Genomic DNA, 130,518 nt, shown 5'->3' with positions numbered 1-130,518 from the left:
TCCCAGCAGCAGCACCTGGTGGAGGGCAATGCTGGCAGTGCCCCAGTTCAGTACCACAATTTCCCAGGACATGCTCCTCGTCCAGGCAAGCAGAGCAGCCAGGGCTGCATTCCCCACCCTGAGCCATGTTGGGCTCAGCCCCACACTACCCTCACCAGGAAGGAACACCCAGAGATGTCCCCTTGGTGGCACCTTCGCCCTTCCCAGTCCCACCACAGGCCAGGAGAAGGGAGCAGAGGAGCCTGAGCCTCCCCATCCAAAGACTCCCCCTCCAGCCAGCTCACCAGACCACTCACGGGGCTCTCCCCTGCCTATCCCACAGGAACTAGGCCTGCACAGAAAATACTTTCTAACCCCAGATTCTGGAATTTATGTCACTAGTTCAAGACTGCAGTGTCCCTTATCCCAAACCATCCCTTCTCCTCCAGCTCTCCTGCCAGCTTTATACTCTCTCACACGTGCCAGACACTTTGATCACCACCAGACTGCTATTTTTAGAAATTCATTGTTTACAGCAGCCTAATCCAACCCAGCAGGTTGCTCCATACAGCTTGATTTTCTCAAAGCTGCTCTAGATTGCTGTGCATTAATTATCTCTGCCTCTGGGATTCCCCGGCCTCTGCCACACAGGGAGATGTTTGCCTTATTTAGCAACTTCTACCCACTACATCTCCTCCACCAGGCGTGTTACATGCCTTCTGCAGCTGGAACACCCTTCCTACCTGGAAACAGAACTAATCTCCAATCAGCTTTCAATTGGTCTGAATCTGCCTATAAATCAGTGTTATCTCAGCCATTGTCTACCTCTTACATTAAATGCTGCGGCATTAAAGGCTCTCCCCACACACACACACTGTTAACAGGATTAACTTCGCTCCTTTAGGAAAAGTAAATATAATAAATTCTTAGCTGCTGAAGTAGTCAGCCCTTCAGAAACTGCTTAGAGGAGCATACAGGAGGCTGGAAATGTTCCTCCCAACCTGCTGACACAGCCTGACAATTAACAGAGGGCCCTGAGCCAGACACTGGCAGAGGAGCGTCTGTGCACCCGCTGTGGCCTTCCGCAAGCACAGCTCACCCAGAGCTCCAGGGACTGCCAGCACTCACTCATCCAGCTCTGGACTGGCAGAGCAGGCTGGCACTCAGAAACTAAGATGAAGAACAGAAATTTCTTTTCCTTTCTGATTTCTGCTTGTGACTGGGGCTCATCCAACGCTGTGCACACACACTGGCAGCTCACACAGCAGAGAGCCCATGTTAGGCTGGGTGTAACCACAAAATGGGATGAGTTGGTCCTTAAATAAAGGGTGTGACAAAGGTTTCTGAGGAGTCTTAATCATCTGTTTTTCAGCTGTTGCTTCTTAGGTAGGTAAAAGGGAGCTAAAGCCACCAAACTCTGTAGCAAAGGAGTGAAGGTGACTGCAAGGACAGAACACCTGCTTGATGCACTTAGGGAAAAAGTCCCTGAATCCCAGAACCTGGGATTTTGCACATTTTTTCTACAAAGTTTTAGATCACTGCCTCCAGATGGAACAAAAATCACAACAGTTAAAATGGCTCAAAGTTTAGTTCTCTGTTTTTTAAGGCTCAAACAAACACCCGAAGCAGTATTTTGCTTTGCACGTGATCAAACAGAGCCGTGTTTGGAGAGCAGCTCTGCCCTGGCAGGAAGCCCAGAGCAGCTCCATGGGCTCCCCACATTTCTACAGGGCAGCCCAGGGATTTGTGGAATTCTGCAAAGTTTACCAGCATATTCAATACAGCCGTCACCATTTTCCCAAACTTGGCTTCTGTCCCAGCCCACCTGGAATGTGCTGGTGCTGCCCTGGGCAAACCCCACACTGTTCCCTGACAGAGCAACAAACACCAGCACCATCCCATCCCATGGACAGGACAGCAAACACCAGCACCATCCTATCTGGAATGTGCTAGACAGGACAGCAAACACCAGCCCCATTCCATCCCAGGGACAGGACAGCAAACACCAGCCCCATTCCATCTCACTTGTGCTGGACAGGTGGGCAAACACCAGCACCATTCCATCCCATGGACAGGACAGCAAACACCAGCACCATTCCTTCTGGAATGTGCTGGACAGGACAGCAAACACCAGCACCATTCCATCTCACCTGTGCTGGACAGGACAGCAAACACCAGCCCCATTCCATCCCATGGACAGGATAGCAAACAAACACCCGCACCATTCCCACCCCACCTGTGCTCACTCCAGCCCATCACACCACAGGCAGCAGCAGGGCTCTCCCTTCCCATGGACAAATGTTTCCTTGCATGACTTGTCCTCTCTCCAGACAACCTAGAAATTGAAAGCTGGCACGAGGCTTTGAGCCCTTTTGCAGAAATGACCCTGGGCCCAGGCTCCCATGGGCCAGCTCCACACAGAAAGTACTGACAGCTGTCCTAAACATCTCTGGAGGTCATTGGGTTCCTGGAAAGGGAACTACAGGGCACTCAGCAGGTGAGTTTAATAGGAAATCACTCATTTGTGTACATAGAGGCTTATACAAAATTTTTATTTTCCTCGTGTTTCAGAAAAAGGAAGTATTTTATACCCTCACCTAACATATGCACCCTCCTGCCTCTCCTCAGAGGGACAGCATGGTAATTCCTGGGTGCCCAGAGACAAACTGCTCTTCAGAGACACAGTTACACACATCCCTCCATCCAGGCTCCCCAGCTCTGAGTACTCCGAAAACTCTCACAACACACAGCCGTGCTTCGATTAATTAGAAATGCAAACCAATGATTTGCATCCTGAACCAGAGCTGGGCAGACAAGTCCAGCAGCCGAGGTCTGACCCACATGATGGCACATGCACAGAGCCAGCAGGGCACAGGGGAGCACTGAGGGCACCAGGACAGACCTGAGCCTACAGACAGCATCAGCCAGACAAGGCCTGGAGCTCCAGGCTCCCTGTCAGCCCACAGTGAGGAACTCGAGGGGAAAAGAACTGAGCTTTTAAAGTCAGCTCTTAGTTAGATACTTTCCTCCTTCCTTCCCTGTGAGTGACAGGCATCACACAGTGACTGGAGTAATCCACACCAGGAAAGGGGAAATGTCAGCCCTTCCAGGACTCTTGCCCTGACAAAAGCACCTCCACCTGCACATCTGCAGCTCTAACAGTGCAGAATCCTCCCCGTGTTGCAAGCTCTGATCTTGCTGACACTTTTCTGCTTAAAAAGCAGAAACAGCTAGTCCTGTGCATTACCCAGGTGATGAATCTGCTTTAGAACAACCTTGCAGCTCACATTGCTAAATATGGCACTGAAGACGTTTTAGAATGAAGCAACACAGTAATTGTTGTAATAACGTTGTTCGGGCTCTTATGAAATCTGAGAGTTGCTCTCTAATCATCAAAACACAAAAAGGGACATCCAGCCTGTAAATAATGTGAACAATAGTTAAGTTACAGGTTACCTTCAGCTGTTCTTTACATCAGACCTTCACACTTCTCCTGCGCTGTTTTCGGGCAAGCTCCCCAATTTCAGCGTTTCGTGTGTCAGCTCGTCCTGACCTGCTCAGCCTGGCAGCAGCCAGCAGCACGTCTGCATCCAGCCTGCCCAGGGATGCAAGGGCACCAGCTGCCAGCCCATCACATCCTTCTGGCACACCAAAATACAGAGATTTTTAAGAAAAGTTATTGTTCCTTCTCACCATATTCAAAAACTAAAACTAAATCCCATTCTGGTGCAGATTTTATTTCTTATTTGAGTGTTACTAACACACCAGTTTTGGTGTGTAAACTCTACTCCCAAAGTGCCAACCCCTGAACACTTGAGTCTCTGTAAGCAATTAGATCACATTTTTTAAGCATTTCAGTTTTCACTATAAATTTCTTCCCTCTTTCCCCACGGCATATCCTGCTGCACTGGTTCTTGGACCCCAGCCTGGGAGACCACCAGCACTGGCTGTGATGAAAAGCAGCAGCACAAATGTAGGCAACACACGTCGCTGTGCCATGCTGGACTGCAGGAGTGGCTGCATTCCCTGAGCCCAGCTGTGCCCCCTGAGCCCAGCTGTGCCCCCTGAGCCCAGCTGTGCCCCCGGGCAGGGATGCAGGAGTTGTGCTCCGCACAGCACTAGCTCTGGAGCTCAGTGCCTCGTACAGGGGGTGTTCCAGAGGGTACAAACCCCTCTAGACCCTCTGAGCTCTGTTCCCCTACTCCAGCAGGCAGCTGCCAAAGCCCAGGGCACAAGGGACAGCTGAAGGAAGGCAAAGGAAGCACACACTGTCCTGCACAGTCACGAGCAAGGCAAAGGCTTCACCAAGTCTCCTCTCCCTCGCTGCAGGGAAAGCCTCCTCCATCCTCAGGGGTGCTGTGTGCCTGAGCAGGACCATCCGTGCTGGCAGGGTATGCAGCTCCTGGGGTGAGCTTGGCAGCCTGCAATAATGGAGCTGAAAACACAGCAGAGTGAGCCCGTGTTCCTGCAGCCTCATCTGCATGGGTCTGCTTTGCCTTGCAAAAGCTGGGCTTCAAAGGCGAGCTGTGCCAGCAGTCTGTGTCATCAGGGACTGTGCCTGATCCGAGGGAGAGGTCCCGGGGCAAGAGGAACTTTTGGAGTCTGCCCACAAGCAGCAGTGTGGAATTCAGCACAGGGCTCCCCAGCAGAAGCTGCTCAGCTCTGCGGGGGCAGCAGGTGGGTCCTGCTCTGGCTCAGCCCCTCGCAGGCTCCGTGCAGAGGCAGTAGGGGCTCAGCCACTCAGGTATTTGAGAAAAAAATTAAACTTGTCTATGGAAAAGTCCAGGCACAACAGACAGAAAATGGCCTTGGCAGCCACTGCTCTCAGAGCATTGGGGATTATTTTTTCTTTTCTCACAAGTTTTTAACGAGAGAGATGGGAATTTGCTTTCTTTTAAAGAAGGCAGCAGATATGGAAAATTACCCACTTCATCCTCCACTGACATGAAGCAGAACTTTGTCCCAATAGAACAGTCCCAGTAGAATATGTCCCAATTTTACCCCATGATTATTTCAGTGCTCTAGAGGCACTAAACAGTCTGATTGTAAACATGAGTACAGCCAGGACCACCGAGGGCAGGGCTGTGAGAGGCAGTGGGCTCAGTCAGCCCTAAGGAGCACCATGGCAGGAAACACTCAGGGCATTTGAGCTGCAACACTGAGTGACAGACCTGGAGCTCCACTTTCACCCTGCACAGTATTTAGGAGGAAGGATCTGTTCAAAGCACAACGCTAAAGGCAGTCTAACTATAATCAAATTAATAATTGACAAGATAAGCTTGATTAGTAGATATTTCCATCTGTCCAGCACCAGATTTTTCAGGCTGACATTGAATCCAGAGGCACGGCATGCCCCGGGAGGCAGAGGCAGGGCAGCAGGAGCAGCCTGCAGGCTCTGCAGCCTTCCCCAGCACGCTCCCACCTCCCAGGTGAATCACCGTCTGCGTCCGGGCGCCCCAGCTGCGCTGGAGCCAGGAAGTGAGCGGGAGCTCACCTACCCTGGTATGTGAGTCATTCCCAGGAATGAGAGAGCCAGTTGCTCCAGTTGCTCCTGGCCAGGGGAATTTTGACTCTCTGATCAGGTATCACCAAAAAAAAAGCCATTGGAAGCCCAAAAATCCTCCTGGCAGCCATGGTCGGTTTGGCTGCCCTCTCCCAGGAATTACTCCCCTGCCCGCTGTAGCTCCAGGATGGGTTCTGCAGGAGTCTGAGGCACTTCGGGGATGCAGCTCCGAGAGCGGAAGGCGACGATGGTGACAGGTAAGCGAGCTCTGATCATCCGAAAAGCATTCGATAGGTTGTTCAGTGAATCTGCTAGCACTTTCTCACCCTTGGCTGGAAAAACAGGAATTCAGATATAGTTGCTGAAAGACAGACTTGGAACCATAAAATGAATGTTGGGTCAATCCAAAGCGTGAAAATTCTCATAATAGCATGCCTTTACCAACCTTATATTCACTCATACATAGTATTATGGTGGCAAAAAAAGTTCCGTTTCTACTGATCCTTCCTTCTCAGATACGACTCAAAGTGCAGGTGGGTCCATTGTTTCAGTAACTCGCTTCTTGACAGAGCTTAACTCATATAAAGTAAGATTCAGTAACTACAGTACCTGAATTTGCTTTAAAAGCGTTTGTACTGTATTCCCTTTCACCTCTTTCAGCACAGGAAAGCAAACTTGAGCTCTCTTCACTATATGAAGAGAATAAATGTTCTCTTCCTTCGTACTTCGTTCAAGTCATGTTAAAACTTGTCAGGTTCACTGGAAAAACCACATAGCTCTGAATGTGCAGACTAGATCTGATGAGTCTCACAGCTTGGGAAATATCTGAGGTGCTTGCAAAAACCTCTGTCTTTTAGGGAGATTTCGTATTGGAAAGGTTGTTCTTGGTTACGGAGCACTGGGAGAGCCGCGCGATTCAAGGGTTTGTTAAAAATCACTTCTTTGTGCACTATGGGGCCTGCAGCCCCTCCTGGGTGCTCCATCTGGAAACTGGCAGCACTTCACACTTCTTTCCATCTTTTTAAAGAGTTCTGCAACCCTCTTTAGAAAGGGAAACCAGGAAACCCAGGCAGCCTTTGGCTGATGTTGCTGATTCACTCGCAGGCTCTGGCCCTGAGCATGGAACCCACCAGCACTTTTCGGGTTGGGAGAAGCTTCCCTGCTCTCCTCTGGGGGCCAGCAGCCCCGAGGCACCGGCAGAGCCTCTCCTGCCTCCCCATCCCATGGGAAGGAGGGACGGCAGCACCAGGGACAGCCCCGACAGAGGGACCGAGCAGGGGGACAGAGGCAGGAGGGTGTGCGGGCATCTCCCGCACGGACACCATGGCTTTGCACTGGGCTGGGAGAGAAAAACAGCACATTTGGGCAGCATCAGCAGCGAGCCCTCCTCCTCCCCCTGGCCAGCTGCTCAGGGCTATCGCAGCCCAGCCCCGTGTCCCAGCCCCGTGTCCCAGCCCCGTGTCCCAGCCCCGGGGCAGGGAGGCAGCGCGGAGCCCAGCCCGGCACTCACAGCCCGGCACACACAGCGCCGTGCCTGGCTCCAGAGCCCGACCCCGGGCACTCCCCTGGCCCCACACACCGTGGGGACATCCAGGGGCAGCACGGCCAAACGGGACAGGAGCAGCGGGACAGGGCCGCAAGGCTCCGGACTGCTCCACGCCACAGCAGCACTTAAGAGGCCACAGGCTCCTTCCCACTGCCCCCGGCACAGAGCCCTGGCGTGGTCAGGACAGGAACCAGGCACTGGGAATGCTCCTTCTCCTCACCTGGTGACCAGTCCCTTGCTCGCCCTTCCCGAAGCTAAGCTCAAGAAGAACCTCCTCTTTCATCCAGTGAGCACCAGCAGAGGCCAGGCTCAAAGCAAAGTCCAAGAACCTCCTCTTTGATCCCGTGAGCACCAGCAGAAGCCAGGCAAGCCCCCTGACTACAGCACTGAACCCGAACTGTGCAGTCTGATCAACAGTGTGGGGCTGGTGAGAACGCACCTGACACACAGCCTGAGCTCCAGACCCTCTGCACGGCTGTCAGCTCCACAGGAGTCCAGGCTGCAGCTGACACCAGCCCCTGGGCTGCCAGGAGAACTCCAGAGGAAGGAGGCAAGATCCATTCCTACATTTCAACATTAATCCCTTCCAACAGAAAAAATACCACAACATCTTAAATGAATTCAAACATTGCACTGTCAATGATCAGAGGTTGGGTTTCCACTTCTGACCAGCAATGAACCTCACACAAGGTGCTGCAGCAGCCACTGCTCCTGGCTCACAACAATGTCAGTGGCATCCAAAGGGACAGCTGATGCTGAGCAGCACAAACTGCACTGGGACCAGCCTGTGTCACCCTCCCTGCAGCTGCAGGTGCTGCACTGTGCGAGGAGCCCGGAGCTGGGTGCCAGGAGGAGCAGCAGCTCTCACAGCTGTGCCTGATGCCGTGCCCAGGGCCAGCAGAACTCTCCGGGCTGTGCAAGAAAAAACGGCCTTGCACCAGGCTGGACTTCTCCCTGAAATCCCCGTATCCTTTCCTTCCTCTTTCAGGCAGTGGTGCTGCGGTGAGTAGCAAACAGCACGGTGCGGCAGCAGGATGGACTGGAGCACAGAGAAACAGGCACACAAGGATTTCTTGGTGCTTCTGCGATGTGAATTAGGATTGCATACAAAAAAATCAATAGAAATTGCTTCAGCACAGAGAAAAATGCTTGAAAGTCAGACTGCAGTTACTGAAAGACTTAAATGGCACTGGCTATGTGCACATACCAATGATTATTTTTGTTTCCCAAGATATTTTCTCACAGTGGCCCCTGAGGGATGTGATAGAGGCACAACAGACACAGGTCCAACAGATGAAGGTGCAGTGCTACCAATTACACAGCTGCATTTCTGTGTTTGTGCCCCAGACATCCTGATTCTTTTTAAAGTGTCATTTTGCTACCCCCAGTGCAAGCGTACAACAACAAGTTGCAGGTGCAGACAGGCTGTGAGGTTTCAGCTGCAGCACAGGCAGAGACAGCACAGGCAGGGGCTGCCCTGGCACCAGGTACAGCCAGGCTGGGCACAGCCAGGCCCTGGTACAGCCAGGCCTGGGCACAGCCAGCCCTGGTACAGCCAGGCCGCCCTGGGCACAGCCAGCCCGGCACAGCCAGGCCCTGGTACAGCCAGGCCCTGGTACAGCCAGCCCTGGGCACAGCCAGGCCCTGGTACAGCCAGGCCCTGGTGCAGCCGCCGCCAGCCGGTACAGCCAGGACAGACGGCACCCAGGCCTGGGCACAGCCAGGCTGGGCACAGCCAGGCCCTGGTACAGCCAGGCCCTGGTGCAGCCAGGCCGGGCACAGCCAGGCCCTGGTACAGCCAGGCCCTGGTACAGCCAAGCCCTGGTACAGCCAGGCCCGGGCACAGCCAGGCCCGGGCACAGCCAGCCCTGGGCACAGCCAGGCCCTGGTACAGCCAGGCCTGGGCACAGCCAGGCGGCCGCCGGGCCAGCCAGGCCCTGGTACAGCCAGGCTGGGCACAGCCAGGCCCTGGTACAGCCAGGCCCTGGGCACAGCCAGGCTGGGCACAGCCAGGCCCTGGTACAGCCAGGCCTGGGCACAGCCAGGCTGGGCACAGCCAGGCTGGGCACAGCCAGGCCCTGGTACAGCCAGGCCTGGGCACAGCCAGGCCCTGGTACAGCCAGGCCCTGGTACAGCCAGGCTGGGCACAGCCAGGCCTGGTACAGCCAGGCACAGCCAGCTCCTGAGGCCATCCATGGCAGTCCCAGCTGTCCCAGAGGAGCACTGACCCTCACTGTGACTCAGTGCCTGTGTGGGGGCTCTGCAGGGCACAGGTGACACTGGGCATGGCAGGGATGGGACTCTGGTCCCTGGGGCACGGCAGGGATGGGGACTCTGGTCCCTGCCAGCAGCATGTCCCAGCACAGTGCCAGGGAGGGCTGCTCCCATGGGCAGCCCCACCTGGATGCCAGCTCAGGGCCCGGGCAGGGGTGCACCCCGACCACTGGACTTCCTGTCCCTCCTGAGGACAGACGGACAGGGCAGGGCCAGGATCCTGGAGACAGCAGCTGGAGGCAGAGGGAAGGCAGCTGCACAGCAGCTTCCCCAGGCAGGATGCTGCTCCGAGACATGTGGGAGGAGAGCTGGGCTGGACACGAGGGGAAGCCCAAGGAGGAACCTGAAACACAGAAGGGGTGCTGTGCCAGATGCTGCAGCAGCTTTCCGAGCAGATGCAGGTTCCTATTTCTGGCTAGGACTAACAAGAGGAGCACCATGAGCCACAGCTGGGACTGTCCTTCCTTTCAGGCTCTCTGCAGCATGGCTGGTTGGGCAGGGCAGGGCTGCTGGCACTTGGAGCCAGCCCACGGCAGCCTCAGTGCCAGGACGGGGGCATGGGGGGCACTGCTCTCACCCTCTGCCAGCCGAAGAAGGGACCAGGTCTGGGTCTGACACCCCCGTGCTCAGTACCAGGGGGACTCGGGGCTGCAGCACTGCTCAGAGCACGGGGGACCCCAGGAGCTCCCACCCCACCCCTGCAGGGCCAGCACCAGTGGGTTCTGGCTACAAAACACCAGAACCATCAGAGTGTGCACAGCCCGAGACAGCAAGGAGGGCAGCTCACCGAGGCAGGCAGCGATTCAAACAGGAATTTCAGGTTATTCCACTGTGCATTACCAGCACATTAGCATATTCCTCCACCAAAAGGGAGCTGGACCATTTTTGAGAGAAGCCTCCAAGGAAGGGAAAGGTGGCAGTGCCATGGCTACTGGGGCTGGGCTTGCAGTGAGCAGGAGACAACACTCAGACAAAGGAAGAGAGGCAGGCAGGGCAGAGCAGAGCATGGAGGCTGGCTCAGGGAGCGTGGGACAGGAGCAGGCTCAGGGGACACGGGGCAGGTGTGGGGTGACACAGAGGGCAGTGGCACAGGCTCAGGCCTGCCTGCAGCAGCTTCATGCACATGTGCTCCTACACTGCACCAGTGCTTTCCCTACATCTTGACAAACAACTCTGTGGTTTGGTTCTGATGGGCAAAGGAAAGGAAGCATTGCAGCCAGCCTAGAGCAGGTTTAATATCTGCCCCACGTGTCTATTGCTGCATCAGCCCTGTCATTTACCCACCCTTATGGTGATGAGTGCAGCAGGAGGCACGGAGGCAGACATCAACAAGTTGTGGGCTCCAATAAAAAACATTGCTTAAGACTCTGCAGCCCCATGACCTAGAATAGCTGGTCTAGGTCACAAAGAGAGTTTTCTAATTCTAAAAATTTTAAATAAGATGAAAAAAGATTAGATTTGAGGACATACAATTTCTTTAAACAGGAAGGTAACTTGAAGCCTTAGTCACCAGAAAAACTCTGCAGTCATTCCCTATCCACCTGACACTGAAGGCTGCCATGCAGCCTATTATTTCATTTCTTCTCTGAGGTTACATCAGTCATGCACATAAACCAGTCTGTCCACATCAGCAGCAAGAGATTATCTCATCAACCAACGGACAAAGGACAGAAGCTACAAGAAGTAAAATGTATTCTGCTTTACAAAGCTGCCTGGATAAGGCAGCAGCTTCTAGTGCATCTTCAAAGCCTTCCAAGCAGAATACATTTGTATAGCAGACTGAGACAGCTGCTTAGGATAAAATTGGTGAGGAAAGTGTCCAGAAAACTGGACAAGGAGAGGAAAGGCAGCCCTGCTGAGCAGGAAAATACTGTATTCAGACGAGTAAAAAATCCACAACTAGAGTACACAGCGAGCATCTGCAAAATACCCTAAAATACACTTCAAAGAGAACACAGTCTTCATCTCCTGTTGCAATAAGACACATGAAAAAGAGTGAATTCTCCATATAATAAATATGATCCTACTCCTGGAATCTGCAATATAGCGGGCTTTGTTGGAAAGAATGAAGCTACAGAGTACAGATACCCCAGCTCTACACTTGATCACCTACTCCAGTGTGTAAATAATGAAGCCACACTGCTCTCAGTGCTCTGCCCACCACAGCACCCCTCAGCCTGACAGACTTTGGTAGGAAGCTCTGGAAACACCTTTGGACTGCTGAGTCTGAGCAGGACCATGGCTGTGCATTTTTCCATCAGACAACAGCTCTGTGCTGCGGGACCATGGCTGTGCATCCCTTCCATCACACAGCTCTGTGCTGCAGGACCATGGCTGTGCATCCCTTCCATCACACAGCTCTGTGCTGCAGGACCATGGCTGTGCATCCCTTCCATCACACAGCTCTGTGCAGCAGGACCATGGCTGTGCATCTTTTCCATCACCCACCCAGCTCTGTGCTGCAGGACCATCCCACCAGCACTGCTGCACAGCTCTGCACAGCCCTGTTTGGGGAAGCCTTTAAAGCTCTGAGCTGCAGGAGAGCCTTTGGTGTGTGAGGAGGGCAGGCAGCTGCAGGTGCAGCCTCTCTGCGCCACCCTGCAGCCACCAGAGTAGTGCTGGGCTCAGGTGTGCTGGCAGGGCACAGGGCCCAAAGCTCAGCTGGCACAGGTTACACTGGGGAAGAATTTGCTGCTTTCTTTTTCCAACCACAGTTTGTTGAGATCATTTTGGAACAGATTCTAACATCAAAACCATCAGGAACAAGAAGACACAGAGAGGCTTGGCCTGTGCACCAGCACCCGGCTCCCAGGATGGGTTCCAGGGGCCTGGATGTCCCTGGGCAGCCCGACGGTGGTCACACCTTCCCTGAGCAGGGACACAGGGCAGGGTCCACCCTGGCCAGGGCTCAGCAGGGCCACGACAGGAATGGCTTTGGGGACACTGCAGAGTAACAGCAGAGTGACAGCAGCTGTGTGCAGCCCAGGGCACACAGAGCCAGCCCCAGCAATGCTGCAGCATCCCCAGGGTACTGCAGGGCACACAGAGCCAGCCCCACAATGCTCAGACCCCAGGGTTACAGCAACAACCCCAGCAATCTGCAGCATCCCAGGTACACAGGCACACACCCAGCAATGCTGCAGCATCCCAGGGTTACACAGGGCACACAGAGCCAGCCCCAGCAATGCTGCAGCATCCCCAGGGTCACAGCAAGGCATACAGATCCCCAGCAATGCTGCAGCATCCCCAGGGTTACACAGGGCACACAGAGCCAGCCCCAGCAATGCTGCAGCATCCCCAGGGTACTGCAGGGCACACAGCATCCCCCTCCTGCTCTGCTCCAATCCCAGGCAGCACATCCTGCACCTCCCTGACCTCTCTGCACTGAGGGTTTCATGGAGCACCTGCCTGCAGAGCCTGAGAACAGGGAGTTTTCCAGGGGCCGGGAATTATGCAGACTTAAAAGAAACTCAGAAAAGCAGGGAAATAAGCACCTTATTTACATAAGGAGTTAGATATGCATCTTTTCATAAAATCACGTACTCTTTTGATCTCTGCCTCCTGGGCAGAAAAGAGAGCTGCAAATCCTTAACAACAGCAAAACATGGTGGATTATGGCTGCTCAAACACGCAGAAAACAAAATACCTGCAACACCTTTGACAGCCTTGTCACTGTCAGAGCAAGCAGTGCCAGCCAAGAAGCCAGGCTGATAAAAAAGTTAAAATACCCAGATTAAAGTTTTTTACTGATGCTTTCACGCACCATTACTTGCTTTGGTGCCATCTAGTGCCACACAATACAGTTCCTACATGGGGATGGTGCCTAAAACAGGTTCTGATCTGCAAAAGCTGCAGGAATCCCATCCTCTCTTCTTTCCCATGAGAGCGGTCGGGTCTTGTGGAATTGGCGAGATCTGAACCAATTTGCCAGTTTTCCTATCAAAACTTGTAAGCAAAAAATGAATCCCAGAAAAGTTACTGCATTTGCATACTGATTGAGGAAAGAACAATTTGGAGCACAGCATTACAAACTGATATTGGCAAAATCCCTTTTAACAATATCAAACATTGTGGTGCCATATGGCATTATTGAGTTTCTGCAGGTTTCAGAGTTCCTTGTGTGCCAGTTTCTATGAAAAAGGAACAGGAACTTGTCATTTCCACCATTTCCACCCCAGTTTGGGGAATACACCATGAAGTTATACACACATATCTCATAATCACTGATAAAACTTTTTTACTTCAAGAAGTGAGTGATGATTTAAAAAAAACCAATCTACTCACGGTCATCAGCCACAGAAATGAGCAGGAAGAGGGCAATGGAGCCCTGACAGCAGAACCACTGTGCAGTCCCCAGCCACCTCAGCCAGCCCCTCACTGGGAATTCCAGAGGCAGCTCCTTTCACAGGGCTCCTCTCCATGCAGGGAACAAGAAGGTGGGATTTTCTGTTTTCCTTTCGTTTCAATTTGGATTTTTTTCCCCAGAACATCATCCTGGCACAGCCCCTGCTGCATCCCAGATCCACGGCTGCCAGTGGGACTCCTGAAGAGCATTTCAGCTGGAAACCTACAGCAACGCAAAGGATGGGGTACAATTTGTCCTATGGAAAACTGCCAGGTAAAGTAACAATGGAAATATAAGAGATTGATAAGTGTTTATTTTATTACTGTCAGTTCCTACCAGCCTTTGAAAGAAATCAGTCATTGCAGCACGGGCTGTGTGAGCACTGCCCAGCCTGCCCCACAGCCAGCCTGCTTTGCCTCACCAGACAAGGTCAGAGCATAAACAACATGAAACAAAGCATGCTGACATCTTATGGCACAGTTTATAAGTTTTTCACAAACATTTACGTATGAAATCTTAAAATCCCCCAGAGACTGTGACTTGTAAGTACATTTAAGTAAACTAAGTTTAAATTCACGTTTTGATAGGCCTGAGGAGTCTCTCCAGAGCCCTGTCCCATGACAAACATCTCAGCTCACAAGTCACACTCTGTCAAGAAAGCCAAGAGCTGACAACCCGCAGCTCTGATTTATGGTTCACCCGGCAGCCTCAGACTGCCCAGAGAGGGCAGCTCCAAAGTGGCTCCATCTGTTAAGTACCATAAAGCTTTACCTGTTGTTTCCTTGCTTGGCCCTGTCTGTAAAGCACCATGAAGCTTTACTATCATTTCCCTTGCCTGGCCCACCTGTAAAGCACCATGAAGTTTTATCATTGTTCCCTCCCTTGTCCCCACCCATAAAGCGCCATAAAGCTTTACCATGGTTTCCTTCCCTTGTCCCCACCCATAAAGCACCATGAAGCTTTACCTGTTGTCTCCCTCACTTGTCCCTACCTGTAAAGCACCATGAAGCTTTACCATGGTTTCCCTCACTTGGCCCACCTGCAAGGCACCATGAAGCTTTAGCGCTGTCTCCCTTTCCTGCAGACAGCCGCCCCAGCCCCGAGAACAGCAGCTGGCCCAACGGCAGCTCGGCGGCGCGGGACGAGTTCACCACCATCGTGCTGCCCGTGCTCTACCTCCTCATCTTCCTGGCCAGCCTCCTGCTCAATGGCCTGGCCGTATGGATCTTCTTCCACATCAGGAACAAGACCAGCTTCATCTTTTACCTCAAGAACATTGTGGTGGCAGACCTGCTCATGACGCTGACGTTCCCATTCAAGATCATCCAGGACTCGCGGCTGGGGCCGTGGCACTTCAACTCCTTCCTGTGCCGCTACAGCACCGTGCTGTTCTACGCCAACATGTACACCACCATTGTCTTCCTGGGCCTCATCAGCATTGACCGCTACCTGAAGGTGGTGAAGCCCTTTGGGGACTCCAGGATGTACAGCATCACCTTCACCAAGGTGCTGTCGGCCTGCGTCTGGGTGGTGATGGCGTTCCTGGCGCTGCCAAACCTGATCCTCACCAACGGCTACCCCACCAGGCGGAACGTGGACGACTGCCTGAAGCTGAAGTCTCCCCTGGGAGTCAAGTGGCACTCGGCCGTCATCTACATCAACACCTGCATGTTCGTGGTGGTGCTGGTAGTGCTGATAGGCTGCTACATTGCCATTTCCAGGTACATCTACAAATCCAGCAAACAGTTCATCAGCTCCTCCAGCCGAAAGAGGAAGCACAACCAGAGTATAAGGGTTGTGGTGGCTGTGTTTTTCACCTGCTTTCTGCCCTACCATTTGTGCCGAATACCCTTCACTTTTAGTCATCTGGACAAAATTTTAGATGACTCTGCACATAGAATCTTGTATTATTGTAAGGAAATGACCCTGTTCTTGTCCGCATGCAACGTCTGTCTGGATCCCATCATTTATTTTTTTATGTGTCGATCATTCTCGCGAAGGCTGTTCAGGAAATCCAACATGAGAACCAGGAGCGAGAGCATCAGGTCCCTGCAGAGCGTCAGGAGGTCAGAGGTGCGCATCTACCACGAGTACACCGACGTCTGAAGGCACCCCAGAGACTGTGCTGACCTGCGAGGGTGCTTGTATATCATGTAAATAAAATGTCTCTTTATGTGTCTGGCCATGGAAGCTCATCAAGGGATGCACAGACATGTTCAGCTTTTCTGTGCCAGCTCACCAACATCCACCTCAAATTCCATCCCTGCAGGGATCAGGCTCACCCCATGGGGCTGGGGGTGTTTTGGTGGCTGGGCAGGTGGGCTGGTTAGGGTTGGTTGGTTTGGAAGCCACCACTCTGTGGGGCTGGGGGTGTTTTGGTGGCTGGGCAGGTGGGCTGGTTAGGGTTGGTTGGTTGGTTGGTTTGGGAACCACCACGAGGCTGCCTCGGCTCAGAAAGCAGCCCTGGGCCAGGAGGCTGCAGCCAGGATGGACTCTCTGGCCTTGAGCAGACCCACTGGCAGGAACTCTCTTCCCCGGGCTCTGGCAGAAGGCAGCAGGGGAAGGGGAGGGCAGGAGGTGGCACGGGCCCCATGGGGACCCTGGGTGTGCCCGGGGCAGGGCCCTGGTGCCACTCAACTCTGTGCCACCAGCCCCAGGCTCCGTGTCCCTCAGCCGGTGCCTGCACTGAACCCTCTGCCCCCTGTGATGTCCACGTGGGCCAGCCTGTCCTGGACTCCCTGGGGACTAAATCAGGTTTGTTTAGAGCAAGAACTGCTGGGGCAAAAACTGACCGAGCTGGCAAAGGCCCTGGGCAGCCTGTGCTCACAGCCAGCCCGGGGTGCAGTGCAGCTGCACAGGCAGGAGATGGCAACAGCCCATCGGCCAGTGCCTGACACTCAGAACCACTTCCCTTCCAATACACACATACCAAAAAAAAAACCTCAAGAAAATCCTCAAAATGCAGCACTCAAATGACAATATTAAGTTCTGCATGAGAACATCTTTCATAAAGCTTTCCACTGAAAGAGGGGTTTCTTTCTTCTATTTTTTTTAACACTATTGGTTTAGGTTTAGATTTTGGTTTATGAATAATTAAGAAGTTGAAATGTAAGTATGATAACATTTTAATTAATGCAAGTATTATGAAACCACTTACATGATCAGGAGAGAACATTTCTGGAAAGGAAGTCAGAATACTTTGGCTATTTATCCTACTTTAAATAAAAATACTTTAAATAGCTAAAATACCACAGATAAACCCTGTTTCCCAATCAGCTTTGTAGAAAACTGTTCACACACAGCAGACAAGTTCAAGGACCAAATCTGCCATCTTGCACCCTGAGCAGTCCATGCACATACAAAACCATATTAAGAGAGCCAGTTTGGGGACTGGGTTGTGTAGCTTAAATTCTGCCAAGCACCAGATGAAATTGAGTGATAGTATTTAGGACTGGAAGATCTGCACACAGAACTGACATTCCTAACCAAAGACTGTCCTCTCAGGTCTTATATGGTTAAAGCAAATCAACGCTCAGTGCTTCTGGTCTCCCTTTCACAAGTGTAAATCACTGAGGGTTTACGGCTTGTTCAATTGTGCCTGATGATTGCTGTGTTAAATTCACAATGACCTTTTCCCAGGTGGATGGTGGGCTTCCCACACAAGGCCAGCAAAGCCCCAAGAGCCACTTCAGGGGCACCATCCCTGTTGGTCCCCAGCCAGAGGGCACTAAAGGCAGCTGAGGAGGCAGAGCAGGGGCTGGGGTCAGCCCTGCACAGGGTGGAGCTGCTGGCGCAGTGCAGGGGTGGCTGCAAACACAACCAGAGGGGAGCCTGCATCCCCCAGCGTGCTGTGTGCCCTCTTGACAGGATGCACATGCACCACCCTTCTCACTACCCACGAATTCTTAACTGAAGGATGGATTTTCAAGGTGTTTCCTCCTGGGACAGAAACTGCTGATCACTCGTAAGACCTTTCCACCAAAAAATCTGTTACCCAAAGCAGCCACCCTGAGGTGATGGGGTGGTGCCCTCCAAAGCTCAGCCTGAAGGTGCCCCCTGTGCAGGGACCACGGGGATGAAGCAATCAGCAGTGTCTGGGAAGGGTCCCAGAAGGGAAATCCTTGTGAAATGTGGGAAGGGAAGGCACAGCCATGCACTCCCAGCACACAGGCCAGGCAGGAGCAGCCCCTGCATGCAGCCTGAGCCCTGATTGCAGACAGCGCTGCAGCCTGAGTCCTGATTGCAGCCTGAGCCCCGCATGCAGACAGCGCTGCAGCCTGAGCCCCGCATGCAGCCTGAGCCCCGCATGCAGCCTGAGCCCTGCATGCAGGCAGCGCTGCAGCCTGAACCCCCATGCAGCCTGAGCCCTGCATGCAGCCTGAGCCCCGCATGCAGACAGCGCTGCAGCCTGAACCCCCATGCAGCCTGAGCCCCGCATGCAGGCAGCGCTGCAGCCTGAGCCCCGCACGCAGCCTGAGCCCCGCATGCAGCCTGAGCCCCGCATGCAGCCTGAGCCCCACATGCAGAGAGCGCTGCAGCCTGAGCCCTGCATGCAGCCTGAGCCCTGATTGCAGACAGCGCTGCAGCCTGAGCCCCGCATGCAGCCTGAGCCCTGCATGCAGGCAGCGCTGCAGCCTGAGCCCCGCATGCAGCCTGAGCCCCACATGCAGCCTGAGCCCCACATGCAGGCAGCACTGCAGCCTGAGCCCCTGCGTGCAGGCAGCACTGCAGCCTGAGCCCCGCGTGCAGGCAGCGCTGCACAACCACCCAGAGCAGCCTGCTCTACTCGACAGGGTGTATCTGTGACAATCCGCTCACTGCTTTGTGCACACTCACACGCATGACAGCTCTTTGAAGATGCTCTTTGTGAAGTATTTTCCCAGGGCTAAATATGAATTGTACAACAACAACCCGATCCCCAAATACCAGATAACTATATTTAATTTATCCAGATTTGACATGGAAATTTGGTCTCTAAGAGTTCGTCTTGAAAGAAAAAGTTACAAGGAAGTTGCATGGAAAGTCTCTGACCTGTGACTGCCCTTTCAGAGAGCCACATCAGGGCAGACATGGATACAAACTGTGGCTCTGCAGTCCTGGAGTCCCATTTTTAACAGGAAACACAGTTTTCTGGTGGAACTACAACAGCAGATCTGACCCAAGAATGCACGGAGCAATTCCTGAATAATTCATTAACATTTGGGATTTTTTTACATTCAGGAAGATTTGCATTACAGTGTTTGTAACTCAAATGCAATTATGTCTGATTGAATAGCCAAGGCAGAGCTCTCCATGCCAGGGCATTATTGTGGCAGAAATGTGATTTGAACCTGTACTCAGAGCCAGCTCCAGATCACTACTGCTGCAGGACTTTTGTCATCACATTTATTTTGCACTCTGCTTCTGTGGTTTTTCTACTAATGACCTTTCCTGTGACTTTCCACCAGTGCAGCTTCACAGGAATCCTAAAAATGGAAATTAAACCCACCCAAATTTCTAAAAATCTGTCCTTGCATTGGCACCCACCACTCTGGTGGATGAAGCAGTGGGAGAGCACTGACAAGCAGAGTGGCTGTGACAGGTTCACCCAGCCTGGTCAGGGCAGGAAGGATAAAACAGTGAAGAAAATGCAAAACTCAACATGCCAAGGAGGTCAGGGTTGGAAGGGTAAAACAGTGAAGAAAATGCAAAACTCAACATGCCGAGGAGGTCAGGGTTGGAAGGGTAAAACAGTGAAGAAAATACAAAACTCAACATGCCAAGGAGCCCGTGGGGCAGGCACCGAGCCGGATGGAGGCCCTGTGGCTAACCAGAAATGCTCTGTTAACCAGAAATGCTCTGTTAACCAGAAATGCTCTGCAAACCAAACCCACCCCACCTACACAGATGTCCTGTCAAGGGCACCCACAAACACCGGAAGGTTTGACTGCAGTCCCACCCACAGAACCTCACACATCAGGGGTTACTGAGGTATAAAAGGCACCCCAATTTTGCATCTAACTGGGGCACAAGAATCCAACACAACACTGCAGGGACAGAGGGATGGGTTTGTCCTCCTCACCCTCCCCAGAAGAGACACCATTTGACAAGATTTCTGTCCTTGTCTGTGCCCAGTGCTGACCCAGATACTGGGCTTGTGATCAAGACACTTGTGACCAGATATTAACCTTGTGACCAGAAATGGTGGAAGGATGAGAAAAAGGCAGTAGAGAAAAAGGTTAAATAAAAGGAAAGAAAAATGTGGAAAAGATAAAGGAGTTATTTGTGCAGTTTTTGAGGAGAGTTTATCTTTCACACAAAAAGAAATCAAAAGATCCCCATTTCCTGAAAAGGCTACAGATGTAGAATGCATGATTCTGAAGTCAGAAAATGAGGTACTTTAAACACAATTGTCTTTTGAGAAAGAGACACGGGAGAAATTGCAAAAAATTATGTCGATGGTCTTTGAAGTACGAATGTGCAACTAGAAAAACTGCTGCCTGTGGCTGAAGGACAAGAGAACCATCTGCATGAAAGCCTGCTTTGACTAAGTAAGGAAAGTTACTTGATCAAATCCCACATGAAGGATTTTCTAGTGCAGTCCAGCACAGTCCCCTCCCTCAGCCCCCCTCTCCTGCCAGCCCCTAAGGCCAAACATCAGCCTGGAGCAGCAGTGGTGCCACCTGAACGTGGGCACAGGCTTGATGAGGGAGCCCCAGACAAATCCTTGTAAGGGCTCAGAAGGCACCCACCCATCACCCAAACAAAACTGAGCAGAAAACATTCGCTGGCAGATTTGACAGGGCAAAAACACAACTAGAAGTCCTGCAATACTTTTGTAATTAGCTGGCTTCTAGGGGGATTATCCTAAAAAATATTTGTTCTGTTCATCCTGCTTTTAGCAATTCCCAGAGCTGGCCACTGATAGCCCAGGATCTGCATGAATTCGTGCTCAGTAGGGCTGGAAGCACTGGCAGCTCTGTCAGCAGGGCTGGGAAGGGCACAGGTGAGACCCTGGTCACAGACACCCCCTCCCCATGGCAAAGGCTTGGTGCTGTATTTAGAACTCCTGCATTTAGAGCTCAGCCCCATTCTGCCAGCAAGGACTGCAGAGCTGCCACCCCTCCCTGCACTGCTGCACCAGCCAGGAGAGGAACCGAACCAGCCCCAGTCCTTGTGCCACCAGACCTGCTGGGACACGCCAGCAGTGCCCTCCCCTCTCTGGGACACAAATCCATCACCAGGATCCTGCAAAAGGATTCCCTTCTTAGGCCCTCAGCCCAGACAAAGTGCTAACAGCTTCTCTCAATAACACAACCAGCAGCTGGGAATTTCAGATTTTGGGGGAAGAAGCAGACTTGTATGGCTAAAGGTAAAATACATTATCTGTTTGTTCTTCAGCCACCTAAAGTGCATGGCAGAGTGTAGGGCCTTCTAGTGACCATGCTCACTGCCTACTTTCTAAGCCTTTGGAAACAGCAGCCATATCTTGAGATCCTTAAACATTGGGTTTGGCTGGCATGTTGGAAAAATCCCCATGTTTGTACAACAGAGCAACCCCTGGGTTTGCCCGGCTGCCCAGAGCCATTCCAATGGGGTGAAGCTGTACACAGAGCTCAGGCACCCTGCCCTCTCTTTGAGCCCTTAATCCTCTGCCCTGGACAACTGCTTACTTCCCACTGCAAAAAATTATCTGTGCTGCAACATTTAATCCATCACAGACTGGCATCTTACACTGGAGAACACTGCACATCCACTTTGGGGCTTCCCATGCTTCTCTCTCTCTTAGAGAGCCCATAGTTTTTAAACCAAAGCCTTATCTGATTCACTCCTCCCATCCCTGCTTCAAGAAATGACCACAGGGTGCACGGAAAGAGAGGAAAACCTTGGCTGCCTGGTGTCTTCTGGGGAGCCCCTGAGAAGCTTTGTGCACCATTTGTTCTGCCTGATCCATGGGGAAAGTGCAAAATTGTCACTGAAGTCAACGTAGATAAACCCTCACAGAAGCAAAGTCCATGAGGAAATGTGTATTTTCTGTAGGGTTTAGGTGACACACTGTCAAGCAGAGCTCAAGTCCCGCACTAAATGTTTACTTGTTCTAAGGTACACAATGTACAAATTTCACAGTTTTAAAATAAACATTTAAACATCAATTTATCTCCCTGAACCTCAGCTCTCTTTCAGAATATACTCCTTTCCTACATCCACAGAAAAGGTATTAGCTCTTCTATCACCATACATTTCCACTAATTCTGTGCTTGATTTCAAAGCCTCACAGAAAGCTTTTGGGAGGAACAGGAAGGGAGGAAGCCAAGCAGGTGTTTGAAGTTAAAAGAAAATAACAGCACAAAAAAGAAGATAAAAGAAACAGCCAAACACCAAAGATCCATCACGTATCCCCAGAATCCATCTCCCAGCCCCAGCAGGCACCAAGCAAGCCCATGGCTCCGGTTCAAACCCTCCCAAGCGCAGAGCCGCGGCTCTCGGGGCAGGATGCGTCACAGCAAAGGTCGCAGCCAGCCCTGGGAACAGTTTAGGAAAAGCAAACTCCAGCCCGGCAGCTCAGCCCTCCGGCTGCTGTGCCAGCTGCACTTGCGTCTGTCCCGAAAGCCGCTCGGCGCTGCTCCGCAGCCGGGACTGCTGCGGGCTGGGAGCCGGGCCACAGCGGGCAGGGGCACGGCCCGGCTCGCCGGCCCTTCCCCTTTTGCTCCGGAATCCTCGCAGGGCTGCGCTGGGGGCAGCGGCGGGGCGCGGGCACGGCGGGCGGGCGGGAGCGGCTGCGGCTCCTCGGGAGCGGCTCCTTGCGAGCGGCTCCCCGACCGATCCATCCTGGGAGCAGTTCCCTGACCGATCCCTCTGACCGATCCATCCCGGGAGCAGCTCCCCGACCGATCCATCCCGGGAGCGGCTCCCTGACAGATCCATCCCCGGAGCGGCTCCCCGACCGATCCATCCCGGGAGCGGCTCCCGCCCCGGAGCGGCTCCCCGACCGATCCCCTGACCGATCCATCCTGGGAGCGGCTCCCCCCGGAGCGGCTCCCCGACCGATCCCCGCAACCGCTCCCGCCCCGGAGCGGCTCCCCGGCCGATCCCCTGACCGATCCATCCTGGGAGCGGCTCCCGCCCCGGAGCGGCTCCCGGACCGATCCCCGCAGCCGCTCCCGCCCCGGAGCGGCTCCCGGCCGATCCCTCTGACCGATCCATCCCCGGAGCGGCTCCCGGCCGATCCCCGCAGCCGCTCCCGCCCCGGAGCGGCTCCCGGCCGATCCCCGCAGCCGCTCCCGCCCCGGAGCGGCTCCCGGCCGATCCCCGCAGCCGCCCCGGCCCGAGCTGTCGGAGCGGCGCAGCACAGGAGGGACCGCGCAGCCACCCCGCGCTGCTGCCCAGGTGAGACGCCGCCTCCAGCACCCGCTCCCGTCCCCTGCAAACGCTCTCCAACACCCTCGGGTATTTTTACGTAACTGCCACCGCGATTTTACTTTTTAAATTGGCAAATAAGGCGAGCGTCCGTGCGTTCTGCAAACCACTAACAACTAATTACACAAACGAGCAGTTTTAACTAACTAACTAACTAACTAACTACAGAAACCGGTACAGAAACTACTGTTTCACCTATGGAGCAGACTCCAGCTGTGCCGGCAGACAGAGGACCCGCAGGCAAGGATTCTTCTTGTCTGCCTTAAAAAGATATTTTTCTTAAGCAACTAGTTTTTTTTACTTTATGACTGAGAACATGTAACTATATGAAACTCATAGTTTAAAACATCAGAAAATAGAATTTAAAATAAAATATTTGAATGACAAATACTACCATTAAAATATAATATTAAAGGGAAAAACTTTCTTGAGCCACATTTTACTATTTTTAAAAACCCAGTTTTGGGACAATGCAACTAATAATCATTAAAATGTTTTATTGACCCAGGGCTCTTGTTTTGTCTGGGATAGAGCTAATTTTCTCCCAGTAGCTAATACAGAAATGTGTTTTGGTTTGGGATGAGAGTGATGGTTCTCTAATGAACCCTGATGGTGTAGCTGTTGATGAGCAGGGCTTGCCCCAAGTCGGCTGCAGCTTCTCATGCCCTGCCAGTGCAGAAGGGCATGCCAGGAAAGCTGACCCACTTGTTTTTCTTGGAGTTTCTCTCTCTCCTTGTTGTTTTCCTTCATTACAATCTATTATTATTATGATTGCTATTGTTATTGTTATTATTATTAACTTCTTAAGCTACTCTTACCTGACCTAACATTTCCTTTCACATCCACCACTCCCTAATTCCAGTATAACTGATGTGAGATAAGAAGGATCTCAGTGGAGAAATTTTGAGACTTAATTTAAAAACTGAGTATTTGAATTATATCTAAAAATTATGCTGTGTGTGAAGAGCTCAAAGCATTGCCCAAGCTTCCATCTGAGTATCAGGGTTTGCACAAATACGTCAGTCTACAATCTTCTAAGGTTAAAAGCGTGCTCAGAATAATGCATACGTTTGTCTAAAAATCAGAAATAAAAAGAGAATGAAAAATTTAGCTGATGAGGAAGACAAAGCTGTTAAATTTCAGATACCAAAGAGCGCAGAGACTGCTGGACAGGAAGAAGAAATGAAACAGTCACTGGCGGTTTTTGCCAGACAGAAATACAGTTCTGCCCTTGAGGTGTCCTGACACTGCACCCAGAGGAGCCATGGCTGTAATGGAAATACAGAACCTTATCTCCTCCTCTCTGTGCACCTGCTGGCTCCCTCCCCGTGTCCTTCAGAGCGCCAGCAGCTCTGCAGGTGCCAGGAGAACATCACAGATCATCTCCCTGATGTAGCACTGCGGTCACCCACTGCCCCTCCTCACCACAGCATCCTGGCTTTGGCCTTCCGGGATCACAAGGGGGATGTCCTGTCAATGTGGACAGAGGCAGTCCCACCTGTCCTTCCTTCCTTCCCATTTCTGCCTGCAGAGCAGACAGAGCACACCCCATGTCACCAGGGCCCCACCACAGGACACACTCTGTCCCAGGGAGCAGCTGGGGAGAGGCACGGCTCTGTGTCCTCTGTCCCTGCACAGCTCACCCGAGGGGCCCAGACAGCAGGAGCTGGAGGCCAAGGGTGAGACACAGTGGTGGTTACTGCTGCACTGAGCGCTGCACTCAGCAGCTGCACTGAGCCCTGCGCTGCTGCCTGCAGCCCTGCACTGCTGCCTGCAGCCCTGCACTGAGCCCTGCACCGCTGCACTGAGCCCTGCACTGACTGCCTGCAGCCCTGCACTGAGCCCTGCACCGCTGCACTGAGCCCTGCACTGCTGCCTGCAGCCCTGCACTGAGCCCTGCACCGCTGCACTGAGCCCTGCACTGCTGCCTGCAGCCCTGCACAGCCCTGCTGCACGGAGCGGCACTGCCTGAGCCCTGCACGCAGCTCCAGCCCTGCTGGAGGAGGGGCACTGCCTGACCCACAGCAGATCCTCCCTAACTGCAATGGGAACGCTCCCCATTCCTTCTGCCATCCTAATTCACCCCACGTTCACCACGGCTGATCCTCCCTTACTGCCCCCTGCAACAGGAATGCCACCTATTCCTTCTGCCATCCCAATTCCAGCATCATCCCGTTTTCCTCCACTACATTCTACACCAAACAAGAACAGCTACCACCCAACATGCCATTTCCAGAGGTTAAAATATCCCATTATTTTGCATACTTTTATTCTCTTAAGTATTAAAGCCCAGACATTGCCCTATGACAAATGTCATAATAAGAACAGTAAATAACAAAATTCTAGTCTCTTGGCAAACTTGCAGCCAGTCCAGTGCCCCAGCATATCCCCACAGCCACTGTGAGCAGTGCCCTCCAGAGCAGAGCAGCCATCCCAGCCGCAGCCCTGCGTGTCTCCCCCGGCACACACCCCGGGCTGGGCCCCTCTCTGGGGACGCAGGGGGGCTCAGAGCAGCCCTGACCGCACCAGGCCGAGAAGGGCCCCGGTGTTTGGGGAGCAGGCTCCCCTCAGGCAGCCCCCAGCCCTGGCAGTGCCCAGCTCCTGAGCCTCACCCCCTCCTGCCCCACAGGGACACCCTCGGCAGCCTTCCCGCTGCATTGCACAGCACGGACAGCGCTGCAAGTTCCACAGCACCAACATTCCTACCACATTAGAGAGAAAACCTTAAAATAAGGTTCTTCTTTTAGCACACTCAGCACCACTTGCAATGGCTGTGGTGTGTGTTGTGCTTCTTCCTCCTCCAGCTTCCTCCTGACATCAGAGGTACCATCCAGCCTGATTGCCTCCCCTGATAAGTCCATTTTGCAGTTCAAAAAGACTTCTGGCAATAGTGACCACTGTCACCAGTTCCTGACCCAGTAACTGTATTACATATTTATTAAACAGCTGCATTTGTTTCCATAAATAGCTAAAATGTGTACTTGGAACAACACAACCTCTGGTAAAGCCAGGGTAAATAAATTTAAAAAACAACTTATAAATATTATTCTTATGTTCAGTAAAGCAGGGTGAACTTTGAAACTTGACAGCCATGTCACAGAAGTCAAGAATTGCCTTAATGCTACTGTGGAAGAGTCACAGGGGACAGCACAAGACTGACCTCAGAAGGGACAGAGCAATTCTAATGGTTTATGCAGCTTCCCTTTGGTGTGTTGTGCCAAGAAAACGTGACTTACACACTGAGAAAGTCCAGAACTTTTTTATATTTTACCCAATCCATCTTGGTCATCTGGTGAATCAAGATTGCTGGTTTTGCACAACTAGCTGACATTATTCACACAGAATCTATGTACTTTATGCTGGCCCAAGCATCCAAAGAAGAACAGCTGCTTGAGTACAAAAGGCTGTGTGCTACCTATCCCAAATGGCACTGACACACCCCCTGTGTGTGCCACCCCCAAATGGCACTGACACAGCCCCTGTGTGTGCCACCTATCCCAAATGGCACTGACACACCCCCTGTGTGTGCCCCCCTCCCAAATGGCACTGACACCCCCCCAAATGGCACCGACACACTCTGCGTGCCACCCCCCCAAATGCTGGCACTGACTCCTAAATGCTAGCATGTTCCCTTTGCCATCCCCAGCAGCCACTGCAGGAGCCACCCTGGGTCCCCAGGTGACAGAGGGGACAGGCAGGACGGTGGCAGCGTTTGCTGTCAGTGCTGAACTAATGACAGCAGTAGGACAAGACCCTCCAAAAGGAGCAGAGGGTGACAAGGTGACGCAAAGAACGGATAAAACCGGCCAAGAGCACCGAGCTGCAGTGCTCAGCGGGGGACACAGGAGCCTCCAGCCTTTCCCAGGCAGTGACAGGCTTCAGCTTGAGCATGGCTGCTCCATGTCTGTCCCCAGCCCTGCCCGAAGCTCTCCTGAGAGATCTGAAGCCGTGTCTGAGCACTGCTCAGGGCTGTGCCCCTCAGCAGCACAGGTGTGCTCTACCAGGACACGGGGCTGTGTCCCTGTCTCCCACAGGTGTCCCAGCAAGAGCAGAGCCCCCTGCCTGGGGATGGACAGCAAGGTCCCACAGCAGGCAGCTGAGGGGAGGCAAGGACCTGCCAATGACAGGGAAAGATGGACAGAGCCTGGCCTGTGGCCCCCCCTCAGTGACAGACAGTTGCTCAATCTGCTGGTGTCAGATGTAAAACTTGCCTCTGTATCCTCTGTGCTGCACAGACACAGTGAACATCACAAAGATTTGATGTCCACATCTGCAGTCACACAGTTCTGAAATAATCCTTTGTTGTATGATGCCTCAGCGCAAAATACACTTCATGAACGTCTAAACAATTTAATATCTACCCCCAAGTCCAAGCACAGAAAGACCCACCTGGGGGTTCTTGGCTGTAGAAAACCCTACAGAGAAGGAGCAAGTTCTTAACTCACCACGTGCAGAGAGAGGGTCCTGCTGAGACAGCCTGGAGGGAGAAAGGGAACAGGGACACAGCAGGAGAGAACAGTTTCTAAATACAGTGCGTTACTATTTAAATTAAAATGCCATTTGCTATTAGTGCCTTTCCAGAAGATGCTTCTGATTTCAGCAGTGTCACCCCAAGCTCTACCCTCATAACCTCCCAGCTCTAACACACCTGTACATGTGGTAGTTTAACACTTACTCTCCGAACCATCTTTATCATTTAGAACCCCAGCCAAACAAAACCAAATGCCTTGATGACAAGGGAGGAGAGCTGCTGCTCTGTCAGGATAGTGAGCAGGACGAGGTTCAGTGCAGGCTTTGGGTGTGCTCAGGGTAACACACCCACCCCGTGCTCCAGAGCACACCTAAGCTGATCAGCCTTCACACCATCTGCAAGAGGTACAGACAACAACACACCAAAGGAGACCATCTTACCTATTTGAGAAAAAATGTCAATTTCTAGCTATTGCAAGGCTGTATTCAGGCTCCAACCTACTCCACAGAGACATCAGTTATTGACTCAGAATGGGGATAAAAGGAAATTTGCTATTTTCTAAAAGACAAGGTGGGTTTTTTCCCAGCTCCAAGGCACATATTTTCCAGTTGCCCAGGGTTTCACTTGCCAAATACAGCAGCATTATATTTACATCTATATTTGTTCTGCCCTCCCCACAGAGGATAATCCACCCCCACAAACATTCTGGCAAAGAAAAGCAGACAGCAGATGTGATTTCTTCTTGGAGATTCTTTAAAATGTAAATCTGACTGACTTGAGAAGCCAGGTCAAACTCCCACATTTCAAACTAACACAGACACACTGCTGGGCTGCTGGAATTTTAAAGTGAGCTCTGCCAGCTGCACATGCAAGTTCCTTGCAAGGGAACACTGGGACATATTGCCATAGCTGGGTATCTCCAGCCTTGACTAACAGGAGTTTTTACAGAACATTTTGACCAGGAATATTCATATTCCTCATGTTTCATGCCAAATCAATGTTAAACATCCACATTTAATGTTTAAAAAACACATCTCATTAACCCTGAGTCACCAGATTGCCATGGGTCGGTCCCATCTCACAGCACGAGGGCTCATGCCTGCAGGAAAGGGGCAGCCCTGGGCTAGAAGGTAAGGGTTAAAGTCAAACAGAGAAGGAAATGCATCCTCTGTTCAAAGCAACAACATGGAACATCACCAGAAGGTGAGATGGCACTGCTCAGAGAACTCTCCACTCCCTGCTGGGGATGCCGAGCCGTGGAACGTGGTTGTTTCTGAGGGGCACACCGAGCTTGCTTGGAAGTGAGGGCAGGAAACTCAGAGTAATTAGCAGAAAGCCCAGCACACCCTGTCCTGCTCAGACACTCTTTTTCTGCTTCTAGGAATGAGGATACTGCAAGATGCTCAACTCCAGCACCAGCTCCTCGGGAAACAACTGCAGCCACAGCACGGTGATCACCACCACAGTCATCCCGCTGCTCTACTGCCTCATCTTTCTCGCAGGGCTCTCGCTCAACGCCCTGGCAGCCTGGGTCTTCCTCTACGTGTCCAGCACTAAGAGCTTCATTGTCTATCTCAAGAACATCGCTGTGGCTGACCTCCTGATGAGCCTGACGTTTCCCTTCAAAATCCTTGCTGACTCAGGAATTGCACCTGCCGAGCTCAGCCTGTTCGTGTGCAGGTACTCTGCAGTCGTGTTCTACATGAACATGTACATCGGGATCACCTTCTTTGGCTTCATAGGCTTTGATAGGTACTACAAAATCGTGAAGCCTTTGTTCACCTCCTTTGTTCACACAGTTAACTACAGCAAGGTGGTCTCTGTAATCATATGGCTGTTACTAATGATTATGTCATTTCCAAATATGATTTTAACTAATGAAATCACTAAGGACAATTACTCTACAAAATGTATAGGTCTTAAAAGCGAGCTTGGCAGACAGTGGCACAAAGCAACAACTTACATTTGCACAGGGATTTTCTGGATTGTTTTTTTCCTACTAATTGTATTTTACACCTCTATATCCAAAAAAATATACAGCTCTTACAAAAAATTCCGGAGGAGCTCAGACATGGCCAAGAGAAAAACCAGCCGGAACATATTCACCATCATGTTTGTGTTTGTCATTTGCTTTGTGCCCTACCACCTCTGCAGGACCCCATACACCTTGAGCCAGACCAGCTCCCAGTTCACCTGCCAGTCCCAAAAATCGCTGTTCTACGCCAAGGAGTTCACTCTGGTGCTGTCTGCAGCAAATGTCTGCCTTGACCCCATTATTTATTTTTTCCTCTGCCTCCCCTTTAGAGAAAAGCTGTATCAAAAACTGCACCTCAAGCTGAAAGCGTCAAGTGAGGTTGAAATTTCTAAATCCAGAAGATCAAATACGCTTCCGGAAAGCATAAACATAGTGTAGGTTTGTGTCTCCCCAGTAATGCACATTTCAGGAAGTTATTAATGAACACAAATGTCCCAAAGAAACAGAGCACATGGCAACCAGCACCAAGCAGGAGAGGGGCTCAGCAAAACACCAGGTGCTACTTCGCTGCCTACAGCCAGTATTGCCAATATATTCACCACTGCTGTTCCAGCTGATGTCCTGATTGCATCAGGGTGTGACACGACCCATCTGGATCTCAGAAACACAGAGAGCAGAGCCTGGAACTGCACATTCTGGAGCTCCAGGACCATCCAACAGACCCAAAGCCACTCCAATCTGCTTCTCTGGACTTGCATGAACAGAAACACGTCCACACCAAACTGCAGCAACTCCCTCAGTGCTCGTGCAGCAAGAGGCAAGAACATCACAGAGCCATCTGGGAACATTCAAGTACAGCTGTGTAAAAGCTCTGGTACATTTATCCAGAAAGAAAGGTTTGCTGGTTTTCCCGTGATTTTTACACAGCAGTAAAGCATTTCTGTCTGTACCAAGATAACAGCTGAAAGCCACCAACCTGCTCTATACAAATATAATCTCTGCTATAACTTTATTTTTCAGAGCAGCTTTCTTTTAATTGATTTTATTATTGTACAGGAAAAACATACCAGGGCCTAAAGTATCCACTAAAGCTTTCAGAGAGTGGCTCTGGAGCTGAATGTCTTCATTTTACTTAATAAAGAAGCTATAGGAACATAAATACCTTTCTGCCACTGCTTTTTGTTTTAGACCAAACAGATCTAAGGGTGGAAAATTTTTACAAATTCTGTGCTTTCCCAGCACATCAGGCTGGGGTCAGGCAGCCCAAGCCAGCTGCTCACACACTCAGGGAACTACTCACATTCCAAGATCTGCTCTCTTCCCGTACCACTTGTGCAGGAAGGGCAGACCATTACACAGTAAGGGTTCACTGAACCATCACTTTGTCTTTTTAGACCTGGAAAAGTTCCCTGATCTGTAAACTGACTCGGCAGAAAAGGGGAGACTGACAGAGACACACAGACAGAAACAACTGCCAGTGCTGCAGTTTGGGCTTAAAAAAACCCCTACAAGTATAGGAAATCAGCTTTGCATGAGCAGAACACTACAAAATGAGTCGATGTTTGCTCCCAGCTGGACACAGGATCATTCCAATTATTAAGCTTTGCAAACATTTTGACAAATATGGTCTGAACTTTCAGTTCATGACTAAACCTAGAACCAGACATTCTTCATCTGTTCCTCCACACAGCTCTGGTGCAGGGTTTGTAAATTCCTGTGGATTCTCAATTACAACCCGGGGCCACGAGCTGGAGTTTCAGTATTGCTGTCAGCACCTCACCCCCAGCACGGGTCAAAGCTTTTCTCATGGTTTCCCAAACCAACCAAACAAAAAATAAAGATTTCCCTGACTTCCCTAATTTGCCATGTTATTTTTAATAGTCCTTGGAAAATATCCAAGTATTTAGAATGTTCATTGCAATCAGCAGAACCCCTAGGTGGTTTCAGATCTGCCAGCTAAGGTGTAACTCTAAAACAAACACCGTGAGATCCCCAGAACCTTGAGGAACAACAACATTGCAAAGTCCTGATTTCAGGTGGATTTTAAATGTGAGATACACGTGGGGAAGGGGGGAAGCAGAGTTCCAGACTGACGAAAACAGAAGCAAAGGAACTGATGCCACACAGCTACAGCCCCCACAGGCCTCTCCCCCAGAACAGGAAAGAGAGGGCTCCGGGCTGTTCCGTGAGCATTTATTTCTTTCTGTCACTGCTCTTCTGGGTAATCCCCACGTGACTGAGCTGTTTGGACGCTGGGTTGAACTGCGTCAATCAGCCCCTCTGGAAGCCACAGCCCCGTGTGGGCCCGGCAGAGCAGCCTGGGCAGCAGGTCCCCCCGGGCGGGAGAGCAGCCCTCGGGCACATCAGAGCTCTGCACACCGTGCTCAGGACACCCCAGCCCACCAGCACAGGTAGGTGGCCTCAGCCTCTGTCCGTACAGCCTGTTTAGATCTCCATGGATGGACAGCCCAGCATCCAGCTGGGCTCCAGGGGTCAGGCTCAGCCTTGGGCCGGCCCTGGCTGTGGCACAGCCCTGGCACTGCTCACAGCCCCGGCCGCGGGCGCTGGGTGTCCCTGCCCATGGGGGACAGGACAAGCTGCGCTGCCCTGTGCCACGGAGCCTCAGCCCCGCCGCCAGCAGCACTGCTGCCCTCGCCCAGAGCCACTTCAGCCCCTTCTCAGCACAAGGGACGCCTGCACAGGGCCAGCTGCAAGGACCAGACTGCTTTCTCCAACATCTTAAACCACTGGAGTACCTGCAATCATCTTGCTTTACAAACTATGCAAATCTGGATACAGATCAAACATACAGATCAAATTAACAGATTAAATTACATGTGCAGTAGTTCTCTTATGCTGCATAAAATATTCTGTGCAATATATAGAAATAGAAGTGTTGCAGTCTGATGCTGCTCAAGGCATAAATGTGTTGGTTCCAAGAAATTCAAAGGAGCAGCCTTTCCCACAGCTGTTCTCTGTAGCAGGCTGACACAGTGCAGCAAACAAACAAAAACCCCTCAATCTTTGAGCGGTATTTAGTTAAATTAGGAACAAAATTTTCTACTTTCCTTTTCTACTGAAGCCTACAAAAAAAAGTGAGCAAAATTATCTATTATCTGCCTCTTTCAAAACATGCTTTTCCTAAAGGCTTCATAAAAACACAAGTTCTCTGTTCAAGCAGGAACGGAAAGCAGTTTGCAAACCTTAGGGCTGATGAGGACCATTTGCTCACCCATCTGATATATCTGTATATTGGTTGGACAGTGCATTCCCTCTGAACTCCCAATGCATTTTTACAGAAAGGGGATGCTACAAATACTGCTTTTTTTTCTAGGCATAGCTTCAATCGTTCAAAGGTTATGATGTTTTGTTATGATTGTTATTAACCAGATGCTTAAAGAGATTCAAACCTTTTTCTCTAGCATTCTGGCTGGAGGAGGGTGTTGAACCAAACACTGCCAGAAAAGCTGCTGGAGTGGAAATGCTGCTCAGAAGGCTCTGTGCTTTCAGAAACAAATCCTAATACACTGCTAATTCTTCCAGCATGAGAACAAAACTCTCCTGAATATTTGGGAAGCACCATGAAGAGAGAGAAATATTTCTTCCTAACTGTATTTTTTTTTAGAGTTAATCAAAATTCTAAGAGAATAGCTGCTGTTGCTGAGAAAAGGCTGATGGCATTGATGTCCTCTTGGTTCTTTTGTAGGTCTGTGATACCTCCCGTCGGCAAAACCAACTCACACAAGGAGTTTACAATGTCAACCAACATTTCTCAATGTCATCTCTACGAAGAAATGGAACCTTTTACCTATTTTTACTATTTGATTTTTCTTATGGGAATTATTGGAAGCTGTTTCGCACTGTGGGCATTCACACAGAAGGACCAGAAACAGAAGTGTATGAGCATCTACTTAATCAACCTCCTCACTGCAGATTTCCTGCTGACTTTGTCGCTGCCAGTGAAGATTATTGTTGACCTAGGAATTGCATCCTGGAATCTGAGAATATTCCACTGCCAAGTCACGGCCTGCTTCATCTACCTGAACATGTATCTATCAATCATATTTCTGGGATTCGTGAGCATGGATCGCTGCCTGCAGCTGATGCACAGCTCCAAGATGTACCGCATCCAGGAGCCAGGCTTTGCCAGGACCCTGTGCGCGGTGGTGTGGGCCATGGTTCTGCTCATCACCGTGCCCAACATGGCTATTCCCATCAAGCACATCGAGGAGCGACCGGGTGTGGGGTGCATCGACTTCAAAACCAAATTCGGGAGGGACTGGCACGTGTTCACCAACTTCATCTGCACAGCAATATTCCTAAATTCCTCGGCGGTGATTCTGATTTCCAACTGCCTGGTGGTGCGGCAGCTGCGCCGGCACGGGCGCGGGGAGCGCGGCGGGCGCGTGCAGCAGGCGCTGGCGCACGTCCTGCTGGTGACAGGTGCCTACCTGCTGTGCTTCGTGCCCTACCACGCCGTGCGCATCCCCTACACGCTGAGCCAGGGCAGCGCCAGCGCCGCCTGCCCCCTGCGACGGGCGCTCTTCAAGGCCAAGGAGGCCACCCTGCTCTTCGCCATCTCGAACCTCTGCCTCGACCCCGTGCTCTACTACCACCTGTCCAGAGCCTTCCGGCTGAAATTCACTGAGACCTTTGCAGCCCCCAAGGAGACAAAGGCGCTCACAGCCACGGAGACAGCGCAGCAGAGCCAAGGGCAGAGCTGCAGCCCTGCCTGTGAAACACCAGCCAAGCCAAGGGCAGAGCTGCCTGCGGAACAGCAGCAGAGCCAAGGGCAGCCCTGCAGCCCTGCCTGTGACGCACCAGCAGAGCCAAGGGCAGAGCTGCCTGTGGAACAGCAGCAGAGCAGAGCCCACCTGCAGCACTGGCAGCTGCTGGGGGACTGCAGCTATGGCAGCACTGCTGACAGCACTCCTGACAAGCCATGAGCCCAGGCAAGAGGAAAACACCACCAAGGAACACCTCTGGCTGTGTGACACAGCACCCTGAGCCCACACAGCCTCCAGGGATGCCTTCACCAACAGCTCAAAGAACAGTGCTGACCCACCAGGCATCAGCAACACATGAGAGTACACGTTCAGACTCAAATATACCTTGGAATTATTTATGGCAGACACCTGGACTCACCTTTACTAAGTTAAATACTATGCATTTACTATATTAAAGGACTTGGCGCTATCAAGTGAAAAAATTAGTAAACAGCAGTTCTTCAGCTGCAAAGCTGATTTGACAAGATTAACCAAAAGGCATTTTAGACAGCATTATTTACTCCAAAAAGGGATTTTAAACTGCACTGATTCAAAATTTTTGTATCAGCTTACACCAGACCTGCAGGCTTCATAAATAAATTTCTTCTTCTTGCCGTTCCACTGTCTCTCCCCGCTGCTGCCTGAATGAATACGAGAAAAGCTAACAGCATGTTATTGCAGATAATACAAGTGAATTGTAAAATGAAGATAAGAAGTGTAAGTATTTCTTTTCACCATAGTTTTTCATCCAGGACTTCAGATTCACCACATTTCTATACATAAATGCACACAATATCCCCAGCATCTACATCTGAGGCCACCACACGTGTGACTCTCCTACCTCTGCATAAAGTCCAGACTCACTCTAGAGTGACAGGCTTTTCCTATTAACTAGTTTGGTTAGTTCTAAGGTGTTCTATTTAATCATTTTGGCTTACTGATGGGAAAGCAACTTCCAGGACCACTGTGAATACAAAAGGAGAGTTCTCTGTCTGTGTAAATTACAGATGGAACACAGCCATGGCCCTGTGCTTCCCAGAGCTCCTGCAGCTCACAGCCCACTCACAGAGCAGCATCACCAGGGCCTCATGGTTTGGGGCTGCTGTGCAGGGCAGGACAGAGAAACCCCCTCACCCTCACAGCCCACAAGCCAACAGCCTGCAGCTCTGCAGGAGGAAAAGCCCAAGGAGCTGTGGTTTGGGCTTCCAGTGCACACATTTACTGTCACTTGCACACATTTGCTTTCTTTGCGGTGTTCTCCTACGAAATATAAGCTGGAAGCCAAAGAGAGAAAGTTTTCACATCCCCAGTTTTCATACTGCTGATACTCAAATCAAAATTTTACCTTATGATAAAGTTGCTTCACAAAACCAGTGAAGGATGATGTGCTTTGTGAGCAAGAGGAGCAGTGTACCCACAGAGCCTGAAGCCCACTCAGCACACAGGATTCACACTCATTCTTCCAGCCCTCCTCTCTCTGTTTCCAGGCTGTGACTTGCCTCACACTGACACATTACAGCAAACAAAACAAAACAAAACACCCCCAACCCCTAAAGATATTATCTGTCAGATAGACAAGGCTGAAAAACTCCCCAAAGGCTCCATTTTATTTCTGACATTTTAAAGAAACACCATGTGTGTCTAGAAGCCTGCATTTACAGAGCAGTAACGGGATGTAATGTGCTTATATGCAGTCCTTTTTCCCTGTGTGCTCTGCTGATCTCACTTGTCCCTCCCAAGGCGGCCGCCGTCTCTGAAGACTTCAAAACACCAACCTGCAAACTAAAGAGATGTGATTTTCCTGCTTTCCCCAGGATCAATGGAAGCTGCAGAGAGCAGTGACCACCACAAGGGCTGGAGCCAAGCACAGCACCCTCAGCAAGGGAACACTTCCCTCAGAGTGGTTGGGAATTGCAGATCCAAGGGCGTGGAAGCTCCTGCTTCACGGGTGTCCCAGCTTCCCTCCTCAGAGAAACAGAACACAAGTTTGTGCTGAGCAAGGCTGCTGTGCACACACACAGCCAGGGCAGGGGGTGCAGGGAGGAGAGGAAATGCCTTTCTCTTGCCCAAAAAAAGGCAACATGATGGCATCACCACTGCTGTGGTGAGATGCAGCCAGCTGCCAACAGAACCAGGGATGCTGCAGGTTTCTGAAGACAATGCAGAACACCCAGAGACTCTGCTCTCCACTGATGCAGACTTTGGTTGGCACAGCCAGAGCCATTCCCACTGGGTTCTTGGAACTCAGGGCCCTGGCAGCAGCTGGGACAAGAGAAGCTGCAGGGTCTGACCATCAAATACATTATTTTGCTTTTGACGGGAAATAACAAATGTGGAGCCACACAAAGGCTTCCTGTGTCACAAAGGCTGTACCTCAGGGCTTCCTCCCTTCCAGCACCACATTTACTCACACACACTCAGAATGCATCAGCCTCTCAGAATGACCAGGCTTTGGGTTTGTCTGATCTGGGGTCTTGCCCTGCAGCTGCTCTGGCCTGGACAAGCACAGACCCTGTGCCAGAGGGGTCAAACTACTGCCCCAGAGAGCAGCAGCAAGGTCACAAGGAAAAGCAGGCTTGAAGCTGTGCGCTCCTCTCAAGGTCACTGTCAGTTATTCGAGTCACAGAATAAATTTTTTCATTCCAGAGAGATTCTGCACTTTAACTCCTTTAGATGAGCAGGAACGCAGTGTTGGATTTGCTCGAACAGTTAAGGATGAAAACACCCAGACAGGTAACTAAGCAATTAGAGCAACCAAAGCAATGCTAGCTGCATTATTAAAACTATTACAAGACTGCTCAGAACATGCTCCACTTTCTCAGTGCTTGGGGAAACAGACTGATTCTGCAGATATTATTTTGCTCATCTTGTCTCTCCCATCAGGCAGCCCAACACACTCATATTTGGGTCTCTCACAAATGTCATTACAAATGTTAAATTGAAGCTCTGTGACTCCAAGACCCGACAGAGCTCCTTTCCCACAGTGGGGTGGGGAGTTTTGTTTGCCTGTGTCATTTCCAGAAAAGTGATCTCAGAAAGACAAATATCAACTCTCTGCATTTGTCACAAGCCCCATTCCTGAGAACCACATTCAAAACAGGACTTTTTCACTCTAAAGTGAAAAACATCTCTTGGCATCATAAGAATTCAGATGGACTTCAAAGACAGCATCAGAAACAAGACTAAATACAAGTACAGAGCTCTAAGACTTAAAAGCAGAGACCTAAGTGCATAAATATCCATGAAGTTCCAGGATTCTACATAGTGATTTCAAGAAATTCAACATCAATCCTTAAAAACATCAATCACTCCCTTCTGTCACATCACATTCACTCCTGCACACTGGCTAGAGAATCCTGCTACCAAGCTGCATTACCAGGTATCCCCCCACTGCTAAGGGTATTCTAAGCTGAACTTAACCAGGATGTATTCTGCTACACAGGAGACTGACAAGTTCAGGTTTCACCAACCATTCTAAACATCTTAAAATGGATTAAAGAGGTGCAAAAGCCATTGATTCTCAGTTCCCTTCCATGGTAGTACCCGTGACAGACTATGAAGGATAATAAAATACATGTAGTTCAAGTGTTAGGTGAAATTTGAGTGTGTTTAAGCCCTAGGAAAATGGCAGGTGAACTCACAGAGGAGTTGTTACGGACATGAGAAAGTCACTACTGCATTCTCCAGATCACCCTTCTGAGGACTTTTTCTGCCCAAATCAACTCCTGCCCTCACAGGGACTCCTTGCCCAGCTGGGGCTGCAGGTGAGTCACACGTGTTCCAAGTCTGGACTGGCGTAATAAAATTTATTCCAACTGAAAATTGTACAGTAGCAAAACAGACTGTTTACTGGATTTACACCTTGACAATAATCACCACTGTGAGCATCATTCTGGAACTGTGCACAAGAGATGATTTGAGTCTAGGAAATGTCACATGGAAAATACTTGTGGCCAGAAGTAAGGTCAGTAGTTTTCTCTGCAATATCATCTAAAAAGAAAGTGAATTTACTGCTTTATGACACAGAATAGGTTTCTAGATTTTGAGTCCTCCTACTCAGGCAAATCTGAGGAACACACACAATTCAAAGAGAACCAGGAATGAGAGGTTCCTTTCCTTGCTCAGTGCACATGGCCACGCTCACCAGGCAGCAACCCTGTCCCTGTATTCATTGTGAGGTTACATCTTTATGGGCCATCAGACCTTCCCACCAAAACAGTTCAACAGCTGCAATCATTATTTGAAACCTCATGAACAAGGAGCTGAGCCTCTGTCAGCTGCACCAAGTGCTGGGTTTGGGCTGCACACAGCCTGCATGGAAACCTGCCTCACCAGGGCCAGCTGGGACAGAAGCACGGAATCATACCGGGTGGAAAAGGCTCCTAAGAGCATCACACCAAACCATCAGGACAGCACTGCCAAGCCCACCGCTAAAACACGTGTGATCCATGGTAAGGGCTCAAACTGAGATACTAAAACTGGAAAAGCAGACAGGAAATAGGTTCCAAACATGCTTCACTTGGGCTTACATCAAAACACAGGCAGCGGACAGCTGTCCTTCAAAGAACATTTTTAACAACAATAACAATGGCAGTAGGCAGATGTTCTAGCTGTGGACATGCTATTTACAAAACAAAAATCCTTACAGGCTGACGTGAGCTGCTGGCTGAAACCAGCGTACACAACCTCGTGACTTAGGGCCTCCTCTGCCAGGGAAAAGCAGAAGTTTATGAAGGGGAAGGAAACAGGAGACAAAAAGAAGACAAACAGCACCGCGCGTGGTGACATCCCCGCAGCGCCGAGCGCGGGGAGCGCCCGACATCCAGCGGTCGTGGGGCGGCTGGGCAGCCCCGGCACCCTGCCCGGGGCTCCGGGACACCCTGCCCGGGGCTCCGGGACACCCTGCCCGGGGCTACGGGACCCTGCCCGGGCTACGGGACACCCTGCCCGGGGCTCCGGGACACCCTGCCCGGGGCTCCGGGACACCCTGCCCGGGGCTACGGGACCCTGCCCGGGCTACGGGACACCCTGCCCGGGCTACGGGACACCCTGCCCGGGGCTACGGGACACCCTGCCCGGGGCTCCGGCACCCTGCCCGGGCTACGGGACTCTGCCCGGGGCTACGGGACCCTGCCTGGGGCTACGGGACCCTGCCTGGGGCTACGGGACACCCTGCGCGGGCTACGGGACACTCTGCCCAGGGCTCGGCAATGCCCTCCCCTCGTCCCCTGAGCCAGGGCAGGGCTGCCAGGTGCTCACCACAGCCTGCCCAGCAGGTGACACCCGAACCTACACTGGCGAGGTGGATGTGGGGGTTCCCTGACCATGGCAGGAGGATGGAACTGGACGATACTTAAGGTCCCTTCGAACCCAAACCGTTCTCTGGGGCTTTGGAAGTTCAAATGTCAAAATGCACAGGCACCATCCGTCCAGCACTCTGCACCTCCATAGTTAACTAGACTCAGTCTTTAAGCCCAGATGATATAAAATTCTTGAACCACCTGCAGAGTGTGTGCATACCAGCCAGTTGATGCGATTCAGAGAAAACCCAGGCCCCGTGTGTGCTGTGACACAGCGGTGCCGGCGCTCGCCCTGGCCGCACTCCTGGCCTGAGGAGCAAGGCAGGAGCCCGGCAGCAGCAGCAGGACGTGAGACGCAGGAGCCGTGCGTTCCTGAGCTCACGGTGGGCTGGGCCTTCTGTCGAGCTGCAAGAGAAAACCTATTTGTGTATATTTGAAACCTGAAGAGTTTGCTGAGCATGCCGCATGCTGCAGTGTACATAACAGACACACGGCCCCTGCCAGAGAACATCCTGACACGGAAAGCAAGTGCAAGCAAGTGCCCAAATGCAACTGCATACTGAAGTGGGGCCTCCTGGCTCGGCAGGGTGCTGTGTGGTACCTGGGCATTACCTTAAAAAACAGCAAAAAAGAAATACACCCAGATGGAAAAAAAAGAAAAACCAAATCTCAAAACCAAGTAAACAAAACAACAACGAAAATATACAAGAGAGCAGTTCAGCATTACTGGCTTTGGAGAAAAACCTGCAAAAATAAACCCTCTGGAAGCTTCCTTTATGGAGAGCGGATAACCAGATAGAGAAGCCAAGCTCATCTGAACCCCCAACTCATCCACTGCCCGGGGGCTGGGACGAGCAGAGCACTCATCAAATTACAGAGATCTGTCATCCTAAACCCTCGCTATCAAGTGACAGGGGATGCACTAAAACATCTGCAAGCTGTGCAGAAGGGCACAGGGAAGAAGAGCCTTTACAGCATCCTCCAGCCAGGGCCGGGGCCCCGGGGCTCCCGCTCGGGGCTGGCCGAGGCTCTGAGCGTCGGGGCTCCCGCACGGGGCTCCCGCACGGGGCTCCCGCACGGGGCTCCCGCACGGGGCTCTGAGCGCCGGGGCTCCCGCACGGGGCTCTGAGCGCCGGGGCTGGCCGGGCGCCGGGCGCTCGGGCGCTGCAGCGCCGCACGGCAGCCCGTCCCGCAGCCGCAGTGAAGCATGCCGGCGCAGCAGAAGAAGCTGCTGTTCTGCACAGCCGGGCTGCTGAGCCTGGCCTGCGCGCTGGGCACGGCGGCGGCCGTGGGCAGCCAGCTCTGGGTCAGGGGCTCCATCCTCTGCAGCACCGGAGCGCTGCTCGTCAACGCCAGCGGCGCCGAGCTGCACAAGTTCATCGGCGACATCCAGTACGGGCTCTTCTCCGGGCAGCGGGTGCGGCAGTGCGGGCTCGGGGGCAGACCCACCCAGTTCTCATGTGAGTACCGGCGGCGATCGAGCTGCCCGCACCCCCTGCGGCGGCGGGACAGGGCTGCCCCTCGCTCGGACACCGAGCCCCGAGCCCTTAGCGGGCGCCGATCTTCAGGGTCAGTAACTCACCTTATGGTACTGATACAGCCTGCCTAATGTCTTCAAGAACCTATTACTGCAGGTACACAGGTAGCGACATCCCAAGAGATTTGTGCTATTTCTTTAAAAAGAATATTTTGGGGGTTCAATTAATCTCTGTCATCTTCCTCTGTGTGCCAGCATTACAACATTACCCCTGTGCTGTCAAAAAGAAAGAACTAAACCAGCAAGAACCTCAGGAAAGAGCTGTAGCACTGGCTGCTATTGAGAAACAAAGCAGCCCAAAAGTTTGCAATCTGCGGCACTAATTGGGAGAAGGACTGGGGGAGGCTGTCTGGGGAATGCTGGCTGACTTGGTACCTGACACACAGAGTGTCAAAGTATAAGAAATGGTTTCATTTTACATTCATAACCTATTAATCTTCAAGGATAAGATCAATGAGAAAATTATGAAGTGAGACACAATTGTATCCAGCAGCAGGCAGAACAGGCAGTAAAAGCCAGTTGCTGTGTGTACAGTACCTCCCCTGAAGTTACCACAGCACGCAGATCACAATCATTCTGCTACAACAGCACATGCAAACTGCTCACACCCGTGATTTAATGCAAGGGAAGGTTGCCAGACTAGGTACCAGAAATTATTTACTGTATAACATTTTCCAAAAATAGTAAACCAAGCTAATTTGACACAGTAAGTATCTGCTTTCTCTAAATTCCATCGCTAGTCTGTTTACACTGCTGAAGTTCCCTGTTGATTGCTTTGTGTGCCATCCCAGTGTGCAGTTATTGCACCATGGCTGTATTATTTCCAGAGGGGTCTGTGCAATCCCAAGGATTTGGTTTGCTGATGCAGGTGACAGTTGTGACCCAGGGCTGGTCCAGCTGCCAGCAGCTCTGGGACTGACGCTCAGGTTCAGTCAGTGCCAGCTGTGAGGGGTCAGGAGCATTCACCCCAGAGAGCCCTGAGGACAAGATGCTGATGCTGCAGCAGCCCCCTCCAATCACCTCGGTACCTTGGAAGCTCAGCAGGAGCATTCCAGAAAACAGGGCAAATTATAAAATACACCGCCATAGCTCAATGCACTCATTGCACTTCAGCACGTCTGAGGAGAACAGACACAGAAAATAGGCTACATTATTTAGTTCTGTGCTTGTTCCCATTAAGTGCTCCCCTCTGACCACTGTATCTCTTTTAATTGTAATATGAATTTGCTCTGCCAGCAAACCCAGTTCAGCTGGGGAAAACTTCTGCTCCATTTGTTCCCACTCATTCCCATCAGTTTCTAGGTCAGTGGTTCATTTTTTAAAGGTCTCTGCCATGCGCAGCACACATGGGTTCATTCAGGACCATGAAGGAATGTTTTACTTTCAAGACAATATTGCTTCTAGAATTAATTTTTCCAGATAAATCACATATAAAATGCTAATAACAGAACTAGCTGTAGATGCAGGTGCCCAGGGGAGGATTCAATACCATGCCATAACTTGTTTTCTTAAAACAAACCATACAAAATTGCATTATTAAACACACAGTTTTGCATGTTTTCCCAAGGCCTCAGGTAGTGTCACAGGAACTAATGCTATTCCCTGTAGGAATCCTGCAGAGGGAAGCACTGGAAGGGGCTCTGAGGTCTCAGGCTGAGCACCCCAGCTCTCCCAGCCTGGCTCCCCGGGGCTCACTCAGCAGCTCGGCGTTGTTTGGACACTGGGGGCAGCACTGGGAGCCCCCCGAGCAGGGCAGAGGGGCAGAATCCCCCTGCCCTGCTGCTCACGCTGTGGCTCAGCCCGGGGCGGGGACGTTCTGGGTGCCAGAGCCCAAGCATGAGGAGCTTCTCCATCCTTCTCCTGGGGCAGCTCCCAGCACGTGCCCCGCCAGCCTGGCTTTGTGCTGGGGTTACCCTGCCAATCCCACAGGCAGCACCTTGCACTGGGCCTGGCTGAGCTTCCTGAGACATTTATTTCATTAATTTCCCTTTCATTTAGTCAGGGGGATAAATGGATTTGATACCTCACTGCCTGCTGCCCGTGCTCCTGCACGGAGCTGCAGAGCAGTTTGCTGGTACAAACTTTACACGGAGGGGTAATTGATGTGAGGCTGCTTTACTCTGCACACATTACAGCAAAACAGCACCAGGCATTATTACCTCACTTTAGTCATGCCCCCAAAGATCGGGAACAGTGAAGTATATTTCACAGTTTGTTCCAAAACACCTCTTTTTTGCAAAACAAACAGGAATTTTTAAAAATCATTCTCTCTTGCTCTCTAAATGTCTATCTCTGTGTCCTAGATAAACAGGACCACAATTTGAAACAGTAGCTTAAAAGCTGCATAAAAATATTTAGAATAAATTATTCCTGAATTTGTGCATCCACAATCACAGCACAATTTCCTTTCCCACATCACAACCCTTTGTGGGACCTCATGAACATGAATGAAAAAAGTCTAAAGAAAGATTTATTGTCCCACTCCCAGAGAAGAGGGGATGGCCAAGCCTTCAGCCAAGGGAGATCGGCCCCTAACACTGGCACTGGAAGAGATCTCAATACAGCTTGTGCCAGACCTGCCTCCCCAGTCACAGCTTCCTGGCTCGTCCCCAGAAGATGCTGTTCACATTAAGGGCCAAAGAGCACCCTCAGGAAGGGGAGGAGAGGCTTTTCCTGGAGCTAGTCTCTCTCTCACCGGGCCAGTCTATGCTTCTGAGTTTCACAGAATTTTTCTGCCTCCAAACATCCGTGAAAAACCATTTCTAGTGAATCATTTCATCTGGTTGCATTTACAAGAGCAGGATCAAAACAATTATGACAAATGAGCAGGAACCCCTGGCCCAATGTCAGAGACAACTTTGCCTAATATGTATAATAATGTTTTGTTTGTTTTGTTTTCAGTTTTTCCAGATTTGCTCAGAACTATCCCTGCAAGTATCCATGTCAGTGTCATTCTCTTCTGCGCAGTACTGATTGTCTTCGCCCTGGTGGGAGCAGGGTTCTTCATGTTCAATGCTTTTGGCAGCCCCTACGAGACGCTGCACGGCCCTGTGGGGCTGTACCTGTGGAGCTTCATCTCCTGTGAGTACCGGCTGGGCTGAGGCTGGCACTGCCAGCAGCACACACTGCTCAGCACAGGAGGGCAGCTTAAACTGGGCCTGCTTTGGCTCTCAGGTGGCAAAAGCAAGCCAGGCAGGAAGGCGGGTGGCTCTGCTACATCAAAACACGTTTTCCAAATTGAAGTTGGGAGATAAACTGGGGAAATCCCCCACGAGGGTGGGTGGCAGGATGGGAATGGGCAAGCAGCTGCAGGAGCCGTGGCAGAAGGGCCCCAGGGACTCAGAGCTGGGGTGGCATCGCTGACACCCCACACACAGTCAGAACCAGGAGCCACCCCAGAGAAGGAAAGGGGGGAGAAAACAACCAAAATATGCCATTGATGCAGCTGGTTCCACAACAGGAGGGTTCCAGACAACGCGAGCAGGGTCAGCACGCAGAGCAGCGCTGCCTTGCCAAGGACAGGAGAGCTGGGCAGCCAGAGGCTGGCAGCAGCTCGTGGTCTCTGAGAAGAAGCACTGCCATGCAGGGAAAACAGCCACACACCTGCTCCCTGGGCTGCTGGCTTGGCTGGCAGGCAGATTTACCCCGACTGCACAAGGTGTTACACATTACAACCATAATTTCACAAAGGACTTTAGTACAAGTTTATGTTCAGGCATGCAGACAGCTCCGTTATGCTCAATGGACAATGAGCAACTCAAAGCTGAACATGAACACAGGCACCTCACTAGCTCAGGGCACTAAAGCAGCCATGCTAAATATTCCTGGTCCTGAGCCAAACTCAATTAGAAAAACTTACCCATTTCAATAGCCATTGGCTTGGATTCCAAAAATAATCCCTGTTAAAGCTGTGTGGCCATACAAACATTCCCCCTGTGGCATTGGGCTGCAGCATACATCAGGCAGCACAGCTGAGGGATTCTGAGGTAACGAGCATCTCCCCCTCCCTTTCAGGTTCCTGTGGTTGCCTCATCATGATTCTCTTCTCCTCCGAGGTGAAGATCCACCACCTTTCAGAGAAAATTGCTAATTTCAAAGAGGGAACTTTCACGTTCAAGACTCACAGTGAGCAGTTTGCAAATTCCTTCTGGACCATCCTGGTTTGCTCCCTGGTGCACTTCCTCAATGCCCTGCTAATCCGATTTGCTGGATTTGAATTTCCCTTTTCAAAACCAAAAGAGTCAGGGACAATCACAGGAGCAGTTGACTTGATGTATTAAAATAATGGGATTTAAGTACATTTCAAGCAAAGAAATTTGTCACTATTACATCAACAACCACCAGATGTATCAACTTGTGAATGATTGCTCTAGAGAAGGTAAAAAAAGGAAAAGTTTCAAGTAAGTGTTTATGTGATGTAAGCAGTGAACAAAAGAAGATGTGCTGTATGGTAATGCCTGAATGGAAAAGCCCTCTAAGACATTTTTTTTCCTGTAAACTGTATAAAAAGTGGCTGGTATGAAGAAAAATAGGAATCTTTGTAGCATTACACTGAATCTGGGAAGTCCAATCAATGGGTTGCAGTAGAAGCACACACCCACCAGCAGCAGCTCTGCCTTCAGCCCTGGTGAAGGCAAGGATGCAGCCGAGACCATGTCAGAGCACCACGGCCAGGGACACCCAGCAAGGGACAGGACAAGGCCCGGGCTCTGCCCAATGCCCCTCAGACTGCAGCTCAACTGCAGTGCTCAGAGGGCACAACCCAAACACCCACATGCATGGCAACAGCATCATTTCTCTCCATGAAACTCTCTGGGTTTTTCCTTTTAACAAACCAAACTGTGCTCCAAACCCAAAGTCCTGGGAGCCCTCGTTTCCCCATCAGCTGCTGCAGCTTGGTGACAAAGCTGACACAGCACAGCAGGTGCGGGGGAGATGCCACGCGCTGCTGCTTGCCTGAGGGAGGCAGCCAGGCTTGGCACAGCTGAACAAACCCTCCGCAGCTCATTGGGCAAAGGGCATTGCCCAGGGCAGAGCCACGGGACTGAGCCCAGGTGCCTGCACCTTCCACTGCCCCCTCCAGAGAACAGCCCTGCGAGTTCTCATCAAACAATACCAATAAACCCCGCCAGAACCCCTGGTGAAGGGCAGCAACAACACAGCAGACAGGCTCCCCTGCAGGCTGCAGCTCAGCAGGGACTGAGGAACAAACACTGGAGGGCCTGGCATGGGGAGCCAGAATGGATGGATGCATCAACCCTCGCCCCTGGGCAGCCCCAAGCCAGCTAAAGCACGAGATGCTTCCCCAGGCAGAGCATCACACCGCCAAACACTGCCTCTGCGGGGTTACCTGGGTGCCAGGAGATGAGCTGCTCCTCACAGGACACGGAAACACACAAAGGCAGAGAGCCCCTGCCCCATTTATCTGCAGGGGCTGAGCCCAGCTGTGAGTGAGGGGCAATCCCTGCCAGCTGTGGGTGAGGGACAGTCCCTGCCAGCATCCACCCAGTGCCCGGGTACAGATCAGACCCAGGTACCAGGTATCACAGCCCTCTGCACTTCATGATCTACCAGCCCACAAGGCCTTACTGACTTTGATGTCTTTTTTTGCATTTTTACTGTGAAAGGCAAAACACTGCCGGGTTGTTGCAAAAGTTTGTCAGCTGCATCTTTCCCAAGGTAGCTCTGCCTCCTCATCTCCCTGGATTTTATCAGTGTGGAAGGGCTTCTGCAAGGCAGCACAACTCCCAGCTTTTTTCAACATTTTCTTCATAAACTATATGCATATTCTTCCTAATGTTAATCTATGTTCTTAAAGCATAACTTGTGTTGTATCTCATGGTATTGTTTACTACACAGCAAACCCAAAACCACTCCTTTACTGTGCAGACATGAGCAGCCCCAACCTGGGGTCTGGGAGTCCTCACAGGGGTCCCTGTGCCCAAAGCCCGGCCTGACCACCCCCACATCCCACCCTGCACCCTGAGGGAACCCCAGGAAGGACGCTGGGGGAGGCCCAGCATGGACCCTGGACCTCCTTGCATCCATCAAAATGACCCTGCTCCTGCCCCATGCTGGGAAATGCCCCCGCTCCTGCCCCACTTTGGGAAACAGCCCCGTTCCTGCTCACGCTGGGAAATGCCCCGGCTCCTGCCCCACTTTGGGAAACAGCCCCGTTCCTGCTCACGCTGGACAATGCCCCGCTCCTGCCTCACTTTGGGAAACAGCCCCGTTCCTGCTCACGCTGGGAAATGCCCCGCTCCGGCCCGCAGTCCCCAGCAGCCGCTCCTGCGGCATTAAACATTGATGCTGCCGGGCTCTCTGACGCTCGGCGGGCGGGACGGGTCGGTGCCTGCAGCAGCGAGCGGCAGCGCGGCTCCGCTCCGGGGCCATGGGTGACCGGGGCGCCGGGAGCGCTGCGCCCACGGCGCTGCAGGAGATCGCCAGCAGGATCTCTGACCTCAGCAAGTGGAGAGAAATCTTCAGTTTCCGTGGGTAAGGTTTTTATTCCGCTTCTTTAACGCAGTTTTAATTCCAGGTGGTTATTTAACACAATTTTTCAAGTTATGTTTTATTACAAAGCTTATGTGACAATGACAAAAGGTCCTTGTGTACCCAGTAATATAAATGCTACAGGTCTTATTCTTCCTTTGTTCTGGGGTTCTCTTCTGGCTGGACTCCAGTTTCTCCACATGCTAGTAATACCTCTGTTGGGTATTTTCATTTGTACTTCATTTATGCTTTCAGCTTGAAAATCAACAGCACGACTCATCAGGTAACTCCTTTTCCAAAGGTAATATTTTCTGTTTGTCTGGTGAGTTTTGGGCTGTCCTTAGATGGCACACGTCCATACCTGCAGCCCAGGTATCTATGGAGATTCATTTCTCATGCTGCTTCTTTGAGAAACAGACTTCAGATATTTTGAAGTCAAAGGGGCAGACCAGTCCTACGCTTGATTAATCTTTCCATCAAAAACTAATGGTTTTCACGGTGAGTTTTAGAGAACAAACTAAGATCTCTAAAATGTAAGTATTTGGACAGCCTGCTGTGCCCTTAGGTTGGGAGACACTGAAGTTATTCCCTGTAATTCAGACAAACACAGCACTATTACCTGCTGCAGCCATCAGCTCGGAGGAATGTGTTGGGAATGTCTGAAAACAGCTGGAAGTCAAGGGCACCCCGGTTCCGGGGCAGCCCGTTCCCCCAGCCCGCTGCCAGCCCCAGCGCTGCGCCCGCCCTGGGAGCACGGGGGGCACGCCGGGTGGGGGAGCAGCCCCGGGTGATGCCCTGGGTCACGCTGGGTGGGGGAGCAGCCCCGGGTGATGCCCTGGGGTGCAGCAGCAGCCCCGGGTGATGGATGCCCTGCCTGCTCCTCTCCCCGCAGCACGGACGGAGCAGCCCTGGCCATGGACCGCCCGGAGCCGGGGAGTCCCCGGGGTCAGAGCCCCCCTGCACCGTCCCCCGGCCCCTCCTGCTCCCCCAGGGCATGGGCGGCCGCCCCATCTCCCTGGACACGGCCATGGTGAGCTGCCTGCTGAATTAAGTATGAGCTGTAATTGAATCTCCTGAAGGAAAAGAGACTGGGGAGCCTTTCCCTGTGCTCTGACTGCGGTGTTCAGCCTGCTGTCAGCTGAACAGGGTGTGGAATGGGGATGGATTATTTAGGAGTCTCTTAACAAACATGGCTGGGATACAACCTTAAAGCTGATACACAATACCTCTCAGGAGAGAACCAGTCAAATGACAACAGGCAACATTTCCCTGCACTTCGGGGCTTCCCTGACAAACAGCCTCAGGACAGAAGGCAGGATCATGGAATCTTAGAATTGTTTGGCTTGGAAAGGGCCTTTAACACCATCAGGGAGGGATTTCAGCTCCTGCTGAGTGCCTGGCCCCAAAAGCACTGCTGCCAGGTGCTGTTGTCCAGCAGCTTGGCAGATCAGCAGGCAACGGCAGGAAGGGCCCCGGTGCAATCTTCCCTAAAATGTGCACTGTACCCAAATGTAAGTTATTACACACTACAACCAAGCTTCACCAGCGTGGCTGAGTGCTGTGTGAAGTCCCTGCACTGAGCTCAAACATCACTTTGCTCTGAAGCGGTGAGGCCTGGCTCTGGGCAGGTGCTGTGCCGCTGCTCTGGCTGAGGGCATGCGCGGCACCTGCACCTGGAGAGCCCTGATGGGACAGACCCCCATGCCAGGATGAGAGCTCTGACCCTGGCCCCTCTGCCTCCTCTTCCACAGAGGCTGCAGCAGCTGCTCTTCAGGAGCACGGCCCCCCTGTTCAGCTGCGAGTGGGCAGCAGCGCACTTCAGCTTCCACCCGCCGCACTCCCACCTGGCCTACGCGCTGCAGGCAGGAAAGGTGAAACTGTCACACGGCACCTGGACCAGCTGCTGCTGCCACAGACACGCATGGGAGCTGGCATCGGGGCAGGGGCCTCAGCAGCACACACACCTGTACCCCGCACACCTGTACCTTACACACCTGTACCTTACACACCTGTACCCCACACACCTGTACCCTGCCCACCCGTACCCTGCACACCTGTACCTTACACACCTGTACTCCACACACCTGTACCCTGCCCACCCGTACCCTGCACATCTGTACCTTACACACCTGTACTCCACACACCTGTACCCTGCCCACCCGTACCCTGCACACCTGTACCCTGCACACCTGTACCCCACACACTTGTACCCTGCCCACCTGTACCCTGCACACCTGTACCCCGCACACCTGTACCCCACACACCTGTACTCCGCACACCTGTACCCCACACACCTGCATTCTGCACATCTGTACTCTGCACACCTGCACCCTGACACCTGTACCCCACACACCTGCTCAAGAAAGATGCAGCAGGTTGCAAAAATCTCATATCTTTTCTGAGAATTAGACTTACCTGATTATTCCTGCTCCACCTAGAAATCCAACAAGTGAAGTCACCTAGACTATAATTTATCATTTTCTGAGATGGATGTTTTCTTCTTCCTTATTTACCATCACAATGCTGCACCCAAGAAAGCAGAAGGCCAAGATACACACTCAAATTGTAAATCCCCCCACCTTGTCCGGGGGCTGGAACGCTGGCTACAGCCACGGGTGCCACTCCCTGCATTCCAGAGCTCGGTGCTCACGGAGGGAGCGCAGCCCTGGTGGGTGTCAGCACGGTGGGGAGCGGGCACAGGCACTCCTGTGTGCAGCCTCACATCAGCCCTGGGCTGCCCCAGCACTCTGTCCCTTTGCTGCAAGGCCAGAGGGGACAAAAAACAAACCTTGGAGCTTCCCAGCGCAGAGGGTCCCTGGAGCTGGGGGCTATTCCCTGGGGCAGGGGAGGAAGGGCACCCACCCACAGGATCCCTGCTGCCCCTGCACATGGCCAGGGCTAGCTATCCTGCAGCTTCTTCTCCATAAGGGCTTCTTGTCATCCCCCTGGCCAGGGACTGCTGGGTGTGACAAGTGCTCCTTGAGACTCCTCAGATGGCAGGGGCTGTTTTTCTGTTCCTAGGGAGGAACAAGAGCCATTCTGGCAGCTGTACAAGCACACATCATCTCATACCTGCTCTTCACAAGAGAGACAGAATGTACTCACCTGGAAAGGTAAGTTGCTGGGCCTCATGGGACACATGAAAATTATTTCCATGCATTGCTTGGTCAGTGCCAGCCTCTGGGTTCAGGCAAACCAGATCCAGGTTCAGGTGGGGATATGCACTGGGACAGAAGCCTTGGCTGACCCCTGGCAAGGCTTCTTCCCACCAAATCCTCTGATTTCGGGACGGTGGTATGTGCCCCCTCCTCTGTGGTGTCACAGTCACGGCCCCTGGTTTCCCCCTGGCACAGGCTGCGCCGGCTGGGGCGCAGGGAGCAGGGGCAGGCGCTGGCCACGGCCCTGGCAGAGACCCTGTGGGCAGCAGGAGGAGGCGGCAGAGCTGTCGTGTGCCTCGTCACTGCCCCTGTCACCACGATGCCATGTGAAGGCTACAGAGCCAACAGCTTCACAGAGAGAGTGAGTATGGAACCATCTTCTGCCAACGGGATTTTCCTTAGAGATACCTTTGGCCCAAAACACAGAACCTCCTGCACCTGCTCCCCCACTCATGTTGCCTTACAAACAGGGATCACCCCAGACCCAGGTCTTGCTGCAACCCGTGATACATCCACCTCCCCTTCACCAAAGCCCATCTTCCTTCTCCTGCAAAAAGGAGAGTCCTGTCAACACAAAGCTGCTGCCCTGACTCCCTGCACAGTGCCAGAGCCCACAGCTGGGCAAGGGGCAGAGCAAACCTTTGCATTGTTCTTTCACTTGATTAATGGAACAGTAAGATTCAAAAGCTCAGCTTTTTGGTACAATTCATGTCTCCTTTGCACCTCCCTCATGGTGCCCATGCCCAACAGATCCAGCTGTTCGAGTTCTCAGAGAAAGCTGCTGCTCAGGAGTTCATCTCTGATCACATAAACTGTGTAAGTGGGGATAACTGCTTTGTCCAAGTTATTTTCTTGCTAAATTACATCTTATTTCCCATTCAAATTGAACATTTTGGACCCAGAAGTGTTAACATCATCAGGACATTCACACAGTTAAGGTACAGTTTGTTCCTTTCCAGCCTTTCCTATGGGAAGGGATTCTGCTCCCATGTAAACCCCCTGTGACTTTACCCATTATTCCAGCTCTTTCAGCCCACAAAAACTGGGTAAACAGGGCAGTATTTTGTACATCATTCAAAGATGTGATTCCTTGCAGCCTCATCAAAAATATGGGAAAAAATGTACAAAACCTGTTTAGCCAGTAACTGGAAGTTTCTTCTTTCGTTTTTTACCTGAACCTATTAAACAAAATTTGTTACAAAATCTTCCTGGAATAACACTTTACTCATCTTTACTCAACACACTCACCTAGGGCTGTATTGAAGCAGAGGAAATGTTTTAATTCAATATGATTTACAGGCCATAATTCCTTCCCTGTGATGCTTTATTTCTTTTTTCAGTTCAAAGGTGAAGGAAGCCATGGAGTGATCCTATTTTTATACAGTTTACTTTTCTCTAGGACACTTGAAAGGTATATTTTGCTTTTTAAACATGTTCCTGTAGTTCAGTTACATCTCCTGAAAAGCCTTTTCCTTTCCTCCCATTTCTGCTGGCCAGGCAGGGAGGTGCAGTGTTGCCTCTGGCACAGGCCCAGGGCTGCCCTGATGATCTCTGCTTGGCCACACAGGGTCCAAGAGGATTTGGGTGACGCATCTCCTCTGTTGAACATCAGTTCTGGAAACATCACCTGTACGGAGGTAGGATCAGCCACATGTCTCAAGCATTCTGGTTTTATTATTCTCACATCTGATTTAGGAAAAAAATATCATTTGGTAATTAATCCAAAGAAAAAAGAAGCCTAAGTTCATTTAAAAATATTTTGCAATTTTAATCATGACTGTGGACTTAAAAAACAGGCGATGATGATGATGATAGTAATAATTTCTAAAATGCCACTGGCAGCCTGGAATTGCCCTGCTTGTGGCAGACGTGACAGGGCTGGGAGCGAGGGGCGTTTGCCCGTGCCCCGGTGTGAGCGGGCTGTTTCCCGCAGGCCGTGCTCAGCCTGCTCCTGACGGGACGGGCGAGCCCGCGGCAGCTCGGCGGCGGCGGCCGGGAGCCGGAGCCCGGCGCTGGGGACGGCGGAGGCGAGGAGCCGTGCCCGCGGGGCCCCGTGGGCTTCCTGCGCTGGGAGCGGGCGCGGCGGCAGCGGCAGGTGAGCGGAGGGCACAGAGCGGGACCCCGGCACAGCCCAGGTGAGCGGAGGGCAGCCCCGCGGCCAGCGGGACCCCGGCACAGCCCAGGTGAGCGCAGGGCACACAGCGGGACCCTGGCACAGCCCAGGTGAACACAGGGCACACAGCGGGACCCTGGCACAGCCCAGGTGAGCGGAGGGCACACAGCGGGACCCTGGCACAGCCCAGGTGAACACAGGGCACACAGCGGGACCCTGGCACAGCCCAGGTGAGCGGAGGGCACACAGCGGGACCCCGGCACAGCCCAGGTGAACACAGGGCACACAGCGGGACCCTGGCACAGCCCAGGTGAGCGGAGGGCACACAGCGGGACCCCGGCACAGCCCAGGTGAGCACAGGGCACGTAGCGGGACCCTGGCACAGCCCAGGTGAGCGCAGGGCACACAGCGGGACCCCGGCACAGCCCAGGTGAGCGGAGGGCACAGAGCGGGACCCCGGCACAGCCCAGGTGAGCACGGGGCACACAGCGGGACCCCGGCACAGCCCAGGCTCCCGACAAGCATCCCTCTGGCCAGGTGAGCCCCGGGCTGCGGACGCCCTGGCTGCCCGTGTGGCTGTGCAGCCTCTCGGGCAGGCACAGTGTGCTCTTCGGCACCGACAGCCGGCTGCTCTCCGACTGGAAAGCCGAGAGAATTTTTCACCTGTACTTCTACAGTGGGCAGCAGGAGCAGACCCAAAATGCCCACCTGACGATAGGTACGGACCCAGATTTACCAGGGACTGAGGTATGGGCATCACAGACAACTCGTTCCTGCGCTAAACACTCAATACCAAGTTTAAACACACCAGGAAGCTGGACTCTTTCATGACTAGTTCAAAATTTATAATAACATTCTCTCCAGCTGCCGGGGTGTTACCCCACCCAGCCCTCAAGCCCCATGTGGCTGCTCACTCACTCCCCCACCCACAGCATCAGGGAGGGAATTGGAAGGGCAGAAGCTAAAGAACTTGTGGGTCCAGATAGAGACAGGGTAATAAGAAAAGCAAAAGCCACACACGCACAAGCCAAGGAAAATAAAGAATGAATTCACTTCCTCCATAGGCAGGCAGGTGTTGCAGGGCCCCATCACACACAGCAGTGACTCGGGAAGACAAACACCATACTCAAAAGGCCTTTCTCTTCCTTGCCCCCAGTTCATATACTGAGCATGATGTCACAGGCTCTGGAATATCCCTTTGTCATTTTGGCTCCTCTGTCCTGGCTGTGTCTTCTCCCAGCCCGCCATGCACTCCCAACTTCCTCACCAGCGTGGCAGTAGGTGGGAGCAAAAAGGCCTTGGCTATGGGGGCACTGCCCAGGAGTAACAAAATCACCTCTGTATAATCACGCCTGTGTTCAGCACAAAGCCAAATCACAGCTCCATACCAGATGCAGGGAAGGCAATGAATTCTGTCCCAGACAAAACCTGCACACCAGCGCAGCGAGGCTGGCATGCAGCAGGGCACCTGCCTGGCTGACTGCGGCTGAAGTCTGTTTTGCTGCCCAGCACCAGCTGCCACCATGGCCCTCATGTTCCCCACCAAGTTTCCCCTCAGGAGGGATGAACTGCTCCTGCAGCAATGCTTGGGCTGTGAACCAGGCTTTGTGCTTGGGATGCCATGTTCTTGTTTCTTGTGCTACTGTGCATCACTTACCTTCCTCATTGGGTGCCTCCTTCCTTGCTCTCCTTTCACTGCAGCATTTAAAGCAAAGTCAGAACCTTGAAACTAAAGGGTAAATCTGCAAGGAAGAAGAGTGATTTGAGATAACTGTCATGATACCTGGTGTGGCCACAGATACTATCTGAGCATCTGCCCAGAAAAGCAATATGCAAACACACGGTGCAAGGAGCCCAGAGCTGCACTCAGAGCACCGGAATTTCCCGGGGGCCCCACGGTGCAGGGGCAGTCCCCAGCCCGGGAGGCCCTGCTCACCCTCCCTCTGCTCCCTGGGGCAGGACGGCAGCACATCTACACCAATACAGCTGCAGAGGCTGCTGCTTTTAGCTGTCACTGAAGCCTTTTTGAGTGGGGTTGGGTTTTTAAGATTTTTTTAGACATTTATTTTTCACTTCCTCTTCAGACACTCATTCGCATCACTGGGAAGAGGCTCAGAGAGAAGGTCCCTGCAGCCGAGGGAGGAGGCACCCAGCCCTGGAGATGGCAATCAGGACTAAGTGGGCAGGTGCAACCATCAGCTGGAACGGGACAGACCCCTTCTTCTGAGGAGGGAGCAGGATGGGCCCCTGCCCCTGCAGGGTACTGCCATCTCCCACACACTACCAGCTGCACTGGTCACTGCAGTCTGGAGGACAAAAAGCTCTCTCCCCAGTCAAACAGCCTTTGGTGCATTGAAGGGACACCCTGTCCATAAGGCATCACACCCACTGCAAAAGTGCGCACTGCAGGGACAGTGACTTGCAACCCTGTCCCACTGCATGCCTTTTCCAGGTGGTAGGATGCAAGTTCTGCTCCCCAAGACAGCTGGCAGGAAAAGGAAAGAATCAAGCCCTGGCAAAGCTGCCATGGCAGTGGTGGAGTCTCCAACCCTGGAGGGACTTAAAAGCTGTGCAGATGTCCGATCTGGGAACATGTTTAGTGGTGGCCTTGGCAGCGCTGGGTTAATAATTGAATTTACTGGGTCTTAGAGGGCTTTTTGAACCCAAACTGCTCTGGGGTTCTGTGATTCAGTGATTTTACTGCCTTCGCCAAATCCTGGCACCCTACATTCACCTGACAAGCATGGGCACGGCACATTGTTTCTAGCTGACAGAAGCCACCGTCCACTTCCTTTTTCATTGTCATTGCTCCAAAACGACCTGTAAGTCACACCCTAACTGTGTTGCTAACAACAACTGAGAACAATAAACCTTCTGCAAGTGATCCAGAAACTTGGTTCCGATTTATTGAATTTTACAAAAAACAAAAAGAAGCCGCGGCACCCAGCCAGAGATTCTGCTGGGCCGGGATGAGGAGACGCTTGTTACAGCAGATGCGGAGTCTGCGATCGCACTGCGGGGCCGCGGCTCAGCCCCGGCGCTGCGGGACAGGGGCCAGGGCCGCGGAGCATGCACGGGCCCGCTGAGGGGCACGGGCCCGCTGAGGGGCACGGGCCGGCCGGCACGGCACGGGCCCGCTGAGGGCGGGCAGTCCCGCTACGGGGCACGGTCCCGGTGAGGGGCTGGCAGGGCGCGGTGCCGGTAAAGGGACACGGTCCCGCTGAGGGGACACGGTCCCGGTGAGGGGCTGACAGGACACGGTCCCGCTGAGGGGACACGGTCCCGCTGAGGGGCTGACAGGACACGGTGCCGCGGAGAGGACACGGTGCCGCGGAGGGGCTGACAGGATACGGTCCCGCTGAGGGGACACGGTGCCGGTAAAAGGACACGTCCCGCTGAGGGGACACGGTGCCGGTAAAGGGACACGGTGCCGCTGAGGGGACACGGTGCCGGTAAAAGGACACGGTCCCGCTGAGGGGACACGGTGCCGCTGAGGGGCTGACAGGATACGGTCCCGCTGAGGGGACACGGCGCCGGTAAAGGGACACGGTGCCGCTGAGGGGACACGGTGCCGGTAAAAGGACACGGTCCCGCTGAGGGGATACGGTGCCGCTGAGGGGCTGACAGGATACGGTCCCGCTGAGGGGACACGGCGCCGGTAAAGGGACACGGTGCCGCTGAGGGGACATGGTGCCGCGGAGGGGCTGACAGGACACGGTGCCGCTGAGGGGACGCTCCCGCGCAGCGTAGCCGGTCCCGGGCGGGCCCGCGCGGGGCACGCCGGGAGCGGGGCGGGGGCCGCGCGCAGCCGCCGCTCGCCCAGAGCCGCCCCGTCCATCATCATCCTCCTCGTCCGCCGCCGCCGCCTCCGCCCCGTCCCCAGCGCGGCCCGATGGTGGCGGCGGTGGCGAGGCGCGATGAGCCGCCCGTCCTCCGCCGGCCCCGGCCCTAGCAAGCCTTGCGGAAAGCAGCAGCAGCACGCCCCGTCCCCCGCCGCCGTCCTGCCGGGGACCGAAGGGGCTTCTCCGCCGCCTCCCCCTCCTCCTCCTCTTCCTCCCCCCCAGCAGCAGCAACAGCAGCAGCAGCAGGAGCTGACCTCGCTCTTCGAGTGCCCCATCTGCTTCGACTATGTCCTGCCGCCTATCCTGCAGTGCCAGGCCGGGCACCTGGTGTGCAAGCAATGCCGGCAGCAGCTGAGCCTCTGTCCCACCTGCCGGGGCTCCCTCACCCCCAACATCAGGAACCTGGCCATGGAGAAGGTGGCCTCGGCTGTCCTCTTCCCATGCAAGGTAAGGATGAGGGGCTGGGCAGGGGGACGGGCGGGCCGCCCGGACCACCCCCGATTCCTTCACCCCTGCCGAAAATCCCCAGCCATCACCCCCATCCCTGTATCCCTGCTGAAAATCCCCGGCCATCACCCCCATCCCTGTATCCCTGCCGAAAATCCCCAGCCATCACCCCCATCCCTGCATCCCTGCCGAAAACCCCCAGCCATCACCCCCATCCCTGCATCCCTGCCGAAAACCCCCAGCCATCACCCCCATCCCTGCATCCCTGCCGAAAACCCCCAGCCATCACCCCCACATCCATATCCCCAGACCACCCCCCACATCCCCCTGCAGAGGACACCCACCCACCACCCCAGTTGTTGAAACTAGAATCCTCTGTTCTTTTTAAAGAAAAGGACTATCCAAGCCAGGACCTCTCCAGCTGATCTGGACGGATCAGATCTAACTGCAACAGCAGATCTAAGTACAACTCAGCCATACAGCCCATTTTATCTAAGTGCTTGCGTTAGGAAAAAACAACAACAAAAGACAAGAAGAATCCATTTTAAGTGGAAACAAAAACTAAGTAAAGCTCAGCTTGAATCCAGGGCTCCATACAAGTAATGTAAAATTTGCAATGAGCACGGGAGCTCTGTTGATCACGTGTGTTTGCAGCTGACGGGTGGGAGCAGTGCATACTAGTGCTGGTGCCTTTCCTGACGGCTTGTGTTTGGTCTCTTTGCAGTATGCCACAACAGGCTGCTCCCTGACCCTCCACCACACAGAAAAGCCAAAACATGAAGCCATCTGTGAGTACCGTCCCTACTCCTGCCCGTGCCCTGGTACCTCCTGTGACTGGGAGGGATCCTTGGAAGCCGTGATGTCCCACCTCATGCATGCCCACAAAAGCATTACCACTCTTCAGGGAGAAGACATCATTTTCCTTGCCACAGACATTAACCTGCCAGGGGCAGTGGACTGGGTGATGATGCAGTCGTGCTTTGGTCACCACTTCATGCTGGTGCTGAAGAAACAGGAGAAGTGTGAAGGTCACCAGCAGTTTTTTGCCACCGTGCTGCTCATTGGCACCCGTAAGCAGGCAGAGAACTTTCAGTACAGACTGGAGCTGCACGGCAGCTGCCACCGGCTGACCTGGGAGGCGTCTCCCTGCTCCATCCACGACGGCGTGCACGTGGCCATCCGCAACAGCAACTGCCTCGTTTTTGATACAGCCACTGCACACCTCTTTGCTGACAACGGAAACCTCGGCATCAACGTGACAATTTCTATGTGTTGCCCGTGATGCATTGCTAGCAGACTCGAGCTGGCTGGATGTAGTGCTTCACTGGGGTTTGGTTTTGGTTCCTGTTTTTTACGCTGTTCAACTGTGTCATCTTGTATGCTAAGGTTTCTGACTAGCCAACGGTTGCAACTTTGGGCAGAAGAGGAGCAAGAGTGTGCTGTAAGTAATGTGAGCAGGACAAGGTCTTCTAAAATTCTTGGGTGCCTTAGGAAGATTACACACCGTTACCTTTTATAATTTAATTATATTTTATGTAAAGAGTGCTTCCATTGGATATATGGCTTAAGAGGCTCCAGTTTGGAGCACACCTATAAGCCTTTTCATTAGCAGTACAGACTCCTTCTGATGCTGGTGAGCTTGAAGAAAAGGTTTTAGTATCACAAGAGGGTTTGGTTTGGAAGAGACTATCATCTGTTCCAATCCTCCTGTCATAGGCAGGGACACCTCCCACTGTCCCAGGTGCTCCAAGCCCTGTCCAACCTGGCCTTGGGCACTGCCAGGGATCCAGGGGCAGCCCCAGCTGCTCTGGGCACCCTGTGCCAGGGCCTGCCCACCCTCACAGGGAACAATTCCTTCCCAATATCCCATCTCACCCTATCTGCTGGCAGTGGGAAGCCAGTCCCCCTTGTCCTGTCACTCCAGGCCCTTGTCCAAAGTCCCTCTCCAGCTCTCTTGTAGCACCTTTAGGCACTGGAAGGAGCTCTAAGTTCTCATGATTTGCCCTTAGTGAAGCCACGTTGGCTATCACCAATCACCTCCTTATTTTCCATGTGCCTTAGCATAGCTTCCAGGAGGATCTGCTCCAGTCTCTTTCCAGGCACTGAGGTGAGACCTGACCACCTGTAGTTCTCTGGATCTTCCTTATTCCTCTTTCTAATAAAAGAGGGTTATGTTTCCCCTTTCGAAGTCAGTGGGAACTCCTCTGGACTGCCTCAACTTCTCAAACACGATGGATGATAGTGGCCAAGCCACTTCCTCCACCAGTCCCTCTGAACCTGTAGGTGCATCTCATTAGGTCCCATGGACTTGTGCACCTTCAGATCCCTTCGACCTCCTCTACCCCAATCCTCACCTGCTGCGGGCAGTTCTTTTTCTCCCACTCTCTGCCTTTGCCTCCTGCGACTTGGGCAGAGTGGCTGGAGCAGCTTGCCACGAAGGCTGAGTCAGAAACATGGCTGAGTACCTCAGCCCTCTCCACGTCCCAGGGAACTGGGGCTCCCATTTCCTTCCTTAGAGGGTCCACATTCTCCCGAGTCTTCCTTTTACCACTGGTGTACCTATAGAGGTTGCTTTGCTTGTTGCCCTTGATGTCCCTGGCCAGATTTAATTCTTTCAGGCTTTAGCATTCCTAACCTGATCCCTGGCTGCTCACAATCCTCTCTGGCTGCCTGTCCTTTCCTAGTAGGTGAGAAAGGAAGGAAATCCAAGGAACCTCTCACAGGAGAAGCTGTGGGGGGAACAGTAGGTACTTCAGCAATGTTTCTCCATTCTCTGCTACCTTATGGAAGGGAAGGGCACTGGGTCAGCTGTGGTGGTGGCTTCAGTAGGAAAAAGGAGAGAAGGGGCTGGGGTATGGCATGGTACATTTCACATGGAATTGCTGGCTCCTGTCTGCTTTAGGGGGATCAGGCCAGGTACAGGTGCAAGCAGGAGGCACAAGTCCCACAGACTGCGAATGGATGGAGCCAGAGACACAGGGTTGTCCACGTGCAGCTGCCCTGGGACATTGATTATTGTAAAAGATTCATAATATAGCAAGAGCTTTATGGCCAGTGTCTTGTCATTTGGTATTTAAGTTTTGTTGCCATATTTCTTTTATTTTGCAATAAATATTTTGCAAAACCTGCACTGAGGAGCTGTGCTAACACACGAGTGCACGGCAGCTGCTCCGCGGTTACGCCGCGTGCTGAGCCGTGCTGGATCAGCTGGGATCCCCTGGCATGGGCTGGCTCTCCTGGAGGGGTCCTTGCCCCTGCCACCTCCCCGCCACCGTGCTGACACCACAACCGACTCTGCCTGCAGCTCCTGCCTCTGCCACGGGATCGTTCTGCTTGAATCAGTGACAGCAAACAGCAGCTCCCCGCAGGGCGGGGCCTGGGGCGGGGCGGGGCGGGGCGGAGGGGGTTGGGCCAGGGCCGGGTACCGGGCGGAGCCGCCCCGCGCGCTCCCGGCGTGCCCCGCGCCCCCGGCGTCGCCCTGGAGACGGCGGCGCAGCGGGCCGGGCATGGACGGGCCGGGCCGGGCCGCGGAGCCCAGCGGAGGGGCGGACCATGCGGCGGGCGGGCCCCGCTGGCCCCCGGCCCCCGAGGAGGGCGCAGAACACCCGGCAGAGCCGCAGTGCGGGACACCCCCGGCCGGCCCGCAGCCCACCCCCACGGGCCTGCCCACCCTCCTGGCCTACCGACCCGAGTCCTCAGAGGCAAACGTACACCACGAGGTCAGTTGGGGTGGGCGCTCCCCGCTGCTTCATTCACACGGTTCCATGTGGAAAACAGAGAACCAACGCCCTTTGCCGAGCCCGCAAAGGAGCCCCTTCAAGACAAGGTTTTTCTTCTGCGAGGCTGTTGAAACAGCCTGGGCAGCAAGAGGCTATGCAGCTCCCCTACCCCCTATTCCCCTATTCCCCTATTCGGCAGAATATTTTGTCTAAATCAGACAAAAAATGTATGTAAATAGGTACAGCCACCTAATACAAGCAGGGCACAGAGTTCCCCGTAGCAGAGCAAAGTTACGAAAGACTTAACTCAAGGCATGAGGTGGGGAGCAAGGGATTTTTTTTTCAGGATATCCAGTACCCATCCTCAAAACACACCCTGCTGTCAGTCTGGTTTGCATCTGGTCAGATGTGACCAGCTCTGTATCACCAAGTCTGCTGGTGCTTCCTCAGAAACTCCCACAACTGGAGTTTTTCTCTCTGTAATGCGCTCAAATCCTCAGCTCCAGTGTTCTGTGCTCCCAGCTTCCCTGGGAAGGAGCAGAACTCACAAATACCAGTCATTCCCTTTGTTTGGGGGCATTTATTGATTTATTTATAACACATCTGCTATTCTCTTTGGTGGTTTCCTGAACCTAATGTTTTGAGTTAAATCATTCCAAGGTATCTCAGACATGGATCTGTCATGAGTTCCCTTAGGTGCTTTGTCACATCTGTCGCATTTTCACCGTGCTAACCGGGGATCTGGGGGCTGGTGCCCCTCCCTGTTCTCCCCACCATCGCTGCAGGCAGAGGAGGATGCTGAGCCAACCTGCGAGTACTGTGGCAACCTGCTGAGGCCGTTCCCTTTCTCCCAGGATGTGCCTCTCTCCGAGGACCAGGAGGACGTAAGCTGGCAGGGAGGACAAGCAGGGGTTTGCTGTGGAACGGCCACGCTCACGGCTCTGCTCTCTCACCCTCTAGAAATTCTGCTGCAAGCGCAGCCGGGAGCTCTATGAGTTCATCATGAAGGAGAGGAAGAGGCTCGAGGATGCCAGCAGCCTTGCCAGAGCTGTCAGCACCCAGGAATCCCTCAGCTCTGAGGCCAACCTGCTGCTGTCAAAGGAGCAAGACAGCCAGAGGTACTGGGAGAACTGGGGGTCAGGTCTGTGTAATGAACCACAGGGAGCTTTGAGGGGAAAAGGAACATTAAGAAACCGCAGGGAGAGGGATGAAAGAAGAAAAACCTTTGCTTTAGGCACCAGTCCTGATTCTCTCTGGTCCCTCCTGGCTTCTCTATTGCCAGGCTGCACAAGGAGGTGGCAAGGCATGTGCTGAGTGAAATGTTAATTCCAGTCCTGACAGATGAACTATCTAGAGACAGATAGAGCCAAAAAAACCCACAGCTGTGGGAAGGGACAGTATTTGGGTGTAGCTTCTACCTCTGGCACTGAAACAAAGCTGGTGTATTTCTGTTTTGATCTATAAACTGTTTGGATTACAGTTTCCAGAGTCACACACAAGAACTCTGCAAGTTCTCAGGCTGTTTAGCAGGAGACCCAAAGCTTGTGCAAGAGTTTAAGCCTCCAGGGAAAGTCTAAGCCACAGGTGTACTGGTTTAGTTTTCCTTTTCCCTAAAGGAAACCTCAGGTACACCTTCAGTACACCTGGAAGTAAACTGTTGGTCTCCTCAAAAATCCTTCACAGTCTGAGGGTGCAAGTGCCTCCTACTATGTACAGAGCACACACCAAACCACTGTCAGATTTATAGGAAGCTACACAAGAATAGTGAAAATATTCTTGGAGATGAGCTGTTTTCTTGATCTTGTGGGCATATGTCCTTCTCTTTCACATAAAATACTGATCCAAACCCCATTACAATATTCAGCTCTCCTTCCATCAGAGCTGATGCCACTGCAGTGGCAGTCTGTTCACTAGAATCTGTGTGGGCACAATTCCTTTCTGCTGAGGTATGAGTATTTTGGTGACACTCTGCTTCTTATTACTTGGAATTGTGAGCAGAGAGAAAAACAGATTCAGAAATTGTGTTCCTAAAGCAGGGGTATCCACTACTTGCATCTTTCTAAACATGATACATGAGGTGTCAACAACACTTCTATTTTCCAGGCAGCAGAAGAGACACCTGGCTAGAGAGTTGGTTGAGCAGTCTTTAAGGTTGAGTGCCACTAAAGGTGAGCTGGTATTTCCTTATGGATTTCTCTGTTTGTCTCAACAGTGCATTCAGTGGAATTGCTGGTTTCTAACTGGAGGATTTTATACAGCGACATGTTCATTCATTGTCAGATATGCATATGCAATCTCATTAAATTAGATACAAATCATCCCTCACACATGAGCACAAGAGGAGGCACATCCTCTTTGCACAGAGTTTGTCATGATTTTCAGTATGTACCTGTGATTTTCCAGCTGAGATGCACAGAACCTGACCTGAGAGGATAAGTTGGCAAAGCCAAGCCCTTAGGAAATAGGAACTGCCAAAATGAGTCTTGCCCATATTTTGCCTGATCAGGTGGATATTCCATCAATTCCTAGCCCAGGCTGTAGATGACTGAGCAGAGGATAGAGGAGTTTTGGATAGAGGAGTTTTGACAGGTGAACCAGATTTACAATATGGGCATGTTTTCAGAGAGGATGGCAGGGCAGTGAGACTTCTGCAGCACTGGGCTCTCAAATGGTCAGTTCCAGCACGTGGAGCCAAGTGTTATCCCAAAAAGTTGCTCTTTACACAAATGTGTGTATATATGTAACTGAAAAAAATGCTATCTTTTATCATAATCCTGTGCTCTGAAATAGCTGAGCAGTTTGGACTGCCCTTGTTAGAAAATAGCCCAAGACAGACTGTCAGGAGGGAGTGTTTCAGCCAGGAGCTCCCACTCCCCCAGTTACAGCAGAGGTGTCGGGCAGCCCCGCAGTGGGCACTGCCAACCCTCTCTGCTGCACAGAAGCCCTCCCTATGCTCTGCAGGGTTACAGCAAGCTGGATCTGCTTCCTACAAGCCTTCCCAGGAACTCACATCTCCTGAAGGCGGGACACCAGCATCTGTTGCAAGTGCAGCCAAGCCCGAGCCCTGGCCCAAGGAGAAGCCTGAACCAGAATCCCAGCCCAAGGAGAAGCCTGAACCGGAATCCCAGCCCAAGGAGAAGCCTGAACCGGAATCCCGGCCCAAGGAGAAGCCTGAACAGGAACCCCGGCCCGAGGAGGAGCTTGAGGAAGAGCCCGAGGAGGAGTCCGAGCTGGAGCTTTGGCCCGAGGAGGAGCCCGAGCTGGAGAACGAGCCCGAGTCCCAGCCCGAAGAGGAGCCTGAGTCCAAGAAAGAGCCCAAGCATGACAAGAAGCCCATGTCCCGCAGTGTCCTCTGCTACGAATTCAGTCTTCTGGGGAAGAAGGCAGGTACCTGCGGCCGACAGCGACGGGAGCACCTTGGACATGTCAGCACTGTCAGAGCCTGGCAGTGCCCACTTTCACAGGGCAGCTGTGCCAGACTGCTCTCATCCGTTTTATCCTTTCAATCTTAGGTGGGGAAGGGTAAATTGGTGCAGAAGTACTACAAAAATGGAAAGAAATTCCTTACCATGCTCCCAGACGGAACATCGCAGTTATTGTATCCTTTACAGGGTTCACTTGCCTGCCTTAGTCCAGGGCTGTTACTAATTTTAAGTGTGTCCCAGTCCGCTTTATTACAACCCAGATAATCGATCCCACTCACTCTGAGGAGCAGCAGCAGTGAAACTTGACACAGCTCCTGGGCTGAGGTTTCAAAGAACAGCCAGCTCCAATGAGCACTAGCTTCCAAGACCCAGCCCAAGGAAGCAGCGCACCTTTAACACAGTGCTCTGGGTAATATATCAGTTTTTACACCCCGAAGTAGCACCCAGAAGTATTTAGTGTGTAATAACAGATCAACCAAGCAAAGCAGGGGGTTACAAACACCTTACCTAGCGGCAGCTATCCATCTGGAAACCTGGCCGTCATCATTGCACAAGCCAGAGACCAGCTGATGTGCATAGTACAGGAAGACGAGCCAAGGACAGCCAAAATCCGAGCACTGTTTCAGTCTGATGGCAGGAGCACATGCTATTACCCTACCGGAGATGAGTGGTGCGTTCAGCAGCTTTGCTGTCTCTTCTGTGCATTGACATTCCAAAGGCCATAAAGGCTATTTTTAATAGTATCCAAAAATAGACAAATTCAGCAGCTCATAGGCCCTGCTTCAGGTGCCCCCAGAGCAGCAAGGCAACCCAGCTGTGCCTTGAGAGGTGGGGAACAGACCCTGCCCCTGCTCTGCCTCTGTCCCATCCCTCAGATTAATAACAGACCTTCTGCCACAGGAGCTTACAGGGTTCAGAGCTTCCATTTCCCTTTCTTTAGGATAAATATGAGTATGCAGGGTGGGCAGTATTTGGACCAAGCAGGCAACAGGGTAAGAAGGTGGATGTGGCCGAACTTGTTACCAGAACCCCAGGTCCCACTGAGCCCCATTTTCATCTCACTGAACCACTACGTGGGGGTCAGGATCCTGGCCCAGGACAAGATCTTCGTCTCCTTCCTTGCCATGGGGCGACAAGCAAAACTCAACATGGGAACCAAAGTGCAGGTAATTGTTCCTGTGCTGAGCCACTCCCCACAGCGGGAGCGGGGCAGCCAGGGAAGCTCCCCTCTGTGCTTATCCTGTGTATCCTGTGCTGGATGCTCCCTATGTTGTCCCATGCTCCATCCCCAAAAAGAAAGCTGTGGAAATGTACATATTCCTGCCACTCCTATGGAGACGGGACACTTGCCAGCCCCAGCTCTCTGCAAGGGGCCACAGTGTGGGACTCCACTCCCAGGCAGATGCCTGGCAACATCCCCAAGGTCACCCTGGCTCTGCCACAGGGAGAAGAGCTATGATCCATGTGGGCAAGGTGCACAGCAGCTCCTTTCCTCCGCAGGCTCCTGTCCCAGGGGCAGGTTTGTCTGCTGGAGATGGAAGCCCTGTGCCCAGCTCGGGTGGCTCTGCCAACTCGTGTCCTCTGTTCTGCAGGTCAGCACCGACAGCCAGCTGCCTCCTCCAGCCCGGCTGGGTGAGGATGAGCTGCTGCTGCTTGCTTTCCGCGTGAAGATCCTGCAGCTCTTCGACAGGATGCGGGGATGCCTCAACTTCCCCTCCAGTGAGCAGTGGAACAAAATGCAGCCTCCCATGTACCTCATCAGCCAGGCTGTGAAGATCCTGGAGCTCTGCATGACTGCTGACATAAGCGATGAGCTGGCCAACTCCATCAAGGCGATAGTAAATGCCCAGCAGCTCTGACCGGTGTGTGTGTGGTGTAAGGCAAAATGAGCCAGAGACAGCCCCTGACACTGTGGCACCTGCATGTGCTCAGCAAGATTTCTTCTCTGGCCCTGCCTGCCCTGGTGTAGAGCAAAGGGCAGTCCAGGGCTGATCCACACAGCCCCAGATGGGTCTTGCTGAGGGCAGGCGGTACCAGCCTGCAGTGACAGCACCTTGGTCATGGGGGCATGGGAGGGCTTTGCTCAGGCAATCCCATGCTCCACAGCAGTGCACTGCTCCTGAGCAGGCTCCCTTCTGCCTCCAGCCCCAGCTGAGTAGTCACCTCAGCCCTCGGGAAGGCACAAGGCACAAAGGGCACAGCCGGGCCAGGGCTTGGGACAGCTACAGGCAGGTGTTTGCTCAGGTCACCCACACAGGTACTGCTCTGCCACTCCTGACAAGAAGGTGGCATCAGCAGGAAACCCCAGATGTTCCTGGTGCCCATGCCCACAGCAGCTCAGCCAGCTGCAGGTACAAGGCAAGGTGGTTCCCTGCAGAGAGTGACAAATGCCCTCAGAATGCCCAAACCAATCACCTATGCTTTGCTCCAGGGAGCACCAGCGGCAGCCTGCGATGGGCTCTGGTTCAAGCACTGCAAACACAGAGCTGTCAGTGGGTGTTTAGAGGCTCATGGTGCTGCAGTCAGCCTCTCAGAGCTGCCTTTGAAACTAGGGGTTCACCTGGCCAGCCTCCCCCAGGGAGGCCACACCTGAACTGTGGTAGGTGCCTGAAGGATAAGACCAAGGCCCATGTCTCCTTCCCCACACTGGAGGTTCTTAGGGGCTTACACATGACAAATACAAGGTCAGTAACTCTGGAAAGTTGGCTTTTTATGCAGTTTTTCAATTGCAGTTCCAAGAATGTCCATCGGTGACAAACAAGGTACTTCACACAGGAAATGGGAACTCTTTATTTCAATTAATGTTCTTGGGTTCTGTTCAGGACAGCAGGAAGGCCCAGCTCATCTCTCAAATGGCCAAGGAAGAACTGCTGGAGCTGGTCCACATGATTAAAGAGCAGCTGATCTTAATTTTCACTGAAGTCACCAAGTGATGTAACAATTCCGCATATAATTTTGCTTATATAATTCAGTATATAATGCGCTGTTCGACTCTGCCATAGATTTTGAAAAATATACAAACCTGTTTTAACCACATTAAAGAGATTTGATAGACAGCTATCAATTACTCAACAGTTTAGGACAATATCAGACACTCCTATAACTTCATTTTAAACTACAAAAAGAACATAAATTCATATAAAATACAACAGATTAAACAAACTTCTCTTTTTCCAAGGAAAAATTAGGTATCAACTCAATCTGCCATAGTGTGAAACATGAATATAAAATAAGTTACCATTAGTAATGCCTGCATTGCTGATCTATGAACTGGTCGAATGAAGTCTTAAAAAAACTATACAGTATTATTGCACTCGTGGCTGTGCAGTGTGGACTGGCCAGCACTGAAACAGGGCTCATTGAGTGTTTGTCCAGGAGGCACAACGTGGCTGCAAGAGAGGCATCCAGCCTGCACCAACAGCAGCTGTCTTCAGTGCAGGCCTTCATGGTCTGCACCACGTGGCCCGGGAACCACCACCCAATGCCTGTGGAGAGACACCTGGGTTACAGTCAGCAACAGCCCTGCAGCACAGCAGCACTGAGCCAGCGCCAAGATGGGGAATCGTAAGCCACGCGTTCTGAAAGCCACAGGTGACACAGGGATGTGGAAGTGCTTGGTCATAAAGTACCTACAGGATGTGAACTCCATGCTACCAAAAGCCGTGGAGCTTTTGCAGAGGAACAGGGCAGTACACCAGAGCATGACAGTGTTCTGCTCTCCAGGGTTAAGCAAGGAATAGACAGCATCCTGTTCCCCAAGGCTCTGGAATTCAACTGGGTTAAAAGCCAGGGAGACCTTAAGCCCCAGGACAGAGGCTATTGTAATGCATTTACATTAGGCCTTCTGCGTGTAGTAACACACATTCTCCTGCCTCATGGAATGCCAGCTTCCTGCTCTGAGACAGGCAGAATGAGCCACATCCCAAAACCTCCCACCCTAACAGCCTCTCTGACACCACATGGCAGTTTAACATCATGAGAGCTGGTTCTCCAGAAAAACATTTAACTGAACACACAATCCTAAAATCCAGTCTCCAGTGTGCTCGTCTTACACAGGCAAACACAGTGGAGGAGACTTACGAGAAGTTTCAGTGCTGATCGATGGGGCTATGATCGATGATGGGGCATTGACTCCATGTGCACATTGAGCTTCATCTCGTTATCAAGGATCTGTACAAGCTGCTGCATGGAAGGGAGGTGGCCAGACTCCAGCTTAGACCACACTGGGACATCTAGTGCAGAACACACACAGGAGAGAAGCACCGTTACACTGGGAGCATCAGAAAACAGGCAGAGCTGGTGTAAACATGGAATTGAGAAGCTCCAGGAAACTGTCTGAGCTGGTACTGATCTATGCTGAGGAAAGCATCTGAATCAACAATGCTTCCATTAAGAAGTATATCATATTGATGGAGAGGTGCAAAATATCCATTGACATTCCCCTCTACCTGAAAAATCAGTACTGTTGTCCATCAGTACTGATAATCTGGTAATAGTAATGGATTCTTTAGGATTCCAAAGCTAAAGCATGCTGCAGAACAGACAGGGAAAGCATCTAATAGGAAAGTACATGCCTCTAGCTGATGGTTTCTTATTTAATGCCCATCACACACAAAGAAAGAATATAACACAGTTATTCCAAGGCACCAAATATCCCTCTGAGAAAGTTTTTACAGACCTGTTCTAAAATATCTGACATCTGTATAAATTGCTTTATAAGACTTCTATGATTTTCATGATTTATTCTGATAGGCAACATCTGAAGATCCAAATGGATGGCAATTTCCACATATCACATTTGGGACATAAATTTACTGACACCATCCCTCATTCTGCACACCCCACAGCCCTCACATGTGTATATGTGACAGCCCTCAAGCAAAGTCTCAGCTCACCATTCAAAGTGATTTCAAAAGCCCCAGTGGACATACACTGGTTCTCGATCATGTTGCTCAGGAAGAAGACCATCATGCAGGCGTACACCTGGAAGGGAACAAAGACCCACACAGACCTCAGCCATGTCAGGCACACCTGCTGCTGTTCACAGGTGCCTCTGAACTCCCTCTGTGATTGCTCAAGGAATGTTCCCATCTACAGACACCTCCCCTTCCTCCTTTTACAGACTGCACCTTGCCTTCCCCAGAAAAGCTCCAAACCAGCTCCGACCCCAGCCAACTCACAGCCCTCCGCACACCTCTGGACCCAGCACAGGCAGCTGCAGGGGGCTGGCAGTGTGACATGGGAACTCAACTGTCCCCAGACACAGCCTGTCACTGTCACAGCAGCCTCCAGATCACAGAGCCAAGGGCCCAGCCACAAACAGCAAAGCAAGGCAAGTCACGTGCATAGGAACCACCGACCCTCCTGCACACCTCCAAGCTCTTCATCTGGAATTTTCTCTGTGCATGGGTGACTAAGGAGGAAAGGACAGCAACTTCAGCAGTGCAGCTCCTCCCTCACCACCAGCATCTCTCTAATTTCCTCTTCCTGTTCACAGGCACACTCACACAAGTCACTGCAACACCACAGAACCTGGCACAGGGACAGCAGCCACACACTGCGGCCAGCCCAGTCAGGCACACAGTTGGCCCATTTAATTCAAATGGAAATATTACAGCTTCTGGACATGCAAATTGGCCAGTGAAAGACCCAGGGCACTGGGCAGCTCAGCATGAAGGTCTGTAAATCAGTTTAGTTAGTGGAATAAATCTGGAACAAGGTTACTCTAAATCAGAGTACAAAACCCTGAATCTACTGGCATCATCAGTACTGACTCATGGGAATATTCTCCCACAATGTCATGCCAGTCTGCTCTCCAAAAACACCCACAACATTTCAACTTCATTTTTCTAACGCCCTTCTAATTGCTGCCTAATCTATCAGGAGTCTGATGGAAGCATCAACTGCAAAACCATTATGAGACAACAGAGAAGGGAAATGGTAATTTTAACATCAGCAATATTGGCTTGAAATGCTCTTCTTGAGCCCTAAAAAATAAAGAACTCTTTTATCATCTTTGTCAGCACTTTAACTTCAGCTGCCCCTCTGCGGTAGAAGCAGCTTGGAAAGAGATCACAGAAGCACACCTGGCTTTGTCAAAAGCATAAAGCACAACTGGTAAGAATTATTCTACCATAAGGCTGCAGCATATGAAAGGTAAATCAGATCTGAGGGATTCACACTGCACCCTCATGAAGTAACGCTGAAGCTGCTTTTTCAGATTAAAAGAAGTATGTCCTTTACCTTGTTTTCCTGGCCCCACTGCCAGATGCTTGGAGCTTGCATGCCAAAGAAAGCAAACGGGTCCTTGCCAACGATGATTAAGCCAATTAATACTAGTTTGAAGACAGACAGAAAGGATGCTATGTGCCTGTTGGAGACAACACACACCAGTGACTGAAAGGTTCAGTTTCTACTTCACCATACACAACTGTAATTCACATCACTAGGAGACAGTACAATCAAATGTTTCAGGGGAAGTACAAAACTTTCCAAGGTTTATCTCGCTGTAAAAGAACCCCAAACCAAATCAAACCAACAAAACAAAAAAGCAACACACATAACAACACCTCAAATAAGGCCCTGCTTCTGCACAGCACCCCAGAATGCCACCTTCCTGTAAACCACAGATTCTTTTGCTCCTCAGCAGACTTCAAATGGGACTCTGCTTTTAACTTATATATGCCTGAACTGGATAAGAGATTCAGTTTCTAAAGCTGTTCCATATTACAGACATGTCTGACTGACGGGCACCACTTCCTGTGGAGCATTTCCCAGTGATGTGCAACTCCCCAGAGCCAGCCCACACGGAGGCAACTGCGCCCCACAGCCTCCCACCACCACAACCCTGCCAGAAATCGGGCCAACGAGCGTTCCAGGAGCCACCCAGTAACTATGGCATCACTCTCCAGCGTGGGCACACTGCTTTAAGTAGCAGGAATAACACTGTTTTGCCTTCTTCTGAATTTCTTTGGGCTTTCCCCCCACAGCTGCAGCAAAGGCCATTCCAGCAGCCCCTAACCTGAGGTGAGCTCTCCCTGATTCAGATGTTAACACTGAACTTTCCCTACCTCTGTGTCCTTAACCCATTACAGGCATTTGTCACTAAGTACATAAGCCTGAGCAACAAATTGAATTTATGTCCAGATACAGCATTAAGAAAAGCTAGGAAAATTCACTGTTTCAAAAACAAGTTATGTAATTTATTTTAGGTTAGCTATGACAGGCCTCATCATACAGATACACAGACAGTGATACTTGTATGGAAAACTAAGGCAGCTACCAGGAGGGCAGAAGATCACATACAAGAAAACCATACAAGCGTCCTTGTATGCAATCGCAGTAGAAAATCCCCTCAAGTTTACATTTTCGCTATTATTTCAGTGTAAGTGCATGTGTTTAGCAGTGGAAAGCAGACAGAGAGCACAGCATGAGGCACACGCTCACCTATAGATAGGTTGAGGAAGGTAGTTCTCCCCTTCGATTCGGATGTCTGGGTACCGCTGGCTGATGACCCGCATGTACTCCTCAAACACCCGCCTGTAGCCTCAGGAGACACTGAACACAGACAGCATGGTCACCACAGCTCCAGGGTTGTGCTGCTCAGTAGCACTCACCCTCCTCAGAACCCCATCAAGCTAAAATAGAACTCACATTTTTTATGGCACAGAGAAAACCTCATCTGCAGTGAAATTACACATCACAAATCCCAACAGGTAAGCCCTGGGTGTGACACTGATTTGCTCCACATCCCAGCACAGACACAGAGCTCTGGAAATACCCACTTAAGCATCAAATCACTCGCTTGCCCTGCAAAAATCTGTTAAGTTACGATTAATTTAGGAAGTCAATGTAAGCAATCCCTTGCTCTGTGCCGAAAAAAAAATCTTCACACAGAGCCGTCTGAATCCCTCTCTGGAACTGTCCAGACAGGCAATGTCGCTCCCAGCCATCTCTATGCGTCAGCACGACGTGGGAACTGCAGGAGTTAAATATTCCTAGCTGTCCTCTGCCTCGCCTTTCAGCAGCCGCCTCGATAAAACTGCAGTAAACCGCCTAAGACCCCGAACGCAGCACTTTCCGCAGGCGCTCAGCGGTGCCTCAAGGACCCGCAGGGCCCGCCCAGGCTCTGCTCCGGCCTCCACCTGGCCCTGCGCACCCCGACGGCCAGGCACCGTAGTGGCGAGCGCTCCGGGCTTCTGGAGTTTTCTCGCCGCCAAGAGGCCCCGTGCTGCTCCGGGGCTGCCCGAACCCTGCTCGGAGCTGCTGACACCATCGGCAACACCGCCACAATGGTGCAAAGGTGCCCGAACGCACCGACTGCAATACAGGCACTGCACCAAAACACATTACTACAGCCATTACTAAGACATCGGTTCCTCCCAAACGCTAGTCCCGCACCAGCACAACGCCATACACGGCATTAAAGGGCCCGAAAAGCGCGGTATTATGCCGAGCGGCCGTAGAGCGGGACCCACTGAAAGAGCCGCCGCCCGCGGCCCGGGGCCGCCTCCCACGCTCCAACAAGGCCGGGCGTCCCGACAGGTCGCCTGGGGCGAGGCGGCCCTTGGCCCTGCGGGAGGCCCCTCCACGGACACGAGCGAGCGAGGCCGCCGCAGCGCCGAGGGAAAAGAAGGGAAGAAAAACGAACGAGGGAGGGAGAAGCGACGGCCCAGCGGACGCCGCCATTTTGGCCGTCGCCATCTTGGCGGGCGCCCCTCACCAGATCTGAAACTTGAGCAGCGGCCCGGTGGCGTAGGCCATGCGCAGCTTCTTCGCCGGCAGCCCGCCCTGCTCCGCCGCCGCGGCGCCGCCGCCGCCCGGTGCCGCCGCCAGCCCCGCCAGCAGCAGCAGCAGCAGCAGCCGCCGCAGCCCCGCCGCTCGCATCTCGCCGCCGCCGCTGAGACACCGCGCGCGCGCCGCCTCGCCAGGGTCACGCGCGCGGCGGGGCGGGGCCATGGCAGAGCCCCGCCCCCGCGCGCCCCCTGGCGGCCACACAGCGCTCCGACAGCTCGCTGTTACAAATGCTCTTTATTTGTATCTACAGCCCATCGTCGCATAAAGATCGCATCTCTTCTTAAATATAATAAAGCTATCAAATGTCTTTATCGCCTTCCCTTTCCCCACCCAAATGAGGAAAAACAATCTGGTCTAGGCAGTATGTTCGCAGAAAAGGAGCGCATTTCTCATTGGAACAGCAGCAGAACTGGCTGATGGATACTCATTGCTTCCTTACGGCTTCATGCGCACAAATCTTTAGGAAAACTCTTTTTTAAAGGCAAATGAGCAGCAAATCTGTGGACTGTCGAACCCTTGGTCATTTGCTGAAATGTTTAACAAAACTACATTTTGCATGAACTTTGTGTTAGCACCACACTGGAGCTTGAGGAAGGATTTAAACACCCAGTTCTAGGTCTTCCAGTTCCTTAAGGAGAGCAGCTTCTTTCTGAATCTTCTCCACCTAGAGCAGAAAATGTCATAGATGTAGCTTATTATAAAATGAACCTGGAATAAACTGTACAGATCTCAATCGTACCTGATTCTTCTCCAGCTGTTTGCCAGCAGCTGCCTGTTCTTTCAGCTGCTCAATTGCCTTTAGTTTCTGAAAAAAACAACCAACCAAACAAAAATATTGGTGAAACAAGAACAGAAAATAAGTCTTAGAAGTTGCTGATGTGTCTGATGTGTCTGGAGGCAGATCTCCATGGAAAGCACAATCCCATGAGCATCTCCAGATGCTTCACCCAGAATTTCCCACCCATAACAGACATTTCTTTCAAGAACAGAACTTGGGAACAGCAGTACTTCGTCTCAGAAACAAACACCAGGCACTGTCTCACTGAAGGGCTAGATCCAAAACTGGAAATTACTCCATCACCATCCCTCTTCACCACACATTCTCCTCAAAAAGCCTGGAAAGTTAATCCAGAGACTATGAGCAGCAAGAGGCAGCAAGATAAATGGGAAAGATTCTCTAGCCAGAACTTAACAATTTCTGTTCTGCAATTGTTTAATGCAAGAATTCTCAAGACTGGCAGTAAACTTTGCTCTCATGCCACAAGGGCACTGTTCCCTTGGCAGATGCAGGTCCCAACACCCACGGAATGCACAGAGCTCCTGTCTGGGCACCAACACCTGCCAGGGCACCCCGACCCTCAGCTGGGACTGGCTGCACCTCCACAGCATTCCTGAGGGTCAGTTTCAGAAACTCCCTGTACTGCCACCTCTGATGGGACCTACAGGAACCCTGGCACATGATGGCTGCACAGGTAGGAGGGCAAAGGGAGGTGGGTACAAATCTGGGGCAATTCCGTGAAGGTTCCTGCATCCTGCTGGACTCAGCTCACCTTACACTTGCACTAGGTCTGACAGACCAGCCCTTGGAGGAATACTGTCTGTTAGAAATCTAAGAATCTCTTCACACCTTTTTCAAATTCTTTATCTTCTTATCCACTTCAGGATCTCCCGTGGTCATGGCTGGCACAGTGTTCTGCAGGATATTCTGTGGGGTTCTGACCTGGGCAGGGCCTTGGTGTGCATCAGCTTTGGCCTCCTGTAGACACATAAACACAATATAGAAAATACCTTTGATTACAAAGAGAATGAAAAATGTCTTTAATCACTTCAGAGGATCCATTTAATATTCCTTCTTTCCCCAGTTTGCTGGGTGTATTCCAAAATCCAGGATGACTTGCTCTGAGGTACTGCATTATCCATTGATCTGCCTTCCATGGACAAAGGCTTATGTGGAACAGCTCACATGCTGTTTCTTGTTTAATTTCTACTTCCTCAAGATCCCAACCCCACACAGCACAGGGAAACACCAGTTTAAGGGTGATATGACAAATACATACACAAATATTTTACAAAGCAGACTGGGTCATTGACTGTGAAGCAAAAAAAAAGGGCTCAAAAGCAGTGCTAGAAGTTTTTTAAAATAGCATTTAAAGAAATTATTGCTGCAGAGGTTTGTAGTAATTGGAAGGCTAATACCAAAAGCTGACTTTTATCTACCTAGTCAATGAGTAGTAAGTCCAGAAGTGACAGACAGGCTGTCTCTGGTCTGCTGTAAAAACACACCTCAGCCTTGACCTGCAGGAACACAAATCACCCACCTGTTCCTCCCTCCTACCTAAAACCAAACCACATTCTGCAGGATGTGAGAAACCAGAATCACCTTGTCTCCACACTGATTTTAGCTAACATTCGCAGCGACTCAGCAAAGCTGTTACTATTGAATCACCCTTCTGTAGCTGCTCTTCTCTGGTTAAACTCTGCTGCCCTTCCCACATTGCTGCACAAGCCACTGCTCTGAGACTGACCACTGCCCTTTGGGGAAGCTAATTAACTAATTAATGTGATCCTTGTAACGATGACTTTTGCAGTACCTGTTTAGCAGCTTTCTTTGCTTCATGCTTCCTCTGATTTTTGAGAGCTATTTTAGACACTGGCTTATCACTGCCTCCCAGCTGGGGTTTCATGTTCTGGGGTGGCTCATCTTCATGCTGCAGGATATGCAAAATGGTTAAAACCCCATATTCCATGTTGGCACAGAAACCCTAAAATCTACCTAAGACAACATCATATGCAAAGATGAACCAGAAAGAAATAAGAAAAAAGAAAGAAAGGGAGTGGGGGAAAATGTATGCACTCCTTGGAACAGCCAAAGAAGGGTGAAAAGGTTTTCAAACTCATCCACTCAAGTTTGCATGGGACTACCCTGTGTGCCCCAATGATTTCATAGATTTCCAGTAAGAAAACAAAATCAAGGTTTTCTATCTCAGGAAGGAAATAAAATCCAAGAATAATAAGCTAGCACAAAATGACTGAAGCCTGGCATTTTGCTGTTGCTGACAGCTTTGTAACTCAAACTCCTGATGACCAGAGAGGAGGGCTGAGTGCTGGGAGGGGAGATGGGGGGTTCTTGGGAGGCAGTGGGGGCTGAGAAAGGGGGCTGTTCGCTGTTTTTAAGACAACTCTCAACTGTGACTGTATTTTTTTAATGCACATGACAAAACTTTTTGCCCATATAAGTAAGCAGAGTTATTTTACTGACTGTATCTTTTCCCTACTCCCTCTGCTCAGGGATGGTTTGTGAGAGCAGCCCTCAGCATGGCTAACAGAGAGCTCTCAGGCTGAGTCTCCTGCAAAAGCACCAGGTTCAAAATCAAAGCTCTCCAGGACCCAAACACCAAGGGTGCAGCTGTTAAGTGGAATTAGCTGCTACTCAGCCTACTCTGGAAACTTGCAGAAAGAAAATAATTATACAAGCAGACCACTGTACTGAAATGTGTTTAAGTTGCAGCTGACTTGCTAACGATCCAATCTCTTTCTAGTAAGTACGTTTACCTTATTAAAAAAAAAAGAACAAAACAAAAAACCCAAGAAAGAATGGCTGTTGGGAGGCTGCTCATGGCAAGTCAAGTCACCCAGATGTGAGGCTTCTGTCCTAACCAGAGCACTCAATTTCACCACAAGCCACACTTGGAGTTTAGTGTTTCAGTGCATGTTGCAAAGAGTATTACAGGAGTTTGCAAATGCTTTGTGAAAGGACAGTATTTGGGCCAAAGAGATGAGAGCTTTCTAGCATATATTCTTGCAAACTGTGAGCAGAGTGTCAAAGAAGGTCACCAAAACCCCTCCAAACCCCCATAGTGCTGTCAACCTGGTTACTGTTCTCATGTTCCTCCTCAAAAGCACACAGCTCCGTGAGGCCAAGCTGCAAGGAGACGAGAGCCAGGCGGGCAGTGCCCCCGGCACAGTGGCACTCACCAGCTTGGAGCTCGTGGCGGGTCTGTTGCGCAGGGCGGGCGGGCGGTACGCCTGCGCGGGGCTGGGCTCGGCGCGGCCGGGGCAGCTCACTGGGGACCGCCTGGTACCTCACCGCTCTCTCCGGGAACACCCCGTCCAGGAAGGGCTGCCAGAACACCTGCCACATCTCCTGGTCGGCCGGCACCTCGTGGGAGTGCAGCACAGAGCCCGTGTAGTGCCAGATCTTGTAGCCGTTGCCGACGCGCAGCCGGGGAGCGCACGTGGCTGTCACAATGTGCTCCCCGTCGGGACACCACGCGAAGTACGTGGAATCCGAGGCCACCGGCTTGGAAATCAGCTTGTAGTTCTTAACGTCCCACACTTCCATCTGTCCCCTGAGGTTTCCAAACCCTGCCAGCACCAGGATGTGTCCGTGGGGGCTGTAGTAGGCAGCATTGCGAGGCCCGGTGCCAAAATCAAACACGGGGTCACATTTCAGGTTAAAAACCGTGGCTTTGGCAGGCATGAAGCCATACACAGCACAGAACTCGACAGAATTGGGGCTCCAGGCAACATCGTAAATAGGGCCATTTTTGGCTAAAGCAAAAGGAAAAACATGCAGCTGTTGGGAGAGTCTGTTTTTTCAGAGCAAGCCAAAACAAAATCCATAGTGACTCTTCATACTTCGCTAAAATGCTGTATTCTAATTATTGACAGTGAAAATTAATTCTGCTAACAACAGAGGGAAAAACAACCTTGTATCTTCTGATAACTTTAGTTACAGTTTGCAACAACCACTGCAGTCATTCCAAATTACCTCTGTATGGCCAGCACCAACACTTTAACAGTAAGCATAGCTGGACATGTAAAAAAATTCAATTTTTTTTTTTTCCTCAAGTATGACCTCAGGACCTTCTCAAATTGTCCCACTGGAAACCTGCAAAAACAGGAGTTTTATACCAGCTGGATAATAGCTTCTCTTCTTTTAATCTAAGAAATATTGTGTAGTTCAGCTTTGTAGAGGTAAGCAATAGTGACTTATCTTTGGACCGTGCCCATGCACAATATTTTATAAGTCAGACTTTAATGTGGGTGAGCACACAAAAATGGCCTTACATGTAACGATCAAAACTTGCTACTGTTAGAAGTTATTCTGGGGATTGGAACATTAGGATATACTGAAGAATAATGAATTAGTGATGAAAACTCAGGTAAAATACCCAGAGGTAAACACAAACCACAGGCCATTATAACTTTTCATCATCTGGGTATATTCACCCATAGTTCAGGTAAATGCCAAATGCGTTACTGAGTCCTTAAATCCAGAGTTGACCCAAGATGTTCAAACTGAGTTAAATGGTTCATGTCTCTTGTCACTCTGAAGTCTCATTATCTTTAGAAACAAGGATGTATAATCACATTGTGTGTTCCCCTTCGAAACCTTTTCAGTGACATTAACCCAATGCAGCTCAGCTACAGAGGTGACAGAAAATGACACTTGGTGACAGCAACAGCTGGAGAGATGAGGGCAGCTCCATGCAGGCTTCAGAGCCTCTGCCAGAGCCTGCAGCAGCACCACATCTTAGCTGAAAATGAAAAGCCCTCTGCAAATGCCAGAGTCGAAAAAAGCTTCAAAACTCCACTTCAAAAAAGATCCAACTCCGCAGGCACTCTCAGTCCAAGTGCCCACCACTTGCTTTTATCAGTTTGGACTTTTCCTTGAAAAGGAATAGCTAAATTAAATGAAAAGACTTCCTGTTAAATACATAGGCAGTAGAAATAAAGAACATTCTAGTAGGTGTGTAGTTAAACAAGTAGTGCTCTACTTGTAAGCTGGGTTAAACTACTCCCAAAGAGATTCTATATACTGAGTCATGACCCCAAATCTCCTTCCCCAGGGGAGTTACTATCAAGGGGAAACAGGGCACAGTACTCATCCACAAGTTTTGCAGCAGAAGGCAAACTGAAAATGTTCCCAGCCAGCATTGCTATGGAAGTTACATTCACAGTACCTCCAGCAAAGGTAGTCCACATCACCCCACCCCCAGTGTTCCCAAGCACTCCCTACAAACCAGCCTCTACAATCCCAAACAGGCCAGATGTTTGCACACAAGAGCAAGAGCTTGAGAGAAGGAAAAAAGACCCCCACAGCGGAAGTTAAGGCATGGACTTCCAGTTAAAGCTAGACACTGGAATTAAGCACATTCATCTTCTGCCCTCCAATATGTCATTTTTAGATTTTAAAACATTTTCAGTATTACAATACAAAATAAAGGAGTTTTATTTTCCAACAGACTTCAAAACATTGCTGTCACTCTGCCCTGGCTCATTGAGGGCAGTATCTTGCATGTGTTTAAGTGCAGGTAGGACTATTCTGTTTGGTGACACACATTCCTGCCCATTATGGATTCTCAGACATCAACCTGGCTCCACTGTCCAGGTGTTTTCTCAGAAAACAAGTATAGTTCCCGCCCTGTGCACCTGAACACCTTCCCAGTCAAACTATCAGTATGTATTAACTGGAACCTATATGTATGCATTAACTGAAAGCCACTGACATTAAGATGGTAAGTCTACCAAACGAAATAAAATCCAGCTACTGAAAAAAACCCCACACCAACCCAGAAAAAAGCAACATCCTCCTGCAGAGGTAAAAAACAAACAACAACAAAAGATAAAAAGGTGAAGGATTTTTTGTTTAGAGGATTTTGTTCTAAGGGTAAGTTCATGAGACTAAGGAGCCCGGCAGAGGCAGGAGCTGCAGGGCAGGGCAGGGCAGGGCAGGGCAGGGCAGGGCAGGGCAGGGCAGGGCAGGGCAGGGCAGCAGGTACTCACGCAGCTGCACCACGGCGCTCTCCCCGCTGGCTGCCAGGTAGTGCAGCGTCTGCTCGCCGTAGTACGAGGCACCACTCTTGTCCACCTCGGTGCTGGCAACCACCAGCACGGCCGTGGCTGTGAACACACACAGTTACTGCAGCACAGCTTCTGAAAACCACAGCAGCCACTGCACTAAACACCTGACAGCAAAACCAGCTCCGCTGTGAGTTCCTGCTGGTTACTTGTGTGGTAGGGCTGGTATCGTTCTCTTTTGAATTGAGTTTTTCCTAAATGCTAATACAAAAACACTGAATACATTCCTTTCTCAGGTGGAAAACATCAGCTCGGTCTATTCATTTACTGTTAGATCACAAGCAAGTGAACATCCTTTGCAGCTATTAAAAAAAAATTAAACTACGGCAGAAACCAAACATCCTGATCAATCCTTGACTGAAACAGTTCTTCAATGTCTTCTGTATGCACATCTGCTATCCAAAACTGCACAGGCACTGTCTCATCAGGGCAAGGCCCAGCCTGCCCCTTCCCATAGACACATGCACCCCAAAATGTCTTGAGCAACAGTCTTTGCTGTCTCTCACAGTCCCCAAGCATGGTTTCTACATGTGCGAAACACCTTCATTTGTATTCCAAACTATGTGGGTTCAAGTCAAATGATTTGTACAAAATCATTCTGAAACAGCTCACTGCTAACCAACAACAAAGCACAGAGGCCTCTCAGCTCACCCCAGTTATCATATGTATGCATACAGATAATTCTACACGTTAAGATCATATCATCACATGAACTGTTGCTATGTTTACAATCCAATTACATTATCGACACAGAATGCAGAATTATATAGGAATTTGTCATTCAACTGAAAAATTTACCAGCATGTATAGAATATTTTCAAGCACAACACAAAAAATGATGAAAGTCACAGGGTAAGTTCTGAGAACTCCAGGGCGTGCAGAAATGCACCTCAGCAGAGCATTAATGGCTGCCGTCAGGATTTATCAACATATGCAAATTAAACACAAACCCCACACAGCAAACAAAGTCAATCCAAAATGAGCCCAATATAAAAGTCTCAGTACATAGCTGCTATACCTTTTTTGTTCCATAGCATTGTCACCTTGTCAGCTTTAAAGAAGCTTTTGTTGGCTAGTGCTGACTGCGGGCCCCCGAAGTTGGGGTACTGGTAGAGCCTGACAAAGGACGGAGCACCTTTGCTGCCTGGGACATAAACAGCAACCTGAAACAGCCACAAGATTTCACTGCAGGTTAAAGCCTTGGTAGCACAGGGTATGGTTACAAAAATAGTTACACTGTACTAAAATCACAGTGGGTTTTTTTTTTAAGAAAACAAAAAAAAAAAGATTGGAAGCTGGATCAGAAGTACCTTGGTTGGCTGTGCTCCTGGGGACAACACGAAATCACTGACCTTCTGCAAATGCAGCTTGTTTGCAATGGTATCTGCCAAGAAAAAGGTCACAGATGTCTGATGTTAATGACAAACCATGTTGCCTGGATGTCCTAACCACATCCTTCGATGGGGCTGTATCCTGGATAACACAGACCAGTAAAGACAATCACAAAGGATCTCTTTTTCTAAGCAAACAACTATTATTTTCCCATTTCACCTACAAAACCAACTTTAATCAAGCCTATGCCTGAAACTCAGTACTTAGTATTTGGAAGTTCAAAAAGCAAAGGAAGCCTCTGAACCCAAGGTGAATGCAGCCTGTGTTTGACGTATGACGTATGACGTTGGCTATCCTGCATTTCATGGGCTGTCTGATGGGGCAGAGAGTGTGATGCATTGTTATACATATCCTGAAAGCAAGAAGAGAATGAGCTGGGGGGGGAAGGTGGGGGTGGAGTTAGGCGTTCTTATAGTTAAATTTTGTAACGACGGTTTTTCAGGCCGTAGATCTCAGAGAGAGGCCGAGTGGGAAGCATGATAGAATTTGTTTTGTTTCTAGGGTTGTGCTTTGTTTCAAGGGGGTTGGCGGTTGCCTCTAACCCCTCCCCTTATTACGGGGTATCGGGGCTAGTTGTAGCGGCGGTTGTGGGGTGTGGTTGGCTAGTGAGTTTAGGGGTTTCTTTTGTTTCCTTGGTGCTTGTTAGGGGATGCTGGTGGTGTTTGTTTATTCACTTTCATTGGCGGCGGAGCCTTATCCGGAGGCTTGGGGTAGTTCTGGGATTGTTGGTTATGGTCTTGGGATGGGATTGGTTGTGGTGGTAGGTCTTGTGAGGAGCGGTGTGTTAGGGAAGCAGATATTCTTCACCTTATCTGTGCTGGCTTCAGTCACATTCAGGTGCCATCGCACAGAAGCAGGGGCTCTCCCCTCACGCCTGCACGGGATAACTATTCCCAACAGGCCTGCTCAGGGCTCAGCACTGCCCCTTCCCACAAACAGCTGATGGCAACAGCATCACCCTACAGCTCCACTGCAGCCAGGAATGTGCACTGCCAGCAGACATCCTGCTGAGGCTGACATTCCATGCTTCCCACAGCTTGATTAACATCACCAGGGCTAATTCTCAGGAAACTGAACCTCTTGCAGCTCTAATTCTTCTATCAACTTTATATTTAAAACAAAACAAAGAATGCAAAACTAAATACAAAACTAAAACCACAGGCTGCTGTTCTCCCCTCAGTTTTCTTTTCACTCCTTTACATTTTTGTTCTAATTAGTTTTTATCTTTCTGCTTTTTTTCTTCCCCTTTCCCTTTTAAACACCTATCGACTCCAGATATTCTACCACCAACAGTAAATCTCTGTGGTAAAAATCTTCAGGTTTCACTATTTCATTTTTGCCACCAATTTTTTAATGAGCCATTTTTAGCAATCTATTGACAGAATATGCACAACCCAAGGAAGTAATGGCAGATCACATTTTCTACAAAACAATTTCCTGGATCTCATTAAATGAGTAGCAATATAGAATAAGGCCTTCTTTACTGAGAATCAGATGCCTTTCATATCATGTCAGTCAGTGAAAAGATAAATAAGAAAGTGAAATAATGATTCTGAATTCCAAACGGAAATAGAATGTAGGCAGTATTTGAAATAAAAGGCAAGCAAATGAAGAAACAAAGAAAAACCTGAAAACAAAAACCACCCCTCAAAAGAAGCAGCATTTATAGAAGGAATGAAATGTAGAGAAATACTCGCATACTGAAGTTGTTGTTTTCAAAGAAGTGCACTTCATTGTTCACATTTCTGGCACAAATGCTTTCATCCTCTGCCCAGCAAGGACACCTGCACATTAAGGGAAAAGTCAAAAACACAAAATGATGGTCATCATTAGCACTCCAGGATTGTTTTTTCCCTCTACTGTGAACCCAGTATGTTCAAACATGATACATTTAATGTGGCTAAATGACATCTGCATAGCAAAAATATACAAGTGGACTTAGTTATTGTCTGCTCAGCTTTCCTCTGTGGTGCAAAGTGAGAGTGAATTTACAGTAAACTACACACAGACACCCACAGGCATAGACTCTGGCTTTCAGTTAGCAGCAGGCACTGCTTTGAAAGCCAACACCACACTAACAGCTCCATTTACCTGGATCAGATTTTGAAAACCACATTTCTTTGTAAACAATTAGCATCTGGAAAGCTTATTTACCAGTTCTGCATCTTCTTCTGCACAAAAGACTTTAAGCATTTTCCAGTTCTCAGATCATGAAGCTGCAGGTTGGGCACCCCTGCTGTGCCATCCTTAGCAGCTGCAAAAAAACAGAGTGGTATCTGAGGCTTAAATCTGCTTCACCCCAACATCCCACCTCATGGTTCTGCGTGAACTTCTCGCAAGCATGCAACTTCTGCCCCTGAGGGACCAAACCCATGAATGCTGACTGCTGTACCTATTAATACCTCATCTGTTTGCAGAAAGAACTCACATTTGGAGTGCAGGGTTTCTACTCCCTACTGCAAGGCTGCAACCAACACCTGCACAGCTTTTTAATCCAAACCCAAAACCATCCTCAGGGCAAACAATGGAGGCATGTTCTCCAGTCCAGTGTTTTGCTCTCACAGGAATGAGATGATTTTGTCCCTTCCACTGCAGTCACGGCTGCTCTCTCTGCAAGCCATGCAAAACGGTTCTGCTGCTTTTAAGCTGTCTGTACTCTCCTCCTTACCCAGGCTAGCATAGCCTGCCTGCTGCTGTCAGTGATTTACAGCAGCCCCAGAGCAGCTCACAGCTTGTGTGGTTGCCTTATCCTACTGCCTGTCCCAGCTCCCAGTCTGCCCACAGCCTGGCCAGCTCCCAAGGCCCAGCCTTGCCCAGCTCTTCCCTCCCAAGGCAGCATTTACACTGTCTGTGCCTCAGGCAGGACCGCAGCTCTCAGACCCAGGATCTCAAACCCCCCAGGGAGGCAGAGCGGGGAATAAAGCTCTGGACATGGAGAACCCTCCAGCCATGGGCCCCCAGGCAGCACAAAACTCTCCAGGACAGCACACCATCTCCCTAGCCTCCCCAAGCACACGAGCTGCCTGCAGGGCACACTGCACCAGGACCATTTCCCAAAGCTTAGGAAACACGTGCCTGAGTGACAGAGTGACTGTGAGCACGAGCACTCTGACAGAGCGTGCGTGAGCATGGCCAACACCAGCTGCTCTGACAAGGCATCCCTCCCTCTCCACTGTGCTTCTGACTGCCCACACAACTTCCCGCACTGCTCATTTGGCCAGCACACACGCTAGAGGCCATAGACATGGGCTCAAAGTCTCCCAGCTGGCACAAAGCTTCCCCAGCTGGTACAATACTCACTTGCATAGGCCTGCCACGTTGCCAGAACATTATTCTTTGGCGAGAATTCAAGGCAAACTGTCTTTGGGAGATCAAAGGAATGCAGTAACTCAGCTCTGGTGACATTAACAACATTGACTCTGGAACCAAAAGACGCTATTTCAATAAAACATGCTTACAATAGTTAATTAATGCTGAGAGAATTGTTCAAGTATTTGACTCTTCTAGATCTGCTCCAAATTTGGCCAATGGAACAAAATCGGCAGAGCTTCCCCCACCCCCCTTGTTTTTACTGAATTTTTCCAAGAGCACATTCTAAAACCAGACACCCAAGCCTGACAGAAACCACTGGTCAAAACATAACATGTATTTTGGTATGCAGCACATAAGCTCTAAATATGAGAGTAAACTCTATAATGCACCTGATCTATAAAAAAAGGAACCTTGTATTGTAAGGTTCACAAGGTGAATAGACTCATCATTTTCTGTAGACTCTACTAATAGATTAATCCCAGAGACCAGGTACTGGGAGCCATGAATAAAAAAACAACCAAACAAAGAAAGTATACCCAGACTGCATGGGAATGGGTGCATCATGGGTGCACCAAGAACACAAAATATTTCATCTGATGAAGTCCATTTAAAGTGTACATGCAAACACTTGCATTAACAGCAATCACCTTTACACAGACAAGAGTAAATGAGGCATAACTGATTACATTTATTTAATGCAAGCTCAACATTAAGATAATAAAATACACCCACTTTTCTCCATTGCACCAGCCAAAGAGGGAGCCGTCCTTGCTAAAAGCAACAGCTTTGCAATTTTTTCCAGAATCCCTAAAGAAATGAGAAATGTACATAAGTACCCAACAGTGCCATAGTTAAGGTCTCCTTAACAAAAACCAACACAAGAGCTTTCCTGCGGTGCTCCTGAGGAGCCCTGTGTCACAGTGCAGCCCCTGCTACCCCTGCCCAGGGACTGTCACCTGGCAGCGAGAGCTCAGGCAAGGGCAAAGCCTTCCAAGCCATCAGTGTTCTGAACTCACTTATATTCACACATTTTTCAATCCCACAGTCTACCCTAGCTTCTCAGAAAGCAATTTCTTTAGTGCTAGTGCCAGCAGTACCTTTGGAATGCCACGCTCTCAGTGAAGCTGGGGGGCCCATTCACCATGTACAGCCCCTCGGAGCCTCTCACTGCAAGGGGAAACAAACAACTCATTTCAAGTGCAGGAAATTGACAAAGCAGGTGATTTTCTAACTTGTGAACCCTGAGATATGCACGGCGCTTCCCATAGCTGCTCTAAGGAAATTCCAAAGCACAGCCGAGACACGGCCCTGGAGCTGCCACCCCTGTGCAGGATGTGCCCCAGGGTGGGCAGCCACAGCCTCACAGGAGAGCAGCACTTCTCATGCCTCAGTACAACTGTACAGGGTTCATGCACACCACAGCCCCCAGAGACCCTAAGGGAGCCCCTAACACACCTGAGCTGTGACCCAGGATCAGCGCAGCCCTGCTGCACCGTGTTCTCCAGCCCCCCGGTCACGCTCCCCGTTAGCATCCAAACTCACAACAGACCGCAGCGAGCAGCCAAAAATCCACCCGAGCAACTGCCGCCCCCACGGGCCCGAGTGCGGGGAAACGGGCTCGCGTTTAAAGCTTACAAATACAGAAAAGAACAATACGCATCCCGTATGTTGGGGCAGTTTAAACAGTGAGACACGGAAAGGGAACACGACTTCCGAGAAGCAGCAGCCAAAGCCCGCGGACGCAGCGGACACGGCAGCGGGCTCCGGCGGCAGCGGCTGCCCGCGCGCCCCGGTACCCGCGAGTGAATCACCCGCGGCCGGAGAACGAATCCGCGACACGGGGCCGCGAGGGCCCCGCGAGGCGGGGGAGGCGGCGGCGGGGCGCCTGCTCGGGCGGAGGCCCGGGGCAGGAGCGGGCCCTCCTCTGGGGCGCCGCTGCTCGCCCCGGCCCCGGCCCCGGCCCAGCGAGCACAGGGCCCGGCGAGCCCTGAGCAGCGCCGGGGCCGGCACCGTCAAGAACTCCACGACCGGGGCCGGACTTGGCCACGCCGCGGCAGCGCACGCCAGGGAGGAGACGCGCGGCGGAAACCGACGGGCACCGGAGGGGCCGGAGGCCACCCCACCCCAACCTGGCCGCCATCTCCCGCGCACCGGCCCCGGGCCCGGGCCAGACGCACCTGCGAGCAGCGGCGTGGGCGGCGCCATCTTGGGGCGCGGGCGGAGCAGTGTTTCCGGTTCCGGGGCGGCGGCGACGCAGCGGCCGCAGCGCGCGCCACGTTACCGGGCGGGGCGGGGCCCGGGGCGCGTGCGCGGGTTGGCGCGCGCGGGCCCCGCCCCCGGCGCGCTCCCGGCGTGCGGCGCGCGCGGTGCTGACGCGGCAGCGGCGGCCGGGCCGGACCGGGCCGAGCGCGGACATGGTGGCCAAGCAGCGCATCCGCATGGCCAACGAGAAGCACAGCAAGAACATCACCCAGCGGGGGAACGTCGCCAAGACCTCGGTGCGCGGGGCCGGGCCGAGCAGGGCGGGCACGGGCGGGGGTGGCGGGGCCGGGCCGCGCTGCGCTGACGGCGGTGCTGTGCTCGCAGAGAACGGCCCCGGAGGAGAAGGCGTCGGTCGGGCCCTGGCTGTTGGCTCTCTTCATCTTCGTGGTCTGCGGATCAGGTGAGCGGCCGCGCGCGGCGGACGGGTCTGGCGGCGGCTCGGGCCGGGCGCTGCCCCTCGGAGCCCCCGAGCTCGCTGCTGGCGCTGCCCGGCGAGCGCTCCCCTCTCCGCTCTCTTGCAGCTATCTTCCAGATCATCCAGAGCATCCGGATGGGCATGTGAGGGGCCGGTGTCGGGCCATGGCCCGCCGGCCCCGGCCGCCGCGGCAGCTGCCGAGGAGCGGCGCGCGGCTCCGGCCGTGTCGCATTCCAGGTCCCTTCACGAGTCATTCCGAGTTTTCTAGCCCGTGCCACAGTGCCTTGAACAGCACCACATGTATAAAGCAATAAAAGTCTATTGTTGATCTACAATCGTGGACCTACTTATTCGCTGAAGATCCGGCCTGGTCTCTGTAATACGTGGAGCTATACGCGACGTAGGTCCGTAGGAACTGGCATCTGTTTAAACACCGGTCCCAGATCAGTGCCACCCTCGCTGTATAGCTGGAAATGGCTTTATTTGACGCTGGAAGCCAGGATTCCCGTAGAGGCTGGAGCCCGACTGTGCAGCATGTTCCGAGGAGCCTCTTTTGCTCCGACCCCGCCGTGCATCCTCCCGTGTGCGCCGGGCGGGCCCACTGCAGCATGGGCAGTGCTCGCCGTCCCCACGCCACGGCACCGCCTGTAGCTTTGTCCTAATCCACGCCAAACGCTTGTCTGTGTAGGGGTAGAGGGGTGCGAGGAGCTGGCACGGCCGGGCAGCAGCTGCTCTGGCAGGACCCAGTGCTGGAGCTCCGTGGACTGCGGGAGCACCCTGGCCAGACCTGCGGCTCCCCAAGCCTCTCCCGGCCCTGCCTGTGCTGTAAATACTTCTTGGACAACTTTCAACAAGTGGTGATAGTTTTAAATTTGACAATGTTGTGTGGGAGTATTGGGTGCGGGGGGGACACACGCTGCCTCCCTGCCCACAGTTCTGCTTCTGTATGTGCAGCCCCTGCAGAGTGTGGTGTGTCTTGCAATATATATTTAATCCTATTTAAGGTAAAACCTGCCTTCAACTCGATTTCTTTTAACAATGGATTCAGTACTTAACTGCTTCCCTACTGGTGATCACAGTTCCTTCTTCTGTAGACGACTGTAACTTGAGATCACGTGGAAAATGCTGCTATTGATCATATTTCCCTGCTGATGGCCCTGACTCCTGCTGGCTCTGCTGTCTGCGTGGTGACAAAGGTGGTGGGAATTGCTCTGCTGTTGCTAAACGAAGATTTCCCCAGATTTCTTAGAAGACAAATTTTAAGTCTGGTTACACTAGGAATCATAGAAAACAAAATGAGTTGAGGTTACTGAATTGCCTGTTAGCCGTGAAGGAGCAGATCTGTACGCGTTGTATTTCCATATGGAATCACTGGGACTGCTGTGAGCCAGGGCTGGCCAGGGCACGGGGACCTTGTGCTGGGACACCTTGTGCTGTGACAGCGGGGGCAGTCTGTATCATCGCTGATTTTAAATAAAGTTCTTTTCAAACGCAAGCTGTGTTCACTCTGATGTGGGCAAGGCAGGGCTCTCTGCTGGCTGTTGAAACCATTCACACCAAGCAGGGATTGATTGGCTTTTCCCTGAGAGGAGCCTCTGTGCCATGGGGCAGCTGGGGCTGGGCCAGGCTGGCCCACGGGGCCTGAGCTGGGGCTGCCGAGGCTCTGGCTACACCCAGCTGCCGCTCCCCTTCCCCCTGGGGCCCGGCCATCCCCCGCGGGGCTCAGCAGGCGCCCTCCTGTCCCCTCCTGCCTCTCTGCTCCCGGGAATGGCGCAGTGGCCCCAGGGGCCTGGCTGTGCCAGCACAGCAGCTGCTCCCGGGCCGTGGGAGCGTTCAGGGTGGCTTGTACGAGCTGGTTCTTTGAAGTTCAGTGAGCCTTGCTTTGGTGCGAGCTGGGCACAGAGGTGTGCGCCGCGCTGTGCTTGCATTGTGAGGGCCGTGGGCAGCGGCAGTGCCAGAGCTGGGGCTGGGGGCATCTCTGGAGGGCCCTTCTGGCCCCAGCAGTGCTCTGGCTCCACACATCCAAGAACAAATGCTGCAGAACACCACACTTGTTTCTTTCCGAAACCCATGAGAGCAATACCCGTTTATTTCCCCTCGTGAGGTGCAGTTTGTCGTTTCCAGGCCCGAGAGCTGAGGCGTTCTGAGGCGCTGGCTGTGACCCGTGCCACAGCCGCGGCTGCTCGGGCTCTTCCGCGGAGCTGAGCTTGCTCCGGTGACGTCACTAACCACCTGCAACACACTTGTCTCTCGATTTTTATTTTTTTTTCTTCTGTGAAGCCTTCTCAAGGCTGGCTGCAGGACTGCGCTTCAGCAGCGCATCAGGAGGGGCACACGGTTTGCTTCCCAAGGCGGGAGCTCCCTGCTGTCCTGCCAGGCCTCTCCCAGCTGCTGGCGCCGCACAAAGCGCTGCAGCCACGTCCCCGGCGCCGTGTCCCGCCCATCTGCGCACACGCAGCGCGGCGGGGACCCGGCAGCGACAGGAGCCACGTTCTCCAGGAACAGCCTCGTGGAGCGGGGACAACCCCTGCGCCGAGGCGGGACCCCGGGACAGGCGGCGGCAGCGTCGCTGGCAGTGACGGCGCGAGGGCCGAGCGACGGGGAACCGGGTCGAGGCAGCGGATCCTGGGCTGCGGAGACGGCCCGGGATCGGGACCGGGAAAGGGAACGAGAACGGGACCGGGACCGGGAATGGGACCGGGATTGGGAACAGGACCGGGCGCAGGCGGTGCGGGGACAGCCCCGCCCCGCCCCGCTCCACAGCGCCGCCTCGCGGCCGCCGCGGCCCCCGCAGGTCCCGCTGCGCCACGGGCGGACCCGCCCGCCGCAGCCGGGGAAGGCTCGGCGGAAGGCTCGGGTCTGTCCCGCAGCCGGGGAAGGCTCGGGTCCGTCCCGCAGCCCGGGAAGGGTCTGTGCCGCTCTGTGCTCACCTCACCCGGCATCTGCCCCAGAGCCGCCTCACTGCTGTGCCAGCCTCCTCCTGCACACGCTCCCGTCTGAGCCAGGGCCGCGGCCCTGAAGCTCTCCTCAGTAAGCATTTCCTCCGCATCCTCCGCTGTTTCCGTAGCTTTTCCCCACATCTTCTGTCACGTCCGGTCTGAGACGCCGGGCCTAACTCGGAGCCCCCTCTGCCCAGCTTCAGTGCATTCAGAGCGTTCTGTGACGCCGCGACTGCAGCCCGCTCCCCACCCGTGCCAGAGCACACGCTGCCGTGAACGCAGCAGCTGAATCCTTTAGAGCAAAGCTGTGGAACAATGTCGAAGACACGTGTTAGAGCACCCGCATCTGGTGCGGAGAGCCGGCTCCCGCAGCCAGCTCGCCCCCGGGCCGGCCCAAGCGTGCCGGGCCCCGGCGGGAGCCGGGCCAAGGACGGGTCGGTCACAGCAGCGCACGGGCGGCACCGAGCCGGGCTGGCAGCAGCCCTGCGCCACCGAGGCTCCCTGCCATCGGCAGCCTCGCATCTACTGACACCACGGCAGTGGCACTGCGAGAACTGCTGCTCCTTTTCCTCAGGCAGCCTCTCGAGAAGAGCCCGCAGCATTCCCAGACCCTTTCCTACAGTCCACAGGGCTCTCACAAGCCGAGCCGCTGTCCAGAGCTGAATACAGCTTATCTCTACGTGAAAACTAAACACAAACCCCCCAAAGTATGCTGACAGGAGCAGAGCAAAGCAAAGGCTTTCTAACAGCATCAGTTCAATCTTTGTCTCATCCCCTTTTTCAGATTTACTAAATGCTTCTTGCTTTTGGAGAAAGCGCCTCTGCAGCTCCCCGGTGCGAAGGATGTGCCCATCACTGCCCCACAGCTCTCACACAGAGGAACAGGCATTCCCAGGGGAGCAGAGCTGCTCCCTCTGCTCCCAGCAGGAAAACAATCGCCACCGGAGGCAGCTCCAGAAAGGTGTCTCTGTTCTGTTTCACTCAAAAGTGAACTGACAGCTACGGAGTATCCTCCAAGAAGTTTTAATCAACTACTCACCTGAGGGACTCGTTCCCAGAAATCCCCAATTTGTCCCTTTTTTCTTACTTTACCAGCATCATCCTCATTGTACAGCTGGAGTGAACCACTGATCACACTGCAGAGGAAACACACATAGCTACTGGAATGTTTTGCTTTCTAATCTGTGGCACTCAAGTCTCCCAGCAGTGCTCACCGCACAGGGGTGCAGCAGGCAGAAAACACCAATCCACAGCTAATGGAAAGATCATTTTGGTGTTACTTTAGCAAGGACTTTTCAATAAGCACACAAGACAGGGTTTGTGTGAACTGTGCTGAACTGATGCTTACCAGGAGGAGATGCTTCTCTGTTTCCAGGACATGGACACTTCTCTGAGAGCTGAAGACACCAAAACTTGCAGTTTTCAGTGTTTCCGCTGTTTTAACTTAGACATAAACCTGAGCAGAGTTAGAGCTGCTCAGGGCTCCGGTACTGAAGCAGACATTCACAGTAGTGACTGAGCAGGCACAAAGGTTTATTCAGAGCTATCAGTGCAAACCCAAACCCCTAAGGCAGCCACTGACAGCATCAGAAGATGCTTCTCCTAGAAGAGAAGAAACCAGACTGTTGCATGAAAAGTGGTAACCCTGGCATTGGTCTGTTACTGCCTCACTGACACTACATTTCTCCATTTTGTTCAGAAAAGAGCTACTGATTTTAATTACACTGCAACAACATCTACAGCCAAAAAATTCAACAAAACTGGTTTAATTTCAGAAAATGTGTTAAAATATATATATATATATATTTGTACATCAATTTGACACACTGCATTAGTTTACACAAATGATGGTCTTTTTTGAAACTGTATTTATGAAATGTACATTTTTAATTTAAATACTCAGTATACACTGCATTTAATCTGCATGTTGCATTTATTAAATACATTAAATCTGCAATGTAACAAAACGTTTTCTGCATACGAAATTCAAAACACCATTTTAAATGAACAAAAGATGGCTCACTTCATTTATTTGTTTTAACAACTAGTGCCTAGCACACTAGCTTAGCTCCACCAACACCAGCTGTTCTTTCTCTTTATTGACATTGTTCACAGACTAGTACATATTACACTAAGAGTGCTGGATAAAAACATGAGGTACGGAAGTGGTTCAAAGATTACAGGTCATGCAGATCATGCGAGACAGCAAAGAAAGTTGTGAATGAGAAAACACTAAATAAAAAATACATAAAGAATGTGCATTATAAAATAAAAAAAACCAAAACAACAAAACAAAAAAACCAACAACCAACTCAATTATACAGCTTTGCTTCTTTGGTTACAAAGTAGGTTGAACAATTTCACAGCTTTTTATTCCCACCCAAAAAACCAAACCAAAAACGAAATGTCAAAAAGCAGAGGAATCATGGCCCCCTTCTCTCTATTAAAAAGTAGAAACAGAAATGAGCAAAGTTTTCTTCATCAAAATAGCCCATCACTTATTTATTATATCACAAGGACTGGTGACTACCTGTACAGATGCACTATGGTCTTCATACTTACACTCTATACAAAATTTACATTCAAGCTGGATCTTTACTACCGTAAATAAATACCAAAGGTCAATTGCCATTAGTGTTAGAAATATGCCAGGATTCTTTGTTCAATTATTGCCTAGACATCGTATCTATTAACGCAACCCCATCTATCATTTTACCCATACAGACGTTTATTAAAAAAAATTCAAAAGTTCTGTGACATTGTTCATGTACATTATGAAAATAGCAGCCCTGTAATAAATAAAACAAATAAATGAAACTAACATAGGCAAATGTTACTTATATGAAAAGAACAGTGGCTCTGAAGAGGAATTGTTGCTCCTTACCAGACAGCAAGGCTCAAAGCAACGCAGGAGCAATGGGAACCTCGGAGAGCCACCCGCGCTCCGGCAGAGCTCCCTCCCGAAGCCAGGGGACGAGCCCGGCCGCAGGGGCCCTGCGTGGCCTCTGTGCGCAGCGGGGCGTGCGGGCACCTCCCGCGCCACAGCAGCGCGGCCGGGCGGCTCCGCAGGGTGATTGTCTAATACTGAAAAGGCCAAACACACAACAGAAGCAGGCTGCTCGCTCTGGGCTGAGCCAGCGGTGGCACGGGACGGGCCGGCTCACGCGGAGGACACGTTGGGCTGCGGCGGCTGCGCGGGCGGCGGCTGCGCCTGCGAGGTGCTGCTGGGGGCGGCCTGTTGGCTTGAGAGCTGGGATAACTGATCGTTGTTGGAAAGGGATTTTAACAGTGCATTTTCTCGTTCAAGTAAAGAGTTTCTTTCAACTAATTCTTTTATTTGTTCCTTCAGAACTTCCACTTCTTCTCTCACTGCATACATCAAATGGCTTTTCACTAGATCCTGCAAAGAACAAGTGGACAGTTACACCACGGGAAAGAACAAGTTTCCTTCACCCCAGCCCCAGAACTTACTGCTTTCACTGCAGTAAGCCTGGGGAAAAAAAGCACTCATCACCAAAAATTTAAGAATAAATCAGCCTTTGAGCACAAACAACCCAGCCCTTATGTGAAGTGGGCCTGATATGAAAAGCTTTGTCTCCAGCACTCCAGTCACTTCAGTTCTGTGGAAGCCAAGGAGAAGAGTGACGCCCCAGCTCCTCAGAAGGAAAGCACCTGCTCTGATGCTGTGACCTGGGGGCATGGGTCTGTGGTACACAGGCCCAGCCACTGAGGCGTGTGACAACCAAATCAACAAGAAGGCTTTTACACCATCACAAGCAAAAATCCAACAGCTCTAACTGAAGCTGAGCAGTGTGTTAAGGATGGCATACCTGCTCCTTCAGAAAAACTAGTAATGAACTTGGCTAGAGTAACCGACTGAAATATGCACTCTATTTTCAGCACTCCTTCAAGTTCAATCACCTTGTTCACAGCAATTTGTAAGAAAATTAACTGAAAAACATTTCTAGGCCAACAGTAAAAGCAATAATGGTTTGTGGTCATTCATAGATGATACAGAAAATCCTTTATTGATGCTCTCAGTCTGACCCACCTGGAGGGATATCACAGCCTCACAGAAACACAATAAAGCAGGAAACTTATGTTCAGTGATGAACCACATTAATCCTATTAGAAATAACAACTTATATTTTACTTACCATTGCCTGTTCTATTTTGTTGTCAATGGCAACAACACTTGCACCAGAGGCACTGTAAATACAATGAGAAAACTTTGTGAGTGTTATTGTATCACTCAGGTAAAACTGTGCACCCGCAGGACTCCTGGATCATGCTGTCACTGGAAGGCTGAAGCTTAGAGTCAAGAATCCAGTATACACTCACAGGGGGGCGTCCCATGTCCCTCCCACCTCCCACCCCACCCAGTTGCCCGGTACAGTTGTGACTCACAAGAAACACTGCTCCTTCTGTTTATATCTTGTCATACTGGGCTTATGACACCCATAACCATAAAAATGCATTAGAATAAACACTAAATCAACTGCTTTGATTCCTGGCCTCATTTACCAGCTTTCTTCACTGAGGGAAACAAAAATTTATGGGATATTCATCAGATTCTTACCACTTGCATTATTTCTTCCAAACTGTTTTGATAAAGCAACGAAGAAAACATCCTGTTTTAATACCTGTTCTCTGGACTCACTTGAGTCCACCTTCCAGGTAAGGAGCTCCTGGTGCAGCACTGCCCCTGCAGCCTGTGGCAGCAACTGCCAGGAGGGCGAGACAGGAGCAGAGCCTGCAGCCACTTCCTGGCTCCCAGTGAATTCTGCCTGGATCCTGTCTGACAGCTGACAAACACGGCCGTGGGTCACAGCTAGGGCCAGGTTTGTTCCACAGACACACTGGCACAGGACAGCTACCAGCACACCTCAGTACACTGTGAAGATGATAATTCCTGTGCCAACAGGATCCCAAACCGGGATCTCTGCATCCTGTGTGACAGAAATCCAGCCCTTAATAGCCCGGGTCTGTTTCCAAGTCACGCCAGAGGCACACAAGCCAGTCCCTCACTGGCAGCTCGGGAGCCAGGATTTCGGCAGGCCAGGGGTGCCCTGTTCCCCCCCAGACTCTGGCTTCTCCGTTCAGAGAGGAGCTGCGGCTCTCCCCAGGGCACACAGCAGCCACCTCCCCACCTTCCACATCAGCCTCCCACCCCGGGTCTCAGGGTGCCATTTCCCACCCAGCCCCAGCCTGACACAGACAGTAGCTCCTGGGCTGTGACAGCCCCAGCAGTGAGAGCTGCTGATAACACTCCCAGCCACGGACATGGCTATCAGCAGTGCGCAGCCACGCTCAGCAGAGTTAACACGGGGAAAATGCAAGGGCTGCAGTCATGCTGGAAAACTCGCCTCTCAGGAAGTGTGCAACTCACCAAAACCAAGTGTTAAGAAAAAAAATCACTCAAGCCTTTTTACAAAGACTATGGCAATGTGCTCAGCAGTACTAGTCACAGATGTGAAACACGGCTCAGCTCCTGAAAAGTGATCCTGGTCAGAGAAGTTAATTTTAAGGGCTCCCACAGAACCATCAGCACTAGAACTGGGCTTTTACAAGCGGAGGGCATCAGGTTTGCAGACTGGTGGAGTAACAGCCTCTATTTCTACTGAACCAATCTTGAAACCCAAACCAAAAGCACTGAATACCCACTTCAGAAGAAAATTGTTCCAATCTCTTATTGTCTTCTAAGCCTCTTCCAAACCCTATCTATGGTAAACCTCCTCAGAATAAAAGCTATTTATAACTCATGCCAAGGGAAGTATGCCTTTCCATGCTGAGTTAACATATATCAGACTCATCTGACACTGTCAGAAGTATCTGTGCTCATGAACCACAAAATCCCCAAGACTCCATGTCCTCTCACAGTCCCTCATTGACACCACTCTACAGATCAGATGAGGCAGCACTGAAGAGGTAACAACAAGAGGAGGACAATTAAAGCAAACTGCACACTTGGCAGTGGGATCTACTTCCCCATCTCTGCACCATAATTGTACAACTTTTGTCAAGACCCATCTTGTCAAATTTGAGATTGGAACTTTGTTCTTCTATCCGTTTCAGCTACTTTGTAGTGTGATTATTTCAAACAACAAACCCCACTACATGACTCTAAGTAAAGGCATTCAAGCAGTCCCATGAGAAAGACAGGCAGCCTTCCCTCAGCCTCCCAAAGAGCTGTACCTGCGTGGCATACTGCAGAGGCACCTTTCCTGTGTGTACTTGTGCTCTGAGCTCCCCTCTGCCTGTTGGGTGGGTGTAGGAGCTGTCTCTCACTGCAGTGTGACTGGAAAGAGCCAGGGGAACCACTGCTTTACCACACACACCCCACACTTGACATGACGCCAACAGTGCTGAAAGCTCTAAGCAGCTTTATACACTACTTCATAATGTTCTTGCTGCCCTCATCCCCAGAGCAGCTGTGCCAGGACTGAGATGCTGAGTCTGGCTTCCAGTCCTGCTCCCTGTACACAACCTAAGTCCCAACTTCAGCAGGCAGAGGCTGGCACCATGCAGACCCCTACTCACCCACCCAGGAGAAGCTCCACACTGACACAGGGTGCCCCAGTTTGTCATCAGAATAAAACCAGCTGACTATACTTCATGTATCTTTCTCAAAGCAGATGAGAATTAGATGTTATGGTAGTACAATCCCACATGATTTTGTTCTTTATTCATCTGACAGTGCTCCCAACACCAAGCAGCTCCTATGGGACATTCATGAGCAGAGCCCTCCAGTGACAACTGCTCTCATGGGAAACTCCTAACACGCTGCCAAATCTTAAAATTTTGTATATTTTTCTCAAATCCTAAACTCTTGACATCAAATTCCAGTTTGCATAAAAATATTTTTATCCCATGGCTGCAGAATGACATTTATAAATACAATCCGGTCCTTATGAAAAGGCCAGGAAGAAACCCAAAATATCCCTTAAACAAGTCTTTTTGGATGACTGAATGGAGATAGAGTCTGACACATTCTGTGAGTGCACCATCCACTGTAGAGCCAATGCCTCAACTTGCAAATCCTGGAATCAGAAGAGGAAAGACATCATTTAGCTCTTGTAAAAAAAGACCAATTGCTGATTGCTCCAAGAGCTACAGAAGTCTGACAACTATTGTCAAAACTGCAAAAAATCCACATCAAGTACCACAGGGCAGATGAAGGGGAGCATTAGGCATGCAATACTTGTTTTTAACAGCAAAACCCCCATCCCATACTAAGCTTCTGCAGCCCACGAAGTATCAAACAGATACACTGAACACGGCACACTTCATTTTGACTTGGGCCTCCCAGTTAAGGTCATGTCCATGGAGGCTCTACCCAAAAAGATGCTATATTGGTACATCAAGTTCACACTAAAGCCCACAAGGTACATGGCAAGATTTACAGTCAGCAATAACTGACAGATTTACAGTCAGCAATCAAAGGTGCCCCAAGCACAGTCTGCCATTCCCAGAGATGGACAGTAATCCCAGTGTTTTCCTACCTTAAACACCAGGTAGACAAAACCCCATTTTGTCAGAGAAATCCTCATTTTGATGGTTTAAAAAAATCTCAGCAGCTTTTGCTTTACCTATTAAATTGTCTTTATCTCAACTGACAAGTTCTCTCACTTTTCCCATTCAGGGAGCAGGGGGAGCTGAGCGAGTGGCTGCATGGGGCTTAGTGCCAGCAGGATTAAACCAAAACAGCCCTTTTTGGCACCCAGCACGGGCTTGGAAGGGTTTGAGGTAAGGACAGGTTTGACTGGGATGTTCTAGACTGAATGGATTGCTGTTCCTTCTGTGCAGCTATTGCCTGGGAGCTCCTGTGCTTGCCATGGGCTTGCTTGCCTGAGTCTCTTAGAGCCCATTGCTTGCTAGTGGCCACTCTTTGCTCTCACTGCTGCCACACTGCTCTTATCACCTCACTGCTGTGCCTGGAACACTTGATAACAGCCACTACCTACCATGTGCCTGGGCTGGCAAGTGCCCAGGGCAGTGCTGCGACACTGGGCAGGCTGGAGCTCCAGCCCTGTGGTCATTTATTCCTTCCCCTCATTGTTTACTCATTTATGAGCTACTGTCAGCACTGGTTGAGCTATTCAGTCTACCCAGAGAAATCTTTTCTATTCTTGAAAGAGTTAAGGTCTATTTAATTAGCCTCCATCCCATAAAGAGATTTTATAATGATAGCATCCCAAGCAATCCAATCACCTATCCAGCCTGGAAAGGATCTGTGTGAGTATTGCAGACTTCCATTATTGTTCTTTGTCAAAGCCATGTGAGAATGTGTGACAACCTGAGGCAGCGAACTCACCGCCTCAGGAGTTCCCACACACACTTTAATTTATATTGTGAAGGCTTAATGCTCCACACATAAATGAAATGGAAACACAAATCCTACTACTTTAAATTCAAGATTCCCAATAATGTCTGTGCTTTAGGCAGACTCACCTAAAGCTGTGCACCTTTACTGTGCAAAGACAACCCAGGTCCATAAGAGCAACCACCCAGACTCATGTGAACATGCCAAGAAGCCACTATTCCCCTTCTTAAATCACATCAGCTGAAAAAACCAACACATGAGACTTGTGCCTCCAGCAACACCTATGTGAGCACTGTGCATGAAAACATCCCTGCTAATGCGTCAGTAACAACAGCATCTCCCTAACACTTACTGAGCGCCACCAGCACTCTTCCTGCCACAGCGTGTTGGTGAAAAACAAAATAGCTTCTATTCACTGGAGCAATTCAGCAATCTCTTGCTCTCTATTGCAGTATCATGTGTCTACCTATGCTGATTTCAGCAGGTCCCCAGAGACAGCTACTCATAGGGGAATAATCCATATTTGTTAGAAAAAATACTAGAATTACACAGAAAGGATTTTCTGTTTACCCTGAAGTCTCCTAAGTCAAGCTCCTCAGGTTCACAAAGTACTTCTGAAAGAACCAGCAGCCTCATGGTCCTGGTGCTCCGCAGTGTGTCAACCCCCACATTTTGTGATGGGCAAACAAAGGGATTAAGTCACACAAGTTTCTTGTTTTTTCTTATCCAAACCAGAGATGCCAAAAAGAAGCCCCACACCATGTTCTCGTTAGAGCCCCTGCTGTGTCCTGCCCAGCTCTATCCTGCAAGGGTCCCACCACCAGCTGCACTGCTCACTGATGGCCCTGGCGTTCCCTCCACCAGCTTTTACTGCAAGTTTATAGCTGACAGCTTCTCAGTTTCAGTCATCCAGTGAAGGAAAGCTGCCTAATGTGACCTTAAAATCCAAAACCTGGGATATAAATGCAAAACCTGCAAAATCCTGTCAAAGACTTTGGAATTTGAACGGATTTTAACCTCAAAACATGTATCAATCCTGATGAATTGCATTCTATGTTCTCACAAACACTTGTTTCTACCACAAAGAGTTCACTGGCAAAGATGCAAGGTTATTTTAAAGGTAACCATTTACATTCTTCTATCTGAACTTAATGTTTTACATCCCACATTTCCAGCATTTGCTTCAGGCATTGTACATAAACATCAGACTTGTGAAGCCTCCATCTTAATAATTCATTATTTGATTTCAGGGTTTTTTGAATTAGCTTCTTCATCTTAAGACTTATTTTGAGGCATGAAAATAGAGAAACAGCTGAAGGCTAGACCACAAAAGTGACCTTTTGGTCTACAAACCAAATGTGTATTCTAAGCCCTGAAGTTCATTCCAGTGAAATAAAGTCCTTGAAACCTAAATACCAACTCTGTTCCATAAATACAGGGAAGTGGCATCATCCAGAGCTTGAAGCAAAAACATAAATTCGTCCAACTTACTGCTGAAAAAGGAAGATGTGCTTTGAAACTGAGCTTAATGCCAGCACCCCAGCAATACAAAATAATTTTTTAAAAAAAGCAGAACACTTAGCATTACTTATAACCTTCATCATTGTGCAGTATACAAACTGTTGCCAAGCAAACTTTAAAGGATTCAGTTGAGCTGTGCAAGTTGAGAAGCCTTTCAAGTCAAATACAGCCAGGACAGTGACGAAATGGTTATCAATACTTCAACAGCCAAACAAAATTTACATTCTACACAGCTTGTTAAGCAGAAGATTTGACAAGCCAGAGCAGCACAAGGCATTAAATCACATCATCACTAGGACTTCGACTTAATGCTGACAAAAAAAATCCCTCAAAATCATTAAAGCACAGGAGAGAAACAGTTTGCAGCTACTGATGAATTAGTAATGCACCACTCTCAAGTCCTATCCATGCCAGATAAGACTTTGTTGCACTTCACTGCAGTTTCTCACCATGAGTTCAATGCTAACCTTGGAGATTTACTTTGTCTTTGTCACAGTTCACCTATGTTCCCCATCCAGCTTTACTTGAGCAGAATGAAAGCCAGAAAGCTTTTTTTCCTGGTTTAAAGATATATATATATATCTTAACTTTGCCAAAACTGTGTTTAAACGTAATATTTTCACAATGTGTTTTCTGATACAGGAGTCAATGCCAAAAAGTTTCCTCTTTTGGAAAAGGAAACTGAATATTTAGGCAAAGGTCGCCTAGGAGCTGACTAGCATTAAACTCTGAGCTTACACATCATGTATGATACATGCATAATGGAAGGAAGAAGGAACAAAAATCATGTCATATCTTAGAGTTTGGTTCCATGTTTCAGAACAAACACTTCACTTCCATGACCACTTTCACCTCTTCAAACTGCAGAAGCCCAATATGGAGTTGTGAACACAGGCAGCAGTTGTGTGCAAACAACAACAATGAGAAACTTGCACAGAGCAAAGCAGTTCATGCATACCTCAGCATGTATGCATTCCATACTCAAGCATCCATACCTATCCCAGGTGGTCTTTGACTCGTGTAACTTGTTGAAATGGAACGCTTGGTAGAATGCAGTTGACGGATTCCTATGAGATCCAAGAATCAGACAGACATATTGAAAATGGGTACGTAATAAAAATACCAACTCTCTTAATTCAACCTGCATTACAAAGTGAATTAGCTGTCCAGACAGGTTAAACTAATATTTGAAAGGCCCTACTGTTTCTATGGGTTTGCATTAAGGACACAAGGATCCAAAGCAAAATAGTAATTCTCCAGCCCTATGGATTTTCAGGCTATAGCAAGCCGCTCCTTTACAAAGATGAGTCTGTAAGGCCAACAATAAGACATCTCCTGTCCTGCTGGCAACACTGTATATAGTTTAGCTGACCACCACCCTAATGCCAAACATACCTAAACCCAAGAGACACCTTTCCCATCTTTGGTACATCCCAGACTACCTCTGCACACAGTACCCAGTGTTTCATTCCTACTTAACCCCCTGCTTTGTACTCAAAACAGACGATTCCTTCAAGGGGACCTGGAAGTCAGAGCTCAATACACCACATTCAAACTACCACAGATCAAGTTACCACTGAGAAACAGATCCAGCTAGAAATGCGAAATGGAACATCAACTACCTTTGTAAGAACCTGTCAGCCACCTTGCCCTTCCCGAGGTGCAAGAGGGCAAGGGGTGATGGAGCCCCTGCCCTGCACTCCCCAGAGCACTCTCACAGCCACAAGCCCAGAGCAGAGTCCCCCCCTTGCTGAAAACCCCACGCTGTGGCCCCGTTCCAGTGCCAGAGCCCTGAGGCAGCCTGACCCTCCTGCCTCAGCCCCACCATGGCAACTACACTGACACTGGAATTAGAAAATTCTACTTCTCCGAAGTCTCATCTGAACATTTGCTGTGAACTGGATACTGGATGAAGCACACGCTTCTCTGCTGCCAGTGCCTGCAGCAGCGTTATACTGAAGCTTACAAACTCCCTCCTTCAACTGCTCATCCTCACATGGGCAGAGCTACGCCAGCCCTAGAGACAAATACAACAGCCTTGCCAAAAGATCTTCAGAAATGCAAGCATAAGTTCAAATTCCTTTTAGAATCTGTTTTAAAACAAGATGTTTATATCACATTGGAAGCACAGGTATCAATCCCTTTTCTAAGTTTATGGCAAGAATATTTCTAAAAACAACGGTCTTCAAGTTACTTAATTATTTCAACTGAAATACAATTACTGCATAATAAAAATCACATAAAATAAAACAAAAACATCACACAGGCAGCACCATAACAAAACCCTATCAGAAGTAATTAGATTCTCATGGCAGGTGTATACCAAAAATCTTTGAAGGATAGTGGTATTTGTGTATCAGCAATGAATGGAATGAATGGAAGTGTCTGAGTTTAAAGTGTCTGTCACTCCTTCTCCCACCTTCAGCACTGTACCCTTCAAAAAAAGAAAATTCACACAAGTCTGGAATTCAGCTTAAAACCTGCTACAGAAGTTGTTTGATTGAAACTGATAAACACCATCCTCCTATGTTGGTAATATCCACATTTTCCTAAGAAGCACTGCATACAACAAATAATTACAGGAAGAGCAACACAATAGCTAAAGGACATTTGTGTAATAGGACTTCACATGTGGAAAACAATTGGCATCTGCAGATCAGGAGAGCACTCCAGGCCCAGGCTCTTCTCTCTAACGCAGCTGTCGGGAGCATGTACAGTCCCTTCCTCGGAATGAGGCTGTAAATAGAAAGTCATTTAACTTCCAAGATATATTTACTTGTAGCATATAAAGCCATGTTGCTACTGTTAGGTATAAAAAGTGGTTTATAACCACACAGCATGTATTCCATATAGTCTATTTTTGTACTGATACACTCTATGCTCTGTATTTCTTTACTGTTTTTAAGCAAGCATCTGAAAAGATATGGAAAAAAATTTCCTTATTAGATTCTCATTTGTAACCCTTACTGTTGAAATTGCTTTTGCATTACTTCAGACAAGTAAGAGAATCTTTTCTACTCCACAGCTATATATTTTAAAAATAATTAATGGGGGTGTGTGTACCTAAACAGGAAAAGTAAATCCACAGAGGCATCATGAATGATGCCTCACATGCAGATCTGAACTAATATGACTGAGTTTCAGACTGCTGAGTCATCTAGTTTAACCAAAAGAAACAATGAAAGGTTAGAGGACGACTAAAATGCCTTTCTGTTTGCAGAAACAACTGAGAAAACAGCTTACAGGAGCACTAAAACCTAGTCTGCTGCTGCTGCTGCCGCCACAGTTGGAGCCCCACAAGTCCTCCTGACACTGCCCTAAGTGAATGCAGGGACAGCCTGGACCAGAAAAGCAGACTGCCTGTGTCTCTTCCATGGCAGAACACCAGGTCTGAGGTCAGGACTCGGTCCCAGTCCTTGCAGATTGATACAGAGGAACTGAGAGCCACACAGGAAAGAAATGTCCCAGATGCTGACCCAGAGAAATAGCAAGCACCTTCCACAGAAGGTACTCCAGAACTTCCCTTCTTCCATCTCTGGTGAGAGAGACCAGGTATCCCCAAGGGTACACGGGCTGAATTTCATTTCCAGCTTAGTACGCTTAAACATTTGAAGTGTATCTCAAGTGGCCAAAAATGCCTCTATGTCTTTCTAAACAAGTCCTACAACACATACTGCATTTATGTCCTTTAAAAGCTCATGAATGCCAATATTCACAACTCACTCCCACACTCTTGTTTCTAAGAACAGTTTTCACGCAACAGAAAATTTGATCCAAATTTAAAGAAGGAGAACTTACTCAGTTCTCTGAATGCCCAGGACATCAAGCTGTCCCTTTAAAAGGGAAGTCTAGACCTCATCCCAAGTCTCATGTCACTCTTGGAAGTGTATCCTCCCACTGCAATTCATCTGGACAATATGCCAAATACAAACTTCATCCTTGAAGGCTCTGTTAGCTAGAAACCATGCCTGCGAAAGCTGGCAAATCATCAAGTACACAGATAAATGCCTTTTGGTTCAAGTAATGATACTGGCTTTGGACTGGGTATCAGCCTGACCACAGATGCCTTTTTACCAGCTACTTCCTTTGAAAGAAATAGTAACATCATTGTTCATGAACAAGTCCCAGTCTTCAAACTATTGACCAACCTCAGAAACTGAGGGCAACAACAAGAAGAATACATGTAAAATAGCACTTTTTTCCCAATAAAAAATCAATATCAATTCAGACAGTTCTCTCACAACCTAAGTTATTTTCTTTAGGTCTGAGAATAGGAATGACACAAAACATTCAAAAGGTCCAACCACCTGTCTTTGAAGAACATGAGAACAACAGGTCAGACAATCCACGCTGAGTACCTCTAAGGTAAACCAAAGAAGAACAGAAGCACATATTCACAACCCAGACAGAAGCAAGCACACATGGGTGACCTTTACAGAAGCTCACTTCAGCCATAATTCCCTCTGAGAACAATTAACAGGTCTCATATAGAAAGCCACAGGAGATGTGACCATGTCATAAAATTAGCTGCACTTTTAATGCCACCTTACGCGACATTTTTGTTGGTAACAAAAGGCTATTTACTGGGGTACTGACGATGACCTGCAGTGGACACTGATTACAGCTGCTCTCAAAATTACAGACTTGGCAGGGTTCATCTGAGATCTGGATGAGGGATTTGATGATCACCTGATCACAGTTTATCAAGAAACTTGCAGCACAGTTTACGGCATTTTGAGATTATGTTTACACTAGTAACAGAATTCCTTCTCTATCCTTCTCCTTTTAAAATATGTTTCACTTTATTTTTAGCACCTTCTATTTAAAGCAGCTGTAACTCTGAATTAGCCTTCTTTCATAAGACTCAATCTACAGAACAGTAACTGGAGCACAAAGCTTTCCAGGAGAAAACTAACAGGGACTAAATATGGGGGAGTCAGTGCAAAATTAAAGAAAATAACATCTCAAGCTCTGAAGCAATGTGTTTAATTGCATATTCTGTTCATGCAGCTCCTTAAAGCCATTATACTTGCTATACACACCCTAGAAGACCAGCAAGAATTCAGAGGTTTAACACTCAGTTTTAGGTGCATTGTAGCTACAGATAAGAGGAAAGGCTGACTCAATGACCAACCCACATGACAGTTTTTGGGACAGTGGCTCTCAAACACCACAATGGATTTAAAGGGGTTTCACACGCTACTACAAAACAAACATATTGTAACAGCACAGCGAAAGCACACTGCAGGGAACTGATCTTCACCAGATAAACCAAAAGCAGTAGCCCACAGTTCTTCACCTTGCTCTCAAAAGAAGATTTTGGCAAATAATTTCCTGCAGTGACCAGAAGTCTCTAAGGAGAAGGAAATACAGACAACTGCCTCAAATACAGAGTATGAAGTCTGGCAGAGGCATCTCACTGATCACTTCCCTGCTCTGTTGAAACACTGGCATCAAGCTTCCCCTGCTCTGGGTGGACTTGAGTATTTAAAAACAATACCAGGAATATTTTCCAAATCCTACCAAGGTTATTACTTACTTTATGTAATTATGTGATTATAATAAATAGCAAAAAAAAAGTTTCATTATTACCTATACTGGGTCATAACCATACACTAATTTTGAAGGAGCTTTGCTGAAGAGTTCAAATAGTGAACTCCAGTATGACTATTTAATACTAATCAGAGAAAGAATACAACAATCTTCTACTAAGTATCTTGTTATTCCTGATTTCAACAGCTGCAGCTCAAAACCCTGGAGTCCAGTTCTCTTGGGTCCCACAGATTGGTCCCCAAGGCTCAGGAGTGCTGCACACAACTGTAATCATAACAGCTTTATGATTTCCAGATCCAGTGATGACCCTTTCCATCCTCAGCATGACGCCTTCCCACTTCCCAAAGCCAGGCTGGGTGCAGCCCTGTCCCAGCCAGGCACCCAACGCTCTCCTGCTCCTCCTGTCCCAGACAGCACTGCCACAGACAAGGTAATTAACACAGCACCTGCTAATGAAGCACGGCTCTTCTGTGAAGTCCGTCAGTCAGGCTGAACTTTAATTACTTCATCTTACAAACTGTGTGAGGACTGAGAGCTTCTGTTCTTAAATCAAAATATGTAACAAGTGTAAGATTTTTTTGTACTAATGATTTGTCTTCTCACTGGATATAATCAACCTTCAGTTCTTGGAGGGAGGATACAGAACAAAGTAGTTCACATGATGCACAGCTTGGCTTCCAGGCAAAAAAAATCTACAGCAGATCACATTTTCAGAGAGAAACTTATAGATTACAAGCTGATAACAGCAATGCAGAAAGTCTGCCTGATCTCGTCAGGGATTCTTGCCTCTGTCAAGTGGCTTTCAAGAAAAGCCATAGAAAAACTCACCAATATTACCCATGTTTGAATGAACTGAGAAAAGTTAAAAAAACCCCAAAAAACAAAAACCAAAGTCTTATTGATAATAACACCCATGGTTGCAACAAACACTTTGAACTCCACTTCACATGGAGTGGAGCCCTTCAGCATCTACTGATACCTGCCAAAGAATATCACTATGCCATCATACTCTCCTGCAAATTATCCCATCCATTCAAGAGAGCAAGCTCTGAGTGCTACTACCCAGCAGACCCTGATATGCTGGTATAAAGGAGGGAGCAAAATAATAAATTCAGCACTTCTGAAATAAAAAAAAAATCCACATTTGCTAGTATTGCATTTTAGAGCCAAAAATCTGCAAAACCCCTCAAAATTACTGACTTTTATACAACATGGCTGGTAAAGAAAAGGCATGTATTCGTATGTATGAAGCTGTTATTGAAGATGATCAGGCTCCTGCTGCCTGTGATGCCCACAAAACCTGATTTTCTCAAACAAAGTGATAAAGGGAAAGGTGCCTGTGATTTCTGATGAAAGTGTCCCTGCATAGTGGAACAGGGCTTGAATACTCATTCTCAAATAAAACTGCACTAAAATGAGATTTTTTTCCCCCCACTAAGTTGCAGTGACACTTTCAGCTCTTTCAGTCATCTATAAATACAAATGGCTCCTGTTTTTTGACAACAAAATATTTCAGTATCTGTGGGGGGGAAAAAATTAGTGGATAAAACAGCTTCAAGCAGACTCAGATGAATCCCACCTGTCCTACTCATGTGATAATGGTCAGGAATGCATGTATGAGCAAACGTTTCAAATTATATATTTGGCTTTAAAAAAAAGATGTTAGATTGTAGGCCATGTATGGCATTTTGTTTTTCCACAGTATATTATAAATCTGTCTGCAGTCCCACAACATCTACAAAGTCTCTACCACTCAAGTTTCAGGCCAGTCTGTGCTGTCAGTGAGTGTTCACCACTTGGTTTACAGAAAAAATATTTTTAAAAATGCATTTGTAGGGTTAGTCAAGGTATTTACAGGCCTTGCACCCACCAAAGAGTGCTCTACATAGGAGACATTCCCAGGAGCTCTCATCCACCCCTACAAAAATAGCCAAAGTAACTTGATGGAGAAGCAAGCAGGGATATTTAACCCTCATTTTTGACCACCTTATCCTCTATTGGATATTACATCTGCTTGAGATGGATGCAAAAGCTTCAGGTACTTCACTGAAAGCAGTATCTCATCTCCTATCCAATCTACACTCCTCCCCTGCAAGCTCACACACGTGCCACACTCATCCCCTCCCAGACAAACGGGCCAGGACTCTGCCCTCCCTGCAGAGGGGGCGAATGCCATCCTGGGCTGCACAGGGCAAAGTCCAGCAGGCGGAGGGAGGGGATCCCTCCCTCCCCTCAGCACTGCTGAGGCCGCACCTGCAGGGCTGTGCCCAGATCCCCACGCCAGCTTGCAACCTTTCATGTGTACCAGACAAACCCAGCAGCTGTCAGTGCGACTGACAGCTGACACCTCTCCAGGGCATTAATTCATGTTTCTACCTTCTCTCTACACTGACAAAAGCACTCAAGGAGGCTGCCACAATTCAAACACATCCTTTATAGCTTCAAAGGGAGACCAGATATACACACTCTTGGACTCATTTTGTCTTGATTGGCAAAGAAAATTAAGACAAGCGTATAGCTGTCCTTCATGTGGCCAAGTAATTCACCTGCCCTGCCTGAGTGAAAATAGACTATCCCATAAGGCAAAGACTTCCTGGCACTTAATACACATTCATATTTATGAAGTGTGAAGTTTAAAGATGGAGTAATTTTCAACAGGAATGAAAGTACAACCTTACTCTGCACTTCAAGTGACCTCTTATGTCTGGAGAATCTTCTCAGAAGACAGTGGCTTTAGCAGTTACTATAAATACTTCTATCTTTATACTTTGTCAAATATAGGAATAAAAGCAGACACGTGTGCCTGACAATCTAGATTTACTGAACAGAACCATCCAGATTTACTTTAGCAGGAGGAGTGTCACAAAAGTTTAAGGAATCGTTGCTGACACATGAAGAACAAACAAGGTTTGCACTTTTCCTGAGCAAGAGAAATTGCTAATTGTCAGCTTTTAACAGGAAAATTAATATACAGCCTCAACACGCAACAGGCTGATAACTCAAATATCCAGTAGAGTAACAGGGAGCAACTCCTTTTTACTATAGTGTCACCTGAAGTCATAAAAATTATCAGCAGCTCCCATAAAAATGCAGCCTTGGAGAACTTTCAGCCCTTCTGGTGTCTGAGAGCAGTTTGGTAGTCCTGCCTTTTCAAAACACCCAAATACTTCAATATTCAGCTTTTAACAAGAAGTTTAAATAGCTTCCATAAAATATATGCTGTTATTTCTGTCATACAGACAGTGCTCAGAAATCAGCTATGGAACATCTTTTGTAGGAGATGAGGAAAAAACTAACCCCCAGCAGCTGAGCAGAACACTTGTGAGTCTGAGGTACAGGGAACCTCTCCTGTCAGGGCTGGTCACTACAACCAGTCTTTGAAACACCCTGAAGAGTACCACTGTGAATTTATTTTAACTACTTTCCCCACTCCCTCCTTTTAATAACTCTCTCATCTGAAACACTTGAACCTCATTAATTTTAAGAATATATTGACTCCACCTTAACAAAGGCATTTGAATGTTTAAACTGGGAAACAGTACTGTCAAACAAGTAACCACAGTTTTGTTTAGCTATCTTGCACCACTCTAAAAGTGACTGCACAGCAGACAGGCTTTCTACTGTGCAGAAACCCATGCAGTGCTGCAGTTACCTTTGGTAATGTTTGTTATAGAAAGTATAGCAAGCAGTGAACACAACAAACTGGAGTTCCTTTGCATTAACCATCGTTTGCTGCCATGAGCTGCAGAGGCCATTCCAGAAGTCCCAGCTCAGTTTTTGAACTGTCCATCAAACCAAAGGCTCTCCAGGCTCTGGAACGTGTCTGTCCAGGCTTCATTCCCACCTGCTTCCACACACACTCACAAACACGGGCCTTCAGCAGGAGAGCTGAGAACAAGTCTGCAGCTGTAGGAGAGCTCGAACCTCTATAAAGTTTATAAGCAAGGTGAAGAAAGGGATAACACTGCAAACTAATGCAATTCAAGTATCATGTACTGGTAGGGACTTGCAGAAAACTTACTTTTTTTCTTTAGGAGCACAATAAAATATGCATGTAGGGTAATACTTAAGTGATCCCATGGCCAGTTTTGTCCTTATGTGATGAACATGGTCTCAACAGCACAGTTCTCGCAGCAGTTAGTGCTCCATACGAGTACGTGATTCAGCCGAGCTCGCAGCCACGCTGCGGAGAGCCCTGCACAATCAGGTTCTCAACAGCTCAGCTGCCATAGCTGACAGTTCACAATTGCAGCCATTCATTAGTGTTCCTGGAATACAGCCGGAACAGTTCAAGCCGGGCAGTTATCTCTGGAAAATGATCTATACTCTGCTCCTTTTCCAACAGCCCTAGTAATATTTTGCCCCAAAAGTCTGCCAAACATGTAGGAGGTTTGAACAAGCTTTCTCAGTAACATTCTTTTAACAGAAGCCACATATTTCTTTTCCCCCAAGAGCCAAAATAAAGTTATTAAGCCAGATGAAATATTCTGCTTGTCAATTACAAGTTTGTGTATACATGGGCATAAGGGCAAGCAGAGAACCTGACAGACACTGATACCGAAATCCTCTCAGGTGCTCTAACTGCCCTCCCTTCAAAATAATTAGTACTAGTGCTGAAGTCCAACAAAAGAAGAGTCAGAGCAATTTTGAGACCTAGTTCTAATAACGTTTTTACACAATTAGTATTTTCCCTGTTTGAGACAGCAATACCCACATCTGCCTCAGTACCAGTACCAGTTCCTCCATCCTTTAATACTGCTGCAGCTTATTCGCAGCCACATTTAAAGAGGAAAATGTGTTATGCAGTAAATATTTCGTAACTTTCACACAATTTTTTCTTTTTAAGAGCTTAGCGATTTGGACACATCAACTGAAATACTGATTTTGCTTTTCAAGGAAGGTGTGACACACTGAAGGCTTTTTTCTTTTTCATTCTTTTGGGCCACCTATCCACCCTTTCTTCCCCCATAGACAAGATTTTCCAATTAATTGATTCTTCACTATTCATCAGGTCAATGCAAGAAACCACAGGTTTTTATAGACTACTGACAAAGTGTACTGGGCTATGGGAACATGAAATTAAAAGTCTTTGGGCAATGGCTTGGAAGAAAGCAATCTATAAACATAGGTCTCTTTATATATCATACTAGATCACCTCCACCCCTAATAACCTTAGATGCTGTTCAATTTACAACAGCAGACTATAAGATAGGAGTAATAAAAAAAAATAAGTTTCAGAAATACATGAACTGATCAACTTTTTACATCATGTTTACTGTATTACCAACATGCTGCTTTCAAAGAATTTCCATCCTAACTATTTTACCTTTAAAACAGTTCCTCTTCATATTCAGAATGGTAACTTTCCAGGTAAATCCAGGGTATTCAGAGCTATACACTACTCCTTGATGAGTCACTGTTTTAGAAGATGACTATAGGAGAATGATCTACACAAGTCTGTGAAGCTTCAAATATGTGCAAATATTGAAGTATAACTGAAGGTGCCAGAAGAAACATGGATACCTGCCTCTGCACTGAGGCCCCTTTCTGGGAATGTTACAGATTAATAGTACGAAAGACAAAGAGAAAAATGCTTTCCACAGATTTATAGCGTCTATGACCACCAAGTAACCTCTCTGAACTGAGCTGTGCGCTAACTTCCTGGACCTGCCAGCACAAACCATGACTCATGATGTATCAGCTCCCTCTGTGCTTTAATAGCTTTATCAGTGTCAACCCCCAACCCATTAATGACACTTGAAGGTCTTCATTAACTATTTCACCACCGATTCCAGCAGATAAGGCAGCTGGGCAAAGCCCATGGGAGTGGCAGCACAATTTAAATGGCTGGGAAGAGGAAAAAAGCAGGAGCAAGAATAGAACAGCAGACAAGCAGGAGACAGTTTTACAATAAAGCCTTCTCAGAGAGTGAAGCAAATAAAAACCAAAGGTAAAACAGCCTTAACAAGCTGCTAGGTTTTCATTCTCACCTTTCTGTGTGAAGCCAGTGCAAATCAGGCTACTGTTTGAGGGGAGCAAAGAATAAACTTTCATCTACTGTCTGTATCTATCTCCTACGTTATGTATGAGGTCTAGGTCTGCTTAAGGTGAGCTTCCATGGCTTACCAGAATCACCTTCCCAGCTGGGAAAGACTCTCACACCATACATGTGCTCCTGGCTTTCTGACAACCCAGCACATGGCACAGTTTTATCACCCAGTGCAGAAGCTGACAAACGACACAGAGGCACTCCTTCACTGATAACCAGACTTTCGTTTCTCTACTGAACACCACAGCATGGCCTAGCAAAAAGGGCACACTGCATTCAGACCCCATTTCCATTTCTTACTCATAGTTCTCATGGCAAATCGTCTGAGTCTCTTTAGACATGAACACCATGTAAAGCACCACTGCAAGGTGGCAAGTGCAAGGACTAAACTAGAAAATTAACTTTAAGAATCACTGTTCTGGTAAGAGCACCAAGAACTGACCCACTGGAGTGCCACACAACGTTACAGGCCCCTAACTTGAGTAAGCAGGATAAGTTTTTCTCTGTCTTTACACAGAAGTTATTAAGTTGTCACAAATAATCATGTTCATTGTCACATTTTATATTAAGTATTAGAAGCTATGGAAAACAAATGCAAAATGCATTCCTTTCTTTCTGATTCCTGAATCAAGAGAATGATTCAACACCAGAAAAATAGTCTTCTCAAAAAACACTGAGCTATGAAAAGAACCCACCAGCTTGAAATCAAACCTTATTTGCACAAGGCAGTTTGTCAGCCAGATTAGCAGTCCTCTTAAGGTGGGCAAACTGCGAATAAATTTTAAACTTTTAGTCAGTCCTTTACCACTTTATTCAAAACCAGCACAGGTTTCCAAACCACAGCTTTTCCTTGCAGAAAAGCACAGCAGTTACTTTCTCAAACATAGCGTCAGTCAATGCTCCAGCGAGCACAGGCCTGCATTAAACCTGCAGCCTCAACTCTCCAAACATCCACTTTGAGGTGCTCTCTCCATCCACTGCACTCCAACTCCACAGACACAGCTGCTTCACTAAAACATCCTCAAAGCAACACTGACTATATTATCTTCATGTCTGGTGCTGTCTCAAGATGAGAGAAGACTTACAGAGAAATTCACCACAAGATTTGTTCATAATGGACTAATGCCTGTTTTTAAAAACAAGTAACACACATGTATTCACTTCCTCCAAACTGCAGCAATTCTGATAGTAAATGTTGGGACTTAAATTCAGTGCTCAAACACTGCTTGATTCTTCTTTCCCTCAAAGAAGTCAATCAAGTGGTTTGGCCTTCAGAGCAGTCAGACGTGTCCATGGGAACAGCAGCCACACATGCACTCCCTCTCTCAGGCCCTCTCAGGAGTCTGCTCACACCACACCCCGCTGTTACAAGTCATAGTCCCAAATTACTTTCCATCTTAAAAAACTCACTGTAAGGTTGTACTTCCCACCGTGTCCACATCTTTGCCCAAGTAGTGTCTGTTTTCTCAGCACAAAGGACCATTCTCTGCAGAGCTTTCCCTGCATACGGATTTGCACACAAATCCACATACAAGTGCACGTACTTTCCTTACTAACTGACACTATAAAGCATTAGCTCCACAGCAGGGTAAAAATCAAGAGTCTGTGTTAAAAGCCCTGAGATAGCACCACACAGATTTAACACTGCAATACAGTGTCATTTTAATCCAGCTGTCATTGAAGTGCTTTATAATGCATTCAGGAAAAATGAGAGAACAGCCCTTCTCACAGCCTCAGCCACTGGCTACAGAAATACAGCTTTCAGTCTTCTGATTTGGAAGAGGTATTATTCATGCTTTAAGCAGCTTCCAGGATATTTTGTACCCCATTTTGTGAGAAAAGTAATCACACACACACCCTGCAAAAAACAAGTACAATTCACTACTGGCCTAAATACTTTGCTATGGTTTACGGTCTTAAAATAAAAATATAGTCCAGGTGAACCTCAGCGTGACCTTCTGAAAATAAGAATTTACAAAAAACACTGGGCAATAACTTGAAAGTTGACTTTTTTTCCCCCTGAAAACACAGTTCTTTTTTATGGCATTATAAAATAATTCATACCTGTCTTCATCACCATCAACAGGAATGGATATGCCAAAAACAGAGCTGGCAAGACTGTTCATTGGAGTACTTGCAGGTAACTGAAGAGGATTTGCTAGAGTGTCTGGAATGGGAGGCTTCACAAGAGGTTTATTTTCAGCTATAAGAGAAAGTGGTGGCTGAGGTAGGGGTTCCGATTTTCTTCTAGTATCATCAATCTGGCCTACTAAGGACTGGGCCTGGGTCTGAAACTGTCCAAGGCTTGCCTGAGGCAGACTGGCGGGTGCATTGGGCGCACCTTGCATCATCGAGTGTCCGACGTGCTGGGACTGGACCGCGCCAGTGCTTCTGCTGGCAGAAGGGTGGCTCGTCAGCTGGGACTGGACCAGCGTAACAGGGACGTTTGGCATAGCAGCAGAGGCGGTGGTGGACGCACTAGGCACACTTGTACCGGGCACAACCGCAGGCACGCTCTGAACTCCAGGGACCACAGCATGGGGAGCACCAGGCATTCCCGACACTTGACTGCTTCCCCCCATTGGATGCTGAGTCACAGATTTCTGTTGCACAACCCCCGTATGTCCAAGGCCTGGCTGCACCACACCTCCTGGCTGCGGGAGGGCAGGCTGACTCGCTGGTGCCTGGCCACTCTGCAGCAGCCCTGATCCCTGTCCGACTGCTTCGCTGGGCTGCGCTGACACCCCCATCACTGGCGCTCCCACAGCTGAGGGGTTCTGGCCCGTCACCTGCCCCACAGGAAGGCTGGAGGCCACAGTACTTGGAGCAGAGCTTGTAGTAGCCTGCTGAATAGCTCCTTGAGACTGCATAATTGTCATGTGCTGCATGTATTCAGCCTGCCCAGGAGGCTGCGTCGGCAGTAGATGCACTGGTGGAATCTGGGACTGAGAATAAGCAAATTGTTGAGGCTGAGTCACTGGTATGTTTGCCTGCTGCACCTGCTGCTGGGCCACAGGAATGCCTGACTGCCCTACTGTCACATTTGGAGGTGGCATGCCTTTCCCGTTGGGTCCAGCCTGTGAAACACCCTGTGGATTTACCTGTGGCTGTGGTTGCTGCGGCACTATCATTTGCTGACTTGCTCCCGAAGCCCCAGAAAACACAGGCTGAGCAGTACTCTGAGGCACGGCCCCACCTACGGGCTGTTGCTGTTGCCCAATGACAAAATTAGGTTGCTGTAGAGAGGACTGGTTCATTTTCTCTGTCTGAAGCAGCTGTGACACAGCAGCCAGGGAGCTGTCAGCTATAGAATCGGGGCCATGGGCTGACGCCGGCACAGTCGAGATCACAACAGAGCCACCTGTGGCACCGAGGCCACTGTCCCTCTCTTGAGCAGCCTGCTCGAAGGTGCTGCTGTGCCTAATGCAATCTCCAGTCCTGCTCAGAACACCACCACCATCTGAGTCCCGGTCATAGTACTCCATACACGTCCATCGGCCTCGCCTGTAGGGCTCCCCAGTACCGTGGTCCAGCTTGATCACCCTGAAGCGCGAGCTGCATGCAGCGGCTGCCGTCTGAGACATGGCCCCGGGGACAGTGGGTGCCTGAGCACTGCTGCCTCCCCCCACAGCAGTGCCAGGAGCAACAGCTGGCAGGGGCACAGCCGAACTTTTAGGCACAGCCCCCCCGTTGGGGCCTGCAGCCACCCCAGCAGCAGCCACAGCCAGCTGCCCGTCCAAAAGGAGATTGGGAGAGACGCTGCTGGGAGTTTCGGCCTCGCCCACGTTGTTGAGAGTCTCTTCGGAGGAGCTCCGCTCACAGACGTCCTCGGGGCCGTAGTCGGTGGCTCGGGAAACATCAAAGATTTCAGAAGACACGTCCTCGGTGCGGGACTCATCCGGGTCATCCAGGCTCTCCGTGTCCTCGGTGATGCTGCTGGCCACCTGCGCCGTGGTCACGCTGGTGATCTGGAAGCAGCTCTTCTTCTTGGCCGGCATCTTGGACATGTTTCCTCCGCAGGAAGGGCTTCGGCCGGCCGTGGCGAGGCGAGCGGGATGCTGGGGCGGGCTGTCACGGCGTGCCGGCCGGGCCCCCGGCGCTACCGTACATCCTCCGGCGGCTTCCTGCGGCGGGCGGGGGGCGGCGGGGCTCCTCCTCTTCCTCCCTATCCGCAGCCCTCTTCCCGCGGCCGGGCCTCCTTCTCCTCCCTGCCGCCGCTCCGAGCGCCCCGCGGCTTCCTGCGGGCCGCAGCAGCGGGCCCGCGGCCCGCCCCGCGCGAGGGGCCCCGCGCTGGCCGGGCGAGGCCCGGGCGGCCCCGTGTCCCACCCCCCGCTGTCTCCGCGCTCTACCTGGAGACCAGCGCCAGGCGCATCCTGCTCGCAACCGGCCCGCGGGCTCGCCCCACGGAAAACAAACCCCGCCGCGGGCGGGGTGCCGGCGCCGCGGCGGCCCGGGGAGCGGCGCTCAGCCGCCGCGGGCGGGCGGACCCGCTACGCTGCACCGGCCCCGGAGCTCCCGGAGCGCGGTAGGGCCGCGGCTCCTCTCGCCCAAGATGGGGCTCAACTTGTGCGCTGCACCCTGGGAGCGACGTGACCACGCCCCCCGGCGGGTGACGTCACGGCCCGGCGCAAAGCAGCGCAGCGCGCGGCGGGGGGTGGCGGGGGAGCGCGGCCTGCGGGGGACAGTTGGGATATGGCGGCGCACGCCGAGTTCCCCCCCTCCCCGGGGGTTGGTCGCGCCCGGCCGCACGCAGCCCCGGCCGGCGGAGAGTGCGCGGTCCTGCCGGAGCGCCGGCGAACGCGAGAGAGCGCCCTCGTCGGGCGGGGCCGGGCAGCGCTCCCGCTGCGGCTGGACCAGCGCCGGGCCCGGGAGCTGCGCGGCGGCCCCGGCCCGGGGCCCTGACTGCAGCCCTGACCCGCGGCACCGCGACCTCGTTCCGGCTGGAACGGACCGCTGAGAGCAAACTGTGCCTCATGCCCACCTTGTCACCCAGCCCAGAGCACTGGGTGCCACGTCCAGCCCTCCCTGGGACGCCTCAGCGATGGGCACTCCAGCCCTCCCTGGGCAGTGCCAAGGCCTGATCTCCCTTTCCATGGGGAAATTCCTACTGGTGCCCGCCCTGAGCCTGCCCTGGCCCAGCCTGAGGCCGTTCCCTCTCCTCCTGTCCCTGTTCCCTGGAGCACAGCCCGACCCCCCGGCTGTCCCCTCCTGTCAGGAGCTGTGCAGAGCCACAAGGGCCCCCCTGATCCCCCTTTTCTCCAGGCTGAGCCCCTTCCCAGCTCCCTTAGCCCCTGCCGGTGTTCCAGCCCCTTTCCCAGCTCCGTTTCCCTCCCTGGATGCGCCCCAGCCCCTCCGCGTCCCTCCGGGCTGCGGGCCCCGGGCCGGACACCGGCGGTGCCTCAGCCGGGCACGGTCCCTCAGCAGGGGCACGGTGCCTCAGCAGGGCACGGTGCCTCAGCCGGGCACGGTCCCTCAGCCGGGCACGGTCCCCGCCGCTCCGGCGGCCGCGCTGCTCCCACACCGGCCGGGTGCCGCCGTCAGGAGCGCGACAAGGAACGGGATAGTGTGATCTAGCAAAGAGAAAGGGAGATTAATAAAAGTAAAATAGTCAAAGGATAAGGAACAAGAAAGAATAAGGTGAAGTGATTCACTAACAAAGCAGAAAGGTTTCTGAAAAGTCAAGTATGAAAATTGCTACAGCCCACAGCCAGGTTAGCCAAGATCCACACAGTAAACCACACAGCAGCCTTGCCAGTGTTACACTGATAATATTTTTGCGACGTTGAATTAGTGCTGAACAATATTCCAGTGTGTTGGGCACAAATACACTGGTATTTTGGTTAAGTGTCAAGCATGTACATATTCCTTTTTTCCTTCAAGAACAACATAGGCCACAGTTAGCTAAAAGGAATTCCCTCGTGCCTTGTGTTTGCGTGTGTGAGCGCCGGCGCTGTGGCACCCTCCCAGTGTCCGTGTGCCTGGTTGTTCAGACCTGGGCAGGCCAGATGGAGCAGGCAGGGAAGGGCCGCAGGCTCCTTCTCAGTGCTGCTGTGTCACCCCACAGAGGTTTGGGTAATTCTCCCCCGCCCTCTCTGTCACCTTCACCATTACACTCTTCACTAGGAGGATCCCCATACAGGTGTCAGTGGCAGTGAGACCCTTAGTGGCTTTCCTTGTGGTTCTCCTGTTCTCACTGCGGGTGATTTTACATATTTTACATATTTTGCCATTTAAAGATCATGCATCACTCATGTGAAAGAAGTATCTCTCGCACAGCCTCTGGACTGAGGGCAGAAATGCCCCCACAAGTGATAGAAGACTAAAAAAGAAGCTATTCTGGAGTGTGATAGTTGTAGATATCCAGTGAAAATGGCACTACCATGTTCTGTTTGTTTCTAGAATTTTAAATGGTCAAAAGGGGGTGCTTCCACTGATGGTGGCTGAAATCTGTGTCGCTAGCATGCACTAAACCCCTGAATGCTTATGGAGTGCACACAGCCCCACACGTGCTCACACCCAGAAATGAATGCATGGCTGGATAAAGATGTATGTTAATATATATAATATATATTATTATACATTAATATTAATGTGTATTAATAGGTGTATGTGTACATTTAAGCTTTTGAAAAGCCCTGATATAAACTTTAAAATTACAATGTTTTTCAAAAGAAATGTGTAGGAATATTAAAAAGAGTCAGCTCATTAGTATCTAGAGTGCATGGGTTCAGATATCTAGCCTTTAATAACATTAGGTGATTGCTGTTGGAGATGAAAATCTAGCCTGGGGATGCCATTGATCTAACAAATAGGGCATCTACTCAAGGGTCGGAGTCCAGGCTGAGACTGTTTGAGGGGAAGTCAGTAGGAAACGTTCAGGGGATTGGTTTTTAGCTTCAGTCTTACCCCTCAGTTGGTATTGATCTGCAGTACGGCCTTGTACAAGTTATTTTTCATTCTTTGTTCTTCATTTTTTTCTCTCCCATCCATCATCTGCCTTATCTGCAGATATAGAGAACTGTTGAGGGCTCCACTTACCATTCTTTTGTGTGTTGAGTACTGAGTCCTAAATTTTAGTCAGGCCATGTGATACTGTCTTAGCAATAGTAACATACTGGCACAGTAACGAACAAGTGACAAACAGTTTATTTTTCCCTAGGGTCTTTTCAAATTTGAGGAGAAATTTAGGAGTTACTAAAAACTGGGTATTCTAAGAGTGCACTCTGTTTCTGATGACCCATATCAAATCCTGCATTAACATTATAAATTTTAAAATAAACAGTAGTATAGAAATTCCTTACTGTAAACTGTACATTTTCCTTTTTATGAAATTCGTTGTTCTAGACAGTAAGACATTGACTCAAATTATTCTTGTTTTTAAGACTCCTCTAAATTACCCCAAATAGTCTCAATCCCGACTGAGATGCAACTGTAATTTGAATTTCAAGTTCTTTTGAATTTCAAGCTGTAAGACACAAGACCTGGAAGACAAACACCAGGTTACAGACTGCTGGAGGGAAGAAGGGCACAGAAAATGGCAAATCAGTTATTTGAATGTCTAAGTGGGATTTTTGCATTTATAAAGGCCACTAACTATCCAGAGAACCATAAATAGTACTGCAGTATTTAGCTTCAGGCTCTTAAAGTTTCATGTGACAAAGAGCACAGAATTTTCCTCTCCCCTGACTCTAAAAAAATTGCTCTTTTTGTCTTTGTAGTGTTCATAGTCTTCTACATGGGAAATAATAAGCACTAAATCCAACAACTAATGAAAAAACCCCATAGGAATGACAAATGAGAAAAATGGACACCGTTTCACACATTGAAACACATTGAAAGGGCAAGTAGAAATGAATAGACCATATGAAATACCATCAGCAGTTTTTAGCCTGATCCTGACCCCTTTCAAGTCAGTGGCAAAACCCATTAAATGTCAGTCGCAGGTGTGTCTTTCTTTACTGAGAGATGTTAAAATCTAGGATGTACATTCGTACAGATCAACAGACAGGCCTTTAGCATATTAGGCTCTTTCTTCATGATGGGCACCTTTACTTTTTCTGTAGATCTTGTGCTGCACACAGTTGTGGTGTTTGAATAGGAGCGGCTCCTCTAGTCAGAATGATGGGTCAAACACCACTGTTCTGTAAATGTTCTGTAAATTATTCTGTAAATAACTGAGGGAAATGACAGCATTCTGCGGAGACTGCTGTTCCACTGGGGGGCCTGAGGTGGTCTCTTGGTGGATGGGTTACTGCCAGTACCTCCTGGGCTGAATAAACCCCTGTATGGATTTAATCTGTGGGATTTGGCTGCTCTTATTTACCACAGTTGTTCTCATCCTTGCTGTCTGCTGTATTTTGAACCATTTGTGGTTTAGAGGCAGAGGGAAGTATGGACAAAATCTGAGCTGCAAATCTAGTTTGGGATTGTAGTTTGGGATTGTTCTTGATGCTAAAAAAGAACTGTGGATTTGGAAGTCATCATAAGGCAACTACCATGTTTTGGCACTAATGATGAATTACTGCTGCAAGAACAAGGCTTTTAGGGAAGGCACAGAGCAGACCTGGGTTTGGGCCACAGTTTTAAAGCCAGGAAATCAATCCTGGCTTTAGGATAAATAAGTTACATTGGTCTGTCTTTTTCTCAGTTTGAACGTGAAACAGTTTGTAAACTGTTGCTGTTTAGCTAAATACACTGGAATGCAGTGAAATTTAAAGACATGCAATGTTTCTTCAATTTGATGTATAAATAGATTACAACATTTTCAGCATTCCAGTCTTATGATCAAGTGGAATCCAGATCAGGTTTCATTTAACCTAGTAAAGAGAGAAATGTGAACGGTTTCAGAGAGCTCATGTGGCATTCAGCAGCATACGCTCTCATTTATTTCAAACTCATATTAAGTAAAGAGTGATATCAATATTGGAGAAAATCCACATCTCTTTGATAGACTTGGTATGTCTGAAATATTTCTGTTTGGCATGGTTTTATTTTAATGGACTTTTCAATAATTCATGGCTGGATTTCCTAGAATATAGGTTGCTCATTTTCTTGAAAACTTCAGCTTTGAACAGTAAGTAATCACTTTGCTTTGTGTATAAACCATTCTTCAGACTTTTCACCAGCTTTATCAATTACATCTCAGTGTTAAAAGCATGAATAATGGCAGGGCATTTGTTTTTAATATGTTGTCTAAGCAAAAAAAGGGAACATAGACAAACTTCAGAGAGCTTGTCAGATATTTTAAATAAGTACTATGTGGCACAATTTGATCTGTAGTTATAAATCCATTTTCAGGACTGAGTTCCTAAAGGACTTATGTAATACTTGTCTACAGAGTAGACATTAAAGCCATTGCAACTCCATAATAATGATGCACAGATGGCCTATTTAAATGGACCTCCCAGGGAGCCCTGGTTGTTTGGAGCGGTGGTATCTGTTCTAAGGAGCCATCTGCGTGGTTCTGTGGGATGCTCAGGTTCCAAGGGGAATGTGTACCTGCACCCCTCACATTTCACGTCCAGAAGTGCAACGCCCTCTTTCCCCTATTCCTGCGAAGCAGGAATTCAAAAGCAGACATCAGAGCTGGATAAATAAAGGTGTGGGGAAACATGTACATATTTAAGTTCTGAGCAATTTTTGACAGCTCTATTGCTACCACATCATGCAGGACATGAGACAGCAGTCAGCCAAAACTGGTTCCCTGGCCTTTTCTGCATAAACATGCTTCAGAAAACTTACAGTCTGGATTAGCTCTAACTTTGCTACAAAAGCACAAATGTGGGGTTTGTAGCAGATAGTGGATTGATGGATTCTCTGTCTCCACATGGAATCTGTATGCAAAATATATACCAAAAAAATACTACTTCTGTGGCTAATTCTTGCTTTTCTCATTCAACTGTACAGCTACTATCAACGTCTGTGACTGCATCTACTGAAATACTCCTGCTGTCAGACACTAAAGTGATGTGGTGAATATAAACCTAAATTCTCTTCATGTAAATCTCTAGTTTTCTGCTGTTAATTTTGTTTTAAATCTTGTATAAGTAGTTCTGCTGCAATCCACTAAAACAGAATCATCAGAAATGGAGAGCTTGCTAAGCACAACTAAAAGTGTTTGGGGTAGACAAATAATAGTTGTTTATGAGGACCTGCATTTTGTATTGCTATTATTATTTTATAATTGAGCACTTCCATTATAAACATGATTAAAAGGCACACTTGTCCTTCATTAATGCTGAAGAAGTGATCTCAGTGTATATCGGGTTTGCAAATTCAAACCATTTTCAGAGGTTTTGGAGCCTGAGAAAAAAGGGAAAACAGAACATTTGGGGAAGTGAATGTTCTAACATTTGTCAGAGTAAACTGATGGAAGTGATACAAACTACTGGGTTAAATGAAAAATACCACAATAATTAAATAGACTACTAGGATTCCCAAAGTAATTACCTGTTTCATGGCAAGCTCTAACAGATTCTCCATGAGAATTTTGATGAGTGGAATTGTCCTGTAGGTGTTAAATGGTGTGGGAACTCTTTAGTAATGCATTGCAAAGAGGTGATATACTCAGCATCATCATTTGGAGGATTTTTTCCTCAATTTCACTATAAATAATTCCATATGGATAAAAATTAGCTCATAAATTCTGCAAGTTAAGACTAGGAATTTTCTCTTCTGGGGCTTGTATTCTGTTAAGACATCTGAAAGTCATTAAAAGCTCTCGACATGGAATTGTCTCCAAGAGGAGCTGTGGTCTCTGTGGGGACTAGTCAGGACACAGAGACTCCCTCCAAAACAAGGAGAGGGGGATTGTTGGGTGTTTTTCCAAGCACAGTCCCACTTGCTATTGTTTGCATGAACCTGACAGCACCTGAAGGGAACTCGTGGATGTTCAGGTGTTGCTCTGCAGCACGTGTGGCGTGGCAGCTGCCAGGTCAGGGTGGGGAGGGATCTGCACAAAATGCAGCACATACCAACCGGACACAGGAACAGCACAACTGGGCTTTGGCTTTATCTCAGGGGAAATCTGGTGTGGTGCCTGAATCAGTGGCACTGACCTGTGCAGTGCCCAGCGGTCACCCAGACACACCCACCCATGTCCTGCCTGCCAGGGCAGCTGACCAGCAGGAGCACAGGCAGGCAGTGGGGTCAGGATCAGAGTCTGTGCCTGCGCTGCCTGTGGCACAAGGGCTGCACTGCTCACGCAACATCAAGCTCCCCCAGCTCCAGGTAGGCTGCACCTGGGGGAGTCTGCCCTTTCTTGACATCACTGCCCTGCTGTTACTGCCACTGCTGCTGTTCCTTTTGTCTCTGATGCAGTAAAAAGCCCATTTCTGTTAGCTACAGCTATTCCCAGAACAGTGGCTGTGGATCTCAGACCATCTCAGTTAGATGGTCTCCTGTTGGAGAACTCATAACAGGCTTTTATCCAGAGCCCAATCAAAAGGTGAGCATAAATGCACCGTCTGGCACAGTGTTTATGTGGGATTTATCCTATAAACCCCCAGCATTTCACCTTTGGTCTTTCCAGTATAGGAGGTTTTGGCATTTATTCAATATTAAGTCATAAACAATTTTTAAATGATGCAGTCATACAAAGAAAAGATCAGCTGAAGAAAGAGGGAGGACAGTTTTTTTGTGATTTTCTTGGTCTTTTGGTTGTGGTATGCTGCCATACAAAAGCCACTTAGTTCCTCACCTTTCCCCCTCAGTGAGACACTCAGAAGATTATAGATCTTACTATGAATTGAGCACTGTCTAGATCAAAGATGTCCTGGGTTTTTAAGTTTCAGGACATTTCTCCACCTAACTAACTTGGAGCTGATTTCTTCTGTCCCACCTGGTGCCCATGCCAAGGGCAGGGTCAGCAGTGAGGTGACATTGCCCTGTGTTTGAGGGCAGGTCAGCAGTGAGGTGACATTGCCCTGTGGGTGAGGTGACATTGCCCCGTGTTTGAGGGCAGGGTCAGCAGTGAGGTGACATTGCCCTGTGTTTGAGGGCAGGTCAGCAGTGAGGTGACATTGCCCCGTGGGTGAGGGCAGGTCAGCAGTGAGGTGACATTGCCCTGTGGGTGAGGTTACATTGCCCCGTGGGTGACGGCAGGTCAGCAGTGAGGTGACATTGCCCTGTGGGTGAGGTGACATTGCCCCGTGTTTGAGGGCAGGGTCAGCAGTGAGGTGACATTGCCCTGTGCTTGAGGGCAGGTCAGCAGTGAGGTGACATTGCCCCGTGGGTGACAGAGGTGGCACGGTGCTGCCAGGGAGGGCACAGGGGTCTGACAGAGCCCACGTTCTGCCGTGGGGCTGTTTGCTGTGACTCGTGTGGCCCGTCCCCAGCAGCCCTCACTGTCAGCACTGATGGAATGCTGGCGTGGCTGAGCCAGTGCAAAACCACCTGGGCACACGGTGAGAGCTGTGTGGAGGTTTGCTGAAGGAAAGGATGTAGGGTCTGAGAAAACATCCCTGTCAGAGGTGGAGGCTGGGGTGGTGGACATGTTCCTGTTCTCTCCACCCAGCTAAGGGGGACTGTGGCAAGCAGCTCCGGCAGCCAAGGCCTGCTCTGAGGCCCGGGGGTGACACTGTGCCTCGCTCAGGCAGAGGTGGCACTCAGGTGAGCCTGCCCAGCACAGGGGCTCACGCCAGCCAGGGCTTTGGGAGTGCACACAGGTCAGAACAAGCAGAGAACAAAAAATTCTGTGGAAGCAGGGTGCTGAATTACAGAACAGTGTAGTTTTATTCTACGTAGCCCAGTATCACAGTTAACCTGGGCAAATATTTCTGTGTTTATTCATGTGGCAAAAGACTTTCATAATGGTAAGTAAATACCTCATAGGATAGATTTAGCATGTGGGAAGGCTCACAGTGAGCTTTGTAAGAACCTTAAGGTTGAGTAATACCAATGTACACACAAGCAGCAGAAAGGGGGTGGTTTTTTAAAAGTTAAATTTCTGCATGCAGGCATGCTGTTCATATTAGTATGGCAGTAAATACAGAATTTATTTGAAATTTCTCTTTTTAAGAACACAGACACATTTAGATATCTTTTCCTAGGGCACGATGCATAAGGAAATACCTGCTTTCTTCCAGTGTACTTCGCAGAACCAGACCTTAAACACCATTTTTCACCCCATTGTTAAAAGAAATATGCCATTTCTTCTGTACCATGAACTGTTTCTGGAGTGCTGCTTCTGTGAAGGGTACACAGACACATCTCAGCTTCTGTTGAAATGCAATTAACAGGTGGATTTTAGGCAAATTTTGTGGAAGTTTTCCAAGCTTTATAAATAATACCTCCTAGGTTTTTTTCAGATAGTAAAACTGAAACCTAAATTGGAAATTATTCCCCTTTACTCAAAACTTCAGATCAAGTCAGTGCCCAAATTAAAATCTAAGATTTCTTGATCTCCTGCCTAGTCCTGTGAACAGAGCAGTGCCCTGTGTACTCTCTCTTGAGCATATTTTGCAGTGTATGATGCACATCGCACTACCCTGTTGTTTCTGTATCTGTGTTTTTGCAGATGAATTGGTACCACGTAGGATATGGGGTGGAAAAGTGGTTTTGAGTGTTAAATGACTAAAGGATTTTCAAACCTGTACTTCATGGTGTTTCTCAGACAAGGGAAACAAGGTTCTGTTCTGCATGTAGAAGAGGTGATGAACAGCAGAAACTTGGAAAGCTGGAGCTGAAGTTGTGCAAGGAGAAGAGAGATGCTTTCAGTTCCCTCCCACATTTTCTGTTTATATCTTTCCCTATCAGAATTGCTTTCTCATTCCTGTGCCAGCAGAAATGTGCTGGGTTCAGAGTAAGTCCTCTGAGGATGGTCAGTGCTGCTGGCTGCCACGGAGCCACAGGGGCTCCCCGAGCTGCTGATCACAGCTCTCCAGCACAGCACCGGGAGGGCTGCAAGCCAGAGCCACACTCACTCTGGCAGGGGCTTGACACCACAGTGTGACTGAAGGCACAACAACTAAAATCAGTTTAGGTAGAATTGGGTAGGTCTGGAATTTTGCTCCCAAAGACAAGCTGTGGGATGTGAAATAGAGCCAGCAACAGGAACCTGACAGGGACCTGCATTCTGTACAAAGAACCCCAAGTGACAAGTCCATATGGCTTTTACCCTGTGGAATATGGACTGTGGATTGCTTGCTCCTATGACTCATAGACAGTTGCACACAGGTAGGATCCCTGTAACCCTGATTTCACTTTGTAAATCATTAGACTTAACACTTTTCAGACTCCTCTTGCTGAAATATTAAAATGAACCCCACAGCCTGGTAATGCCTGCTGGCCCTTGTTCCACCTGGGCACGCTCTGCTGCAGGGGTCACTGGCGCTGGCCCACTCAGCTGCAAAAGAAAAAGCTTTCTCACAGGGTGCTTCTGGTAGGATCATGACTTCAGGACAATCCCTCTTTTTTAAAGTCATGTTTATAGGGAGTAGCACACAGTAAATTAAGGCATTTGAAGATCTGCAAATCCAAAGCTGGGTACTGTACAGCAGTGACGTTCTGGTCAATAATAAGCAATCTCACTAGGCAGAATGCTGGTTCACACTAACAAAAGGGTTTAACAATGAAAGTGATCAGAATCTGATCCATAGCAATGTCACTGCAGGCATTAACGCTTGGTTGGACTCGGTTCTTCAGGAGGGCAGTGAGGGAACAGAAAGGCAGAATGCGAGAGGAACTACATGGTGAAAGAATGCACTGTGAGGGCTCTTTCCTGCAGCTGCTGAAGCCCTCTTTTCTCTCATAACAGTCATTCTTTAAAAAAAACGAACTGAGAGAAGTGAAGATTTATTGCTTAGTCCTTTGATGCCATGGTCTGTTGAAGCATGGAGAATGGCCATAAGAAGTGGGTTTAGTGTTCTTTTGTGGTAAGTTACAAATGGCACCAAGAATGAGGAAATGTGTCTAATCCTTGCATGGACATCAATTGACTCAATGGTATCGAGTTTCTTCATCTCATTGCATCACAGTTACTCCATTTTTGAAATCAGGTCGATGACTATCAAGCATTGTTCATTGTTTGAGATCTGCAGTTATAAAATAGGAGCAGCATGGGCAGAGTCAGGATGCCCCACGTGCAGCTGTGGGGTCCTGCCCTGTGGCAGGAGCTGTGTGCTGCCCAGATGGGTCATCCAATAGCCCAGCAGTTGCCAAGTAACCACTGGAGATTATGAAAAATCTAATTCTCAGAATTAAAAACTGTGGAAAGATCCAAGCTCACCGCAAGACCTCTCCCAAGGCTTCCTTATAATTCCATGTTTGGGAAACATTTTAAATTCATCACTGACATTATTTTCATGTTGCTAATTCCCAGAGCCCTATTCAAGTTATATGCATCAAAAAGGATAATTGTGTTATCCAAGTAGGTCTTCAGAAATTGACTTCTATCTTTGATACCCAATAGCTGCAGTCACCTGTAGGTGTTTGGGTTCGGCATCAATATAGAAGTCTATTTATATATTCAACACTTATCTAGATACTGTGTAGTTTACAGTGAGTAAAAGTGTTCAATATGGAGTCTGATCCTTTGGATATTGCCCAAGGAATAGCATTTAAAGTTATGCTTGAACCATGCCAATCCTGAATAATTCCCACCCTTATGGAAATCTCTGTATTATATGACATTTGTTTTTTGTAATCTGGGGTGTGCCTTTGTAACCATAACTTTTTTTTGCACACATATGTATACCTCTAAAACTGTCTGGTTCTGTCTGACAACATAAGAAATGTTCAAAATTATATTCATTTTGGGGACATACACTTATATCTTGGAAAAGACTAAATTTATAAGCCTTGAGGGTGTAAGGTATAGTTTTCATCCTAAATTTAATTTAATTTTAAATTCTGTTGATAAATTCTCTGTACCGATTTCAAAGTCATAGGGCATGTTAGCTGGATGGCTAAAATTTCTAGAGAAAGGGGGTTGTGTATTTATAAGGATAACAGTAATATTCAGAGCGACCTTAGTAAGGGTTGTAAAAATAATTAAAAGAGTTGAGTTTAAGAATTAATACATGACCACACAGAATAACAAGTGAGGAGAAGGAAAATGCAATTCCTCTGTTATGCTGTCCTCTCCCTGATGGCGTGGCAGGGTTGGACACCAGACTGGATCCATTACTTTAAACAGAATACCTCTTCTGTTCCCCAGGTGAGCAGACACCAGATCTCGCAGTCCCTCATAAATGCAGTGCGGTTTCCCAAGGGAACATTTATGGGTTTGGCAGTACATGCTGCGAGCCTGGCTGTTTCATGCTGTGGGAAAACCAGTGTGCTTGCTCTCCTCTGCATTCTCACCTGGCGGCTGCCCGTGCCTGTTTGTTCCCTCAGTTTGCTCTCTGTCCCTTCTGCAGAGCAGGGCCGCTGTCGTCAGCCTGGCAGTGAGTGCAGTGTGGGGGAACTGGCGTGGGATAAGATCACACTTGTTCTGTTCTCTGACCTGAAGGAATGCAAACTTGCTGACCTCATGTATCTGCTGACGTTGGCAGATGCTCTTACTCACAGCACCTTGTAATTCAGCATTATGCTTATTCCTCACCCTGCTCCGTGCTGTGCACAAGCTGACAACCACTGCTCCTGTGAGATGCCACCATTCCATGAAGCACAAAAGCAAACTCCTCAGGCAGGCTGACTGAGGGGAGAGATGGCCCAAGGAGGCCCAGAGTCCCTCATTCCCTGGGCAAGCCCATGAGAAGGGACCTGGCTACTGTGTTAGTTTGTGCAGACAATGCCCCAGAGGCTACAGTGCGATGGGCATTGGAGTCTCTCAGCCCACCACCTGAGCCCAGGTGAGCTGTGGGGAAATCCTCTGGAACATCGAGACACCAGATACCTGCCTCCATAGCTGCCTCCCTGCAGGAAGGGGCCTCCCTAATTCCCGTTGGAACATTCATTACTGGTGTGACTTCCACATGGAAGTCTGCTGTCAGCAACCCTCACAAACGTGCAAAGTACACCTGCTGTCTTACCTGAAACCTGTCTTCTCCATGCTCTGTTGCAGCTCAGGTTGGCCCCAGAGGCAAATCTGTGGCATTCCAGTTGAGCATGGTTCCATGTGAAGGTGCCACAGCCCTCTGTTCCACGGGGGCAGAGAAGGGGTTTCTGAACAGGATCCACCTCTGAGAAATGCATGGAAGGAGCAGATTGTCCCATACAAAACCACAGTCACTGCTGAGGAAGTGAGAAGTTGGCACTGACCTCTTATCATATATGCTCCTTTTCTCCTATAAAATGGGGGGCTGGAGCACCAAACTTGTGTGTCATTAGGGAATATGTCTGTGCTGGGCTGTACATTATTTGGCTTTACTTTGATTTCAGAAGCTGTAGCAATATGGGTCATGATTTACATCTCTGGTAGGTTGTAGTAGCAACAAGAAGCAAACAACTGTTCTTGTACTTGACATTTAAAGTGCTTTTTAGCAGTGTTACTATCCAGACAAACCAACATTACTTTGAAAGCTACTGTGGAAATTCACAAATGATAATATAGCCAGAGACAATTATAAACATGTAAACCAAAAAAAGGTGGTGTTTTCTAAACATGACTGTAAGGGCTGACCACTGGCTCTCCATCATATGCACTCCAAAGGGTCCATGGATGTGTTAAAAAGAGTAAATTTGTATATATAGCAAAAATTTGAAAATAGGTCATAGTTACATGCAAGACTAACACTTCTCCTTTAAGGATGACTGGCTGAGAGCCATATCTCCCCAGGAGCAGTTGCCAGCTCCAGTGAGGATAGCTGTGGGAGCAGAGGAACGTGAAGTCGGGTCCAATCCTTGTTTGCTTATTCTAGCAAAGAACCTTCTTAGAACAGTAAGAAAAAGCTCTTTATTCCTGAAAAACTTGTGGTATTATCCCCTGTAACCTTCCTGAGGGTGGGGAGTCACTGCCAGAACCTTTGCACAGCTTCCCTCTGAAGAGTCATCACAAACCCTGGCACTTCTCAATGCAGAACCAAGTTACACCAACACCCTCACTTCAAAATGCAAAGGGTTATTGCTGCAGGAATAATTCCTCTTTCTTGGAAAGAGAGGCATAGAATGGAGCAGGGAAATTGAAATATTTGGTCTTGTTCCTGCTGCAAACATTTGAAATGCATAAGACTGAATTATCTAGGGAGCATGTCAAGGGCCTGACAAAACCTGGCAGTTTTAATTAATGGCCTCTGTTCAGCTGTCAGAATCCAGTGGGTCTGCTGACAAGACAGAGTGATGACAGATCAACCTACACGGACATCCTGTGTAGATGCCTTTAAAGTAGTAAAACATACATTTAAAAATTTATACTTAGGCATGTACACAAAACTTGAAGTCTTTCGCAGGTGCTCAGATTTGTATCTCAATTACAGATTCCCTTCAGTGAGACATGCAGTTTAAATCCCCAAACCAAGTCAAACATGACACAAAAATGATTCATTATGGAACAATAACACACCATCATGATCATCTGCGGATAAAAAGTAGAGGGGAGTTTCACCACTGCAAATACAAAATTCACAGTTGTAAGACCTGGAGTGAGCTTGGAGCTTTTTTAATTAGCCAGAGGAATCACGGATTTTGGAATCACTACAATGACTTAACATGGCTTTGGGTGCTATTATTTTGTTTTGCAGTGACAGAGACTTCTGCAGGAGAAAAATGTGGAATCCCAGCCTAAAATCTCCCATTTCAGAGGTAATGTCTTTAACCTCATATGGAGCCAGGCCTGGCCACCTGCTCAGGAATGCTGCTGAAATGCAGCGGTGAGAGCAGGTCAGCCCTTCCAGTGCAGGTGTGCAGCAGGGACGGCTGCTGGGG

General features: G+C 49.9%; 11 protein-coding genes across 12 annotated transcripts; 8 read left to right on the top strand and 3 right to left on the bottom strand.

The window, feature by feature from the left end:
* Positions 1-13,792: 13,792 nt before the first annotated feature.
* Positions 13,793-15,753, top strand: GPR87 (G protein-coupled receptor 87). Its single transcript, XM_030954573.1, has 2 exons — positions 13,793-13,920; positions 14,732-15,753. Exons 1-2 carry the CDS (start codon positions 13,887-13,889, stop codon positions 15,751-15,753), a joined length of 1,056 nt encoding a protein of 351 aa, XP_030810433.1. The 5' UTR covers positions 13,793-13,886.
* A 13,160-nt stretch (positions 15,754-28,913) lies between these two features.
* P2RY14 (purinergic receptor P2Y14) lies at positions 28,914-29,927 on the top strand. Its single transcript, XM_030954683.1, has one exon. It carries the CDS (start codon positions 28,914-28,916, stop codon positions 29,925-29,927), a length of 1,014 nt encoding a protein of 337 aa, XP_030810543.1.
* Positions 29,928-33,244: 3,317 nt separating this feature from the next.
* On the top strand, positions 33,245-39,487 carry GPR171 (G protein-coupled receptor 171). The gene is made up of 2 exons (XM_030954626.1): positions 33,245-34,203; positions 39,052-39,487. Exons 1-2 carry the CDS (start codon positions 33,245-33,247, stop codon positions 39,485-39,487), a joined length of 1,395 nt encoding a protein of 464 aa, XP_030810486.1.
* A 1,275-nt stretch (positions 39,488-40,762) lies between these two features.
* On the top strand, positions 40,763-45,372 carry CLRN1 (clarin 1). Its single transcript, XM_030954704.1, has 3 exons — positions 40,763-41,015; positions 43,994-44,173; positions 45,107-45,372. The coding sequence occupies exons 1-3, from the start codon at positions 40,763-40,765 to the stop codon at positions 45,370-45,372; spliced, it is 699 nt and encodes a 232-aa protein (XP_030810564.1).
* Positions 45,373-47,483: 2,111 nt separating this feature from the next.
* On the top strand, positions 47,484-55,082 carry MINDY4B (MINDY family member 4B). Its single transcript, XM_030954623.1, has 12 exons — positions 47,484-47,587; positions 47,840-47,867; positions 48,477-48,614; positions 49,336-49,455; positions 50,606-50,697; positions 50,938-51,103; positions 51,493-51,558; positions 52,083-52,153; positions 52,310-52,379; positions 52,676-52,837; positions 53,393-53,573; positions 54,940-55,082. Exons 1-12 carry the CDS (start codon positions 47,484-47,486, stop codon positions 55,080-55,082), a joined length of 1,341 nt encoding a protein of 446 aa, XP_030810483.1.
* A 1,593-nt stretch (positions 55,083-56,675) lies between these two features.
* On the top strand, positions 56,676-58,976 carry SIAH2 (siah E3 ubiquitin protein ligase 2). The gene is made up of 2 exons (XM_030954336.1): positions 56,676-57,144; positions 57,869-58,976. The coding sequence occupies exons 1-2, from the start codon at positions 56,773-56,775 to the stop codon at positions 58,424-58,426; spliced, it is 930 nt and encodes a 309-aa protein (XP_030810196.1). The 5' UTR covers positions 56,676-56,772; the 3' UTR covers positions 58,427-58,976.
* Positions 58,977-60,650: 1,674 nt separating this feature from the next.
* Positions 60,651-66,984, top strand: ERICH6 (glutamate rich 6). Its single transcript, XM_030954486.1, has 9 exons — positions 60,651-60,863; positions 61,649-61,747; positions 61,824-61,981; positions 62,967-63,031; positions 63,825-64,246; positions 64,376-64,461; positions 64,806-64,958; positions 65,229-65,454; positions 65,881-66,984. Exons 1-9 carry the CDS (start codon positions 60,651-60,653, stop codon positions 66,145-66,147), a joined length of 1,689 nt encoding a protein of 562 aa, XP_030810346.1. The 3' UTR covers positions 66,148-66,984.
* On the bottom strand, positions 66,978-73,207 carry SELENOT (selenoprotein T). The gene is made up of 6 exons (XM_030954487.1): positions 73,011-73,207; positions 71,735-71,845; positions 70,532-70,658; positions 69,184-69,271; positions 68,369-68,520; positions 66,978-67,773 (listed from the first exon to the last, which is right to left on the bottom strand). Exons 1-5 carry the CDS (start codon positions 73,172-73,174, stop codon positions 68,396-68,398), a joined length of 615 nt encoding a protein of 204 aa, XP_030810347.1. The 5' UTR covers positions 73,175-73,207; the 3' UTR covers positions 66,978-67,773; positions 68,369-68,395.
* A 99-nt stretch (positions 73,208-73,306) lies between these two features.
* Positions 73,307-86,913, bottom strand: EIF2A (eukaryotic translation initiation factor 2A). Its single transcript, XM_030954807.1, is given in 15 exon segments — positions 73,307-73,748; positions 73,824-73,889; positions 74,712-74,840; positions 75,676-75,792; positions 77,060-77,137; positions 77,139-77,635; positions 79,874-79,990; positions 80,967-81,111; positions 81,259-81,332; positions 83,042-83,124; positions 83,495-83,594; positions 84,641-84,759; positions 85,385-85,459; positions 85,750-85,819; positions 86,830-86,913. Coding segments are annotated over 15 exon segments (1,764 nt in total). The 5' UTR covers positions 86,858-86,913; the 3' UTR covers positions 73,307-73,682.
* Positions 86,914-86,984: 71 nt separating this feature from the next.
* Positions 86,985-88,824, top strand: SERP1 (stress associated endoplasmic reticulum protein 1). Its single transcript, XM_030954826.1, has 3 exons — positions 86,985-87,150; positions 87,239-87,314; positions 87,436-88,824. The coding sequence occupies exons 1-3, from the start codon at positions 87,067-87,069 to the stop codon at positions 87,474-87,476; spliced, it is 201 nt and encodes a 66-aa protein (XP_030810686.1). The 5' UTR covers positions 86,985-87,066; the 3' UTR covers positions 87,477-88,824.
* Positions 88,825-92,018: 3,194 nt separating this feature from the next.
* Positions 92,019-115,988, bottom strand: TSC22D2 (TSC22 domain family member 2). 2 transcript variants are annotated; one of them, XM_030954499.1, is made up of 4 exons: positions 113,779-115,988; positions 101,108-101,179; positions 94,426-94,477; positions 92,019-93,668 (listed from the first exon to the last, which is right to left on the bottom strand). In XM_030954499.1, the coding sequence occupies exons 1-4, from the start codon at positions 115,719-115,721 to the stop codon at positions 93,429-93,431; spliced, it is 2,307 nt and encodes a 768-aa protein (XP_030810359.1). In that variant the 5' UTR covers positions 115,722-115,988; the 3' UTR covers positions 92,019-93,428. The 2 variants fall into 2 exon arrangements, with proteins under 2 accessions (XP_030810359.1, XP_030810361.1); XM_030954501.1 differs by lacking the exon at positions 101,108-101,179.
* Between the last annotated feature and the right edge of the window lie 14,530 nt (positions 115,989-130,518).

The sequence above is a fragment of the Camarhynchus parvulus genome, chromosome 9 (genome assembly GCF_901933205.1).
Source record: "Camarhynchus parvulus chromosome 9, STF_HiC, whole genome shotgun sequence".
NCBI lineage: Eukaryota > Metazoa > Chordata > Aves > Passeriformes > Thraupidae > Camarhynchus > Camarhynchus parvulus.
Note: the sequence above shows the minus strand (reverse complement) of the source record. Positions and strands in the feature narration are given on the sequence as shown.

Excerpts from the sequence above, each read along its gene's own strand:
- GPR87 (XM_030954573.1), top strand. The coding sequence starts at position 13,887 with ATGGGGTACAATTTGTCCTATGGAAAACTGCCAG. Across the intron at positions 13,921-14,731 it reads GTCCTATGGAAAACTGCCAG|ACAGCCGCCCCAGCCCCGAG; the intron begins GTAAAGTAACAA and ends CCTTTCCTGCAG.
- P2RY14 (XM_030954683.1), top strand. The coding sequence starts at position 28,914 with ATGCTCAACTCCAGCACCAGCTCCTCGGGAAACAACTGCAGCCACAGC.
- GPR171 (XM_030954626.1), top strand. The coding sequence starts at position 33,245 with ATGTCAACCAACATTTCTCAATGTCATCTCTACGAAGAAATGGAACCT. Across the intron at positions 34,204-39,051 it reads ACAGCGCAGCAGAGCCAAGG|CGCCGAGCGCGGGGAGCGCC; the intron begins GCAGAGCTGCAG and ends ACATCCCCGCAG.
- CLRN1 (XM_030954704.1), top strand. The coding sequence starts at position 40,763 with ATGCCGGCGCAGCAGAAGAAGCTGCTGTTCTGCACAGCCGGGCTGCTG. Across the intron at positions 41,016-43,993 it reads CAGACCCACCCAGTTCTCAT|TTTTTCCAGATTTGCTCAGA; the intron begins GTGAGTACCGGC and ends TTTTGTTTTCAG. Across the intron at positions 44,174-45,106 it reads CCTGTGGAGCTTCATCTCCT|GTTCCTGTGGTTGCCTCATC; the intron begins GTGAGTACCGGC and ends CCTCCCTTTCAG.
- MINDY4B (XM_030954623.1), top strand. The coding sequence starts at position 47,484 with ATGGGTGACCGGGGCGCCGGGAGCGCTGCGCCCACGGCGCTGCAGGAG. Across the intron at positions 47,588-47,839 it reads GAAATCTTCAGTTTCCGTGG|CTTGAAAATCAACAGCACGA; the intron begins GTAAGGTTTTTA and ends TTATGCTTTCAG. Across the intron at positions 51,104-51,492 it reads CCAACAGCTTCACAGAGAGA|ATCCAGCTGTTCGAGTTCTC; the intron begins GTGAGTATGGAA and ends CATGCCCAACAG.
- SIAH2 (XM_030954336.1), top strand. The coding sequence starts at position 56,773 with ATGAGCCGCCCGTCCTCCGCCGGCCCCGGCCCTAGCAAGCCTTGCGGA. Across the intron at positions 57,145-57,868 it reads CTGTCCTCTTCCCATGCAAG|TATGCCACAACAGGCTGCTC; the intron begins GTAAGGATGAGG and ends GTCTCTTTGCAG.
- ERICH6 (XM_030954486.1), top strand. The coding sequence starts at position 60,651 with ATGGACGGGCCGGGCCGGGCCGCGGAGCCCAGCGGAGGGGCGGACCAT. Across the intron at positions 64,247-64,375 it reads TCAGTCTTCTGGGGAAGAAG|GTGGGGAAGGGTAAATTGGT; the intron begins GCAGGTACCTGC and ends TTTCAATCTTAG. Across the intron at positions 64,959-65,228 it reads TACCCTACCGGAGATGAGTG|GATAAATATGAGTATGCAGG; the intron begins GTGCGTTCAGCA and ends CCCTTTCTTTAG.
- SERP1 (XM_030954826.1), top strand. The coding sequence starts at position 87,067 with ATGGTGGCCAAGCAGCGCATCCGCATGGCCAACGAGAAGCACAGCAAG. Across the intron at positions 87,151-87,238 it reads GGAACGTCGCCAAGACCTCG|AGAACGGCCCCGGAGGAGAA; the intron begins GTGCGCGGGGCC and ends CTGTGCTCGCAG. Across the intron at positions 87,315-87,435 it reads CTTCGTGGTCTGCGGATCAG|CTATCTTCCAGATCATCCAG; the intron begins GTGAGCGGCCGC and ends GCTCTCTTGCAG.
- TSC22D2 (XM_030954499.1), bottom strand. The coding sequence starts at position 115,721 with ATGTCCAAGATGCCGGCCAAGAAGAAGAGCTGCTTCCAGATCACCAGC. Across the intron at positions 101,180-113,778 it reads GTTGATGGTGATGAAGACAG|GAATCCGTCAACTGCATTCT; the intron begins GTATGAATTATT and ends TGGATCTCATAG. Across the intron at positions 93,669-94,425 it reads ACAAAATAGAACAGGCAATG|GATCTAGTGAAAAGCCATTT; the intron begins GTAAGTAAAATA and ends TGTTCTTTGCAG.